The following is a 144,179-nucleotide window of genomic DNA, read 5'->3' on the forward strand; positions in this document are numbered from 1 at the left end:
AGGCGCCCTTTGTCGAAATCTTTATAGATCACAGTTAACCAATCAGTGTTTATGCATAAATGCGTAAAACAAATATTGCCTCCAGCCTCCAAGTTTATTTAGCTGTCCTTGCAGACGGTAGCCCAGTCTCTGGTCACGCTCAGTTGCGTTGCGTATCATCCGGGTACTCACGGGGGAAAAAACAATAACAAAGGCAACAACTAGTCCGTGGAATTGCGTTAGATTAGTGCCCCTTTAATTATAACTGAGTAGTTAAGGTTAACTTTAGTTACTGAGGCTATTTTGTTTAATGGGGCCTTAGCCCATCTACAATCATTCCAAGAAAAGCCTCTACTCCTCCTCCATCCCAACCCTGACCCTCCGGGCCTGCATAAGGGCCTGTGCAGAATGAGGAGCAAGTGTGGTTTCGACAATAGTTGGACCAAGCGTTCGTAAAAGTTCAAATGATATATAACGCTATTGCCGATTAACTCCCTTGTTCGGAGAGTTCGAAGTCCAATGTGACGCGTGTATGTCAGCTGTTTGATCGATGCTCATCACGACAAGGTGAGTTCAGTATATGGTATGTGAGGGCTCGCTTTCTATTATATAAAGTTGGTCTATGTCACCGGCAGTTGAGCCAGCTGTCCCTGCGAGCGTGCTGCTAATCTGAGTATTCTCATGCTGGAGTCATTTCGACATAGCCGAGAGCCGCAATGTGGTCAAGACATGACCCTACTTCACGGACGAGAAAACCACTTTCGTAAATCCTATTCAGGCACAGGAACTCGATAATAGCGTGTTTGGCATAATATATTCGTATAGAAAAAAAATCACACCCCTCCATATACAAGGTTCGAATCACAGCTCGATATCGCATGAAATATGAATGTCACTTATTTCAACCTATTTTTAAACAACCACCAAATGTCAGCTCTATGCTGCGCCGCTGAGGTAAACAAGAAAAAGCTGACCGGAAATTACGGCGCTACACGGGCTTGAACACAGCAAACGTTTCTGATTGGTTAAAATGTGTATCATAATATCAGCACAGTGAGAGGAGGGAAATTGAAAACCGTTAATAGTAAGCCTGCTTGCAGAATGTTGGGGTTGACAAGGAAATCTGCAGCATAATTAAACATTTTGGGGAGCTCTCGATCTATACTATTGCTGCCACTAGTCAAAACTCATGACTTGGAGTTGAACTCGCAACCGAATGACCGTTATGTCTACGAACAAGTGACAACTGTCGTGACGCCGAATACACTTACCGCTGATAAATTACTTTCTTTGTTTGTCAATTTGAAATTCTGTTTCATTAAAACTATCATGTCACTGATATAGTAAGAATATAAGGGGCGAGTTTGTTGTTTTTCCGTTTGTCTGCAACCTCGAACCAATCTGATTATACAAACAACAAAGTAAATTCATCTGGAAAACATGGTCAGTCGTAAACTTTTTCAAAATGAAATATGATGGCATTCCCAAAGACATAAACAAACGTTTAAACGTTACTACATTTGGGGTTAGAGGGCAAATTTCAAGATTCTTGTAATGGCCGCGCCCACACAGTGGGCAGCAATGTTACCGAGAGTGTAGCGAAGATGTCACGCGCTGGGAAGGAGCTTGTCAGCGTAACACTATGCTGGCTGGCTTCCGGCCGCATGGAACTCTTGGTAGGAGAGTGTTCCCTTCTAATTGCTTACCTCAGCGGCGCTGATATCGAGCTGTGATTCGAACCGAGTGTGAAATCTTGAATAAGATCCAAGATGGCGGGTGTCACTCCTTGTCTATATGTATATAGAGGGGTGTGATGTTTTTCTATACGAATATACTATAATATATATATTATGGCAACAATGCAGTTTATTTAAAATTAGTGTAGCTTTCCTGAGAAACGCAGTTCACTGTGTGAATACCATGACTTTGTGTGAAGCCATTGAATGAGGTTTTTCAGGTGCGCGTGTCAGAGTTACCTCCCTTATAGCCCATCTTCGAAGATGAGGGTCCACTGAAAATTAACCAATGTTGTGATGCAGTTAGTGTGGCATACTTCACGATATATCTTCTAAGACTCATGGGAAGCATCAAGAAAAGTAGAAACTTTAACTGCCATGATAAATCATATTTATAAATTGAAGATATAAGGCTGGCAAAAGCATTAGCCAAATATTCACACACGAAAAGGTAGAAGGTACAAACACAATGCTTGAACCAACATGCGGTGGCTTACTATCTCAAGTGATAAATTCATTTAATTGATTTTATAAGGTAGAATTTCCTTCAGTGTAAGCGACTTGCATAATAAAACAACACATACCAGCGTTAGAAATTGGCACTAGTCCTGTAGTCCTTACCAAACTGCCCAATAGTAAAAGTACTCTAAGGACTAGTAGAAATTGGCTCATTTTAAGGGGTTTTGCTATATGTTATCATTATAAGGACTAGTGGACAAAAACTGTTAGTTTCTAACCCTGCATACCAATAAGTCTATTTTTAGGGATGGGAATTTGTGAACATTTTGCTAGTGGGTAAAATGCTGTTTGTTATGCGCCATATGTTGAAAGAGACCTTGTGTCCCAGGGTACTGTTGTACAAAACAACCTTAGCGCTACGACTGTCGCGAGTCTATGTTAAGGTATGGGGGTTACGATCACCTAAGGTTGCTTTGTACAATGGCAACCGGGGGTATCAATCTCAACTTAACATAAATTTTGAAAACACAGTTGAAGGGAGACAACTCTTACTTACTTGGTTGAAACATATACATCATAAAATACCCAACAATTTCACAGAATTTGTATAGAATTACATAGGTGATATGATGAAACCTGTTAAGGGCTCTTAAAGTTTAAATATTTGATTTATGGGATTTATTTGGAGAAAGAAATAGTATATAGGCAACTGTATGTAGCTATTGTAATGCTGTCGATGAGAATGTCTATATTCATTGACAACAGTGCATGTAGCTTTTGTAATGCTGTCAATGAGAATGTCTATATAGACAACAGTGCATGTAGCTTTTGTAATGCTGTCAATGAGAATGTCTATATAGACAACAGTGCATGTAGCTTTTGTAATGCTGTCAATGAGAATGTCTATATAGACAACAGTGCATGTTGCTTTTGTAATGCTGTCAATGAGAATGTCTATATAGACAACAGTGCATGTAGCTTTTGTAATGCTGTCTATGAGAATGTCTATATAGACAACAGTGCATGTTGCTTTTGTAATGCTGTCAATGAGAATGTCTATATAGACAACAGTGCATGTAGCTTTTGTAATGCTGTCTATGAGAATGTCTATATAGACAACAGTGCATGTTGCTTTTGTAATGCTGTCTATGAGAATGTCTATATAGACAACAGTGCATGTAGCTTTTGTAATGCTGTCAATGAGAATGTCTATATAGACAACAGTGCATGTAGCTTTTGTAATGCTGTCAATGAGAATGTCTATATAGACAACAGTGCATGTAGCTTTTGTAATGCTGTCAATGAGAATGTCTATATAGACAACAGTGCATGTAGCTTTTGTAATGCTGTCAATGAGAATGTCTATATAGACAACAGTGCATGTAGCTTTTGTAATGCTGTCAATGAGAATGTCTATATAGACAACAGTGCATGTAGCTTTAGTATGCTGTCAATGAGAATGTCTGCCATGTCTTTTGGAAATGTAATGAAACTAAAACAATTGGAATGATCTTGAACTTTTGCTAAATAACTATCTTTCACCCCCTCAAATATCTTTTTCAATTTTTTTTATTTTGTTGGTTGTAACTACTTGAATCAATCATACATATCTATTTTTAGGAAATGGCATATCCATATAGTTTTAAAACTACTTAAAACATATATTCAATTAAGACATTTTTGCTATAAAGAAGGATGATGAAAACAGATTTAATATAAAATGGTCATTTTTATTTTCAGCATTTGTTTCATAACTTTGTGTTGATACAAATCATGAGTAGATAAGGGTGCAGCTCAGTGGACATATGGGGTAGTGAAAGTTTCAGCTCTGTAGACATTTTATGGTGAAGTGAAGGGTGCACCTCATTAGCCAGGCTTGGGTGGTAGTAAAGGGTGCAGGTCAGAAGACACATGGGTGGTAGTGAAGGGTGCAGGTCAGTAGACATGGGGTAGTGAAGGGTGCAGGTCAGTAGACATGGGGTAGTGAAGGGTACAGCTCAGTAGACGTGTGGGGGAAGTGAAGGGTGCAGGTCAGTAGACGTGTGGGGGTAGTGAAGGGTGCAGGTCAGTAGACATGGGGGGTAGTGAAGGGTGCAGGTCAGTAGACGCGGGGGGGTAGTGAAGGGTACAGCTCAGTAGATGTAGGAGGTAGTGAAGGGTACAGGTCAGTAGACGCGTGGGGGGGGGGGGTTATTGAAGGGTACAGGTCAGTATACATGTGGGGGTAGTAAAGGGTGCAGGTCAGTAGACGTGGGGGGTAGTGAAGGGTACAGCTCAGTAGATGTAGGAGGTAGTGAAGGGTACAGGTCAGTAGACGCGTGGGGGGGTTATTGAAGGGTACAGGTCAGTATACATGTGGGGGTAGTAAAGGGTACAGGTCAGTAGATGCATGGGGGGGGGGTAGTGAAGGGTGCAGGTCAGTAGACGTGGGGGGTAGTGAAGGGTACAGGTCAGTAGACATGGGGGGTAGTGAAGGGTGCAGGTCAGTAGACATGGGGGGTAGTGAAGGGTACAGCCCAGTAGATGTAGGAGGTAGTGAAGGGTACAGGTCAGTAGACGCGTGGGGGGGTTATTGAAGGGTACAGGTCAGTATACATGTGGGGGTAGTAAAGGGTGCAGGTCAGTAGACGTGGGGGGTAGTGAAGGGTACAGCTCAGTAGATGTAGGAGGTAGTGAAGGGTACAGGTCAGTAGACGCGTGGGGGGGTTATTGAAGGGTACAGGTCAGTATACATGTGGGGGTAGTAAAGGGTGCAGGTCAGTAGACGTGGGGGGTAGTGAAGGGTACAGCTCAGTAGATGTAGGAGGTAGTGAAGGGTACAGGTCAGTAGACGCATGGGGGGGTTATTGAAGGGTACAGGTCAGTATACATGTGGGGGTAGTAAAGGGTACAGGTCAGTAGACATGGGGGGCAGTGAAGGGTACAGCTCAGTAGATGTAGGAGGTAGTGAAGGGTACAGGTCAGTAGATGCGTGGGGGGGGGGGGGGGGGGTAGTGAAGGGTGCAGGTCAGTAGACATGTGGGGGTAGTGAAGGGTGCCTCTCAGGGTAGTGAAGGGTGCAGGTCAGTAGACATGTGGGGATGGTGAAGTGTGCATCTCAGTAGATTTGGGTGGTAGTAAAGGGTACAGGTCAGTAGACGTGGGGGGTAGTGAAGGGTACAGGGCATTAGACATGGGGGGTAGTGAAGGGTACAGCTCAGTAGATGTAGGAGGTAGTGAAGGGTACAGGTCAGTAGACGTGGAGGTAGTGAAGGGTGCCTCTCAGTAGACATGTGGGGTAGTGAAGGGTACAGGTAAGTAGATGGGGATAGTAGAGGGTACATGTCATTAGACAGGGGGGGGGTAGTAAAGGGTGCAGGTCAGTAGACATGTGGGGATGGTGAAGGGTGCATCTCAGTAGTAAAGGGTGGTAGTAAAGGGTACAGCTCAGTAGACGGGGTTAGTGAAGGGTGCATCTCAGTAGACATGAAGGGGTAGTAGTGAAGGGTGCAGGTCAGTAGACATGTGGGGATGGTGAAGGGTGCATCTCAGTAGACGTTGGGGGTAGTGAAGGGTACAGCTCAGTAGACGGGGGTAATGGAGGGTACATGTCAGTAGACATGGGGGGGGGGGGGGTAGTGAAGGGTGCAGATCAGTAGACATGTGGGGATGGTGAAGGGTGCATCTCAGTAGATTTGGGTGGTAGTAAAGGGTACAGCTCAGTAGACAGGGTTAGTGAAGGGTGCAGCTCAGTAGACATGGGGGGATGGTGAAGGGTGCATCTCAGTAGACGTGGGGGATGGTGAAGGGTACAGCTCAGTAGACAGGCCTGGGTGGTAGTGAAGGGTGCAACTCAGTAAACAGATGAGATGGCATTTTTTTTTATCGGTGGTAAGGTAAAAAGCATATTTTGACATATATGCTGGATAAATCACATAACTACACCCTCTCTTTCCATAGTCATTCACTAGTATGTTTTTTTGCATCTTGACTATTAGTGTTAATGTCTTCAAGAGGTAACCGAAACTCTGAATTGTATCTTTTGTTTGTAGTTTATTAGACGGTGGCCAGTATGCTGAAACCCCATGGTTTTTTTTGTAAAAAAATCTTTTGGGATGATTTTCTAATTAATAAGTTATGATAGTTATTGCAACAAATCATTTTTATGAGTGAGAAAGCATCAGTCCGTTCACTAGTTAGTGAGAAAACCCAATATCTTACATTATACGTTTTGCATATTTACAGTGAAACCCCGTTAATCCGGAAACATGACCTTCTGAACAAATTCTTCTGGTAAGGCTTACCTGTATGAACAGTGACGTAATATTTTGTTCTTGCAGTTGTGGAACACGGCCAGAATTCATTGTTAGGAGTTGTCAATGGCTGCCATGGATTCTTCACAGGACAATATAAAAGTTACCAATATCACCTCGACTCTCACCCTGTACGAAAGCAGCATTAAACCTGCGTCACAAAATAATGTGATAGCGGACACTTTAGTACTATTTTTCGGCTGGCTTAATGCGAAACCGGAAACCCTGGACAAATACCGGAAGTTATATCTGTCACGTGGTTTTGACGTGCTATTTATAAATGGTAAACTCTCTCACTTCGCATGGCCACCAGGCTCTGTTCAGGCAAGTTTTGAATTATTGCAGCTTTTGAAAAAAAAGTTTGACCGCTACGATCACTACTTGGCCCATGGTGTCTCTGTCGGAGCATATAACTACACAATATGTTTACAAATGGCGACTGACATGCCGGTCCATTGCGGTCATTTCAGTGAGAAACTGAAGGGCGTGGTTCTAGACAGCACGACTTGTGGGTCACTCTCACGAATGGCCGTAGGGGTCAGCCAGGGGGTAACAAACAGTGCGTTTCTCAGGAAAATAATTCAGAAATCTATGGAATATTACTTTGCAATCACACGTCGACACACTGCTGATTTTTACGAGAAAGAAGTTCAGTTCTTTATTGATTGCCCGGCAGAGGTACCGACTCTGATCCTGGCTTCACGTGACGACCCCATGTCCGATCCCCAGGTCGTTGAGGATATACACAGTCGATGGGAGGCTATTGGTAGTTTCAAGGTGTTCTACAAGATGTGGGAGACTAGTACTCACGCGGCTCATTATAGAAGCCACCCGGAGGAGTACCTGACCCATCTTGGGGAGTTTCTTGCTGCATACGAACAATGTGCTGCCACAGGCAACAAAACCAAAGGCCCACAGTCCAAGTTGTGATGAAACGTTAAAGCAAAGGGTTCCTTTTTTTTTCTTTCTCTTTTTTTTTAGTTTGTTATATGTTCATTTATGACGTGTGCTTATTTCTTCAAATACCGTATTGACAGACATTTCCCATGTGACAAGAGGAATATCTTGTGTGTTGGATGGGTGGAATGGCATGCAATGTTTCCATCACGTAAGCTATGTAAAAGTCTTTGCTCGCCTTGTGCGAACTGTGAAGCGAAATGTGTCTTGTGATATAGTGGTTTTAGCATGAATAACAGGTAAGAATACAAGATAGGTACATTCTCACCCACGGGGATTCCAGGTAAAAATAACAGCTTATAAGAGGCGACTAAACGGATGGGTGGCTCTGTGACTTGGTTGACTGTGTGCCACCATACAATGACGTCGTTGGGCTTTGCTCTTTTAATCAATCACTGATTCTAGTATTGATTATTTACAGGCTGTCGTAATATATTGGCATATTGCTGATAAATATGTGTTAAAAATAAATAAACAAACACTTATTACAAGACTAGACCCATCCTCTAGATATCCAGGGCTCGTATTTCACTCACCTATTCTTGCTTGCCAGACAGTTTTTCAAAGTTGAATTTCTTGCAAACCCTATCGTAATCAACGGGACTGGTCGCCATCGAGGCTGGTTTGTAACTTGCATTCTGATTGGTCCGTTGCACTGAGCAGCGTAGCAAATCAAATTGGCTGATGGAATTCAAGGGCGGGTAATTTGAGGGCGCGAGAACCACGGCAATGGATCCAGGGATTAGTGTGGGTTCACCAACATACGAGCCCTGGAGATAGACTAGTTACCTAAGTGTACAGATGACGCAATGGTCACAGTGAGAACCCTGCTTGCAGGTGGAAGAAATCCATCAATCAGATGTCTGTTTACAATTAACTTTGGCAATAGGGATCCATATTTATACCAATTGTTGCCACCTACATTAAGGATGACAACATAGATGTACAGTAAACTACGTTTATACGAACACGCTTATAACGAACTGGCGGATATAACGAACTGGCGGATATAACGAATTGTTTTTTTTGTCCCAGCCATTTGCTGTATACATGCTGTATAACCATACCCGTGCTCGTGGGTTTCACCGAAGTGGTAAACGTCTGAGACCTGCATCACTTTCCTCCAACAATAAGCTGACACGCCTCGATATAACTGGAATACTGTTAAAAGTGGCGTTAAACCAAACTCACTCACTCACTCACATGCTGTATATATGTTTGTAACGAATTACGGTTATAACGAACTAAAATTAGTGGTCCCTTTCAGTTCTTCATAACCGTAGTTTAATGTATTACTTGCTGTAGAAGCATTAGAACAAACAGTTTCAAACACTAGCAAAACATCACTAACGATGTCTTGCATATTACCACTGGCTGTAATGTGTATATTACCTTTCTAAGGAGTATGTGTGTACATTATTCAACGTTGTATCGATACGTTTATGCAAAATGTGTGTACACTGATATGTTTTGTGAGTATTTGCCTTGATCTCAGATGTGTGAAATTTTACGGATGTTGCTATGTCGGTATACATGTTTTCGGAGAATGAACGAATAAAAGGAAAAACGATGCCTATTTGATTATGTTATCGCCAAGACCGAAGCTCCATGTGCGCATGGACCAGCAGGAGAACAGTGACCTAGAAGCAGCAGTGATTTCAGTAAACCTACATTAACACCAGGATCCATTGCCGTGGTTCTTGCTATCTAACATTTCTATTACCATTTCCATTTTCATTAGCCAATTTGATTTGCTACGCTACTCAGTCTAACGGATCAGTCAGAATACGAGTTGCAAACCAGCCTCGATGTCAGGCAGGCGATATCAGCCATATGGCGGCCAGTACCATTGATTACGACAGAGTTTGCCATACATTCAACATTAGAAAACTGACTGACACGCAAAATAAACCCTCAAAGATCTTTTGGTGGAAAGGATGTCTTCATGTCCATTATAACTGTCTATGGCAAGTCCTTTTGCTACAAAGTCTTTCCATTCCCCTTTTGCCTTTTCTTGGTCAGGGAGCCACGGGTGGCCCAGTCGTCTAAGGCGCCGCGATTCGCTGTGCAGAGTTGCGTCCCTTGGGCACGCCAGAAACTTATGATTGTGGGTTCGAATCTCGGTTCGCCCCGATTATGTCTCTAGGTTTGTCAGCACCATACCCTGCTCGTGGGTTTCACCGAAGTGTTTAACGTCTGAGACCTGCATCATTTTGGGCTTTCCTCCCACATTAAGCTGACACGCCGTGATATAACTGGAATACTGTTAAAAGCGGCGTTAAACCCAACTCACTCACTCACCTTTCTTGGTCTGTAAAATGGTAATGAATATCAAGGGAGGGTAATTTGAGGTCGAAAGAACCACCGAAAGCGAGCCCTGGAGATGCAGAGGATTCAGTGACCTGGCGAGTAAAACTTCAGCTTTACTTGCTCGGACACAGCTTTCCTCAGGTTTTACTATGGGAACCCAAAACCACTGTCGTGTTTTATCCCTTATATGACTTAATTCTACGGAATCTTTCAAAAGATGCAGTTTGGTTCGAGGGTCGAAGTTCAATTAGTTTACACTCTGGAACGGTAGTAATTTGTCGATCGGCAGTGAGAAACATGAAAATAGAAACAAACACCGACACCTTTCACCGAAGATATTCTTTAGAAACGACCGTAGCTTTAATAATGGTAATCTTAAATACGACAGTGAGTTAAAAGGATGATTCGTGTAAACAAAACTTGCGATGTGTGTGATGAGAGTGTATTTCTGATGATCCGAACTGTACGACTGGATGGTGCTCATTGTGATGATTTGAAGCGCCCTTTAAAAGCCCCTGGTCAAGCATTTTCGAACCCAGTAATCCAGAGAATCAGGGGTTGCTCAATACCACTGCATTGGCAAGTCTGTATTCTGTCCGATCTAAACAATACAAATGTATGTGAGTGAACGAGTTGGTCTTAACGCCGCATTGAAATATATTTCAGTTACATCACAGCCTGTCAGTTTGCCGTTGGGGAATTCCGAAGTGATACAGGTCTCCGACGTTTACCACTTTTTAGAGCACGGGTATGGTGCTGACAAGTTTAGAAACATAATCGGGTCGAACCGGGATCCGAACCTACGATCATAGGTTTCTGGCGTTCCTAAGGGCCATAACTCTTCGGTGTTTGCGGTGCTTCAGACGACTGGGCCAGCCGTGCCCCCGTATGTTCATCAGAAGGGAATACCACTGTAAGGGATTTAATGATGTGGCCGTTACAAGAAGATATAAAATACATGTACTCAAGCATTGACGAAGCGATCATCACGCGAGTGAGTGAGTGGACTGGCGGGCAGGTGTGTAGGAACTGGGTTAAGGACCTCTTTAAGCAGGATTGCATTTATAGGAGGCGGAGTGGTGTGTGTGTGTGTGTGTGTGTGTGTGCCTTCGTCGTATAACCTGCAGGGTCAAACAAAAGTATACACTTAAAAAATAGATTTGAGCCAACAATTATAAACGTTAGTAATCAGAGTGAGTGAGTGAGTTAGTTTTAACGCCGCTTTTAACATTATTCCAGTTATATCACGGCGTGTCAGCTTAATGTGGGAGGAAAGCCCGAAGTGATGCAGGTCTCAAAGGTTTACCTCTTCGGTGAAACCCACGAGCACGGATATGGTGCCGACAAACCTAGAAACATAATCAGGGCGAACCGGGATTCGAACCCACAATCACAGGTTTCTGGCGTGCCCAAGGGACGCAGCTCTGCACAGTGACTCGAGGCGCCTTAGACAACTGGGCCTACTAATCAGAACACAATCACCGAAACACCGAAGGTCCAAAACACAACTATGATTCCGTAGCAAATACATCACCATCATTTTTAGCCACAATCAAACGTGACTGTATACTTTTTTTTGCCTGGCTGTTTAGCCGGAATAGTGGTGAGTTCGGTGTTGAACGTCAGACAAAACAAACTGCAAAGGTTTCTAAAAGGTTTCAAGGATTATAAAGGTTTCAAAGGGTTTTCCAAGGGTTTCACGAACGCCCGTATCAAGCACCAACAATCCCTGGAACAATGAAATCGACATCTCTTGGTGATTGCCTGCAGAGTAACAGTATCTGTTGCCCGCAGAGTATCAGCATCTGTGAACACATAAAACCGCCGATATGCATCGTGTTGCCTATTAACTTCGCCAAATCAATTCCCTAAGACATAAATAAATTCACCGAGATATTTTAGGTCACTATCTGGATTTGTAAAGTGTAATTAGCAGTATTTCTGATCGATACTTTTACTTTACGATATACAAGCGATTTTTATTTTATTTATCGCCCAGGATAGTTTAGAAACCCGTCAAATCAATATGCTATCTTTAATAAATCATTGTCAGTGGGGATGTGGTTGAAAATCAACAAAATCAATCTGATTAAAACAAAAAACAAAACAAAAAATCTCCCTCAAGTGTTGTCTTCCATTATTTAAACACGCGAATTCTGTATACAGCAACAGCACGAGCGTCGGGCTTGTGTGATTGGCCAGATTTACACCAGCCTCTTCTCGGTAGTTAAGATAGCCCGTGATCTGTGATAGTTCTGTGATTGTTAAGCTCCTTTCCCCGTGGCTGTAGACAGCGCCAGTACGTAGCGTGTTCATCTGCTGTGTTGGTGCCATCAACACGCTGCTCAGTGCTGGCAGACCGCGTAAACACTTCAATTTTTAATTCGATTATTCCCTCGGCATGTAAATGCCAGGGACGGAACGGATTTGATGTCTCATAGCGTCTTCTTAAAGAAATTTGCACGTTCAGAAGGAGCCCCCGGAGCTGGCTAATCATGTTTCTGTTTGGCAAATTGTGGAGCTTTGAAACAAGACTGTTGGGGAAATGGCAATATTGGCTTTAAGGTGATCATTATGGGAAAAAGATGCGGCGGAGCTGTCAATAAAACGTGTAAAAATGTGCTTCTATTGATGAGGATTCCAATTCGTGCGTGTTTGTGATAATTAATTGGAACTGGCACAAAAGTACTTGAATTATTTATAGTACAACACCCCGGCAAGGGAGCCCCTGATTCTCCACTATCTGTTGGATGTATTACACACAAGTTTATCACATTCAGTGGAGATGCTAGACGCTTTACGATCTCTTTTCATAATGTTAGTAACGTGTATGTTTGTGTTCGCTTCTATCGGCGGAAGTGCTGTGTCGGCCATCTTTGATAAGAACGGATGTGCCTATACGTTCAACGTTTGGCACCCGGATGAGGATATACTAAGACAGGTGAAAGATTTACAGGTGCAATTTTCGAACTTTACAAATTACGCCGAAGCTCAGGTTTCACGGATTCAACGAAATGTGATTCACGAGATGAGACAGTACGACAATTCAACGTCGTATCTGGAATCCCAAATCCTCCAGATGAATGTGGACAACATGCAAGCCAAATTGCAACACAACCATCTATCGGCTGAGGTAAATATTATGAGACGAGACATGGAAGACATGAATCGCAAAGTTGACGACCTCGAGATGGATTATTTTAGTTTAAAAGCTCGTGGTCGGGAACCGAGGAACGATTCGGTAAGGAAGGGACATCGGTCGATGAGTAAAGATTTTATTGGTATGATGAAAAACAGTGTTGGGGACCTCAAGGCAGAATGGCTATTGATGAAGCGGGAGCTGGATGACATCAGAGGAGAAAATTTGCAATTAAAACATGGACAGAACAACTTGAAAAACGATACGTCGTCCCTGAGGCAGGTGATGCGATCTTTGTCTGGGGAGATCCAGGCTGTGGAAGGTCGGGACTGGAGGGTCCCACAAAGCTCCCAGCACGTTCAAACTGAAATGTCTGGTCTTAAGAGAGACCTGAAGCGAATAAAAGACGACCAAAGCGATCTAAAATCTGACACGAATGAAATGAGGAACGAAATAGCAACTTTACATACAAGTAACATCCGGGTACAAAAGGACTTGCACGAGCTGCAGCTCGATAGTACGAGATTCCGCGAGAAACTCGAGTCACTGAGACGAGAGGAGAGACGAGGAGGAGAGACCGAAGTTACCAGAGAAAGACTGGAATCCAATCTCCCCAGTACCGACGATGTCGTACCGAGAGGTAATTATTACTGCCCCAGCTACGTCCTTGAGAATTGTCCGTCCCAGCAGCTTTCCCTTCCTAAATTCCTAGACATTTCATTTATCATGTTAATGACGAAAGTGTCAGAAAAAGGTTAGTTATAGAAAAGTTTGTTCGGTTATAATTTCGGATCCAAGGTGGGTGTCCCGGTTTTCGATATTTACTCTTTTGTAAATATAAGATGGGCCCCAATTACATGAAAAAATGTATTTTTATATTTATCAATATGCCGTAACACCACTGTCTAATTGTTCACCCCTGTCTACAGCCCAGCCCAAAATCCAGCAAACCCCAACCCCTACTGGTCAAACCCCCCAGCAGTTCTCCGTTGAGCGAAGTATTAATGTGTCGTGCTTCTGTTTGGAGACTATGCTTTGTGTAAGGCCAAGTATTAGGAACAAAACACCACCCCCTTCTTTTACTAACTAACCGATATTTGAATGAATAATACAACTCTATTATATGTGTGAGAGTGCGTTACTTGGTTCGTCAGTATCATACCCATGCTCGTGGATCTCCCTCAGGGGTGGCCCAGTCGCCTAAGACGCCACAATTCACTGTGCCGAGTTGCGTCCCTTGGCGCACCAGAAACCTTTGATCGTAGGTTCGAATCCCGGTTCGCCCCGATTATGTTTTTGTCAGCACCATACCCATACTCGTGGGTTTCACCAAAGTGTAAAGACCTAAGACCTGCATCACTTCGGGATTTCCTCCCATATTAATCTGATACGCCATTTTATAACGGGCATGGAACACTGTTCAAAGCGGCGTTCAGGCCAACTAACTCATTCACTAAGAAAGGAAAACAATTTATTTAGATTTCATAACTGTGTGTTGAATAAACAAGGGTTTGATCACAAACCATGTTTAGCTTTCAGCAGTAATACCGATTACCAGTTAATATTTTAAAAGGAATGTAAGGAATGTAAGTCATGTAGGTTAAGTAGGCTGTACGTATAAAGCCAATTGATTGTAACGTGACACTAGGCACTAAACTAGCTCACTAACAACCTTTACGACATCGATCCTCCCCTTCATTACTGTATCAGATGGGGAGAGATCCATCAGGAGGACACATATAGGTAGGTATCTGGACCGACTCAGCACCCTATAACAGCACTTCACTGGAGTAAATACACCAAGGAATCAAGGTGGTAGAATAGAAGAATATTGTAGCGGTTAAAGCGTTCGCCTGTCGCGCCAGACTCTGGTTCGAATCCCATCTTGAATAAAATGCGTGAAGCCCATTCTTGGTGTCGCCCGCAGTGGTGTGTCTGTATATTGCCAAGGGCGGCATTCAATCACCTTCCCTCACTCACCCCATGTCCTGCACATCCTGCACTACACTCTACGCATCAGACTGACGATTAACGGATAGAGTAGGTACCGAGAACAATGTGGTGTGTGATAGCGGACAGTGTGGGTGTGTGATAGTGGACTGTGTGGGTATATGGGTGTGTGATAGTGGACAGTGTGGGTGTGTGATAGTGGACTGTGTGGGTATATGGGTGGGTGATAGTGGACAGTGTGGGTGGGTGATAGTGGACTCTGGTGGTATATGGGTGTGTGATAGTGGACAGTGTTGGTGTGTGATAGTGGACAGTGTGGGTGTGTGATAGTGGACAGTGTGGGTGGGTGATAGTGGACAGTGTTGGTGTGTGATAGTGGACTGTGTGGGTATCTGGGTGTGTGATAGTGGACAGTGTGGGTGTGTGATAGTGGACTGTGTGGGTATATGGGTGTGTGATAGTGGACTATGTGGGTATATGGGTGGGTGATAGTGGACAGTGTTGGTGTGTGATAGTGGACTGTGTGGGTTGGTGATAGTGGACAGTGTGGGTGTGTGATAGTGGACAGTGTGGATGGGTGATAGTGGACTGTGTGGGTATATGGGTGTGTGATAGTGGACAGTGTGGGTGTGTGACAGTGGACTGTGTGGGTATATGGGTGTGTGATAGTGGCCAGTGTGGGTGTGTGATAGTGGACAGTGTGGGTGTGTGATAGTGGACTGTGTCGGTATATGGGTGGGTGATAGTGGACAGTGTGGGTGGGTGATAGTGGACTGTGTGGGTATATGGGTGGGTGATAGTGGACAGTGTTGGTGTGTGATAGTGGACAGTGTTGGTGTGTGATAGTGGACAGTGTTGGTTTGTGATAGTGGACAGTGTTGGTGTGTGATAGTGGACAGTGTTGGTGTGTGATAGTGGACATTGTGGGTGTATGATAGTAGGCAGCGTGGGTGTGTAGGTGGGTGATAGTGGACAGTGTGGGTGGGTGATAGTGGACTGTGTGGGTATATGGGTGGGTGATAGTGGACAGTGTTGGTGTGTGATAGTGGACAGTGTTGGTGTGTGATAGTGGACATTGTTGGTTTGTGATAGTGGACAGTGTTGGTGTGTGATAGTGGACAGTGTTGGTGTGTGATAGTGGACATTGTGGGTGTATGATAGTAGGCAGCGTGGGTGTGTAGGTGGACAGTGTGGGCATATGGGTGTGTGATTGTGGACAGTGTGGGTGTATGTGTGTGGTAGTGGACAGTGGTGGTGTATGGGTGTGGTATTATGGACAGTATGGGTATATGGGTGTGTGATAGTGGACAGTGTGGGTGTGTGACAGTGAACAGTGTGGGTGGGTGATAGTGGGCAGTGTGGGTATATGGGTGTGTGATAGTGAACAGTGTGGGTGTGTGATAGTGAACAGTGTGGGTTGGTGATAGTCGACAGTGTTGGTATATGGATGTTTGACAGTGGACAGTGTTGGTATATGGATGTTTGACAGTGGACAGTGTTGGTATATGGATGTTTGATAGTGAACAGCGTGGGCGTATGGGTGTGTGATAGTGGACAGTGTTGGTATATGGATGTTTGACAGTGGACAGTGTGGGTGTATGGGTGTATGATAGCGAACAGTGTGGGTGTGTGATAGTGGACAGTGTGGGTGTATGGGTGTGTGATAGTGGACAGTGTGGGTGTATTGGTGTGTGATAGTAAACAGTGTGGATGTTAGAATGTGTGTCAGTGGACAGTGAGGAGTTGTGGATGTGTGATAGTGGACAATGTTGGAGTACGGATGTGTGTAGACAGCGTGAGGTTAGAGGATTGATCTGTGTGTACAGCGTGAGGTTAGAGGATTGATCTGTGTGTACAGCGTGAGGTTAGAGGATAGATCTGTGTGTACAGCGTGAGGTTAGAGGACAGATCTGTGTGTACAGCGTGAGGTTAGAGGATTGATCCGAGTGTACAGCGTGAGGTTAGAGAATAGATCTGTGTGTACAGCGTGAGGTTGGAGAATAGATATGTGTGTACAGCGTGAGGTTAGAGGATAGATATGTGTGTACAGCGTGAGGTTAGAGGACAGATCTGTGTGTACAGCGTGAGGTTAGAGGATAGATCTGTGTGTACAGCGTGAGGTTAGAGAATAGATATGTATGTACAGCGTGAGGTTAGAGGATAGATATGTGTGTACAGCGTGAGGTTAGAGAATAGATATGTATGTACAGCGTGAGGTTAGAGGACAGATCTGTGTAGACAGCGTGAGGTGGGAGGTTGTAAAACGGTTTTGCTTCAGAGTATAGAGATGAGCCCACTGTGTGAGACATGCAGATGGGCGTGATTCAACTGATTTGTATATGAAGATGTAAAATGCTGTCCAAACCATCACCTCCAGGAATTTATACCTCGGTCACTACAACACCAATTAAACATGTATACAATTGTCTGTTCGTTGGTTTCAGATTTAAGATATGTAAAGCTGCTACTAAAACCTCCCTGCTAATCGGTGCTGGGTGTACACATTCTACCCTGCCTCACGTGCCATTAATCCGTTAAACACAGCGCGTACATGGTCTGAATAAAGCATAGGCTTGTTTTCGCAATTACTTGCTTCCTTGATGAATGCGTCCACACCTACTGACATTAATATTTAATGACTATCCTTCATCACGAGACGTGGCTAAGTCTAAGTGGTGTTTCACAGACTTGTTTTCGTTTAAACATGAGTTAATACAAGATTTCAGTGGTAGAGGGTTGCTTCATTAATACGTGTTGTCGGTAAGAATAATTATTCACGAAGAATCTTAAATATGCCTACCGTTAATAATCTAATGAGTGTTTTCTTATGTGGGTTATAACCAATTGGCTAAGGCATGCAAATCTCGGTGTAGAGTTGCGTCCTTTAGGCATGCCAGAAACCTATTATCGTGGGTAGGAATCCCAGATTCGTCCTGATTAGGTTTCTCTGTTTGTCGGCATCATATCCATGCTCGAGTATTTAACCAAAGTGGTAACTGTCTAAGACCTGCACAACTTCGGGGTTTGCTCCAACATGAAGATGACACGCCGTGAATACTATTCAAATAGTCATTAAACCCAGCTCACTCTCATTTTACAGATCGATATTATACAAAAAAAATGAATATGTATGGATATAACGCCAAATTTCAGTGAAACACATTACCATGCCGTTACATATTCATCTTAAGTAAAACACCATCCACCGTGACAAGTTTAGTGGTAGCAAATCGATGGTTTGATCCCCTGCCGCGTCATACCAAAAAACGTTAAAAGATGGTTCTTGTTGTTACCCTTCCTGGCGCTCGGCATTAAGGAGATAATTACCGGATTGGTCGGCTCGGGGTCAGTATTCTGTTCTGAGGGGGCTATCCATGTTAAACTGCGGCATGGTATCTCACTGGGCTAGCACTGTAAGACAGGCAGTAGTACGAGTATAATATCAGCATATTGAGGAAAACATGGGTTCGAACCCAAGTTGACGCCTTATTTGTTCTTTAGTCCGTCAACCCATACCCGCCCTCGCCTTCAAGGTTCGAATTTAATTGACATCAGTTCGCAAAAAGCAAATGTGTCTCTAAAAGAATCACTCTGGGAGCAACAGTCCAACAAAATCAAAACCAGACTATCTGAATGTTTGCTTTCGCAGGTTAGAGCACCTGTCAGCTAAAGCATCAAATTTCAACAATGTAATTCAGACCGCCATAGCGCTAAGATTGCTTTGTGGAACCGGCCCCTCGTGTGAAGTCTGACGTATGACAGCGTTAGGACGTATGAACTTCGATAATCCAGCGCGATGACCCTTTGTATGTCGGGTATTCTGCTGACAATTCGTGTTGCAAAGTGTTGCAAAGCCTCATCGTGGTTTCGAATCCATGATTCGCCCTTATTATGTTTGTCAGCAAAGCACTCCTGGGCCCCGTTCCACAAAGCGATCTTAGCACTAAGGTGATCGTAAGTCCCATACTTTAACATAGGTTTACGATCATCGTAGCGCTAAGATCGCTTTGAGGAACGGGGCCCTGCACGCTGGTTTCATCACGGGTCTAAGGCGCCGCAGTTCGCTCTGCAGATTTGCGTCCCTTGGGCACGCCAGAAACTTATGACCGTAGGTTCGAATCCCGGTTCGCTCTGATTATGTTTCTAGGTTTGTCAGCACCATACCCGTGCTTGTGGATTTCACCAAAGCTTTAGTCTGAGACCAGCATACCTTAGGGCTTTCCTGTCATATTAAGCTAACACATCGTGATATAAATGGAATACTTTCAAACCCTAATCACTCACTCACTCATTCTGCTCCAAGCGACGTTAACCCAACTCACTCACTCACTCACTCACTCACTCACTCACTCACTCACTCACCATTACAGACATACAATATCCTGTTAACACCACTCTTGTCTCCACAGTTCCCATCGGGAGAAAACTGTCGGACAGAATTAGCCATTACCCCAGTGGGAGGGGGGGACAGGAAAGGGAGGGGACCGCCTGAAGGAGGGTATGGGACAGACGCCATAGTGGGAAATCTATTCTCGTTAGCTCCCTTTGGAATTGGCTGATGGTGGTCTAATCATTCATATGGCATTGTGGCGGGTTCTAATTATTACAGCGCTGCGAGATCCGTTCCAACATAGAGAATACTATGGAGGAGGTAACGTATTAAGCCACTGGTCAAGTGTCGTGGTCATCCCCACGTTGTACACAGAGAACTATCCTTGACACAGGTTTATTAGTTGTTAAAAATATGCATTGATACTTCCGCATCATAATGGCCGAGGACTAAGTGCCCGACCATTTATTATTTTGCGGTTGGGCAGGGAAGGGAAGCTATGGAGTTATGAATTCATCAATTCGTTAGAATTCGCCACTGATTCATGACGTACTACAGCATAGTTAATGTCTTTTCCACAAAATATTTTTCAAAACCTTTCAAACATTTTCAAGACACAAACCAACATGTTCAACTGACACATCGTACCAGCGTACCAGCGAAAACCCAACCTAGACCTTCGCGAGACGTTCGCGTGACCTTCATGCGACCTTCGTGTGACCATCTTTACCTCTTACTGTTTCTTACATGTTATCGCGACGGTGGTGTAGCTTAGTGGTTAAAGCTTGTCACCCCGAAGACCCGGGTTCGATTCCCTTTTCGGTACAATGCGTGAAGCCCATTTCCGGTGATATTGCTGGAATATGTTGCTAAAAGCGGCGTTAAACCTTACTCCCCCACTCACACTACGATGCTATCACCTAACGTTTGGGCCACGTTGGTGTAGAAGGTTAGGAAGTATTTCGGCATGGGGAAGTATCCCATTGAAATCAGTGTTCTTATCTAGCCGATTTTGTAAATTAAGTTTTCAATTTGTGATATTACGACATCAGACCAGCAGATCAATCCACCTATAGAGTGAAACCTCGTAAGTGTGGACCCCGTTAATCCGGACATCTAAGCTTCCGGACAACTACTGCTGGGAGCGCTTGTATACATACAAACTACACTTTTCTGTACCGTAAAGATCCGGGTAAGAAAAGGTCTTCACAAACCCATGCTTGCCGTAAAAGGTGATTATACTTGTCGTAAGAGGCGACTAACGGGTTCGGCCGGTCAGGCTCGCTGACTTGGTTGATACATGTCATCGTTTCCCAGATGCGTAGATCGATGATCATGATATCAATCACTGGATTGTTTTTCATATGAGGCGACTACATGGATCGGGTGTTCATGGCGGTGACGTGATTCATTGCGTTTCGTCGTACCCCGAAGTCGAGGGACGTTGCTCATGATATCAGTCACTGGTTTGTCTTGTCCAGATTCGATTATTTACAGGGCGCCGTCATATAGTTGGAATATTATTGTGTGCGGCGTTAAACAATAAGCAAACATAATTCCACCAAAATCACTTAAAAACCACCCGATACATTCTCCCACGTTCACAAACTGTTTACAACTTGAAGGGATGTCCTTGCGATAAGCCAATATAACCTTTCATGATCTACTACCAACACACCACGAGAATACCCTGGTCCTGCCACTGGCGTGAACACTCTCCAAGTCAATGAATATTCACAACCAAAATGTCAGGTGCATACCAAATGATTCTTTTGTCTCAAAAACAATCATGAAACATAAATATATATAATCTGTTCAATTTGAAGGTCATTTCGGCACTAAGCAAAACATCAGAAAAACAAATTTTGCCTGCTGGTTTTAAACATACAATAAAAGCTGAGAAACCACAATCCGTTCTTTAATGATTTTCTTCTGCATTTCCATTTTGCTATCACACATTCCTACAAATCATAAATATTTAAAATGGAATTTTTCCTCTGACAATTGAACAAACTCCACATTTGTAAACGCCCGAGTCTACTACAAAGCAACAACAATACATGTATTATTAATCTAAAACTTAACTTCTGGAAAAAGTAATATTGGTAAGCTTGAAAAGTCAAAACCACTCCCCGCATGCGTTAATGCACAAAACACCACTGGTAATTGCGCATGAATCTTTTATGCTTTCCATATGCAATCCTGTCGGCATCTTTCATCAGCGTTGCAGGTCCGCGAAACAATCACCGATAGTGTACAGTTGAAGCCTATAGGGACTAGCCAGTCATCCGTCTTGCTTAATCTGGGAGTGCGATGATCTTCGGCGCGAGATTACAGTGTTAAAACAATCGGGAACTGTATTGTCATCGATTTTCAAGGTTCTGCAACTTCAGCAAGAGCTTAATTACACCTTCTAAAAGAAGACTTCAAATTAAAGTCTGATCTGGCGAATCTAATGATAATAAACGAGCAATCTGCTTCAGGCAATGTGGTTTCTGTAGCGATGCACTGAAGTAAATCTTTGGAAGTCAAAGAAAAATACATGGTTCAGATTCGATATCAACTGGACATCAGCTGGCTAATATCATATATTGTTTCTGTCTGTGTGCTTAGGCAACTGCTCGTTTGAAAGACTTGGTTTCCCGTGTGTGGGTAATTGCATATTGTCCCCGTCCAATCCAGCAGTGGCCGTGTGTAGACAGGGGGGCGTTCTGCGTAATCCGGGAATAATAAGGCTGAGATTAGGGGTCTTCCTCGTGAATTACGTAAATGCTTCGTAATGTGTACACAGGCAGCAGAACCAGTTTATCAGCTTTCAGTAATGTTGTACTCGAAACGCTATTAAATTGCATTTGTTCTTCAAACAAAAATTATCAGCGTTTACAACAACATGGCAGTATAATCATTTGTTTATATTTGCTCGTGGATCAGGAGTCAAGATTTAATTAGATGTTTTGCACTAAGCTGTGCCTAATCAAAATTTATTTCAGTCAGACACACACAGGAATGATCCGAACTACATTTATGCGATCAGATTTCCTTGGGAATTAAACTAGAATTGCTTATGTATTGATTGTGTCTTGGGTAGCCTAGTCGTTGTAGTTACCCAAATGTGCTGCGTAGAGTTGTGTCCATTGGGCGTGCAACGATCCCATGATCATCGTTCGAATCTCAGATTCGCCCTGATTTTGTTTCTCGGCACAATGGGGCGGTCAGGTAGCCTAGTGGTTAAAGCGTTCGCTCGTTACGCCGAAGACAGGGTTCGCATCCCGACATGGGTATGATGAAGTTTGTTTCTTGTGTACCCCGCCGTGATATTGCTAGAAAATTTCTAAAAGTATCGTAAAAACCACACTCACTCACTCACTCACTCACTCACCCACCCACTCACTCACTCACTCACTCAGCACACTGCCCTCATGGGTTTCACCAACGTCGAAAGCATACATCAACAACGTCCTGCGATAAAAGACACGCTGTGATATAGCTAATCGTTCAATCGGCGTTTTAAAACCCAACTCACTCATTATTTTGTTGATTTTTGGTTCTGAACAATTACTATATTTTGTATCCTCAGATTGCCATGAAATATACCAAGCTGGGTACCGAACGAGCGGACTCTACAACATTCAAGCGAAGGGCGCCAGATTGATGACTGCGGTGTACTGTGAAATGGTCAACAAGACTGGCTATCTTGTCCTCCACCGTCGCATAGACGGGCTCCTTAACTTCAACAGGCGTTGGTTGGAGTACAAACACGGCTTTGGTAACCCTTACGGCGAGTTCTACATAGGCAACGAGTTAATCCATCTCCTTACCAAACAGAAGCAGTACATCTTGAGAGTGGACATGTGGGATTGGGAGGGAAACAAGGCGTATGCTGAGTACAGCGTCTTTACCGTCGAGGATGAGAGCAGCCATTATCGTCTCCATGTCAACGGTTACCGAGGAGACGCGGGTGACTCGTTGAATTACCATGACAACATGGCCTTCAGCACGGAGGACGTTGACAACGACCTCCACACCCGGCACTGCGCGGCAGAGAACAAGGGAGGATGGTGGTTCAACAGCTGCTACTCCAGCCATCTGAACGGCGTCTTCCACACGGCGTGGTACTCGCAGTCACGCTCCAACTACGCCGACGGCGTGGTGTGGTACACGTGGAAGGAATCAGAGTTCTACTCCCTGAAACAAGCGGAGATGAAGATAAGACCTAAGGTACCCTAGATGGAAAGAGCGAGCGAAAGAACGTTAGAGAAAGAATGAAGACTATGACGTTCTGGCAATTTTAACCACCCGTAGCCATCATGACATTGATGTCAAATCGTTGTGTGCAGGTTTGTTGTGAGAATGGCTTGATGGAAAAAGATAATATATAATTCGTTTGAATTGCAAGTGGAAGAAAATACTTTTGTTAGGGAAGTGATCCTTTGTAGAAGGTAAGATTGATTAAAAGATGAAAGAAATTATATACAACTTTTATAGGAATGGAACTATAATTAGAAGATGGTTTCCTGTAATGATGATCACTGTAGCTTAGAACTAGTAATTCTAAGGGAATCTCAGAAGGTACTCGCGTCGTCATGTAGCTTTGTATAAACTGAAAGGCAACAGAAAGTATACCGGTTGTTTTATGTAATTGAAAATTGAAAGAACTGTTGTTAAATTTGATTATTTTTATTTAACCATCAATCATCCCTGCAACAGTTTGTAGAAAAGAAATCTGTGGCTGGGTAATTTGGTGTAAACATAGTCGGTAACAAATGAACCACATGACGCCTGCCATGTTTGAAATGTACATTTGTGCCGAAAAACGCAAATTTATTGATTTTCAAAGATAAGATGTCTAAGATGTCAATCAGCAGTTGTGTATTATGCGTAAAAATGGAGATGTATTCTTTGAGTGCTGACTGGGCGCCATTACACATAATTTTTTGGCATATAATATGGATAACTTAAGTAATTTTCAATTGAAAATCAAAGATATGGTGAAATCATCTGAGAGGTATAGTTTCTTTTGCTCCTCAGTTTATGGACCTATAATTCAGTTTTGTTATTGTTTGGTTTGTCTTTTTTAACATAATAACATACAGATGTGCAGATGTGCATTATACCTTTTGCACTACATGATTCTTTGTTTGCTATGCTATCAACTTTCATAATTTCATACGCATTAGGATACACCAGCTTCGTTTAGTTTGTTTAGTTCGTTTACTTGGCGTACGTTTTCGATCACGTAAAGGAGATTGTTAGACTTTCACCGCCGGCAGACACGAATATTTGGGATAATGGCGTTATTTTGTGTGTGTATATTTGTGACATTATCTGTCATTTTTCACGAATGATAATATTGTGTACATCAGTCTTTCTATAATAATCCTTTGTGTATTAATCTGTTGAAGGGTTTCGAAAGCTTTCGCTCACTTTATAGAAAGAATCATGTATACACTATGACGATCAATTCTACCTCTTTTAAATATTTAACAAGATAGAAAATGTGAAATTTGACCTTTGAAAATTTGACTGCATGTTAACATAATAATAGGCATTATTTGATTTAAGAAAATAATATATGACAGTAGAACTCTATTAGTTCGACACCGTGGGTCTTAAAGTCCGCTCTTCGGAGGATAACCGTTGGGTTTGCCTATACATATATGTTATATATCTTACCACATTTGCATTTTCGTTAATCTGGCAACAGTACCACCCGAATGAACTGAGTGTTTCTTTGCATACCCAACTATTAGTCTGGTCTTAACTGGGAAAGGGTGCACGGGTGGCCCAGTCGTCTAAGGCGCCGCGATTCGCTGTGCAGAGTTGCGTCCCTTGGGCACGCCAGAAACCTATGATTGTGGGTTCGAATCCCGGTTCGCCCCGATTATGTTTCTAGGTTTGTCAGCACCATACCCGTGCTCGTGGGTTTCACCGAAGTGGTAAATGTCTGAGACCAGCATCACTTCGGGCTTTCCTTCCACATTACGCTGACACGCCGCGATATAACTGGAATATTGTTAAAAGCGGCGTTAAACCCAACTCACTCACTCACCCACTTAACTGGGAGAAACAGATGTTCACAGACCCATGACATGATGATGATTAAAGAAGGCTCGACCAATAATGCATTGATATGGCTTTTCTCTGTTTTTCTGCTGTCATATTAATCGATTTAACCATGTACATCATCTGTGAAAATATAGATACAGTAGCATTTTTCATAAGCCGGAAATTGTACATGTAGTAAGGGCCATAATACTAACAGTAAATTGTTCAATAATGGAACAAGTTTGACCAGTTATGACAAAACGTATACAAAGTGCGTTATCTTAGGTTTTGAGCTATCCTCTTAATACGTTCACTATAGACATTTTGATACTTACGTTTAATCAACATGAGAGTGACTTCCAAACCATTATCATTTTAATACGCTGTATCAAAATCACAATACAGTAAAACCTCTACATACCGGACTGTCACAATTGGGAACTTCTGTTATGTAATTATTTGTTTGTTTGTTGTTTAACGTCGCATTAAGCAGGGTTCCAGCTTTATGTCGGCGGTCTTTAAAAAATCGAGTCTGGACCAGACAATCCAGTGATTGACATCATGAGCATCGATCCACGCAATGGGACAGGATGACATGCATCAACCAAGTCAGCGAGCCTGACCACCCGATCCCGTTAGTCGCCTCTTACAAGCATGGGTTGCTGAAGGTTAATTGCAACCCATCTTTACGGAGGTTCCATGTAATTAATATATATTACTACGTATCAATGAATCGTTAGTCCGAACATGTATTAATCCGGTTTCACAGGGAACAGATTCACGAAGTTTCAGAGTATATATGTTACTTAATCAATTGTTTTCTGTTTATGTTATTAAATTTAGTTTCAGAGGGATGTAATCCTCAAAAGCTGAATACGAGTTATTAGATTTTCCAAACAATCTTTTCTTATCTTGTGAGATTCTCGTATACTAATCGTACACTAATCGTACACTAATCGTACACTAATCGTACACTAATCATACACTAATCGTACACTAATCATACACTAATCGTACACTAATCCGCCGGGCAAAAGTAAGTACACACTTAAAAATTAGATTTGACCAAAAAAAACTAAAAACCCCATTACCACCCTGAAATAATCGCCGTCACACTCAAAACATAACTATGATACCCGTATCAAAAACATCACCATCGAATAACCATTTTCTTTTTAGGCATCATCAAACATAGGTGCATACTTTCTTTTTCCAAGCAGTTTACTAAAACTATGTTTTTTTAAAATACGTGAATTCAATTAAGGATTTACTAACAGTAAATATGGTGCTCCCTGACACTTTTGACTAATATGGTTGAGTATTGTTAATGGGTATAGATGTGTTGTTTGAAGTTTTGCCATTAACACTACACCTGTGTATAGTCGTGTTTGGTTAGTTATTTTAAGCTGTGATAATTACCAGGCTTCGTGCTATCGATCAGACACGCTGTTTTGCGGAACTGGTTTGTTTGTTGATATCGTGTATAAAACGTGTTTTAAATGTTATTTCAAATATTGCACACAGGGTAGAGTTTGTTGTAGGTGATGCTGCACATGTACAAATGTATATATTTTTTATGAAAGTTTCAGTCAAATACATTCCCCAAGTGTAAAACATTGAGATGTTTTTTTGAATTTCCCTCTTTTTCATACATTCCATAACGTAATTATATCTGAGAAAACACTAAATATATTTTCAAACCCATTTTTGGACACGAAACTGTTTTTCATTGGCGTTGTATAGTGGAAGCGTTATTGCGACAGTACGAGGTGGAGCAGGGTCTTCACACGTAGCTTTACGTCAGTAGCCAATATTCCTCGTTCTTGTACACCTGACAGTAACAGAATGTGTTTTGAAATGTACGATTAAATCTCGAATCCCATGTTCAGAAGAAATTAACATTTTGTTAAATCGCTTCCATAACTTGTGAACTTCATTCCTCACTTAACTCGTGTTGCTTGTCTCTAGTACTTATGTGTGTATGTATTTTCGTCCTAAATTACAGTTGTATTTTGAGATTTTGCGACTAATAACTGCCATATAATTATAAATTACGTTCCATGAACCACAGCATTTAACTTGATGAACTGTTGCCATGCAAATTCTAATTTTCTGTTATTCCATGTCAATGTGGATTTTAGATGTCCAATTGTTACCTAAAAAATGCCACTCTTGCATTTATCCAAACAGTGTTTTTGTAAATAAAAGGTTCAAAGATGAAATTTCTTAGTTTTATTTCATATACAAACATTACATGGTCTTTGAAAGAAACAGAATCAACCATACAATCCTATGCCATGACTGAAGATTGTCTGGCATAGCGAAGTTCAAGATACGCCTGTCCTATAACACTGAATGTAACACAAGGATGACTATCACAGATGGACATTTAGATTAAATTGTCTACAACGTATATTAAAAATATTAAATTACAGTGTGTATCTATTGTTGAAATGGCAAACATATCGTATTTAAGTAAACATGCAGTCACGTCCAAATCCAAACCAGAACAGAGCCAGTGCAAGTTTGATATTCAGTCTACGAAAATACAGATTCTATTTGAAGCATCGTTTCCTAATATCCCACATACATGCTTTTATTCAGGAAAAACGGTGAACGTGTGTGAGGAAATGGCGGTCAATGCTGAAAAGTCATTGATTAAACGTGTTGACAAGCACACACAACAACAGCAGACGTTCCGCGTGATATGTTCCAGTGAAATCTATTCACAAAATGCTATGTAATAACACTTTGTAAACTATAATAATATGTAAAATCCACTTCTGCACTGTTACGTCCAATGTCCATTTACGGGCAATATACTAGTATTCAGAAAACTCGGATAAAAAGAAGTATTCAAGCGAAATCTCTATTCATGAGTCGGAAATAGATTGGATTATTGTCAACATGTCAATAACATATCACCGGCTAATGACGGAGGTATCGTGTATTTGCAAATTAGGAAAGTTCCTGCTATGATGTCACTGTTGCAAGTGAGAAGTGTTCTTGTTGGCATGGCATTGTTCCAGGTAGTGAGTTTTCTCGTTGTCACGGCAACACTGCAAGTAAGGGGTGTTCCTGATGCCATGACATTGTTGCACGTAAAGGGTGTTCCTGATGCCATGCCATTGTTGCACGTATAGGGTGTTCCTGATGCCATGACATTGTTGCAAGTAAAGGGTGTTCCTGATGCCAAGACACTGTTGCAAGTAAAGGGTGTTCCTGATGCTATGACATTGTTGCAAGTAAGCGGTGTTCCTGGTGCCATGACATTGTTGCAAGTCAGGGGTGTTCCTGATGCCATGACATTGTTGCAAGTAAGGGGTGTTCCTGATGCCATGGCATTGTTGCAAGTAAGGGGTGTTCCTGATGCCTTGACATTGTTGCAAGTAAAGGGGTGTTCTTGATGCCATGACATTGCTGAAAGTAAGGTGTGTTCCTGGTGCCATGACATTGTTGCAAGTAAGGGGTGATCCTGATGTCATGACATTGTTGCAAGTAAAGGGTGTTCCTGATGCCATGACATTTTGCAAGTAAAGGGTTTTCCTGATGCCATGACATTGTTGCAAGGGGTGTTCCTGATGCCATGACATTGTTGCAAGTAAGGGGTGTTTCTGGTGCCATGACATTGTTGCAAGTAAGGGGTGTTCCTGATGCCATGACATTGTTGCAAGTAAGGGGTGTTCCTGATGCCATGACATTGTTGCAAGTAAAGGGTGTTCCTGATACCATGACATTGCTGCAAGTAAGGGGTGTTCCTGGTGCCATGACATTGTTGCAAGTAAAGGGTGTTCCTGGATTGTTCTTGTCGAACGAATACGAATTGCACTTGAATAGCGCATCTTGACATTGTTACATGAAAAGAGTATTTTTGCTACCATTTCATTGTTCCAAGGAGGGAATGTTCTCGTTGTCATGACACTATTGCAAGTAAGGGGTGTTCTTGATGACATTGTTACAGTGTTGCGCACCCGTTATCACCTCCATGTGAAACATGACAATGTCGCAAGTACTAAAAGGTCATGCTGCCCAGCTACCGTTGCAAGTAAGAAGTTTTCTCGTTGGCATGACCTTGTTCGTAAGGAGTGTTCATGTGGTTACTGACACGCAGATTATTGCTGCCATGCATGAAGTGTTTGCAACAATCATAGAAGTATCCTGCCTGTTGTGCTTTATTGACAGGTTGGGAGGAGAACTGGATCTGGCATGTGTCGTGACAACCGCTGGAGAAGTTGGCGAGTCTCTGAAAATAGGAATCAATAATGTACCGGGAAAGTTGGAACTGAATGAACCTATAGTGTCACGGGAGACTGGGAACCATTGGCTGACCCTCCAGCCTATATACATATATATCACACCACCGTTTGCGAACATAATTGAGGGCCGGATTAATCGATGACATTCAGTATTCCGAGGATACCTCGGCACTTAATGGAGGATTACCTTTCAGTTTCTCTTCAAGGGCCCCCTTGGCGGTCCTCTCCTGTTCGATTTCAGACCATAGGTTCTCTACAAGAGAACACAACAGTAATGTGTCAGCTTACAGTATCTCATCCCAGCTGTATAAAGAAAGAGTTCGGCCTAAATAGGTTTCTAGGGTTGTCGGCACCGTACCGTGGATCATACATTCCCACATAATAATATAACTGTTCAAAGCGGCGTAAAACCAAACTCACTCACTCACTCAAAATGTCGTATTTGAGATAGAAAGAGAGAGAGAGAGAGAGAGAGAGAGAGAGAGAGAGAGAGAGAGAGAGAGAGAGAGAGAATGACAAGTTAATACTTCTAATACTTCTGTCAATGGATCATTGTGCATTGGCTATTCATTCTCAACTCACTGGGGAGTATACAACTATACAATGACGATCTATATATTGTTCTTACTTTTTCAGTGGGAGTAACTGATGTGTTGGGTGTTGGGTGTTGTTGGGTGAGTGTGTGTGTTGGGTTTAACACCGCTTTAGACAGTATCCTTGTTATGCCACGGCGAGCTATTGTGAGTAGATAGCCCATCTGAGGCAGGTGGCGGACGTCTTGCAATCTGGTGAAAGCCCCGAGCAGAGGTGCAAAAAGCAAGCATACACTGTAGGCGTCAGTCATTGGAGCCGACCAACCATAAATATCAGTCTAGCATTGAAATATTCTTGCAAATGGACGTACGTGAAGGTCTTTAAACATTTATGTCTCCCACATAACCATCCATCTCGGTAACCCGACATGGGCCAAGTGTACATGACTAACACAACTTAACCACCACATGACCTCATTCATCAAACACTGACTATAGAAGTTGTCTGGTCTCGGCTTGATGCATGTAATGAGGGATTTTACCATCCTTTGAAATAAGAACAATTTTTGACATTAGACATTCTCAGGTTTCATAATGAGAACTTGACAAGTTTCATTGTCAAGGATCAATTCTACTAAGAAGACTGAATACATCATGTATCATCCATTGAGCAAATTTATTTCATTTCAGTATTGTCTGTGATCTTAATAAAAGAAGCTTAATTTAAAAAAAAAGAAAAAAAAAGAAAAAAAAGTGTACATGTCAGCTCATCTATAACTAACCTTTGATCGAGCAGAACTGCCGGGCAAATTCCTCTCTGAGTTCCAGTTCCTTGAGGGCCCTAAGCCGCAGCATGTCTACAAATATGAGTGAACTGAGTTTAACGCCGCTTTGAGCAGTAGATGTATTTAGGTTATATCATGGCGTACTTGCTGAGGGCAGGGGGACATCCACGTGTGCCCCCGCGTTTGCCTCATGGTGAAACACATGCACACGAGCCCACGACCACCAGATCCTGTCGTGGCTAAGGGACGCAACTCTTTATATATAGCGTGTTCCGATGCAAAGACCGCTGGGCAACCGTTGCCAATGTCTCCAATTTGAGATCACGACCATGGTCCACTTGCACAAAGCGATCTTAGTGCTACGACTATAGTATGCTTATGTTAAAGTATGGGAGTTACAATCATCTTAGCGCTAAGATCGCTTTGTGCAAGTGGGCCCATGTCTCCAAAAAATGAGGCCAATGATGATATCACTGAGGGTATGTAACAATTTGATCATGATGACACACACAAATCATCACTGCAATAATCTGCATGTATCTTTTGGAAAAGAGATTGTCAAAAGGTTGCGTTGGAGGAAGTTCAAGGGTTAAATAAAATTTAGTTTTATCCAGTTATCACCGGGGTCGGTTTCCAAACTCACTCTGTATCTTCTTGTGATCTTTCTCCGCATCTTTTCGCTGTGTCATCGCCTTGGAAACGGCATTCCGCAGAGAATCTGTGATGGCAAATAAAACAGGTTGATGTTTATTACTGGTATTTTGTAAACGCATTTAGAATTAATGAATATCAGAATGATTATGTGGCATTAATGTTACAGTAATATTTGAGATTATATATCTCAGTGGGTGATAATGGTAGTTTTGCCCGTGCAGTACAACAGCTCAGAGTATATATTGCCTTGTCCTATTGGTACGCCGTTGGCCAGCAATCAAAGCGAAAGAAGTCTTCTTGACAGGTCGTGATGGGAAACACACCCAACTGGCCCGCTATATCCCTGTGCACACAGAAGAACCTAATATTAGTCAACTGTCTGACTGGATGTGATACTGTGAGCTCTTTCTTTGGACATGGAAAGTGTACTGCCTACCACCTAATGATGCAGAAGGCTGGTCAGTTTCAACCTCATGCTCTGTTGGGCCTTGAAGAAGGCTTGATCGCACAAGAAGTAACACAATCAGCCATGAAATTTGTGGGCGCCATGTATGACAAGTCAGACAGTGCTTCGTTAAATGCACTACATTGTGAAAAGACAGTCAAGAAGAACATTCTTGAAAAGACACTTCCACCAGTTGAAGATGCCTTCCATCTGCATCTCCTTGTTCTTATCAGCTTCTGGTATGAAGACAGACCGTTGTTTCCATGGCAACACTTCATCATGCTACTACACATGGATATGAAAGAAGCTCCGATGGACCTGGACTCCAGCCCAAAATGATGAATCAGTCACCAGCTGCCCCAGAGCTGCTACATGATGACCTTGTGTGCGAGTGCAATCCAGATGGATGTGGAGCAGAATGTTCATGCTTGGACAACGGACAAACATGTACTGCGGCCTATCACTGTACATCCTTGGTAGATGAAGATGGATTGTTCTGTGCAAATACCCCGACTCTTTCTGCATTAGTTAGGGACACATCCGAGTCTGACCCAGAGTAAATTGTGTGAGAGCGGAACATTGACACTATAACAATAATGTTTTGGCGATAGCATGCGGGTGTTTCTAGCATTCAATATGGATGGTTCACAGATAATTGTTGTGGTTGATATATAAATTGCAATAAATTTAACAAAATGTCACTACCATGATGGCACTTAGATGTAACAGGGAATAAAACGTTGCATGTATTGAACACTGAAATTTGTGGTTGACCAAACCATGTTTTTCATTTTGTGAATTAAATATCTAAAAATATGCCCGTCTAAAACATTGACAAAAGGATCCATAACCAGCTAGGGGGTGGGGTTTTTCGAAATGTCATCATTTGGACAGAATGTCATCATGGGTTTTCAGAATCAGTAATAATAGGGCATCAAATTTTACCATACGAGAAAATGTGGTTATGCTGGTTTGGGTAGCGAAAATTGACAGTGAAACAACATCTTTAGAACAGATGCATAGTTTCTGTAAAAAAGGTTACCACATCATTTTGAAAAAGATATCGTTATCTTCGAGATAGTCAGTTCGACATAACGGGTTTATATATTTTTAACAGTGAGTGAGTTGAGTGTTACGTGTTACGCAGTATCATGGCGGGGGACACCAGAAATGGGCTTCATATATTGTACCTATGTGGGGAATCGAACCCGGGCCGTTAGGCTACCCTTTAGGCTATCCATTAGGCTACTCCTTTATAATAGGAACAGTTGATAACCCAGATTACCCTGAACAACTATTATAGTAATGTGAAGTTCAGAACGTTGAAATTGAAGATGTCAGTTTACAACTCCCTTGGTGCCGAGGCAAACTATTCCACCACGTAGTGTAACATAGGCATACTATTAATAGACGCTACGTACTAAAAATAAGTTCTGCACAGAACTAACAAACATATGTTCCAAAGAGATCAGTGTTTAATTGTAATGGTCAGGTTATTGGTTGAATGAGGTGTCCAGTTCCTCGGATATTACAAATAAGTAGATCATCGTAAGGTGTCATCTTGCTTCTATTTATGAGAGAAAATTGAAACGTACAGTGTTGCGTACCTGCAAATTTAAATACGCTAAATTGGGTTTGGAATCGAACGCGCAGCGAAAGGCTTCAAATGTTGAATTGAACACGGCTAAATCAGTTGGTAACCTTGCTCTACATTGAAAACACATTGTGTTTAGACATCCCACCTTCATGTTGGGGGTTCTCACTTTCCGTACTCTCCGATAAATATAAACTTCTGCGGTGATGCGAACGTCAAATCAGCTGTATCAATCTGGGGTAGTTATTGTGATTTGAAACCTCTGCTTCACCAATCAGAATTGAGCTTTTTCCAAACTCACGGTAGATTCATGTTTCATCGATTAGTGTTAAATTAGCGAGCTATCACCTATTGGCATCAGTTGAAGTTGTTCCATGTCCAGACTCCCACTCTTGGCAGCATCAGCAGCTACTGCATCGGAAACGGAAAGCAAAGTCTTGATAATGTGTACACATAATACAAACTCCATATCGATATTCTTCAGTAAAAGCTAAATGATTAGTAAAGAAAGACAGTATCATATTTACTGTTAGTCAATCCTTAATTGAGTTCACGTAGATGAAAAAACGCCGTTGTAGTAAACTGCCGGGGAAAAGAAGATATACATCAATGTTTGATGGTGGTTAATAATGAAACAAACAAGAAATGGTTATTCCATGGTGATGTGTTTGATACGGGTATCAAAGTTATGTTTTGGACCTTTAAGTTGCAGTGTTTCGGCGACTTTTTTCAGCCAAGTAGCAGTTTGATAACGTTTGTAAAATCAATTTTCGAGTGTCTTCTGCCCGGCAGTGTTAATCTTATTCCCAATTATATTGTATGAACGAATTTGCGGATTTGGGAATTATAAGTACGTAAATGCAATAATGCAATAAATCCCTATTGTTTTACGTTCATGTAGACGCCCCCGACATCATTTGTCCGGAAAGTGGATTCTGGCACTGATGAAGTTTCATTGTATTATACATTATACATTATCTACTTCTATTATGGACACTAGGATTGTGGCAAATAATACGTACTAATTTAAAAGCGCTATTGTGACAAGTTTTCATTTCAATAGATTAAAGATTTATAGGTGCCTCTACAGTTAATTATTTATTGACTGGAAAGTGAATCTGTTTTGTCCTAGATTATCGTGATCTCAGATATGTCATGTTTCCCCCATTAAAGAACCCATTATCTTTAACTCGAGAATAGAGGTCAACTTCAAGCTCTTGACAGCGATAGCCCGTTCGCGAAACTCTATATTATCGCTGCGGACTGTCGAAGCGCCGAATACTCTTTCCCTGTCTAAATTGTATTGTTTGTTGTCAGCTTGAAATTCTATTTCATTTCATCCATGGTGTAAGGAGGAACCTCGGAACCTTTCCGTAGTCGGCGATCGCGAAACCACTATGATTCAACAAACACACGTCAAATATTCGAAAAAGTAATCCTTCAGTAAACCTTTCCCCAAGTCAATATTATGTCATTCCCACTAAAATATACATTGTCGATTTGAGGGAAAACGTTTAAGATGTTTGTAGGGGCCACGTCCACACTGATGGCCGCCGTGACAACGGCAGAGCAACGAAGGTTCACGCACGATCGGACCCCGGACCTTCCGCTCTCCGGGTGGACGCTCAGCCACTAGGCCACGGAGGCGGTCACATTTGAAATAATAGAGAAGACCAGTAAATATGTATTGTTTGAATGGACGCTCGTGTTTACTTGCGGTTTTAGTACACAGTTGACGGCCGCTTGGAATCATATTTCAGTTATATCAAGGCGTGCCAGCTTTATGTGGAAGGAAATAAAAAATAAGGCATGTCTTTGACGTTCACGGCTTTAGCACGCTACTTACAAACCAAGGTTCAGTATCGGTGCGAGTATGGGATTCAGCCCCACCATTACAGGATCCTGGCACGTCTAAGGGAAGCAACACAGCGAAATGCGGCACCTCTTCTATACTGTAAATCAATACAAAGGTCGCAGAACATCTGCAACGGATGACCATGCGAGATGAAATCAACCGGAGTGTCAGCTTGTTGAGTGTTTTTGTTACTTTGACTGTCTGTTGTGCTCACGCTATTGACCATTGGATAATAAGACGTGACACATCTCACCAGTTCCCGGTTTAGAATTGGCCCCCACCTATGCTGTTTGAAGAGGCGACAGAATTGATCAGATGTTCAGGCTCGGAGACGTAGCTGATGGCGTGTCAACGATACCTCGACGGCGTGAATCGTTGCTCATAATATCAATCACTCGATTGTCTTGTCCAGGCGCGATTTGCTTTTATTCCTGGAAAATTCCTGAGTGCGGCGGTAAGCAACAAACATGCGCGCACGCACGTACGCACGCGCACACACACACATACACACACGAGATTCCTTAGCTAGCGCTTTCTACAGGGTGGCCCAGTGGTCTATGGCGCTGAGCAAAATGGCCGTGCCAGGGTCTGCTGATCGTGAGTTCGAATCCGCACCGCCATCAGATGATTACACAATGGTGGTTAACATTTACAGCCACTTAGGGCTTACGGCACGCAATAACAAGCCTGTGAAATGAAGTTCACTGTGGGATTAATAAATCCAAATCACACACGTCATTAGACCCTATCTGGAGCTAACACTGGCGTACATCCCCAATGTATGTTCTTTCTCTTGCACAATGGTTTATTTTGTTCTGGTATCATGGTAAAATGTTATTTGATAACGATTCCCGGGAAGGATTGGCATTTGCTGGAACGTCAATCGTGATGACGTGTTTGCTATGCGCAACTTGGGATTTCTGGAACTGAAAGTGTTCCGCTAACCCGATTACAGTGTAAAACATGCAACTGTGCCTGGGATATTCACACGCTCAGTGTAGTAGTAGTTACATTACTGTGTGGCCATTGTCAGTAAACACTTCCACGAGTCGGCTACTCCGTGAAATCGATACAATTAGGTCAATATTGATGAGTGTGTGTGTCTGTGTGTGTGCGTGCGTGCGTGCGTGGGTGGGTGAGTTTTGTTGTTTAACGCCGCACTCGAGCTATAATGACGGCGGTCGGCAAATAATCGAGTCTGGACCGGACAATCCAGCGATTGACATCATGAACATCGATCCACGCAATTGGGATAGGATGACATGCATCAACCAAGTCAGCGAGCCTGACCACCCGACCCCGTAAGTCGCCTCTTACGACAAGCATAATCGCCTTTTATGGCAAGCATGGGTTGCTGAAGACATATTCTACCCCTTCGATCTACGCAATTAGGATACGATGACTTGCATCGACCAAGTCAACTAGTCTGACGTCCATATCCCCTCAGTCGCATCCTACTTTCACACCGCCAAGTACACTACGATGTACAACATATGAACCAACTTAATGTACACAGTTTATATACAGTGAAACCATGTAATTCCAAAGGATACCGCTCCTCGTAACACTTGCCAGTGGTGTCCTTTTTTTGTCCCACTAGATCTGAACAATTCTACAGAAAAGGACAATATTCAGAAAGTTTTATCAAAGGCCTATGTCATACACCAAACGTAGAGGTAAGACCCACAGCGTCCACAAGGACTCCACAGAGGATTTGTAGGAAGCTTGTGTTCAATATTTATGCACGAGCAAGTCTTGTAGATATATGCCGATTTTCGGAAGAGATGCAGTTAACAAGACAGTACAAACGCTATGAAAAGGCATCTTTGGTAACAAATTTTCTTTTAGTTAGATTTTCTAGTACTACTACTACTACTACTACTAGTAGTAGTACTTCTACTACTACTATTACTACTACTACTATTACTACTACTACTACTACTACTACTACTGACCCGTGAAGATTCCGGGGTAAAATAGGTCTTCAGCAACCGATGCTTGCCGTAAAAGGCGACTATGCTTGTCGTAAAAGGCGACTAACGGGATCGGGTGGTCAGGCTCGCTGACTTGGTTGATACATGTCATCGATCCCAATTGCGTGGATCGATGCTCATGATATCAATCACTGGATTGTCTGGTCCAGACTCGATTATTTACAGACCGCCGTCATATAGCTGGAATATTGCTGAGTGCGGCGTTAAACAACAAACCAACCAACCAACTTCTACTACTTGTAGAAATACACACGTGTTATATCCTCTTCCGTCGATTCTTTACATGGCGCCTGTGCCTCCTCCTGAAAATGACATGAAGGCTTTGGTTTACGGCACTGAAGGTATGGAGTATACTAAATCATTACAGTAAGATGCCATGTACGGTCAGCGTAATAATTGTAACAAGCTGTGTCAGATTGTAGCATCTGTATTGTCTTAACACAACACTTGAGCATGTAGTCTCTCGAATAGTGAGTGAGTTTGATTTTTACGCCGCTTTGTACCCATGTCGGGAATCGAACCCGGGTCTTCGGTGTGACGAACGAACGCTTCAACAACTAGAGGGGGGGGGGGGGGGGGGGGGATCACGGGTGGCCCAGTTGTCTAAGGCGCCGCGATTCGCTGTGAGTTGCGTCCCTTCGGCAAGCCAGAAACCTATGATTGTGGGTTCCCCGATCGCCCCGATTATGTTTCTAGGTTTGTTAGCACCATACCCGTGCTCGTTGGTTTCACCGAGTATGTGAAGACCTGCATCAGTCTCTCGAATAGGGGGTTGGGGATGCGGGTGAGGGTTGGGGTTCGGGGTGGAGGTGGGGGAGGGTGCACAGGTGGGGCCGCAATTCACTGTACAGAGTTGCATCCCTTGGGCACGCCAGAACCATATGATCTTGGGTTCGAATCCAGGTTCGCCGTGATGATGTTTCTAGGTTTGTCAGCACCATACTGCTCGTTGGTTTAACCAAAGTATAAACGTTTGAGGTCTTCATCACCTAGGGCCATTCCTCCGAAATTAAGCTGACACGCCGTGATATAACTGGAATACTCTTCAAAGCGGCGTTACTCACTCACTCTCGAAAAATCATAAATTTAACACATTCAGTGTCATACATACTACATCGATGTATCGTTGATAAAATATACATGTATCATAAAACCCTAATACACATGAAGGAATAACAATTTCTATATAGATGTATAAGTAATACCATAATAGGTAACAGATGTACTATATAGTATCATAATACTATAATGATGTATCATAAATATTACATAAATGTATCACAAATGCATTACAGGGGTGTTGTAATCCCGCATAGGGAGTGAGTGTAATTTTACGCCTCTTAGCACTATTCCAGCATTATCACGGCGAGGGACACCACAAATGGGCTTCACACATTGTATCCATTTGGGGAATCGAAAGTGACGAATATCATATGGATGTACCATGCATACCATGAAGAACTATCATGCACACCTTTTGGAAATACCATGTATACCATATAAAGGTATATATGTGATGCGACTTATTTTTCACAAAATTGTACACGTGCACATCTCTGTGCATATAAGTCTGCATGTTTATACTTGTACATGTACAAAATTGTATATATTTACCGTATTGTATGTATATGGGCCTATGGCCAGAATACAATAAATGATGATGATGATGATGATGATGATGAAAGGTATCCTGCATGCCGTAATGAGGGGTCGTTGATGTCATATACCGGTATCAGATTTACCACATAAAGGTACCATACATTTCATATAGAGGTATCATTTATACCATTAAGCCGCCCATTGATGGTGCAGGGCCAGCTGGACGGTAACAAAACCTCTGACTCTCGAAGTTTCGTACTGCTGGTTATGCAAGGACACACTAACCGTTAGGCAGCGGACACGTATGTCATCCTTCTTGTAAGATCTTATGTGGAAATGGTTGCATGGAAATAACCTAAAATGCCAAACACCAAATGCAAACAAATGCACCAACGGTGGTGATGCTGCGACGTTTTCAGAGAAAAGGCCAAATGCTACGTTTTCGGAGAAAAGGCCAAATGCTACCTTTTCACACAAAAGGCCAAAACAGGCACGTTGATGATCGTTATACGAACAATGTTCCCATTGTGTTCATGAAATTCGGAACGACAAAGACTGGGCATCCTCATTAATTTGAAAGTACTCATATTACAAACAGCACTAATGAGATAGTCTAGACAACGCCGAGGGCAGCGCAACGGAGAAACTAGTCCTGTCGGAAATGTCCCTGGAGGTTCGCTACGTCAAAGGAAGACCATTGATAGCATTACGCCAGTAATGTGGGGTGTTGTTTGTTTGTTCGTTTGTTTTCACTCATCGATATTCAAACTACCTGAAGTGTGTAAATAATCGAGTCTGAACCAGAACAAATGGCTAACATCGATCTACGCCATTTGGATACAATGACATGCATCAACGTCATGTTTAAAGCCGCACTCAGCAATATTCCAGCTATATGACGGTGGTGTGTATATAATCGAGTCTGGACCAGGCATTCTAGTGATTGACATCATGAGCATCGATCCACGCAATAGGGATACGATGACATGCATCCACCAAGTCAGCGAGCCTGACCACCCGACCCCGTTAGTCGCCTGTTACGACAAGCATAGTCGACTCTTACGACAACCATAGGTTGCTGAAGACCTATTCTACCCCGTAATCATCACGGGGCTATTGCGTTGTAGTGGGAAGGAGAGTGGTTAAAGTCTTCGCTCGTAATGCCATACACTTGAGGTTGAATCTATGCAGATGATTGATACTCTGAAACCTTGCTATTATTACTCCATTATCTCGATGTAACGTTTATACGATTTAACTAAATGGTCACTGTAGAATCCGTATTGACAAGAGGCTTTTACATCAGTACTCCGCTTCACTCGAACTATGTTTATCTCGACATAAACTGCCGGGCAAAAGAAAACGTGGATTTGGCCAAAACATTGCAGACGATATGACAAAGTTACTAAACGGAAAACATTCGCTGAATCATTATAAACATCAGGGCCCCGTTCCACAAAGTGATCTGAGCGCTAAGTCGATCTCGTAACTCCCATTCTTTAACACTGACTTACGACAATCCTAGCTCTAAGATCGCTTTGTGGAACGGGGCTCTGGTCCAAAACACAGCCATGGTACCCGCATCAAATACATCACCAACAAATAACAATTTCTTGTTTGTTTCATTTTTAGCCACCATTAAACATGGGTGCATACTTTCTTTTGCCCTGCAGTATATATTGAATGGTTACCATGGTTATCGAGGTTTCGTTATATATTATTATACATTAACATATGACTAACATCAATGTTAGGATAATAATATTCAAATAAATATTTCGTATTTTAGGCATGCGTTCATGTAAAATGGAAATTAAGAGTAACTCTGACTTAATTGTGACTTGTTAATTGGAATAAAGTGTCATCAACCATACGGAGTGTTTCCTTTGTGGTATTTATTTATTTATTTATTTATCAATTATCATTTTGACATTTCTGTAAAACAACATCAGCTTGTAAGAATTTATTTTATCTTTCCAGTCATCAGTTTTAAATTTCTGCGAAACAATATGGGTCATGTGACATGGGACACATTGTTCGGTGCAAGCGTCATGTCACACTGCGCTTCAATACAACATAAATCAATTTGGAAATGCCAATCTTGCTCCTGTGAGACATGGGGACCTTTTGATTAATGGACAAGTCGCATCGTGGGATGAGGCGGCGGAATAACGGCCAACATTGCAGGAAACGGAGCAATGAAAGTTAAGGAATCCTAGAGTGAGTGAGTTGGGTTTAACGTCGCTTTTAACATTATTCCAGTTATATCACGGCGTGTCAGCTTAATGTGGGAGAAAAGCCCGAAGTGATGCAGGTCTCAGACGTTTACCACTTCGGTGAAACCCACGAGCATGGGTTTGGTGCTGATATACCTAGAAACATAATCGGAGCGAACCGGGATTCGAACACACAATCATAGGTTTCTGGCGTGCCCAAGGGACGCAACTCTGCACCTTAGACGACTTGGCACCCACGGAATCATAGAAGGGATATTAACGCGTCGCCTTGTAACGTCGCATTGTCACGTTGCCCCAAACAAGCAAACAGTAACATGACATTTTGACCAATTGTTGTGGCCCTGTCGTGCTATTTTACCATTTCTTTTTTAGCAAAGGGCGTCAATATTGCATTGTTGCATTGTCTCCCCATATAAAATGAGCAAGATTATTGTGCGACAACGAAACAACGCGATATATTTGTTATGTTGCATTGTCGCGTTACCGCACATTTTAAAGCCTTTTTTGACACATTTTAGATGGGACGACAAAGCGACATATTTTGACCTTGAAAAATACGGGGATGTCGTCCCTTTGGTGAAAATCAGAATTTTTTAAAGCGCATTAATGCAACTATTGGTCAAAATATCGCGTAGTCGCGCTTTAGTTCATTTTGACAAGTTTGGCATGGCGCGACAATGTCTTTTCTAGAATTCCATAAAAGGTACTGCGCTCTACAAACAAGAGGATGTGGCATAGATTACAAACTGAAACCTCCTTAATCCGAACGGTATGGTTTTACGCACCCCCTAACAGTATTAGTACAGCGGCAATTTATCATAACGAGACCCTGTTGGCAATCAAACCCGCGTCTACTGTTTATAGAGGACGCGGTCTGTTTCCCGTCTAATAGTTTGTTGCAGTAAGTGCACTTCTTTTTCCGCAATATAGGGTGTCCGGACTAAAGAGGTTCTTCAGTGTTATTGTGACAACCTCTGATGAAACATATTGTCCAATATCCGATAGTCAAGATCTATATTGTAATGCATCAAACCACCTGAGCACCTTGATTAAAAACATAAAAAAGAATTTGCAAAATATCTGTCCAGCCAAAATGTAACTCCATACTTGCAGCCCAGTTCGGCAAGGTTGGAACTGCACAGTTAACTCCCTTGCCTCGGGAAGATGATTTATCGCTGGTTTTATATAGATCTCGAAGTATTTTACGTGCGCTTCTCTCAGTTGCAAATACTCTGAACATGTCCAATCATTGACACAAGGGTTAATTGTTCATACATTTCTAATGTCCTATGCTTGACTTTATGGCTTTGAATCCATATACAGGGAAAGTGAGTACAACGACGCCCTTTAGAAATAGTCCACCGCTGTCAGGACTGAGGACACAGAGAGTGGGCACCGAAGCTGTACCCATGTAAAAGTTTGAACCTGGAATTTCTGCGTGACGAGTGACACTCTAACTACTTGTGTACCCAGAATACCAGACAGGTACAGTGTGTGAGTGAATTATTCAATACATATCAGTCAGCAATATTTCACTTTCACGCCAAGGACTAATACACAGACTATGGAAATAAACTGCCAGACAAAAGAACAAAACACCCATAATTAATGTTAGCTTACACTGGTTATTTGATGTGACATATGGTGAGTGAGTATGGTTTTACGCCGCTTTTAGCAATATTCCAGCAATATCACGGCGGGGGTCACCAGAAATGGGCTTCACACATTGTACCCATGTCGGGAATCGAGCCCGGGTCTTCGGCGTGACGATCGAACGCTTTAACCACTAGGCTACCCGACCGCCCCGGTGACATATGTAAACGGATATCATAGTTGTGTTGTAGATCTTAAGTTTGCAGTGTTTCGGCAACTGTTTTCAGTCATCGATCACATCCAATTTTCAAGTGTATACTTTCTTTTGTCCGGCTGTTTATTTCAGCAACCATTTAATCTTACCTTTGCATCTGTTGTTTCGACATCAATGACATCTTTGTCTCCACGTGCACTTTCATCATCACTGACGTCATCGGCGAAACTCGCCCCTGTGTCAAGGTCATTCTTCTCCACGTCGATACTGCTGTCAGGTTCTGGAGTGGTTCTTCTCAGCTTCTTGACCGGCAACGGTTCCATATTCCCTAAGTCTGTACTGTCAGTGCTTGATTCAGGCTCGACATCTTTCTTGTTCGACACCTCAACATCATTCTTGTTCGCAAGCTCGACCTTCTCCGGAAAACATGGCTGTGACGGATGCGACGACATCGACATCATTGCTGATGATACTGGAGCCATGGCTGAAGGCGTTGTCAGAAGGTGGCCATCAGCCCAGTTCCTGGGAGCGGGGTAAGGGATATTCAAGGGGAGACAGGCACCGTGTCCTGGTAGCCCAAATTGTTCGGGTTTGCCACCATGAGCCGGGACGTTAAGAGGTGTTTGGAAATCCAATTTTCCTGGCCACGGATTGTTGTATGGGAGACTGAGCGATCTCAAGAAGTCGCCGTATGAGGTGATCCTTCCGAACATTGGGTTAGGGAAGGCTGAGTGTGTCCGGCTGGTTGGTGGGACGAAGGCACCAAAATAAGGATTACTACCTAGTCGTTGGAAGCGGGAATCAGCAGCACCAGCATCAGAAACTTCAGGCCGGGGCATGTACGACGACGACGACGACGACGACCTACTGCCACTGGAGAACCTCTTCCTACAACCGCCATTAAACATAGCTTTCACATCCTCCCATGCATGCATTAGTGTCTCAGATGGGTTGTCGTCCGCCAGAACAAGATGGCGGCGCCACGAATTAAAGTTGGCTGCATCTGGGTGCTTGTATTCTCCCCCTGCGAGTTTGTGATAATGGAATATGAACTTATTGGGCGAGAAGTAGGCGTCGCAGGTGAGGCACTTGATGCACTTTGCTCGAGAACTGTTATATCGGGAGGGCATAAAGAGTCCTTTGCTACCCCATCCACAAGCATGGCTCACTTTGAATGCAAAATCCTCGGGAAGTCTTGGTGGAGGAATGTCCTCAATGAAGGATTTAACTAGCCTCTCTGCTTCTCGTTTAGTGATGAGTCCACACCGTCGGGAGGACACGGGCATGGCCCCTGTGCGTCTGAGGATCTCAAGCTGCGAGGGAGAACACTGCATGCATGTAATGCCTAGGGCGACACGGCGGTTGTGGATCTCGTTGTAACTGAAATCCCGTAGGATCGTGTTGGAAATCTGAGCAAGACAGAGTCTTTCTTTATTGTCAATATATAAGCAAACAATAGGAACGCCGAACAACATCACCGTGCCGACACGATCCTCTCCTATTTGTTTCTCGGGTTTGTCCCCCTTGTCCCTTGGTGACGTCATTGCAAGCATTGGAGGTGAAGTGTCAAACAAGTTTAAAATATTCGAAGACTCGAGACTATCCTCGTGACTCTGAAGAAGGCCTCTGGAGCCAAACAGATCTGAATGCGGAAGAGAAAAAAAATCAGATTAAGAAGACTGACAGGGACGGGGGATGTTTTTACTGGTTATCGACATTATGTAAATCATAACTCCAACATAAAACCATACTCACTAACTCCCTCACTCACTCAACTGACGTTTTAACAGAGTGGGTTGTTGGCGGCTTGTAAATAATCGAGTCGAGGACAAGGAATACAAATGTTCAACAACATAAGCTGCGATCCGTGTTGTCGGGATAAAAAAAGCCAACATTATTCAGTCCTCACACTGTGACCTCCGAATCACCATTTATGACACGCATTGGGACCTAGGACCAAAACACAAAACACAAAAAAGGAGGCAGCGGGTCAGAATTATTTTTACTGTATCTGATATACGAATTAACATTTTGAAGACAATGAAACACGCAGATGCATACATGAATATGATAAATACACTAAATGCGTTCTCCCCTTATAACTGCCTGGTCCTGGTCCGAAATATGACACAGAGGCAGGGACCACAGGCTAAACGCGGGTAATCGGAGATAGTAATCCAACCATGTGTGAAGATTAGTCATTCAGATTGCAGGGGGGAAATTGTTTAAAGAAAAAGACAGATGTCTCATATACCCTTTTGTCACGCAGTGATGCAAAAGAGACGAGGTGTTCGTGGCAGGTTAATGAAAGGAGGCCAAAAACACCGGGTGTTATATTACAACTTTACCATGGATCATCGACATCGTTTGAGCGTCATAACAGCAGTGTCATTCATTCATTCATTCATTCATTCATTTAAATACTACTCATTTTTCTTTCTTTTCTTTTTCATTATTCTTTGTTTCAATGTCCTGTTCATTTGTCTTCCTCTATCATCTTTTTGATTTTTGAACTGTATTTTATGTTAATTATTTATGTATTAATTTGTATATTTATTCTTCCTGTTCTGTTCCTCATTCAGTTTAATTTATTTATTTACTTTTAAGCGAATACCTTTCTTTTGCTATTTCTTTTCATTGCCTACTTCGCAAAGAAATGTGTATGTAATGTCATTTGACTCACTGTATTTTAATTTTACTTCAAATGAGAAATATCCGGGGGCATACACACATATCAGTGAGCTTGAGTTTCGCTAGCATCCTCGTAAGGCAGTATGCATTTGAAAGCTCGTAACATCTTCTCTGACTACAAGTGACTATTCTTTTCAATAAAATTATGCATCAAGATAGGCAATTGAATCAATAAAAGTCATCAGTCGACGACAACAAATGAGGTGAACACTTTAGAGCTGACATGTTTATATAGTATTCCATATTCCATCAATATTAAAGAGAGATGACTTCTGCGTGGAACAATATCTTAAACCACCGCAACAAGAAACCTAAGAGCATGACGTAACGTGCAGCGCTTCTGGCTGAAGACATAAATGATTTAGCCTGAGGAATTCACGTCCTTCATAATCAAGACATGGCAAATACTGACAGCGTCAGCTTCTGTCATGGACAAAACATTCATTAATACAATTTAAATTTATTGACTTAACAATCAATTTGTTAAAACACGTGTCATGAAATGAAAAATGTCCTGTCAAAACCAAAGAGTGCCTATTAAAAGGACAGTTCACAAAAAGGCTGTTAAACCGTAGGACCAGATCACCGTCTCCTTTGTTGTTTATATGAATTACTAAAGATCTCCTGGTCTCGTGGGAATCAATGACAATAGAAAGATGATTATCTTTCTGTCGCGATGAAATCTACATGTCAAAATCTCCGCACCGCATCAGGTAAACACGCACAAAGGTGTAAATAATAAAATATAGAACAGAAGAAACACGTTCATATTTTTAATGTTTAAAATCAATTTTTAAAAAGCCATATTGATATCATATTGACCAGGGTGATAATATTACAGCCAAGGGTTCCCGTGTTACAAGTAGTACCTAAAGAGATGTTTTTTTAATTCTTGTAGTGTCGCTTTTTAATATACAAAACACATATGAATTTAATCTAATTCTTTGAATTACAATGACCTTGGGACACTGCATGCTCTTCTTTACTAAGGAAAATCGATCTTTGATTTTAAAATAAAAATGCAGCAAAGAGGGTTTTGGTTAGGCTCATCATCAGTTCAGGGCCCTTGCCCCCTTTACACGCAGAGCAGACATCGGTCTCAACACATAGTCGATGTGCGTATTTCTTTATTAGGTACGGATTAAAATAAATGCAGCAAAGAGGGTTTGGGTAGTCCTGGCACAGTCAGGCTGGTTAGGCTCATCATCAGTTCAGGGCCCTTGCCCCCTCTACACACAGAGCAGACATCGGTCTCAACACATAGTCGATGTGCGTATTTCTTTATTATGTACAGATTAAAATAAATGCAGCAAAGAGGGTTTGGGTGATCCTGGCACAGTCAGGCTGGTTAGGCTCATCATCAGCTTAGGGCCATTGCGCCCTCTACAGACAGCGAATGGGACTTCTCTCAGGAAGCGCTGCCTTGTCGAACACACCCAGAACTTTTCGGAGAATGTGAAGACTTTCCAACACTGCAGCCTTCTGCATTACCCAGACTGTCAGGAGGGCTATATTCCTAGCAGCAAACCCAGTCAACAGATTGGTAGGTACCAAACCTAAGACACGAAGAACAATGGGGAGTCGGACAACTTGGTACTTGGGGTGCAAGCGTGACATTTCGAAATTGAGGTCTGCATATTTGCCATGTTTTTCCTGAATCTTGTCAATCACAATAGTGTCAAAAGGGGCAGAAAATTCAATGATATAAATGATTTCATTGGATTTCTAAAACAGGACAAGATCATGTTTGTTGGCCTGGATACGTCTGAGGCTGTTTGTGGTGCCTATTCTCAACGAATCACAAAATGACGGCATCGAGTGGGAAGAAACTGATCCTGAGCAGCAAACAGAAAGCCTTCTGTTTCAATTTTGAGGCCAAGCGAATGACTCTGTGGGGTTGCCGATCCTCTCAACCCACTGCACATAAACTCGATGCAGTGGTCGTTCAGATAGCCTCTCCTTGGCACCTCGCTTGGTTGACACTCATTTCTGTACCGTCCCGCAGTATCAACAAAATGAACATTGACACAGAGATTATGTCCCACTTTGAAAGTGATGTTTTCATCATGAGTCTTCACATACTTCACAAGAGGAACATCAGACAAATAAATGTGTGCAAAAGTACACAATACAATTCTATCACGAAGAGTTTCCACGTTAATCAAACCACCCCTCCCATTACAATTGGTAAATATAAGCAATTGAGGGATGAGCGAGGGTGGTGGGATCTATTGATTCTTCGTGTAAGGGTATCAATACCCTGAATTTCTCATTTCGTCCAATCAACAACACCAAAAGAATACGAAAGGATCTTTGTGAAAACCTTATAATTTCAATATGTCAAAATGGAGCGTTTAACAAAAATGGATGTAAAAAGGCACATTTTGGTATTTTAAATTTTCAACGTTCAGCAACCTTTCATAATGATGGCACTACATTGAAGCCATAGCTAAGTGTCGTAATTCATGTTCAGCTTTACCGTACCCCGTTGAATGTATTCACCTCTATTTCAAGTGCATGGCCTATTCTGAACCGAATCACTACATAGCGTCATGGTCGGTTGATACTTCAAAAAACAGTTCGAACTTCACAACGAAGTCCAGGAGCCCTTCTTTACGCAGCGGCCACGTAAAGTATGGAAGCTGTTTGGCGTCATGCCGAGGGAGCGTGGTGGCCTGCAGTGCAACTCGCATGATTTGCTGTGTTGTGTTATATGTGTTTCATCTTCTCCAGGTTATCTAGATGAGACCTGTTAACACTTACTAATAAATTACACTGAATATTATTGGTGAGGGTGACAGGGTGATGAGTGAGTGTGTGTGTGTGTGTGTGTGTGTGTGTGTGTGTGTGTGTGTGTTTGTGTGTGTGTGTGTGTGTGTGTGTGTGTGTGTGTGTGTGTGTTTGTGTGTGTGTGTGCGTGCGTTCGTGCGTGCGTGCGTGCGTGCGTGCGTGTGTGTTTGTGTGTGTGTGTGTGTGTGTGTGTGTGTGTGTGTGTGTGTGTGTGTGTGTGTGTGTGTGTGTGTGTGTGTGATCCGCACTCTATCCTTTAGACGAAGGACGCGCGGTCTACACGTTGATATTACACGACCCAAGTGAGATTTCAGCGTTTAAAATATATGTTTGATAGCTATGTTATTTAGTAGTTTATTAATACATCTTGACCTCAATTGTCATTCTTTCGGAATCACTCGATATAATTCTCAACAGTAAGCCCATTCAGAAAGAAAAATTAAAAGTTCTCTGTTACCAAAGACATATTTTACAAACGGAATAGCTGTTTCAACTTTCTAGATAGAAATGGATTGTTCAAAATAAATTGTTTATTTCCTGCAATAAATGTGCAATTTCGACAAATATGTTCCTCAGCCTACCACATGTATGAAATGATATACTCACGAGAATGTCACCGCCAAGAAATACGCCTATTCTGATGAAACATTCAAGAAACAATGCTGTTGTGGCCATAGCATTTAGCCATCTAAAAGCGTTTAATATTGGAAAATGTATTCAATTATCGGTCAGTCATTGAAGGTGCTTTATAAAAAAAACGCCTGTTCAAAAAGCATCAAAGGTAATATGCCTCTAAACTTATCTGTCTAACCCATCACTGAAAAAAAGGTCAGAACGGCTTCAACAAAATACAGTTATCATACTATCGATACCACACCTTAATATAAGTAATAGGTTTGACATTTTACTTTACAAATGATATCAAAGTGATAGCTTTATTCAATTAGTCATTACAGGCTCATATTACTTTCCTGAACTCAAAAATCCAAAAAACTATCGACTGGCTACTAAGCTCCCTCTGCTCCATGTGTCAGTGTCATGGGACGAGTGTATCATGCGCAGTAGGTTTACTGAAGCGAGTTGCTATCAGCAAAGGGATACTGTAATCTCCCGGCCTAATTACCATCTCCACCGTTCAAGCAAGAATAGTATCTTTGATAGTCTTTTTTAACTCTGATATTGCATTACTGAATTGGTCATCAACCAGGTTGGTTAAGTCCCCCGAGAGGGCGGAGGCAGATACTTTCACCAGTTACAATCTTCACTTTTTATCTAGGCTGGTTTCCTTTGCAGGCAATAACTTATATCAATGGTTTTAAACTTTTATATGAAACATTATATTACCTGATGTACTGGATATCTGGTCTTTCTTAACTAGATGTTGCATCTTACTGTATGTATATTGATTTTAAAATGATATTGAGACGATGATGGGAAGAAGGGGTGTATGTTTTAGTTTATCATGTATTTGTACACTGAAATTAAGTTCGTTGTTCGATTTGTTTGAAGGATATAACCTTAGATTTCGATATAGATGTCAATGCTGATGTTTGATACCATATGTACTTTATGCCTATGGTGATTGAGAAACTTTCGTTTCAGGTTTGCAGATGGATTTTAAATACCAGGTTTCTGTGTAATTGATAAGTACAATATGAGACTACTTTTATGAAAACAGAGACGGGCAAAAGAAAGTATACACTCGAAAATTGGATTTTACCCCCAAATTGCAAACTTTATGAAAACGTTCCAAGGCTGAAAAGTCACAGAAACACTGCAAATAACAATGATACCCGTATCAAATACGTCACCATCGAAAAGCCATTTCTTGTTTGTTTCATTTTAGCCACAATGAAACATGGGTGTATGCTGTGTTTGCCCGGCAGTTTATGAACAACAATCGAAGTTGTTAGTTTCAAATGTATACTAGTAAGATCATTGTTCCGATTGTTTTTTTTGTTTGTTGTTGTTGTTTAAAGCCGTACTCAACAATATTCCAGCTATATGCCGGCGGTCGGTAAATAATCGAGTCTGGACCCGAGTCAGTGATTGACATCATGAGCATCGATCCACTTAATTGGGACACGATGATATGCATCAACCAATTCAGCGAGCCTGACCGCCCGATCCCGTTAGTCGCCTGTTACGACAAACATAGTTGCCTTTTACGGCAAGAATGGGTTGCTGGAGGCCTATTCTAACCCGGATCTTCACGGATCTCGTTCCGATTGCGATGGTTTCTGCCAACATGTAAAGTGAAGACATCATTTTGATAAATATTAACTTATAAATACACTCACATGGAAAAGTAACTGATCTTCTTATTTATCAAAATAGTTTATCATGTGATTTTTTAGAAGCACGTAAGTCAATATACTGACCTCTTTTCGAAAACGTGTACCGGTTTTTAACTGGGTTGAGACATATATAACTTTTGTAAATTAAATCAAACTCTGACTTGCAATCTCTGCGTTCTGCACACATGTTACGGTGGATGTCTGGTTATTTTACTGACATACTGAAGTTTGAAAGTGAGTGAGTGATTTGGGTTTAACGCCGCTTTGACGTCTCAGACGTTTTTCCACTTTGGTGAAACCCATGAGCACGGGTATAATCAGGTTGCCACAATTATAGGATACTGGCGTGCCTAAGGGACGCAACTCTGCACGGAGAATTGCGGCACCTTAGGCAACTGGCCCCCTGAAAACTCCGAAACACATCAGAACTCATTCATAGCCTTGCCTGTCTGACACAGCTATGACGTTGACAGAATGAAACCAATAACGCCCATATCATCAATAGAGTATTAATATTGTTTTGTCTTTGTCTATTAAATACCAGCTATTTAAGTCAAAGTATTAGTCTCTTCGATGTGTCTTTATCATCTTTTTGAAAACAGCTTGTTAATTAACTTTTGAAAGGAAAGATACAAATATATTACACGAAACAGAACACGGATTGTCATTTAAAACAAGGAAGGACACGAATGGACAATGCTTTTTAGAAAATGGTCAAATGTAACATGTATGTTATATGTAGGATTCAAACTTTCTTAAGAAAGTACAAATTCTAGTACTTTTTTGGGTGTGGTCCAATCTGGGCGTCAAACCCACACTCTCAGAGTGAGGCACCTAACCACAAATTCAGCGACCCAACCCGCTCTGCCACTGAAGCTTCGACACAAATGCAAGTCCGACAACAGGTAGGCGAGATGGTGAACGCTGTGTACCCCTCTGAAAAGAGAAAATTGGCGCGGCTCCCATGGCCGAAAACTATAAATAGACAATGCCTTTTCGAAAGTGGTCAAATGTTACACATCTTACACCCAAAAAGCACCAGAATTTGTAATTTACTGAGAAAGTGTAATCCCCAAAATAACATATGTTACAGTAAAGACATGTTGCTGTGAGAACGGGATAAAAATACTATTGACAAAATCATGTAGATTCTGTACTCAAAGACAATTGCAACAACACCTATTATCTGTGATTCTTAGTGTGAATAATCATACTGTGATTATTAATAATAAACATATAACTCAAAATACTTAGAGATCTCAAATGACATTGTGTTTATTGTTTTTTTCGAAGATAGAACCCATAGCCTTTCCTAATATTTACACTTTTAAAAAATTCTAATTCAAACAACACAGTATACTTATAATTGTAATTATCAATACAATGATAACGCCACAGTTCATGTTGTTTTTGAGTATATTGCAACTGAACTGGCAAGATAGGATTGTCATTTTTGCTATTTTGAATGAATAAACACATACATTGTCATTGTCTACCCCTAAAACGTTTACAAATAATATGTTTTTACGTCACATACTTTCATGTGACTTGTCCTGGTATGAATATATTTTATTGAATCAATTAAAATTGCAGAAAAATTTGAATGTCACTGCGCATGAAATGTAGCTGCACGTGCTCCCAAGTTTAGATGTCGTGAGAGAATCCGAAGTATTATCTTCTTGCAGACATCCAAACCTATGGGTAAGTGCCGCTTAGTATTCGTGATTAACGACGAACGTGTTACAGGTTGGCAACCGACCGCGACAGTTCGCAGGGTTTGCAGGAATTCGGGGGAAAGTTTTACAGATCAAACATAAATTCTTAACTCGCAATATTAAAATTTGAATGATTAAGTGTTATGATTTAGACTACAATCATGCGGCAACTAAACTGACAAAATATTGCACGGAAGATAAAGTAACTAGTGTTTGTCTCCTTTCTTCATTTCGTAAAATGAAGGGCGGTTTATATCAGTAGAAACAAACGCTACAAATTAGACTTCATACATTTAGTTGTGCAGAGAGCTAAATAAATGTATATATTTTCGTTAAAAACTGGATGTTAACTGGGATTAAACTTAACTAAATAGAAAACCGTTAATACGGATAATAGATCGGCCAGATTAAAAAAAATATGTCCGGATAAACGAATCATTGTCAGTGTTCCTAGCAGAAATCTTCTGAAGGATGAGTTTCTCTATTAAAGTGAGTGAGTGAGTGAGTGAGTGAGTGGGTGAGGGGGGAGTGAGGGAGGGAGGGAGGGTTTACGCCCTCTTTAAAAATATCCCAGCAATATCACGGCAGGGGACACAAGCTGTATAAGGGAGTCCGGACTATCGAGATACTACTGTATGTAACTATTCCTGTTTGGGATATACATACACTCTTTAGACAGGGCTCGTCATCAGTTATCTATGTTGAGGGGTTCAATACATATCCACTAGCTGAACGTGTAAATCTAGTTCCAAGAAGGAATTATATTAATCATGTACTTATTTCCCATGTCTTTAAGAGGGGTATCAAATGGCACTAGTTCTGTTACAGTCCTATGCCCTGAGGTGGGGCGTGAGGGGTATTAAATGCACACCTACTGTCACAGCCCAGTGTCCTAAGGAATGGTGTGAGGGGTATAAAATGACAGTACTGTTACAGACATATGTCCGAAGGAGCGGCGTGAGAGGTATCATTTAACACTAGTACTGTTACGCGCCTATGTTCCCTTTAAGGGATGTGAGGGGTATCAAATGACACTAGTACTGTTACACGTCTACGTGCCCTTTAAGGGATGTGAGGGGCATCAAATGACACTAGTACTGTTGCACGCATATGTTCCCTTTAAGGGATGTGAGGGGTATCAAAGGGACACCAGTACTGTTACGCGCCTATGTTCCCTTTAAGGGATGTGAGAGGTATCATGTGACACTAATTCTCTTACAATCCTATTTCCTAAAGAGGGATGTGAGGGATGTGAAATCGCGTTTACCATTTCATGATCATAGTACATGCTGCCCATTTTACCATTTCATGATCATAGTACATGCTGCCAATTTTACCATTTCATGATCATAGTACATGCTGCCCATTTTAATTGTACATGCTGCCCATTTTACCATTTCATGATCATAGTACACGCTGCCCATTTTACCATTTCATGATCATAGTACACGCTGCCCATGCATTTCACCATTTCATGATCATTGTACATGCTGCCCATTTTACCTTTTCATGATCATTGTACATGCTGCCCATTTTACCTTTTCATGATCATTGTACATGTTGCCCATTTTACCTTTTCATGATCATAGTACATGCTGCCCATTTCACCATTTCATGATCATTGTACATGCTGCCCATTTCACCATTTCATGATCATAGTACATGCTGCCCATTTCACCATTTCATGACCATTGTACATGCTGCCCATTTCACCATTTCATGATCATAGTACATGCTGCCCATTTCACCATTTCATGATCATAGTACATGCTGCCCATTTCACCATTTCATGATCATTGTACATGCTGCCCATTTCACCATTTCATGATCATAGTACATGCTGCCCATTTCACCATTTCATGATCATTGTACATGCTGCCCATTTCACCATTTCATGATCATAGTACATGCTGCCCATTTTACCTTTTCATGATCATTGTACATGCTGCCCATTTTACCTTTTCATGATCATTGTACATGCTGCCACATTTACCATTTCATATCACTGTACATGCTACGGCGTTTACCATTTCCTGATCACAGTGCATGCTGCCAAGTTTACCGTTTTCTGATCACAGTGCATGCTGCCGCGTTTACCATTTCCTTATCACAGTTCATGCATCTACGTTTAACACGTTCACAATCACAATACATACATTCCAGTTAACTATATTCATCATAAAAATACATATTTCTAAAGTTTGTTTTCACCTTGATGATAAACATGATCAAACTATATATGTACACTCTTCTCCACGAATGTTGGTTAAAATGTGTTTTTTTTATCGTAATACTGGGACCTGTATACACTAGCCAGGTTTGATCTCAGGTGAATGTGCGTCATCTGACGACTGTTATTCACCGAAACACAAAATCAGGAATGGCGTTTTACAAAAAAAATAACAAAGTCATTATTTTACTCTCCTTAGAATTTCTTTGTTACATTTGCATCGTGACCTGGCTGATGACAGGGAGAAATGCCAAGTGTGAGTTGGCGACTTTAATTTCAGTACGTGTAGTAATTGTGAACATTTTCATCCTGAAAAAACATTTTCATCCTTTCTTTTCATGGTAAAAAGAAAACATAAATGAATACTACATACATGTACGAAATGTGGCAATAACCTGCATTGGTGTTTCAGTACATAGAAACATCAATTTTAATATAGCTATCAATATCAGGATTTTGCTGAAAAATTGAAAAATGCCTTTGTCATTTCTATTTCTGGCATTTCCTTAAGGCTCCATAAAGAAAATATTTTGACACACATGTACTGTGTCCATAGAATAAAAGAAAATATTTGTCTCATGACCACTCTATTCTTACGCGCTATCATAACATAGCTGCGGGGAAGGACTAATTAGAGAAAATGAAAATTAATGTTCATTGTTTCATTAAGGTCGTATTTCAAGTCCGTTCATATTACATTATTCGTGTCACAAAAGTTCCTTTTATAACGTTTTGAATACAATAGTTCGACTTCAGATGATGTGGTTATGCGTATTAAAGATTTTATCACTTTATCAGTTTTGTCCAAGTAAACAAAGTAATCTTCGTTGCTAAACGTTTCCATGCGGTGTGTTAGTTAACATTAGAGCCAACACCTACATGTATCCCTGTAGAACAGAACTCACTTGACCCACGTCGACAGGTTAATAGTTGCAATTGTCGCTATGACAACCTTAACATCCACACTAGTAATAACATACTCTGTGATTTATGAAATGAAACTAACTTTGTTTTCAGGGATGAACGCGTTCTATAGTCCTTTTTATGAATGAAAGTGTTTTCTTGGGTCCGTTGTACTGTTTTCAGTGAGGTATAAGGAAACGCTATGCATAATTGATGTACTGCACTATTGTCAGATAGAAATCCTTCGTGCATACAAATGAGGCTAAATCAAGCTGCTTGTCATCTGGTTATACGACTGTTGGGCAAATAAAGGTTATTCGAAGTTAATTTGTGTTTACGACTTGCATAGAACTGGTCATCGAACCAATGGTCCGTTGAACACCACAGATCGTTTATCAGACATACAAGTGACGGCTGGAAACTTGACAGAAATACACAAAGTACCCTAGAGACGCAGGTACTGAGAAACATGTACATCTGGTGTTGAGTTATATCAGACACAGGTAGTATGAAACAGGTACATGTATGGAGAGACAGGTGACATAGAGGGTGGAAATGGAGAGACAGGTAACAGAGAGGGTGGAAATGGAGAGACAGGTGACACAGAGGGTGGAAATGGAGAGACAGGTGACATAGAGGGTGGAAATGGAGAGACAGGTAACATAGAGGGTGGAAATGGAGAGACAGGTGACATAGAGGGTGGAAATGGAGAGACAGGTAACATAGAGGGTGGAAATGGAGAGACAGGTGACATAGAGGGTGGAAATAGAGAGACAGGTGACATAGAGGGTGGAAATGGAGAGACAGGTGACATAGAGGGTGGAAATGGAGAGACAGGTGACATAGAGGGTGGAAATGGAGAGACAGGTGACATAGAGGGTGGAAATGGAGAGACAGGTGACATAGAGGGTGGAAATGGAGAGACAGGTAACATAGAGGGTGGAAATGGAGAGACAGGTGACATAGAGGGTGGAAATGGAGAGACAGGTGACATAGAGGGTGGAAATGGAGAGACAGGTGACATAGAGGGTGGAAATGGAGAGACAGGTGACATAGAGGGTGGAAATGGAGAGACAGGTGACATAGAGGGTGGAAATGGAGAGACAGGTAACATAGAGGGTGGAAATGGAGAGACAGGTGACATAGAGGGTGGAAATGGAGAGACAGGTGACATATAGGGTGGAAATGGAGAGACAGGTGACATAGAGGGTGGAAATGGAGAGACAGGTGACATAGAGGGTGGAAATGGAGAGACAGGTAACACATAGGGTGGAAATGGAGAAACAGGTGACATAGAGGGTGGAAATGGAGAGACAGGTAACATAGAGGTGGAAATGGAGAGACAGGTAACATAGAGGATGGAAATGGAGAGACAGGTGACATAGAGGGTGGAAATGGAGAGACAGGTGACATAGAGGGTGGAAATGGAGAGACAGGTAACACAGAGGGTGGAAATGGAGAGACAGGTGACATAGAGGGTGGAAATGGAGAGACAGGTGACATAGAGGGTGGAAATGGAGAGACAGGTGCCATAGAGGGTGGAAATGGAGAGACAGGTAACACAGAGGGTGGAAATGGAGAGACAGGTAACACAGAGGGTGGAAATGGAGAGACAGGTAACACAGAGGGTGGAAATGGAGAGACAGGTGACATAGAGGGTGGAAATGGAGAGACAGGTGACATAGAGGGAGCAATAATTTACATTGGATTGAATGGTACTCTCAACAAAACATCCGACACACTTTATTTCGCCGCAAATAGTTGCAATATCACTGATGCGACGTAAAAAAATATTTATTCTTTCTCTCTAAATACATATACCAGAGTAGGTATATCAATATTCCATTAAAGCAACTGAATAAAGTGACACAGGGCTGACATAATCTATTCACAACAATCTTACAAAAATAAAACAAATAAACACAAAGATATGTGTTCAGATAACCGCACGGACTTGCAAAAAGCAACAACATACTGATTTAACAGTAAAATACCTTACTCTACCGAGTACCTTTCTGGGTGTACCCCTATTGCATGTTAATCTAACATAAGGGCTAGCTTCTACATAAATATAGTAAATGCTCTTACCTTGGTGAATACTGGTATATGATGCAGTTTTATAATTCAGCCACAGAGTTAAATATGACTGACTGTCGTCCGCATTTATATCTATTCCAGCGATTGCTGATAATCTCATTTTCTGATTAAATTAGATAAGATTGTGAACTTTAGTTTCACTTATCTCAGCAGAATTGTATAATTTAATTTGACCGAGGCATTGGGGATAAAGGTATTTACTGTTTAACTTTAGTATAAAGAAAACTCGCTGACCAGTTACATGTATAATAATATGTATAGATGGTACGTGTGATTTCATACGTTTAGAAAAATGACATAAATACAGATAAAGGTGTTTGCGTCTTAAACTTGTTTGCATAACTCGATCTGACCAATATCACCATAAATACTGGCCATGTACTACGTCTAGATCGCATTATCAATTTCACCTTTAGCAAGTTTATGATATTGAAACGTGTTCCGTTCGTGTGACCTTCCCTCATTTCGCAAATTATTTATTTTCTAACTACACCCAATTGCAAATATATTGCGTGTATCGTTATGAACTATCGGTAAACCTTTGTCCAATGTTAATAAAAATGAGCGATTCTGTTATGTGTCTTGGTTAAACGAAATTCATTCATTCCACCTCAAACGTCACTAACCCACTATCTTAAAACATGATCAATGCCTAACTATTTCGTAGTTAGGAACATATTTAAGAAAATAAAAAACCCATGAAAGGCGGGTTACTTTTCTTACATTGTAATACAATATTTCACGTTTTCCTTCCCCGCAAACCATTCTAAAAAGACCCCTCTTGTCTTACAAACGTTCTAACATTAAAACATTCAAGTCACAATGCTAACGGTATATCAATTGACCATGATATTTGTTATGCGCCATCAAGTTTGAACAAATAACCATTCTCTCGGCTCATATTCACAATTCTACATTTGTAAGAAATGTCAAATGTTAGAGTGAGTGAGTATTCTTTTACGCCGCTTTTAGCAATATTACAGAAATATCACGGCGGTGAACACCAGAAATGGGCTTCACAAATTGTACCCATGTGGGGAATAGAAAACGAATGTTAGAAAACCTCCTGAACCGAAAGAGAAGAATATAAGAGAATGAAATGTCAAACTGATTATTTTTTTGTTATTTAATATAGCAAGGTAGACACAATTTTATTCCAACCTAATCACAACATCATCTGGGACAACGTCCAAATTCTCTCCAACAACCTCCATGATTTCACTAAAAGAAAACCAACAGAAGCAGTCCACATTCGCCGCCACAAGTCATCAATCAACAGAGATCAAGGTTATTTCATCCCATCCGCCTACTATGAACTCATCAAGCAATAATCACTTATCCTGTTTATTGGCTTCATGTCCCATCGGCTTCCACCTATGTGTTCTCTGTCCATCGTGTTGTGACGGTATTATCCCTTTGTTGCCAACACCTACCTATATATATTCTGTACTATGCCCCTCATTCAGTCTTGCTTGACAACGGTATAAGGATCTATACCGAAACGTCGCTTTTTACAGTATTAAAGAAGTTGTTATCCATACAATTGTGTCTACCATGTCATCCGTCAACTTCTAGGTAATGCCTATCAAACAATTTATTCAATATAGCGATGACTTCCAAAACTAAATGAAACCCCAAGAAAAGACTTGAGGGTGGGTAGGAAACGGCATGGTATATGATATGATGATCGATGTCACATCTTTAATAGTTTCTGTGCTGACCTATATTGTCAAGCAACCGTAATCAGCTGAGGAGAGGTGTGCCGTTCTTACAACCACCATAATTATGTAATTGTCAGCATCTTATGTCGTCAACCATTATATTGAAATAAAAATGTAAAAAAATATAGGACAATAGAAACATAGGATTATCGCACTGACAACCCTATCCGGTATTTTATATATAAAGCGCCGAAACACATTCTATTGGGCGTAAAAGGCAAAATAGTGATGACAATTATATGAAAGTATCACTGACAACCAGTCATGACACTAGGTATTTGTGAAAAGGGTAAGCATGTCCTGCCCTACCGGTAGCACAACTAACGTTAAAAGAGACAATTTATTCTGATACCGTTATATATCTTTAACGAAGGAAATGTTTAATGATATGACACTGAGGTTAGGTGAAATCGACAAATGTATTCTTCCCCCGAATAGTGACATAACATAATACTCATTTGTGATAAACTGTTATAATTCACGGACGTCGCTAAGTATGTAACGTCCATCTATATTCAAGCTATTTCATTTCCCTGCATAAGTAATAATGCACGATACAGTATATTTCGGAAAGAAGAGTTGCGGTTTCTGATTCGGCAATTCGCTATTCAGTAATCATGCATGTTGAAAATATATCACCAAATGAGTCATACGCTCGTGGTATTGTTATCAATTTATTTTATATATACCTTCTTTGATAGGCGTTTAGAAGTTGGACTATTAAGTGAGGATAAGATTTATGGATGAACAACTTTATTACAGTTAAGAGCAAAACCGGACTTAAAACTTAAGCTCTTAACTGTAAATCTTATCCTTACTGTATATATACCTGACAACCTCTAAAACGTAAGGATGCATAAATGTTACGTATACTTCCAAAATGGATCCGCGTATATTATAATGATAACCCATCTGGCGACTATAATATGCGCTTCAACCAATTATGTGTGAGTGAGTACAGTATGCTTAGTTCGTTTCCAATAATGTAACCACAACCAGTAGCGAACATCAAATTGATTGTACACAATACCCTAATCGTCAAGGTACGGTCCTGTTTTAACCACAACTATTAGTACATGAAGATAATCGATAAAGATGTTAATTGTACACCTTACAAGAAGACTTGCGACAGAATAACACTTACTGGTAATAACTTCTAATTTCTATTGACCAAAGACTACTTATTGTAATAGCGTCTTCGCAGGCATTTATTAAAAACTTCCTCTCAAGTTTCGATTCACGGGATTGCATTAACATTAATTGTAGATTTACAACAAAACATTTATAACTACCATATGTTTCGTTGTACAACATAGCAGTTTTGTTTGTCCTCTTGTAAAGACAGTCTTTAATGTCATGTATAGCCATAAATGTAACATAATTCAAGATGGCAACATCCGTCAGGTCATTGTATAATTTCGATTAACATGCTCAATACAAATTGTCCATCTTTTTCAGCGCGCGTTGACATCAGAAGAGTCGTTTTTCAACGTGTGGATATCTTGTTTCATAAACTGTCAGTAGAGCATGTATCTTGTATAAAAGATTCACAACAGTCCAAGAGGGGTTGGCGAAATGCAGGCCGAGATAATTAATTGTACAGGGTCATATATCACTGGGTCCACCATCAGAGTGTCAGAAGATTTTTCAAACAAAGGACGCGAAATTAAAACCTCTGCAAACACGTCTCATCTCATCAACATTACAACAGAACAAGGAGTTTTTTAATCGTTTTAATCTCCTTGGGGCCAAATGGCTCTTCAATGTTCAATTCACAGGAGTCAGATTGTACCAATGTGGAAATCAAACAGCGTCGAAGAAGCAAGACTCGAAGGCCAGTAAAATGTCAGAGAAAATTAATTGCTGACATGTACCTTCTTCTGTGATATATCACGTCTCCCTTCGTTAACCCCAATCCCTCTTACGCACCCCCAACTGGAGATAAAAATAGGTTCCACTTGATAGTCTACTGTTGTTAGGTTATGAAATACGTGATGTCAAAGAGCACATTCATGCGGCTTTTATTCATTTTAAACATTACGCTGCGTGTCAATTGCCTCAAGAAAAAAAGTGACATTTGTTAATATTGTTAAGAATTTTCCAAAGGTTGTATCTGTCTCATGTTCGTCAGGCAACGTGTATATTGATACATGAAATAATATTTAATTTACGTGAATGTTGGAACTGACGTGACCAAAAGTGAAATTCTTGAAATGTTTTGTTTTTTGGTGCCATTTATCATCGTCGTACCATTGCGTGCACGTCGTGTTTGTGTGATTATGCTTTTGAAACTGCATAATCGTTCCGCTTGTATATGTATATATGTTTTAACACTAAAGGCAATTTTCATTTGGTTTCTCATGAATGTAATGTTAATGTAATTATGTTATGCTCTTTAGGCTCCTATTCTTAAACTGATACTTTTTTATATACATGTTTTTTTTTATCAAGCTTCAAATTTCTTATATTTGTATACTATTACATATTTGAAAAGTATATTTCCATTATTCCGAGCTTCAAGAAACTAGTTACATATATGCATAATGTAATATAAAGTTTGTCAGGGCATCACGCCATCGGTGAACTGTGAATAGCCGCACTATTGTTAAAAGTAATATTTACTCACACACTTTAACATCCTACCGTGCCACCTCAACATATTTAAATAAAAAGAGGAATTTACACACTTATCGTTTCACCAATTTAACGTTTGCGTAAAAAAACCACAATTGAGATGTCATGGTGACTACATGCATTGTGATTTAGCATCAATAATCATATGTATTCAGTGTATGTAATTATTGTTCCTTTTCAAAGAACGTTATGTCGACTGAAGACTTTTAATGAAAGACTATGAAGAATGACATTTTTTCAAACTGTTTTCCATCAACATGATTAGCGTTTGTGAGAGTCAGTTTAACAAGAACGACACTTTCGTTCAAGTTGAAACTGGTGCAAGAAACACTTTCAGAGAAGGACATTTGTTGTCAAAAGAAATAACCTTTGCTGTATAAATATTGAACTGATTAAACATTTACAAAAGATAAGTTGCCTGGTTGGATAGCGTTAATCTGGCTTATGGATGTCACATATTTACAGCCTACTGGCATTGTAGTTGCAACATTGCCCAAATTAAATCAAATTGATTATAACTATGAAATAACGAAGACTGGTTATTTCGTTATTTATTCATGTAAAATAACATATTTGAATCCACAATGATTAAAGGTCAAACGAATTCCAAACTAAACCTAATTACTTAATTACTAAATATCATTTATCATTTATCTCGGTCTCTAACCGAAGATGTGATAAAGAACATTTACAATGAATGATTTCTGTTGACAATTAGTAACAAGTTAATCTCTGGTAAATTAATTTTAACATTTTTCCCAGTTGCATCAGAAATATGTCCGTGACTAACTTGGCATGTGTGACTTGCCTTTGCATGTGTTTGTGTCACCAGTGGGGCAGGATACGCTCACCTTTTCGCGAACACCTGGTATCATTACTATATGATATTGATTCGTAAACACATGCTCATGATATAGTCGGAATTGTACTATCGGTATTTTTAGCAGAAAATTCTTATGAATATGGAAAGGGTTTTGTAGCTTATATTTAAATTATATTGTAATTTGCAATGATTACAGTGAAACATTGATGCTGTAATGGAAGAAAGACATGAGGTATGTAGTCGCCAATAGCTGAAGTAAAATACCTATGAATAACCCAACCAATAGAGTTGACTGCACGTCACCAATGAATCCATTTAACTTCGAATCATAGCGTATTTAGTTTTATCTGGGTAGATATCTAGACTACTTGTTCTTTTGTCGTGACTATAACTGAATTTGAATAGAATAGCCCCATCGTTTACATACACTTCAACACTTTGTGTGAGATGTAAAATAAAATAGGTACATCAATAGGTATCTCTCAGCGAGGACAATGCTAGTATTGTTTAATTTTTTCATAGATGTTTTTTTAATCACTCTGTGTAATGAGTTTAATATAAACCACTCTATATATTGAGATGATATAAACTTGATTCCCAATGTAGTGAAATCTTAAATATGGAAATAATGCAAACGAATATAATGAATTTGACGCACAAGTATAAACTGCCGAGCCAAATATAATATACACCCATTATTTGATAAACAATGAAACAAAATGAAACAAATAAAAAATGAAACAAATACAAAATGGTTCGATGGTAGTGTATTTGATAGGGGTATCATAGTTGTGATTTGCACCTTGTAACGTTCTGGGTCACTAGCAATTTTCAAGTATATACTTTCTTTTGCAGTTTATCTTAATCAATACATAACCTGACAAGCATATCCAATTGTTTCCTGTTCCATTTGTGTTCATGCTATATGTAATACAGGCACTAAATATAATAATTTATTAGTTGTGAAACACGAAAACAATATGTTAGATCAGTAATTGCTTAATATGATCAATCATTATGTAAACTGGCAGAATTGCCCACTTCAGATGCAAACTAAACAACATATCAGGAGTTCGATATTCAAAAACTCTAACAAAAATCTTACTGTCCTGTCTTCATGATAAAAAGTGTGAAACAAATATTGAGATAATGTGAAAACATGATCGCAAAAAACAATCAGACAAAAAGTAAAATTTAATGAAAGTAGTGGACGTGCTTAAGTTTTAATGAGCATTTGCAAATGTAGTGGATGAGTTCAGTACAATACTGTATCGGGTTCTCGAGATATTGAACATTATATCGTGTTTGAAAATAATGTATCATATTAACAAAAAAAGCAAGGTCATCGTGTCATACGAGAAATATTAACGATTAAGTTCTTTGTTGACTTAATGATTATTAGAATATACAGGAGTAGTCTTAGCTTCGCATGTCATTTGATAATAATGATACCAGTTAAACATTTCAACCGGCTATCACACTGATATCTAATATGTTTATAGGAACATATTAGTTCTTTAAAATGCCAATATTGACATTAACCATATGGAACCCAGCTGTGAAACTAAGTCTGTGTAAAAAAACACATCATAAGAAACCATTAGCATAAAAAAGATAATTCTAAAGAGAGGATATTGTTACCAATTATATTCACACTTTAAGGGTATATTTGGTTAAGAAAGGTGGATCTTGGCACACCGATGTATTCTAAGTGTCATATGTAACCATTCAGAATTTAAATTTATTAATCTTAATACCAAAATAATAATTATAGGTTATGAATGTGATTAAAAAGTAAACATCTACGGCACCAATAATGAAATTATGAATAGGTTAAGGGTTTGTAAATTTCTATAAGTTACAACTGCGGTTCTAACCGTCGATCTCATAATACCTATTAATTTAAATGAAAATATTCATCAATAGGTTATCATTGTGGTGATAGAGTATACGTGTGTGAGATTACTTGAAATTTGAATAAAGCAAGTACGTGCAAAAATCTTACTTGGGTCCGTGTCTGCCCCTTCGCCAGGTAAGAGGACTGTTTCACTGACGATATTGTCACGGCAACGAAAGTCCATCTGTCGCTCCGCAATATCTAAGTCGTCAGTCGAAACAGATTGGAAGCTGCAAACACTAAAACTGACAAGGCATAATATAATGTCAGCTAACGGCACCTCCTCTGGGGGTTATAACAACTCATTAACAAAGTGGTTTCAATTTCATCAGCCAATGAGAGTGAGCGATTTCATATTGAAAGCCACGTGACATGTATTCCGCAGAGAATACAGTATTATTGATCGACCAGACGACAGGAAGGTTGTCGACTTGCGAACCGTGAAATAGGAGGGATTAAAATTTGATGAGTAAGTAATTAATTAGGGTGACAAACGTTTCTTTGCGCTTTTGTAGGACGGTGTGATTGCTCTGATAGCAGCCCCGATACTAGAATTGCATACTATTTGTCTAATCTATCAGCCGGAAAATGTAAAATCTTTCTATCAGTAGTGAAGGTGACATTACCGCAACATAAACCCCTCTCTCATGCGAAATTTAAGACTTTTACTTTGTGGAGCGGATCGTATATGATTATTTGTAGATACTTAAAGACACTGTGATGAAGCTGCTGAATACATAATTATTCCTTTGGAGAATCCAGACACAATGGGCTTTCCTTGACTGAGCAGTTGACAGGCCTGCTTGGAAACACTTATGCTGAAATACCTAACGTTTGTCATCTAGAATGTACTAAGTAAATTGTCAAGTAATAAATGTGTGACATAAATGACGTCAAAAAGAATACATTTGGTTAAAAGACTCGTTTGTATATGTAGGTTCTTGATCCTGTCAATTCTATATTGTTTGGAGTTAATTTTATTCTATATTTTGAGAGGTATATGAGTAAAGCTGAGGTGTTATATGCCTCTTCGGATTAAGTTTACTTTGCATTTCTTGTCACTTGGAGAGAGTATTGCAGCTATTGGTGGCTGTGAAGGAAAGTACAAAGGGAAGGAAAGTGTGAGTGAGTGAGTACGGTTTTACGCCGCTTTTAGCAAAATTCCAGCAATATCACGGCGGGGGACACCAGAGTGAGTGAGTGAGTATGGTTTTACGCCGCTTTTAGCAATATTCCAGCAATATCACGGCGGGGGACACCAGAAATGGGCTTCACATATTGTACCCATGTCGGGAATCGGGCATAGTGCTCTCAAACCAAGGATCATATTCATTACGTATTTTGGATTCGAACCCACATTTATAGTATTCTGCAAACTTTTGACATTAAACCCTGTATATGGCGAATTCCGGCGTCCTTGACGACTGACCCGTGCACTTAATTAACGAATGAACGATTTGTGTCTTAAGATCCAAAAAATGTTCTTCGGCGAATTCCTACGCTTTCTCAAAAGGTCCAAAGAACAAAGAATCAATTGGTTGTAGCGTTCACCTGGTATACTGTCATTGAAAATACATATTGTGTACATGAACACCGCAGTTATTTGTATATATCAGTTTGGGTGTGATAATGTCAAAGATAGTCCTTAATGTACTTTGTTCAAATAACTATGTTTGCCTTGTGGTATCTAGGTTGTTGAATACTTTCAAAATAATATTTATGTACATAGGTCCCAAATACGTTTAAGACAAACACGATACATTTACATTAACATTGCCATTGCCAATCTACAGTAACTCTAGAGTCGATCGCTAATGCGATAGTCGTTACTCGTATTGCAATGGTGAGGTATTTTAATGGGTGAAGTCATCCGTAATGCTGGAATAGGATCAGTGCAGATGGTGTATCAACATTCCAGACTCACCATTCTGTTCATACATACACTAATGACGGAGTGAGTTGGTTTAGCGCCACTTTTAACTGCATTCCAGTATACACGGCGTTTCAGCTTAATGTGGGAGGAAAACCCGAAGTGATGTAGGTCTTAGACGTTTACCACTTCGGTGAAACCACGAGCACGGGTATGGTGCTAACAAACCTAGAAACATAATCTGGGCGAACCAGGATTCGAACCCACAATCATAGGTTTCTGGCGTGCCAAAGGGACGCAACTCTGCACAGCGAATCGCGGCGCCTTAGACGACTGGGCCACCCGTGCCCCCTCACATACACTCAACATTCTAATAAAGCAACACAACCTAACCATAATCTGTATTTATATAGGGAATATAAGCTAAGATTTGAATTGGAGGGTTATTTAAACGTGACAAGCAATGGTAATCATTGGACGGCTTTTTTAAAACTTTGAATGTCAGTCACATTTTATTTATAGAAACTAGTCGCCTTGGGGGTATCCATGTACCACGCACTCAGAGAATATGTAGGAAATGGTAAAAGATTGAAGATAGGTTCAGCTTGTTTTGATGTGCCCAGCATATATAGACATGAGTGAGTGACTGAGTTTGGTTTTACGCCGCTTTGATCAATATTCCAGCAATATCACGGCGGGGGACACCAGAAATGGGCTTCACACATTGTACCCATGTCGGGAATCGAACCCGGGTCTTCGGCGTGACGAGCGAACGCTTTAACCACTAGGCTACCCGACCGCCCCCTATATAGAGACATGAGGAAGCATTACATACCTAATGTTATTATAAACACTCATGTGTGTATGAATTTATTGAGTTACGGAAAACTATTAGGTTGTCAGGGAAATTTGTGAATGAAGCCTTTCGTACTAGGTATATGTTAGAAACATTCATTTCAGTAAATGTACATTCTTTCCATCTTGAACCCGAAACATCAAACGAAATACTGGCCTGAGGCCATTCGTGGCTTGTGCCAATAAAGTAATCTGTATGTCTGTCATACTCATAAGAAATATCTACTATAAGCAGAGTCCATTGTACGATTCCGACTACATCATAAACGTTTGCTGATGAATCGGCGTCAAATAGTGATGCTACCAGGTGTTCGCGAAAAGGTGAGCGTGTCCTGCCTCATCGGAGGCACCGTCACAGATACATGCAAAGGCAAGTCAATTGTTCACCTGAAAAATACGGGATGATGTGGAATTGCGACAGACATAATTTTTGTCACACACCCGGGGGCACGGGTGGCCCAGTCGTCTAAGGCGCCGCAATTCGCTGTGCAGGGTTGCGTCCCTTGGGCACGACAGAAACCTATGATTGTGGGTTCGAATCCCGGTTCGCCCCGATTATGTTTCTAGGTCTGTCAGCACCATACCCGTGCTCGTGGGTTTCACCGAAGTGGTAAACGTCTGATACCTGCATCACTTCGGGCTTTCCTCCCACATTAAGCTGACATGCCGTGATATAACTAGAATACTGTTTAAAAACGGCGTAAAACCAAACTCACTCACTCACACGAGCGCCAAATTTGAAAATGTCCCCATGCCTACCAACAGTCATCACTTATTTTCAACACTTATAAACAGGGTTGTTTTAACACAGCAGGCTATTTGACTGATGCGTACAGTGAAACCCCTTTAATGAAGTGAAATCGCCCGGATCATCAATTGTCCGGTTTAGAGAAGTTTCTTCATAAAGTCTTGTCTTTGTTGATTGTTGTTGAACGCCGCACTCAGAAATATTCCAGCTATATGACGGCGGTCTGTAAATAATCGTGTCTGGACCAGACAATCCAGTGATTGACATTATTAGCATCGATTCAGGTAAGTTGGATACGATGACATGCATCAGCGAGTTATCCTGTTATCCCCGATCCCGTTATGATTAGTCGTCTCTAACGACAAGCATTGTCCCGTCTTCCGATAACCATAGTCGTCTCTTACGACAAGCATAGTCGCGTATTGCGACAAGCATAGTCATCTCTTACGACAAGCATAGTCGCGTATTGCGACAAGCATAGTCATCTCTTACGACAAGCATAGTCATCTCTTACGACAAGCATAGTCATCTCTTACGACAAGCATAGTCCTGTATTCCGACAACCATAGTCGTCATTTACGACAACCATAGTCGTCATTTACGACAAGCATAGTCGTGTCTTGCGACAAGCATGGGTTGTTGAAGGACTATTCTGATCCGGATCTTCACTTTCCGTAAAGTAAAGTCAAGAATAATATAGAGCTTCTCCTATAAAGCACTGCTGTAGGATTTATTGGTTAAAGAGGTTTCAGTAAAACTGGATGTCACGGAACCATTGTTGAATAAGCAGGAGTATGCCATTATCCTGATCGATACCCCGGCTGTTAATTCATTGTCGAGGTTAATACAGCGCGGGTGCGTGCACGAGTTAGTGAGAGCGAGTGTGTGATTGAGTTCAGTGAGGGGGGCCGCACCCGTGTGTCGTGGACACAACGTCTGCGCGGACAGCGGAAGGTCGGTTGTTCGATCTTCGACAGCGTTATACCAAAAGACGTTAAAGATGGTACGTTTTTCACCCTGCCTTGCGCTCGGAATTAAGGAGATAGAGCAAGAACTGAGTCAGTACACTGTGTTTGAGTTGGGTATCTATGTTAAACTGTGGCATGTGTCTAAGTGAGCGAGAACTATTAAACCAGTATTAGTCCGGAGGTATACACACACGCACGTGCATTTCGTTATACAAGTGCAATAATCTGAACCCGACGTTAACCCGGACGCCGAGACGCCGAGATATGCTTCTGACACACATTTCCTTAAGATCTGTAAAGAGAAGGTTGTGCGAGAATTGCGTTCGCGCGGCACTGGATCTACCCCGCTATAAAATACGCAAAGATGTAGAATATTAAAATTCCTATCTGATGGTGTAAATTTAACTGCAAATATTAAACCGTTTTGAAGAAAAGACACTGGTAAGTGTTGTCCGAGAGTTTGTTCTGTGTTGAAAATTTCTCCGCTTTTTATCGTACACCGACAAAGGTACTGTGCAAAGATTTTCTGTATTTTGCAGCTTTAAGGAAACTGAGCGAACACAGCGTTCGTTATTTTGACTTTATATATTTCGCTTGATTTCATCAACATACTTAAAGCTTGTATTTGTGACAAATTTTAAAGACCATTTGTCATTTGACCATTTGTATGAGGAATTCAAGGATGTATGTATCGCAGCTGGGTTTGAAATATACGTGACGTAATAGGCGTCTCATAACCGGCATACGTGCAACGTGGTTTTGTAAACACTACCCAATATGGGCTCACTTCGGTGTTCGCGTTGGCGTATTTTCCAAAACATTCTAAACGATTCTAGGGTTATCGTCGACGTTTTGGAATGAGCACTGGTGATTTTATAAAAGCATATACCCTATACTTTGAAATTCATTTTTCCTAGTAAATATCCGCAATTTAGATTCAAAACATGCTGCAAATAAGGCCGTGAATGGTGATTTAGTAATGTGTAAACAATGGCGAGAGTATGATGTACCTAATTTTCAAAGGTCATTTTCAGTAATTTTGCTTTACCTAAAATTACAGTAGACGATATCACAGAACAGTGAATTTCCCACAGAATCCAAAACTGTGACGTGCATTTGTGTGTGATGTATGTTGAATTTTATCAGGCTTCAAAATAAGGGCTGAAGAGTAGGGACATATATGTCCCTTTGGTACCCAGGAGGTTAACCGCATGTTAGCTCACCTACCTACGTACGTACCTTCCTGCCTTAATATCTCTATTCATGATATTATTGAGGGTGAAAAAAAGCAAGCGCAATGAAGAGCTGCTGACTGCAGTTTTTAGTAAAACATGCTATTTAGCATAAAGAGTGAGTGAGTGGGTGAGTTGGGTTTAACGCTGCTTTTAACATTATTCCAAATATATCACGGCGTGTCAGCTTAATGTGGGAGGAAAGCCCGAAGTGATGTAGGTCTCAGACGTTTACCACTTCGGTGAAACCCACGAACACAGGTATGGTGCTAACAAACCTAAAAACATAATCTGGGCGAACCGGGATTCGAACCCAAAATCATAGGTTTTTGGCTTGCCCAAGGGACGCAATTCTGCACAGCGAATTGCGGCGCCTAAGACGACTGGGCCACCCGTGCCCCTTGAGTATAAAGATAATTATGTATCGGATAGGTTTTAAACTTTGCTGAGTAATCTCAAGATTCCATCGTGAGTTTCATGCCATACAGATGATCCTTTTCCGAGACATTCCGATATCTATTGCTGTCAGTATGTACAGTGTTATATCTGTATCCGTGGAGATGGAACCTGATTCGCTCCAGGTGTGTGTAACAGCGGGGCTATAATTGTCCTCCTTTAGCATTTAATAATTAATTAATGGTTTCACATATTCCGTGTTGGTTTTCAAAATTACTATAAACGGTGTCCCAGTCGCCTAATCAAGTTTTAACTTCAGAATTTTAAGTTCAAAGTGGAGTACATAAAATTAGGCTATTTAATGGCATTAGAAATATGTACAAATGTGTGAGTTAAATGTGTCAACAGAGGGTTACGGGATTCTGCATCTGAATGGGCATTCGTTTGAGCGGTACTTGCGAACATTCAGCTCCTAAAATCCATACACGTGGAACTCATACTTTACCAAGAAATAAGTTTCGGTGAAGCTGTGTGACAGGGACAGTCGGGTAGCCTAGTGGTTAAAGCGTTCGCTCGTCACGCCGAAGACCCGGGTTCGATTCCCGACATGGGTACAATATGTGAAGCCCATTTCTGGTGTCCCCCGCCGTGATACTGCTGGAATATTGCTAGACGCGGCGTAAAACCATACTCACTTACTCACTCACTCACACTTTCCTTCCCTTTGTACTTTCCTTCACAGCCACGAATAGCTGCAATACTGCTGATTTGGTTTAAAACAATACTCACTCACTCACTCACTCACTCACACTTTCCTTCCCTTTGTACTATCCTTCACAGCCACGAATAGCTGCAATACTGCTGATTCGGTTTAAAACAATACTTACTCACTCACTCACTTACTTTTCTTCAACACCACTACACGCACTAATACAACTGAAATACTGTTCAAAGTGGCAGTAAACATTCTCTCTCTCTCTCTCTGTCTCTCTCTCTCCAAGCGACAAGAAAATGCAATTGAAAGTAAACTTAATCCGAAGAGGCATTTAACATCCACTCACTCACCCACTCACTGTTATGTGACAAGAATCTATCTTGTGACAGCCATCGGACTCTTAGTATAGTAACAAGAAGTGCGCACATGGTCAGTTGTGACGTGACAAGTGACGTCATTTGAAACACAATGACGTCTTAATATCCTCACAGATTGGCCGGCTGTGTATGTTTGATCAGAAGATGGCGAATGGTTGTTTATATATATAGATTCTTTCACCAGTATTAATACATTGTCATATAAGATAAATAATATGAGTCAACAATACTGAAGTAGGTAGATCTGAATGTGTGTGTGTGTGTGTGTGTGTGTGTGTGTGTGTGTGTGTGATCAGTGCTTATAGCGATGCGATTTCTTTCCCCAATCTATTGTAGTGTTCAAAGAAGCCACGATTGCTAAAATGTCAAAATGTAAAAAAACAAACACTTGTGTATTATCCATTTAATAGTGTAACATCAACTTGAAGTATTTATTTGCATCACTATGGATTGTATGATGTCATTGCATTGCCAAACCAGTATCTACAGACGAGGTGTAATTCCTGCGTGTTTTGTCTTCGTTCATTCTCAAATATAAATAGTGCTATTACAGGTTGAAGCTATATACGAATCACACCCGGCGACAGTTAATGAACAGACTCCTTTGGCAGTTTTTTGTAACAAAATAAAATTAATACATGTATAAAAACTAAAATGCTTTCAGTATTAAAATTAATTGATGAAAATCTGATAACTGATTTATTGTGACCTTAAATTAAAAGTGAATGATCTAATTTGTCCCACAACGGAAGTTGAATATTGATTGATCATGGGTGAGTGAATATGGTTTTACGCCGCTTTTAACCATGTGTTAAAATTTGAGACTCAAAAGCGGCACGTAAATTATCTTGAATTCGATATTTCCAAAATGGATAAAAAATGTTACGTTGTTTCAATATATATCTAACCATGCATTCAATTTTTCACAAACCTATATTCAATCAAACAAAAGGTTTGTCAAAGCTGCTATTGTGCAATGTTATAACGTGTACGAGTTTGGTTTCACCCAGCTGTGAGCAGTATTTCAGTTATAATAATCATAATTGTAAAGATTGCCACATGCAATGTATGCCAGCAACGCTACATTATAATTACCCCGGTGAAGGGGTTATTGTGGTATCAAGGAATATATATATATATATGTGTGTGTTTGTGTGTGTGTTTGTGTTTGTGTATTATGTATATGCATGTAAGTATATGTTGAAATTACTAAGTATATATTTTAGTCTGCAAATGTTTTAATATGTATTTTAGACTTATTGTGTTCTTTAGGCCTGATATGGCTCGGTGTGAATTATATTTGTGACCATAGTGTATATAATTGTAAACACATGACACTGTAATAAAGTATTATTATTATTATTATTATTATTATTAACCACTCGATTATCATTCTCACCTTCCTGGGGAGTATTCAACCCAAGCTGCCTTCGAGGCGCAAAACGGTTGTCAGCTTCATTACCCTTTCACTACTAGGTGACCAAATGTCGAACAGAGTCACTTGCCCAAAGAGACACCAAGTGTGTGATCGTTGCCCTAGAAACTCTCAAGAGCCAACCTGCCGAACATGCTCACCCATCCAAGCACTCTCCGCCGCTGAGATTGTTCAACTTCACCTGATTTGTGGGATGTGCGCTATGCACAGGACCACCTGCCATAATGCAGGTCTCACAAACACGGTGTGATGCTGACAAACCTAGAAACAATAGCCACGGGCACATGACGGGCGGCTTTATACACTTTACTTTACCCAGGGAGGAATCGTACCCGGTTCTTTAATCAACTGATAATCCACCGTTGCCAAAGTACGAAATAAGGGATTGGCAATTTATTATAGTGATAGGGGCGTGGGCGTGTGGGGGCGGTGGGATTAAACTTAGGACTGATTGTATCATACTTTGCTGCCCCATCCCTATTTTAATGTAACATTTTTGTTTAGACCTCCCGTGCCATTTTCCTTTCTACCCCATCCCCACCCTATAATAAATGACCTGTCCTTCAACATCCAATGGAATGTTTTGCGACTGGGAGTCGAACCACGTGGCTTGGTCACACTGAATGCGTTCGTAAACATATACACGTGTGTGCATGACTGTATATATGTACGCTGGATGTTGCTGTCTATTCTTCAGTTGTAACAATAACCTTAATAAAGCGTACTATAATGTCAATGACAAGCACGGACCTATCCGCTTAGATGTGAATAATGAAAGCATGTACAAATGTAGCCATTATTTCGTCAGTACATTAGATTCTATTAGTAGCTGTGGGGAGGTATAAGGAAATCGCCCAACCAACAAACAAGTGTACTGTTCGTCATCTTAATAAAGTTTTCATATCAAAGACATGAACAGTTTTAAAAGTGTGGTTTTCAAACAATCCATGAAAAACATGCGTTCTTGTTAAAGAAAATTAATATATTTGGCTCAAGTGCTGTAAAAAGCACGTGTCTGCGATGATCGATTGCATGTGTGCACACGGCCAACCATATGAATGCCTCGGGCACATCCCAACACACGTTTATTGCTTAAAATCAAGGTAAAGTTGGTTATTGAATTTCATACCATATGCTCACAAGAAAAGTACCCCCTCTTACCAGCAACCTCATAAATCATTTCTAATTAGTGGTTTGCGACAGCAGTCGGCATGTTGACTCTACCTTGGCCTCGTTACAGCCAACTACAATCAGCGCATCAGATCGATGCTGACACAGAGCTATCTTGAAACCGTAATATCGCGGTGTACAATGACAAACTCTGATAGCGAAAGGAGCCGATTAAACGGGCAATTGGGCGCGATGGTTAAGATAAACAAGATTAAAAGATTAGTTCACCTGAGCAGGTGCGCTTTTGGGGTAATGAGGGAGGCGGAGCATCACATTACCGTCAGGAAAGAGCAAAGATACACAGGCAGGATCCCGCTGGGAAGGCGATTGTCTGGCAGCATGTCGGGCTTGTCAAGTGGGGAAATCGGGGCGTAATTAGCTTCTCATCTTCGTCAGGGGAAAGTATATGGGGCTTTGATTTCTTGTATTACTCTAACAGTTCGAATAGATTGTTGGCATTGTATTGGACAATGCCTTTGCTGATAAAATCAACAACAATGTTAACATTCTGTGTGCCTGTGATCGATGGAAGATTGCGGTCTGTATTTGTCTTTGGGGAACGCGATTGATTTTGTTGTTACTGTTAGTCTGTGGCATTTGATTGTCTGTTGGTTGTAGGAATTTTAATGATCTAATATACACAAGAGGCTTTAAACTATTTGTACCGAACACACTGCATGGATGACATTGACAAAGAACAAGCGTAAGATAATACGATCGAAATATCGTTTCACTATTTGTTAGGTTGTGAACGCTTTCCAAAGCAATTGTATTTATTTGTTATAGTTAGAACATTAACGCGAGTGATATGTTTGAAAATATGAAAATATTAGCTGGTATTTGATAAAATGAGCAAACGTATACTGAGTTGTTCGTTTTCTATGACAGGTTTGATTAGGAAGAAAGAACGCCTGTCTGAAGAGCGATGTCAGTCACTGTTAAGGAGCATCTATAAAATTTCATTTTTGGGGTGTGTGTATGTGTGAGTGAGTGTGTGTGTGTGATTTTAAATGAATAGTTTCTCCAGACTTATGCCCAAAATGAATAGTTTGTAGGCGATGGTGAAGAATAATGAATAGTTTGTTTTGTGTTAACACTGAAAATAGATTGGTGGTGCTCAGTAAATAAATAGTTTGTTGGATACAGCTTTGAAAACATATTGCCACCCACCCGACTAATTAAATGGATGCTCCCTTAGGCGATGCGTTGGGTGTATCGCCGCTTTGAACAGTATATCACGGCCTGATGTGTGAGGAAAAGCAAACAATGTACAAACATACAAGACATGTTCAGACACACGCTTAGCAATGTGTTTAAATCCTAAACGGAACACATTTGGTGTGTTTTGGGTCTAAACACATGAAATAACTATCGTATCACAGCCTACATGTATAAACACCACACGAACATCGCCATAATATCTGAACATGTTTACGACAAAGTGCATATCATTGCGTGTCATCCAAAAGATCTAACTGGGTGTTGTTGAACATATTGTGGGCAGTATACATACCTGTATGTACCAGTGAAGAAAGAACCGGCGTGAATATATGGCTGAATATTGTGTTACGCCACGATCAGCAATATTTTAGCTTTAACAGCCCCGTGTATAAGCGAGTCTGGTAGAAAAAAACCCTAATGACTGAACGCATCAGTAACGTTACACACCGTAAGGGCACAACACACAACCAGCCAAGTCACAGTACAGACTGCTTCCCTGGGTATGCTGTTGTGTAGCGCCAGCGTCAGCGCAGTTTTCCCAGAGAACCAGGCTGCAAGTCCTAGGGACCTATTCTGACACGGAATCTCTCCATAGGGGAAATACATGAGTATTCAAAATTTTTGAAAGATAATTCCTGATTAAAAGATCTCTGCTGTAAGATTTATATGCAATCAAGACTTAAATAAATGCGTATGTGCATAGCAATTGTGTTCTGTACACAGAGATGTTTCTTGGAGGCCAAACACCAAAAGAAAATTCACTCACAGCAACATTTCGATGTTGGCTTGACGCTTTCGTCTGGTAGATCAAGTATTGAAGACAGCAACGTGAATGCATCCGGAATGCCCTTAATCATTCACGCAACGTAAGTTATGCCTGTATTTTCTGTCTGTGTTCGAGTCCCAGAGTCACCTCGTTTAGGTTTAAGGTGTATACAAAATGGGCACCATACGCTTTGCTTGTTTGTTTGTTGCTTAACGCCGCATTCAGCAATATGCCAACTACATGGCGGCGGTCTGTAAATAATCAAGTCTTAACCAGACATTCCAGTGATCGACATCATGACCATCGATGACCAATAGGGATAAGATGACATGGATCAACCATGGCAGCGAGAATGACCACCCGATCCCGTTAGTCGCCTCTAACGACAAGCATTGTCGCCTTTTACAAGCATGGGTGGCTGAAGACCTATTCTACCCCGGATCTTCACGGGTCGCACAATACGCGTGTTTGTGGGTTTCGCTAAACTACAATAGAACCAAATACCGGCTCTGAGTATACAGTTGTATACTGAACAACAAGAGTTCCTGTGACATTGAATAAGATTTAATACAAAGTTATGTTTTTTTACCAAATCTGAAACAATTTCGGTTTGCAACAGTTAAAAGACATCTTCGTCTCATGGAATGGACCAGGCGTCGCACAAAGTCCTGTGGGATATCTGTCCATATCTGCTGGAGCATGTTTCGAAGTTCCTGTGTCTGTGGAACACGTAGTTGACGTCGAAAGCGCCGATCCATCTCATCCCACATGTGCTCGATTGGCGAGAGATAAGGGGAGCGAGCCGGCCAGGGGATGACATTCACGTTGTGTTGTTGACGAGAATCCAGAACAGGTCGAGCAATATGAGGCCGTGCGTTGTCATGTCGAAAGGTAATGCCTGTGCCATGACGACGCAAATACTGTAGAACAACAGGGCCGATGTCCATTGAGATTTCCCTCTACCACTATCAAACGGGTCATCTGTCTTGCTGTAATCCCAACCCATACCATAACGCTGCCTCCCCCGAACCAATCTTCTTCCATGACACATTGACGTAACGTTCACCTCGACGTCGGTACACTCGAATCCGTCCATCGCTGTGGCTGAGGTGGAAACGAGACTCTGTAGAGTCTGCACCACTGTAGGCGTGCTTGATGGTGGTTTCCTGTCAAAATGGGGCATCTGGCGGGTCTTCTGGCGACAATCCCTGCACATCTGAGGCGACGACGTACGGTTTGTGAAGATATTCGTCGAAGGCCAGGGATGCTTCTTGCAGTCACAGTTGCTGGCTGGAATCATTTTCGCAGGTGTGTTGTTCGAATGCAGTTGTCTTGTCGATTATTGGTTACGCCTGGCCTGCCACTCCGAGGATGGTCTCAGACTGCATTCGTCTGTTGCCAACGTTGTCATAAACACCAAATGGAGTTTCTGTGGACGGTAAATTGTCTTGCAACATCACGTTGACTCGATCCTGCTTCAAGCATACCAATGGCTCGCAGACGCTCATTTTCGGACAGGCGTGACATTTCGTAATGTTGAATAATTGCGTAATATTTATGTTTTTCTGAGTGGTTGTTTTGAGCACGATGCTAAACAATGCACATGGAATCCCGTTAACGCACATGTTTTTATACCTTTTCTTGGGTAGTGAAATGCATGGGGCTTGCATAAAAGTCAGCAGCTGCGTTTTTGTGACTTGATTCCATACATGTATTACAATACTGAAAAGCAAACTTTACTTGTTTGAAAAATACACTAAAATATTGGTGTCACAACTGTTGAGTATATTAAACGTTGGGATTCAAGGTTACCCAGTAACCTATGCTTGTCGTAATAGGCGACCACATGAGGTGGTCAGGTTCGGCGACATTATCGATCAGTGGATTGTCTGGTCCAGACTCGATTATGTTTACAGGCCATACAGGAGGAATATTGCTGTGTGTGGCGTTAAAAGCATACAAACAAAAAAAACCATGTGGAACCCAAAGAAGCTGTCCTAAAATATAAGTGTCAACGGGAAGTGTACGTGTTCAACGATGGAGTAAGTATAATACACTGGAGAAAGAACAGCTTCTAGATTCTTGAACAATTACCGAGGAATAGAACATCAGTCGATAATGCCAATACTGGATTTTCCGCTTTTTGTCGAGTGATTCAGTTACGTTTTTATATCAGGCCCATGAGAGCAGGGGGATCCAGACCCCACCCTCAACCAACACCTTCGTATATACAGAGTATTTGCTGCAAAACCGAAATTAGAATGAACAGAATTTTATATGCATGCGTTTAGATAAAATATGTTTTTAGTTTCGTCTTTTGATTTGTCTCTAGTGTAGATTCTGAATCGTCGCCATTGATGACAATGGGGCTGCGCTCTGCCTAGCAAACGAGTAGTTGAAAGCATACACACTACTTAACCCAATCACCATTGGACAACCGATCATTGGTCCGCTGTTATCAGCATTAGGAATTGGGAGCAGAGCAGAGCGTGATCGTGTTATATTCGCTAGGGCATTTGTCAGTATCGCGCAGAGTGGGATTCTACACTATTAGCACAATGCGTTGATGCTTAGCGCTGTGTCGCATATGTAAAAAGTAGCTGTCATGCACGCTGATCTCAATGTGTCCGACAGGTAGCATTTGCTCGCAGAACACGTGTCATGTACTCAGGCAGCCACGTTTGTTTGTTTGTTTGTTTTGTTTGTTGTTGTTGAACGCCGCACTCCGCAATATTCCAGCTATATGATGGCGGTCTGTAAATAATCGAGTCTGGACCAGACAATACAGTGATTGATATCATGAGCATCGATCCACGCTATTGGGATACGATGGCAGCCACGTGCACAATGCTGTTATAGGTAACAGCATCACTTGCACACCGGAGGCGGTAACAGATTCACCATTTCATATTCTGGTCGGACCTTGGTCAGTTTATAATACTACTGAATTGTTCACGACAATACTGGAAAAAAACAAAAAACATTCTAGCCTTAGGTTTTACAAAACAAAAAAATTCTTGGATGTCCTGCAAAAAAATGAGTTGAGAAAAAGATACAAATGTTCGGCTATTCGTTCAGAGACAACGTGTCTGTTTTGAAGCAGTAACCGATACCATACCCCGTCTCTCCGTCCAGTATATGAAATGGCAGGCCCCTCAACACTTTGGTACTTCCAAGGGCATGTATGTATATAACATACATTTGAAAAATCATACGCAGAAATGAATTTTGTTGCTGTGGTTCATTTACATACTTCAGAAAAAAAGTAGAACATCTGATCTCCATTTTGCAGGGTATATTGTTTTTATTCCCGTTATTAAATAACCAACACCGTTTAGATAGAAATCAACAATGAATATAGCAGTATCACAGATCATAATATACTCCTGTCGTTCGTGATCGTTGTGAAGGTACAGTTGCACATGTCACTGACTTTATTTCAAGTCCTATTCAACAGCTAAGATGACGACACTTGTCCCATCTTCATCTTGTCGCAGTGCACACTCTTGCCTCCACATCGTTATCAGCGAGCATCTCCAGATATCACACAACAGCACTATCACTGGGCATCATCCGACAGGGCCATTACAGGGCATCACCTGACAGGACATTGTGTATAAACTGAACAACTTCATCCACTTTATCAGCCTTGAGGAACGATTGGTGGTCACCATCCACAAACTTGACATTGACCTCTCCGGTGCAGAGTTGACCCAGTCCGTAATCTGCTGACATGGGTACACACAGGGCCGGGTCAGACTTCACTCTTAAGAGGTGAATATTGCCTGAAATGAAACAAAAACACAAACGTTTCTTTTAATATTACAAAATAGTTTCATAATTTGCAGTGGAGGATGTTGATTCACCCCCACCCTAGCTACCGTTTGTGGCAGAAATCTCAAGTATTTCCCTAATACACAAACTTTGAGGAATTGTGAATTATTTTAATTATTTTATTTATTTTATTCATTATCTACCAGAGACCGATTAATATTCACCACACACAATTTGTTACTGCCTGACGTTTTACGTGTACGCCGACATTAAATGAGAAATCCATCCATGACAATGACCAATAATTTAATCTGTATGGATACCGTCTTAAACCTGGGAAGTCTTGCAGATATGCAAAGCCAGGCAATTTACAGAAGTGACGACTTCTTTCAACACGGTAACAAGTTGCTCAACAATTATGAAATTAAACAGTAATTTAACAAACCAATAAATTTCTCCTGCGGTCTATACTTGTCTGCTATGAAGGTGCTGTTAATATATTCCTCCGCTTTTTTCTCCCTTGAGAGCCTTATCACTTCAGTGGCAGCGGAATGTAGTCCCATTTTTGTTTCTGGCTTTCGGTCCTTGTTCAATATCTGCTGTTTAAGAGACATCCATTTTGTCTTCGTGGGGCTTTCACTATAGATAAATATTGCATATATGAAAATCCAATATGTCAAGATGGCTAGCTGTCCACAGGCACGCCGAACTCAGAATTATGACAGCAGTCTGGAAGTAATCAAGTCCAGAGAATCCAGTGATTGACAGGAGTATCGATCCACACAATTGGGATACGATGACATGCAATCAACATCGTCATCGAGCCTGACCACCCGATCCAGTTGGTCGCCCCTTACGGACAGCATAGGGAACTATCAACCTATTCTAACCCGGGATCCCGACGTCTTTTACAACGTTCAGATAGAATGGAAATGAGCACCAGACTGTATACTCCGCAACTGTACGTTTCGAAACTGTATTTCGAGATATATCATATCCGTTATTTTGTCTTTATACACCATAAATCTAAACGAGGTGACTCTGTGGCAGTTAAGGGGGATACTCTAGCTTACGTTGCATGTGTGATTTAAGAAATTAACCCTCCGTGCAAGACCCCACTTCAGGAATAAACCATTAGCCAAGAACACAAGGACAGGATATCGGTGCCATTAGCGCACAAAAGTTGGTATCAAATGTTGTTTGTTGTTCAACGCCGCACTCGGAAATATCACAGCTATATCACGGTATGTTAATAATCGAGTCTGAACCAGACAATCCAGTGATTGATGTCATGAGCATCGATCGACGCAATTGGAACATGTTGACATGCATCAACCAAGTCGCGAGCCTGACCACCCGATCCCGTTAGTAGCCTCTTACGACAAGCACAGTCGCCTTTTACAACAAGCATGCTTTGCTGTAGACGTATTCTAACCCGGATCTTCACGGGTCTCGCGATAATTAATTGACGAAAATAGCTGCATGTGTGTTAAAACTTATAAACTGAAAACAAGCCATTCCGCCGATAAGGAATAAAACTTACAGTGATGACAACTGTAAAGTGCGCCTTTCAAGAAATATCCATTTTGCTGGCGATAAACATCCTCATCCAGTTGAGATTTCCACACTGTACGATTCAAACCTAAATTTCTCAGAAACGACACATTTTCTTGACTTTTAATTTTTGTTTGAAATGGAGACAGTTCTGGGAAGATTTGTCGTGACATTATCAAACGCGGACGGAGTGCAAATTCTACAAACCCTTACTTCTCTTTTAGATCATATTGAGGCTAAAAGAGCAACAGTTGAGTTGATGCATTCTCATCTTGACCGATTCTTTCTTAAGGGACCAGATTTCCCGGCCTTTAAATGTTACACCATTCATTTTTCAAAATATCTATCTTTCGCATTGGAAAGCGAACACTTCCGTTATTGGAATGAAGTCCTTGCGTAAACAGGCAGACTGGGTACATTATTGGGATATAAAGATAACGCCGCACGGTCAGTACCTTTATTTCATCCCGGTAATGTATAGTCACATATCCCGTTCAACAGCTGTATCACACAGGACTTCATTATTCATTTGGAATACGTCAAGTTTAAGGAAGAGGCGACGAAAGAATAAGCATATACTCCGTAACGTTGTGTTCCTCATAATAAAGAAGTTGACATCCATAAATTCTCTTCCTTATGTGTATCACTTCTAAATGTCTTTCAAAGTTCAGAGAACAAATTAACCGTTGCTGCGCCGAGGATGTTTACAAACAATTTTCAAAATTAGACACCAGCGTTCCAACTTATTTAAACCATACTGACATCCACAGACCCTAGGCATCTTACATGTTGAAACAACATAGCCAGAACTCTGAGCTCAGCAGTGTGGGTAATAGGGTGAGCAATTAACGTACACCATACTAGAATATATGAATAGAAAATTACAAAAAATCGCGAAACAATTGGTAGTCGTATTATGTTTGTCGAAAACATATCACTAAATGGTTTAGGCATTGTTTTTATTGTATGTTTATGTGTTTAGTAGGCTTTAAAAGATGGAGTGTGGTCTGTCGAATCCAACTTGCAACACGTTTTTCATAAATTGTTCTTTCGTCAATGATAATGAGATGTTTCGTCATAGGCAATAAGCCATGGTTCAATCTTATGAAATCTATCTGAATTACTTGTTCGGGATCTATTCTTACACCAAATGCAGAGGGTATTTAAAGGCAAAGTTGTTTAACTGTATGGTCACGGTATAGCTAATTGAGTTGTCTGAAAAACATCGAAAGATCATCCGTTTTATATTTTAGTTGAGCAAAACCTTTTTTCTGTGTTTACTTTACAATGCCATAAGTCCAAACATGTCAGTAGAAGCAACAAAGACGCAAGTCAAACAAACACTTTGAAACTTTCATACATTCCGTTACTTTATAATTAATTTACCACTATTAGACAAAAAGTACCCTTATGTGTCAACAATACAGCTAATTCCTGCCAATTTAACGAGACATTGGAAATGTCCAAAACAAACTCTGACCTGAGGACGATGTTGCCCATGATGAAGTCCACTGCCAGTTTCACACGGGGGTAGCCGGAAGGTAGATTCATGAGGGCACCGGTGAGAAACTGACGCGTCTTGATGGGCCCGTACATCTCCACGAATGATATCAGTGCTACGATCTCCGTCGAATCATTTGACTTGCAATACAGAAATGAGTAGATTACAAAATTATCAAAAGCGGTATTGTCTGGAGACAGGCTGTATTTTAAGAATAGGGCAGTATGAAAAAGAATAAATATATCTTGTGGGTTTGCATTAATGATAATTCTAAATGTCTGTTGTGATTTTATTCAATGTTTGCTCAACTACCTGTACTGCAACTGAATCCTTATGCTATTTGTGGTTTGGAATTTGCACAAATGCACAATTGCACAAACAATTTAAATTCAGGTTTTCTAAAATAAAGCTCAATCCAAGAATTATGTTTCGGAAACACCAAGGGAAACGTAACTTACAGTTTTGTCCAATGTAAAAGGCAAAATATTGAATTCCGAAAATACCTTAACAACGACACCACTTTAAAGAGAATAAACGCATTCAATCTTGTATTGTTTTCATTGTACATTGTGATCAATAATCAATGTACAGAGTGACTGGAGAGTAAAAATTAAAGAGTCATCAATACTCCATCTGCATCACGGCGGCCTGTGAAAATCGTGTCTGGACCAGAAAAAATACGGACAGTTCACAATGATATGTATTTCACTGAGATATCAGATCACAAAACCACCTGACAACCCGATTTAAAGTCTGTCAACCACCATTTTGGAGCCCGGTTTTTCGCAGTTATTTCCAATTAAATACACAATCACGCGACGAAAGTTGGTTATTATCTAATAATAATCATTTACCTAACTAGAAATGCCAGTTTTGTAATTTAATGTCCGAATAAAAAAATGCCTTCATTGTAACGTGATTTTGTGACTGATGGCCTTGTAGCGGGGGTAAGAACACACGATTTCACGTCACACAGCAATGACATAATGTGTTAAACATGCTTGCTGCATGACCTTATGCATGCATAGGTCACCCTACACCTCTTGGTTATACCAACACTATCGGTATAGGCCAGACACGTTTAGTAACATGGAGATGTGTTGTCAAAGGTGCTTGTGCCTCCCTTCTGCCTCCTTTGAGCAACCAACCTCCTCGGCGACCTTTGTGCGACATGTTCAAAACTTCACGGCGTCCATGGCGATGTCTGAACCTCCTATGTACCACCTTGGAACGACCTAGGCAACCATTCTGCCTCATTTGAGCCTCCAACGACGACCTGGCAAATGTTATGGTCGCACACGGGAGGCACAAAGGTCGCCATCCTGTTTAAAGCCCCCATTACCTTCGTATCAGATCTGTCCAGTTGTTCGCGTCCTGTGGCTATGTGAGAGTGGACAAAGCCTGGTCCTCCATCCAGAATAATAAGACATTCAACCTACAAACCACACAAGCAACTAAATCACAACGAAAATATCAATTAAATAATCAATATCTGGAACAAAAGTCGAGAATAAATGTGTTGCGTTATTATTTGAATAGACATACTGTTTTCAACTCTATCAAGTTCAGGCGCTACCTTTTTATCGGATATCTGCAGCTGTCTGGCTATCTCAAAGGCAATCATACCACCATAAGAATACCCAGCAAGCCTGTATGGTCCCACGGAATCGTAGAGCTCGATAGCATTTCGGTAAAACCTACAACACAGATTGAAATTATACCAATTAGTGAAAAAACAAAAACAAAAGCTTTTGAAATGAAAAACGAAAGTTAGTTTATGGAGCTACAGATACCGATTTAAAAATTGTGGAATAAATGAAAATTTACACACTTTTCTCCTCCCCAAAGTCAGGTTTTAGTAATGAAGCAAAATCCAATTCAAAGACATTGAAAGGGATATCAACTCACCCAGCCATGTCTGTGACTGAGGATGTCGTCGTTGACGGTGTACGCTGTATACCATAGCAGGGCACGTTCAGTGCCTTCCCCAGTGACCTCAGAAGAACCAGAGTACCTAGTAGGTCATGTATGGGATACTTCATAAAGGACAAGCGATTGTATTTTGTTTTACGGTGCAGCTATAATAGCAATATTCTAGCTGTATCGAGTCTGGACCCATCTTCCCGAGGCAAGGGTGTTAGCTGACTACAAAAGTCCAGTTTCCACACTTGCCGAATTTCATGAGCAGATCGTAGCGCCATCAGTGGCTATTACGAACTATTTCCCTTTTATGTCCCTCCATCAGATTCCATCTCTCATATCACCTGCATTTGCTTCAAAGAAAATGGCAGCGCCCAGTCAAGACGATCTGATCGATAATCAAGATCTATATTGTAATAAAAAGGGTCTTATCTCGCGAAGTGCATCAAATCATTTGGTCTGGACCATATAGACGAGTGGTTGGTATTCTGGACAACGCCCCACGCAGCCGGGGTATGATGCCACGCAATCAATAAAGTTTGTAGTGCTAGCCTAAAGAAATACAACACTGCAGTTCAATATGGATACCCCACTCCGACACAGTACACTGATATATAAATAGCCCGGATAATCAAATGTCATGATTAATGAATCATGGCCACAGAGCAATTCTACGATGAATACATAAAAGTGTTCTCAGCAGTAAGCGTCTGGAAGGATGAGCTTGAGCGAGTGAGCGACTGATCGGACGAGTATGGTTTTACGCCGCTGTTTGCAATATTCCAGCAATATCATGTCGGGGAACACCAGAAATGGGCTTCACACACAGTACTTATGTGGGAAATCGAACCCGGGTCTTCGGTGTGACGAGCGAACGCCTTAACCACTTGACTAACCAACCGCCCCTAAATTTTTGATAAAACCACCAATTTCCCGCTCTCCGGACAGATGCTTAATCAACTAGTATAGACCACGGAGGCGGTCTCACGGAGGCGGTCCCACGGATGAGGTCTTGATATAGGAAGCATAATGATTTGGACGAATATGGGATTTGAACACTCAGGAGAGCATGGAATTATGAATACAACGGAATGCAGGAAGTACAATGTACCCCTGAAATGTTTCAAATCATGCATGAATACTTAATGACACCAGTTCTATCGGTTCTGCAATGTACTACTGAAACTTATCGCAGCTCTTACCTGTGATGGGATGGACAATAAAGAGGGGTTTAGCCTGGGAGACGCAATCGTTCAGCTTGAGGAGTGGAGGCGTGATCTTGCTGGGCGTCAGGAGCTTCTTCACACAGGGGGAATGGGGTGTCAATGGAGTCTTGGGCACGCCAACAAAGAGGAAATCCATTGTCTGGGGCGTTGTCGGCATTCTGTGCGATGTACATTAATATATTTAGGCATGGATTGGAACGGTCGGCTTTACAATATTTGAGTCATTTCACGACTGGGGACAACAGGTGAGGTGAGGTGAAATGGGGTTTTACGTCGCGTGCAAGATTATTGCACTTATATAGCGACGTGCATGTTCGTGTGTGTGTTTGTGTGGCTGCTTGTACTAGTCCGGACTGATGCCGATTTATAGTGCTAGCTCACTGAGATACCATGCCGCAGTTTAACATGAATACCCCACTCAGACACAGTATACTGACTCCGAGCCGACCAGTCCTTGTTTTAGCACCTTAATGCCGAGCGCCAGACAGGGTAACAACAAGTACCATCTTTTAACGTCTTTTGGTATGACGCGGCCGGGGATCGAACCCCGGACCTTCCGGTCTCCGGGCGGACGCTCTACCACTAGACCACGGAGGCGGTCACTGGGGACAACAAGACTGGGTTTCAAACATGAGGGTCATACATCGCTTTCACAAAGCAACCAACCTTCCAAATAATGAATTGGAAGAAACTTAGCATTAACACCTCAAAGATGTACAGTCAGTATCTAGTCAATGGGTCATTTGTCCCGATGAAGCCTCAATATAAGAAAAATCTGATTGAAAACAGTTTTACTTAATTATCGACGCACATGTCTATGAAGTAATACAATGGTTTCAGGGTCACCAAACATGTTGCCGACAGTATGAGCAATGACCAACGTCATCGGGGTATGATATCAGCCAGGTCACATATTGCTTCATTACCCTCCTAATTTGAGTCGGATTTTACAAGCTTGGATCATGGGAAATACTTTACCCCGGAATTTTAAAGTGTATGAGATTCAGGAATCGTTTATGCATTATCCTAAACGAGTCGCACCTTAACAGGACATTCCTGGTTCTTTCATGTGCGGGGGATGCGAAGACCTTGTCCTCCATGTAACTCCCCTCCAACCTAATTCCGCTCAGCGGCAGATCAAGCGAGACCAGGGGTTCTCTGTGACAGGCAGCACCGGGGGAGTCAACAGTGATCCTGATGATGGGGGTTGAGGCGGAGGTGTATTGGGACATGTCCACGGACATGACGGTGTTGCGGCGTGTGTTGGGCGGAGCTAACAGCCCAGAGCAGGTGGCAGATGATGGGGTCAGCAGTTTGGAGGCCTCCATGTAAGACGAGGTGCGGGCGGTGTTTAGATGGTCCTTGCTATCATTCAAGCAGGACGTATTCTGAGTGATAGAGAACTCCTGAAATAATGCAAAATATGGTGTGACTGTGTGCTATGTGTGTGACTGACACACTATTAAGCATTTAAACATAACGGTGGGATATTGAATGAATTTCAAATACTTTAAAGGTTCAAATGAAGTCTAAATGTACGAATTTCTTTGCTCTAAGTACCTTTGTTTATCAAATACATTGGCTCCACTCCCCTGGAAATAGCCATTCTGGTTTATGTTAATGAGGAAATGTATTACAATCATCACGTTTCAGATATATATATAAAGAAATCAACACCGCTACACAGGACCGACCGACTGGTTACCAACATGAAGTGTCAAAATAAATGTAAATAAGGTCACATAAGACGCATGTCGACATTTGTTTTGCGTTAAAATTTTCAATTTTAATAACCTATTTCACAAAACTGAATTGTCAAGACCTAGACACCGTGACTTTAATGATGTGGACGGTACACATGTAGGTTGTAGGCTTCAACAAATCAGTTAAGTGAGCGAGTGAATGTTGTTTAATGTCAGTCAGCAATATTTCAGCTATATCACGGGGTCTTGAAAACAGTCTGGACAACTTAACCAAACCATGTACAACGATGCGTGCACTCGGGGTACGGTCAATGGCACAAGGGACCAACATTATTTAAATCCGGTATCCCAACGGTCGCTAGTACTGAAAACAAGGTTTGCGGCAAAAGCAACATCCTCAACAATGTTGCAGAAATATACGATGTCGGCGTCACCTGTGGTTTCATTGATAAGGTAAGTTGAAGTCGTTCAACCGAAGCTACGTCGTTCTCTGGGATGCCGTCCAAAACATCCCTCATCTTACATCCGGGGCCATCCAAAAGTGTGAACAACTTCTGTAAGCTGATTGGCTGAGAAAACTTCATCTGTTCCTCAACACAGTAGCGGAGACCGCGATGCTCCGGGTAACCGTCATCTGCTCTCTGACAAGAAAACAAAGACAAACAGATCATTACTGTTTATCTGAGGGGTCCTCTAAACATTAAGTGTTGTGCGTAGATCCAAACATTGTTAGCTGCCATAGACACTTAAGTCATGAATACACAAATGCCTTTAGAAAGCGGTCAAATGTAACAAATGTTATATTTTGGATAACACATGCTTGGTAAAGTACAAATTTAGTACTTTATTGGGTTGAGTCCTATCCAGTGAGGGACCTAAACGCCAGCACACAAAGTCAGCGATCAAAACCACTCAGTCACCGAGGCTTCCACAAACATGACAGTCCAACAACTGGTAGTCTAGATCACGTACTTTGTGTACCCCTCTCATAAATGTAAGATTTTGGACTTGAGTAATAGCTTAATTCTCAACCATAATCATCATAATTGTAATACTTCCAATCGGCTCAGTTGTCATGGTAATAAATATTACAGGAGGAATGTGTGGTATTGTTTAAATGTGTATTAAGGGTTCCGGAATAGTGATGCCGATGTTGTCCTTCATTGCCCTTAGAGACCCGTGAAGATTCCTGGGTAGAATAGGTCTTCAGCGGCCCATGCTTGCCGTAAAAGGTGACTATGCTTGTCGTAAAAGGCGACTAACGGGATCGCGTGGTCAGGTTCGCTGACTTGGTTGATGCAAGTCATCGTATCCCAATTGCGGGGATCGATGCTCCTGATATCAATCACTTGATTGTCTTGTCCAGACTCGATTTTTACAGACCACCGTCATAAAGCTGGAATATTGCTGAGTGCGGCGTTAAACAACAAACAAACAACCATTGCCCTTAGAACTAATTACCAGGAGACAGCACGGTGTCATGGCTGTCTTTCAGTTATAAAATGGTGTATTGGACGAGTATGGTTCCGACAGACAATTATTAGATGGAATTGTAACAAAGTTCATGACGTATTTCCGGGGTATAATGCCAGTTTTCCTAGATATTATAACAATACAAATCATAAATATATCCAAATCCTAACTCAATTAATTCAAACTTTTCTTCAGTTTGGTTAGCACGTATTTGCCTTTCCCCAATACATATTTCCAAAACCATTCCAGGCTTCAGGCCTGGGAAGCTCAATCTTAAATTCCATGACATACCCGTATGGACCTTGTTTTCCAATATCCTACGGTACATGATACAAACTCGATGACCTAGTTCACTCACATCTCTGACTGATGAAGAGGTGATTCTCTCCAGGGCCGCCAAGATGTCCTTGTCGCACATATCCTGCAGCTGAGCGAAGACGGTGGCAGGGCTGACACTCATCACAGTGATGTTACGCAGGAAGGCGGACATACCTAGAGAATCCTTTTCGCTGGGCCTACCTGTCAGCACACAGCGTCCATGGTCGGCCACGAGATCCATTGCTGAATTCATGTCTGAAATGCATTGTGTTTGTTGTTTACTGCCGCAGCAATATTCCAGGTATATGACGACGGCCTGTAAATAATCGAGCCTGGAACAAATAATTCAGTCACCGATAATGTGCGCAACATTCCACGCCGTCGTGTTACGATGACACGCAGTCAACAAAATCACAGAGCGTGACCCCTCAATCCATTTGTTCGGCTCCGTGGAAAAATTCTAACGCGGAATCCCAAAAGGGGCACTAAAATAGATGAGGTCAAATAGGGTTTGACCTCCTGTCCAAGATTATTGCACTTATATAGCTGTTAGTGCGCGCATGCGTGCGTCTCTTGTCCGAACTAATGACGATTTTTTGTGTGCTGTCAAACTGAGATACCATGCCAAAGTTTAACATGAATACCCCACTCAGACACAGTATACTGACTCCGAGCCGACCAGTGCTTGTCTTAACCACTTTATGCAGAACGCCAGACAGGGTAAAAAGTACCATATTTTAAAGTATTTGGTATGACACGGTCGGGGATAGAACCCAGGACCTTCCGCTCACCGGGCGAACGCTCTACCACTAGACCACGGAGGCGGTCCTAAATTACATATGCAAAAAATAACGACGACGATACATAACTGAATGAAGAGCAACCAAACCAGTGGTTGACAGCATGAACCACTACCCACAGTCGGGGCATGTCAACACACAATCAGGTCAAACTGGATGCTTGATCTTACAGTCATGGCATACTGGGGCTCAACCTACGTCATCTGGGCTGGACAAAATTATATAACCTTTCGAATAAATCCAGTACATGTACATGTATATGGATTTGATAATGAATGTGCGTTATGGATAATGCGGCCGTCCTAAATATCCTGTTGATTAATAATAATAATAATAATAATTGATTTATAAAGCGCCTAATATCCATCGACAGTTGCTCACTGGCGCTGTGACAGAGTTAAAAAGTAATGTCTATGTACATATGCCAACAATCAGGAGATCCATTGAAAAGCTGAAGTGAAGAAGTAGTTTTTGAGGAGAGACTTAAACGTTTCCTTAGAAGCAGAGTTAATGTCTTAACTATCAACTGACAGTGGTCAATGGTTGGTAAACAGGCGAATTCCATAATACATGTGTGTTTAGGAAATAAATAAGTTGACCTAACTTACCGGACCCGTCGGTCTTAAAGCATACGTCCACACCTCTTCCCTTTGTCAGCTGCTTTAGCTGAAGTCCGAGACTCCGCGGATGTAGAATGTTAACTTGAGGGAAGGCGCTCCGTAGCATGAGGCTCATCTCAGGATCCCAGGTGCAGGTGAACACGTCACTGCCTTGTATCGTCAGCATGGCGATGATGTACACTGAGACGGTGTCTGTTAACATTTTACAGCAACATCGGTCAGCGCTCGTGCGTTTACGCAGAAATGTTTTGCAGTTATATTATGGTGAATTCGCTTAATGTTGTTGGAAAGACCAGAGTGACAGGTCGTAGAAATTTATCCCTTTGACATAACTCATGAACAGGGGTGCTTTTAGCGTTTCTTGATTTTCAAGCTACATCATTATCTAGTCTGGATCAGACACCAATGATTGATATAGTTTTTTGTTGTCTAACGCAACACTCAGCAATATTCCAGCTACATGACAGCGGTCTGTAAATAATCGTGCCTGGACCAGACAAGCCAGTGATTGACATCATGAGCATCGATCAACGCAACTGGGACACGATGACATACATCAACCAAGTCAGTGAGCCTGACCACCCGATCTCGTTAGTCGCCTCTTACGACAAGCATGGGTTGCTGAAGACGTATTCTACGCCGGATCTTCACGGGTCGCCTGATAACCCGATTCCGTTGGAAAGTCTCGCTGACTTGGTTGATGCATGTCATCGTATCGCAATTGCGTAGATCGATGCTCATGCCATTCATTGACATTATCGGAAATGTAAGATAACACGCAATCAAACATGCCACCGAGCCTTACCACCCGATCCACTTAGTCCTCAAGCAAAAGTAACCGAGGACCAATTCTAACCCGGAATACCAACCTGTGCTTGCTGCCAGACCAAAGATCATCATAATCAAAATGAATCTGGAAATCGAACAAACGAACAGTGGATCCGGGCACAGCAAAGGGGCCCGACTCTTCAAAGAATGTCAAATAATGGGCGACACATTTCAATATTATGTATATATGGACACAACACAATTACCAAGAGGAGGCAGCAGAACTGCCGTCTGTTCTGGCTTGACACTGGCGACATCTTTCAGTGTGTGTGATGCGAGGATGAAGGGGACCACGGCATCAAGGTCCTCCGCCTTCCAGTTGTCAGGCACGCTGTAACTCTTGTGCTTCACACCGGCGTCTACACGGGTGTTGGAGGCCAACGTTATAGAATAATTGTGCCAACACAAATCGTTCAGGTACAAAATCCATAGTATTACGACTACAGAAAGGTGTTTGGTGGACATTTCCAAATTTTACCTAGCAGTGACCAAAATATTGTCAGATGCAATTTCCTATTGTGACTTGTACCATATGTTCCCGTGATATATTTTCAGTTAAACAGTTGACTGGTCTTTGCATGTGTTTGTTACGGTGCCATCGGCGGGGCAGGATACATTCTCACCGACGGCGCATTTAAGCCACTGATACGAACATGTCACGACGCCATGTTGTTTGAATGGAACAAGTTCGGAAATGGACTGTTATTATCAAATAACGTATTCAATTAATTATCACGGTTGGCAGTAATACGAGTGTGATGGTGATAGTTCAAAATTTAACAATTCCAGTGGATATGTGTTTAAACCGCTTTTAGCAATACACCAGCAATATCAGGGCCGGAGACACCAGAAATGGGCTAATGCGTGAAGAGCGCACGTTTATATCCACTAGGCTATCTCGGCGCTCTTACTTGTAATGGACACAAGTCCGATCTGCTCGGAAGGCTCGTCCTCCGTGTGGCCCATGTAGAGGAGGAGTTTGTCCTCACTGCTGACGTTGCTGGGTAGGCTGTAGAGCAACACACTGTCGACCACGGAAGTGGAACTAGCGTCACCAAGGTTGAGGTTCTGGAGAAGAATAGACTGGTCTAGCCCCCTCTTGATAGTTGGCTGGAACTGGAGTATCACTCCACCCGCCTTGCAGATACCTGTACGAATCATAAATAATGATAAATAATGATAGCCGGATACATGCAATGTTTTCCCCCTATTAACGTTATCCTATGAAACATACAGAGTAATTCTATAACATTTAGTCGACGAGTAAAGCTTATTTGTGGTTCCTGGTGATAACAAAACTAAATGTTATACTTAGCAATGATTTAATGGTAAACAGGAAAATATAGTGTTAGTTTGGATTTGAAGAGTATTTTATTTCAGTTATATCAGTGAGTGCCAGCTTGATGTGGGAGAAAAGCGCAAGTGATAAGTCTGAGACGGTCACCTTGCTAAAACCCATGAACACGGGTATAGTGTCTATAAAACCTAGAAACATTCAGGGCGAATTTGAAATTCGAACCCTTCATCAGAGGATACTTGCAAGCCGAAGGGATGCAACCCTGCACCGCGAAATGCGGCGCGATTGACTATAGGGACTGCGAATTGCTGTCCAAACGGGTCACCCGTACCCCGAAGTTACTGAAAATATTAACCCATGAAAGATCAAGTTTACATGCGCCCTTTGATCATGATTTCCTTTTTTGTCTTAGTTAATTTCGTTTTACATGTCGGAACTTAACCTGCAACCATCACATAAATACCCCCATGAGCTGCACTCCTTAACTAGGCATGGTTCCGCAAAACATTTACTGCACTGCATTGGGCAGTTGGGCACCGTCACGTCAATGATTCCACTAACGCTGCTCTACCTGTATGTTCCTCCATCATGACAAGGACGCTAGCGCAGTCGTGTGTGATCTTTATGTGTTTCTGGGGGTCGAGCATCACCTTGATTGGGAGATCGGGTGTGTGTGGATTAACAAACTCCAGCACAGCGTTGATGAACTCCAGCCAGCTGTCCTCCCACACAACCTCCTCCGTCTCCACCTCATGCTCGCTGGAAACAAGCAACACATGGGTAACCGTATGTCGTGCGTTTATGTTGCCAGATCTTATGTTATCACATCCGATGTATTTATCTTACCAATCGTCCTGTGTTTTAGCTACATTTTCATTTTGATCAACGTCGTAGCCAGGAACTAGAGGAAGGTCAACGTCGCTCCCTGGACGTTCATACTGTCCTGTCATAACAACGCCGCCTGAAATGAAACATAAATCGAGGAGAGTGTTTTTTTTGTTTTTTTTCAGAAACGAAGTATCAACAGTTCTAATATCAGTTTTTTAATACAATTGTTCATCTCACTTAGACAATCGCATTTGGACAATTCTGTAAATGATCTTAAATGAATAGTTTCATTTATTAGCAGCAAGCCGGAGAGCGATTCTAAGACGCTTCTTGTGAATAAAGTATGACATCAAAGGGTAACTCGTCTCGGGCAAAGTGACAGTCAATAAATTCTATTCAAGTCAACTCAGAAGTCAAATCAGTACGCTACCCAATTCAAACTTAATGATGGCAGCCTATGCCTACATGTATCACAATTACACAGACAAAGTGTTTCAGATTAACACTTGGGACAAGTTACAGCATCTTCAAAAAGACACAAGGGTGAGATTCGCTATTGTTACGCTCTCTACATATGCTGTCTGTATAGTCAGCTACAGCATACTGTAACAGAGGGAACCTCTCCTCAGCCGTCCCTACCTTCAGCCTGTATGGAGAAAGCCATCTTGGCCTGGTGCACGTGTATGAGCGCTCCGTGTAAACACTCCTGCATCATCAACTCTGGGGTTGTCACCAAGCTATGGAGCACCGTAGACTGCAGGCTGTCCTGAACACACAGTAGTTAGTGGCGACAGCTTTGTACATTTGTACATTCACATGTCGTTCACTCAGTATTCATATTTGTATCTTTCGACAGGGTCCTAAACGGAAAACTTTACATTAATATGAAACATTATAAGTTGTCCACCGGTCTCGAGGGATACATGGATTGATGTACCGTCAATGTTACCTAAAGTACCCCGAGCCTGAGCCTGAGCCCGAGCCCGAGCGTCTTACATCTTTAATTCGAGATACGAGGCGCGTTCAATACGTTTTGCAACTTCAATATCAGACCAAGTCGCAGAATACCTTTTGCACTTTTATGTTTCAATATAATCTAATCTCCATTCACCTCAATACACTTATTCCATTTGTCCTTGAAGCTTTTAATACCACTTTTATAGAAATCCGCAGATTGGCCCACTAATTTATAACCACGCCTCTGTGGCCTCCTGGAAGCGTCTTCCACGTGGGGCACATTTCATTTGCCGGAACAGGAAATAGTCACTGGGGGCTAAGTCTAGGTTCGAACAGTTAAATCACCCACCCTAGAGCCCAGACTTAGCCCTTACTTAGAGTACTTACTCTTTAAGGGTATAGCATATATTTTTTTACTTAAGGAAAGCATGCGTCGAACGCCAATTAATGGAACTATTTAGTTGGCCTTACAATATCTGTCAGCTGCTAAAGTCAAACATGTCTATGTCTTCTCCAACAAAGTATATGAGATGATGATCCTCTGTAAATTTGACAAAAATGTTTGTAGCTTTATTTTTGAACCATCACTGATAAACTTAAGACAGTGCAGTCACTGTTTTTTGTTTATGGCCGCATTCGGCAATATTCCCTGAGAAACTAGTAATTGATATCATGAGCAACGCCGTACGCCACCAGGGTAAGATGAAAGGCAATCAACGTCAGAGAGGTTGACCAACCACGTATGGCAAGTGGGAGAAAGAAGAAATCTCTTACTTTAGAGCCACACACTGCTGCCCACGCATGGACGATCAGAAGAGCCAGGGGGTCGTACAAACTTCGTTCCAGGTCCGCCTCAGGGAGTCGGTACACATCCTTCTGTCGATTCTTCACTGTAAGCAATGGCTTAGATTTGTTTAGCTGTATTCACATTGAAAACAATAATAATATACATATCACACAGTTCACATTAACCCGAAAAAATCACTAACAGTTACCTCGGTCAGAGAACTGGCACCAGTCTGGCAGAGGCCGATTTATGCTATGGTCCCAGGTAACCAAGGGGCTCAGTGGTGGGGTCGAACAGTCCAGAGGGGATGAGGGGGGATACAGGTGACCAACATGTATTGTGTGACCTGCAATAGATAACAAATCGATATATTATATCAAAATTGGTAAATTTAAATATTAATCAATGTTACTTTCGGCAGAAATCAGTATTAGCGCAGGTTTATTACGCCTGCCTTTAAATATTCAAGACTGGGCTAGGCTGCCAAGGTAAACGTTGAGATCATGAGAAACTATCCAGGATACGATGGCAGTCAGGTGAAACATTGTGATCATCCGATCCTAATTAGTGCGTTTGTGTGTTGTTTAACGATGCACTCAGCTACATGTATATGTCGGCTATATGACGGCGGTCTGTAGATAATAGAGCAGACAATCCAGTGTCACATCATAAGCATCGTTGTACGCAAATGGGATACGATGACATGCACCAACCAAGTCAGGGAGCCTGACCACCCAAACCCGTCAGTCACCTCATACGGTAAAATGGGTTGCTGAAAACCTATTCAAACACGGATCTTCACGGTTAGGTTTGTTGGTTGGTTGGCTGGCCGGTTGGTTGGTTGGTTGGTTGTTTAACGCCGCACTCAGCAATATTCCAGCTATATGACGGCGGTCTGTAAATAATCGAGTCTGGACCAGACAATACAGTGATTGATATCATGAGCATCGATCCACGCAATTAGGATCACCTCTTACAAGCATAGTCGCCTTTTACGGCAAGCATGGTTCACGGTTAGTCAGATTTTTAGTACTAGAGACCTTGTACTGTGGTCAAAACTCCTAATCTGTGCAATGCTGCACACATTATGGAACTTTTCATTGCAATAGAATATCCTAATTATGTTTCTGATCGATATTTCAAGACCATGACATGCATATGATTCTAATCCCTGACCAAGCGCCTACCTAATTCGTGTAGTTCTCCGAGAGTTTGAAGCACAGATTGTGTCTTTGGATGACAGTGGATCTCTGTCTGACCAGAGCGACTACAGTTCACCTCAGTCTGAGTACAGTTCTTGGCCATACACAGGGACAGAAGCCTTGCTTCCTTTGGAAGACCACCGACACATTGGTGCTGATTGACGGCTCGCTGAAGAAGGGAGGAGAAGTACTGAGCACCAACCGCCTGTCTTGCGTCACTGTGACTGTTACTATCTGGGTGTGAGCAGCTCCGGAACATAGGGGTCCTGTATTGGGATTAGTACAGTGAGTAGATAAGCGAAGACGCCTCTTGCAATAGCATTTCAGTTATTTAGGTGGTGAGGTGAAATGGGGTTTAACGTCGCGTCCAAGATTATTGCACTTATAAAGCGACGTTCATGTACGTGTGTGTGTTTGCGTAGCTGCTTGTACTAGTCCGGACTGATGCCGATTTATAGTGCTAGCTCACTGAGATACCATGCCGCAGTTTAACATGAATATCCCACTCAGACACAGTATACTGACTCCGAGACGACCAGTCCTTGTTTTAGCCCCTTAATGCCGAGCGCCAGACAGGGTAACAACAAGTACCATCTTTTAACGTCTTTTGGTATGACGCGGTCGGGGATCGAGCCCCGGACATTCCGTTTCAGTAATTTAACGGCGTGTCAGCATGAGTATTGGTACAGTACCACAATCCGATAGGAATCTCGATTCGAACGTACAACCAGCTGATGGAGACGGGACACTACTCTGCACATCATATATCGCGCTGTCAGAGATCACTGAACCAACCATATCAGCAATATTCCAAATGTCGTTCTATAAACAATCTGAGTCGGGGCCAGACAAACCAGTGACTAATAGCATGGACATCGTCCACATCGCCAGGCTACGTTGATAGACATGCATCGTACTGCGGCCACCCGATACGACAAACGTGTGATGGGGACCATTTTGTGCTGTAATCTACTTCAGAGGAAACATATCTCTACTTGTGTTTAAAGAAGATACTTGTACCATACAAACTAAATTCCACCTGCCTATACATTGTATTGAAATATGAGAATACAATACCTCTTCTTTGGCGATGGAATGATTGATCTTAATTTCTTCTCTAGAATGCTACTGATTTGCCCCGGTAACCGTGTATAGAGCGTAGCGTCTTCTGTCAGCTCAGAATATACTCCGCCTGCCATAGAAACATGTTAAGCTATCAAAAAAAAAGAACGATCTGATTGTTGTTTAACGCCACACTCGGCACTATTCAAGCTATATGACTGGGTGATCTATAAATAATCAGTATCAGACAATGAAGTTGTTGATATGAGCAACGATTCACGCCCTAAAAACTAATATCAAACGAGTTATTAAGTCTAAGGATATACGGATTAATGAATGGAACCATGCAGAGCTGGCGGTCGTATTTACAAATTGCCTTACTCAAGGCAGTTACAGGGCAGATTACATCCATGATGAAAAAAAATTCAGGTCTGGTGCTGATCGCGAAGGTCACAACATTTTGTTTGTTTGTTTGTTGTTTAATGCCGCAATCAGCAATATTCCAGCTATATGACGGCGGTCTGTAAATAATCGAGTCTGGACCAAACAATCCAGTGATTGATATCATGAGCATAGATCCACGCAATTGGAATAAGACGACATGCATTGACCAAGTCACCGAGCTTGTCCAACCGATCCCGTTTGTCGCCTCTTACGATAAGCATCGCCTTTACAGCAAACATGGGTTGCTGAAGTCTTATTCTAACCCGGATCTTCACGGGTAGAACACAATAGGTCGTATTAATACGTTAATATTTATTATGAATACCAATTTGCTAATCAACGCACCAGTGACAAAAATCGACAAAAATGTGCCTTGTCAGCAACATATTTCCCCTTTATGTTTTGACGGTATTCACCTGCTTGCTCAACTTGTTTGAGGATGTAGTTTCTATCCCGTGTTGGAAGAGCTGCCAGCATCACCGTGTTGTTCATGTAGGCTAGGATGTTGGTCTTTGGACCCAGTTTGTGCACGAAGTCCGAGTGCAGGCTAATGGAGTAGACAGGGTTACCTGCAACATTAGCACTGTAGCATATCAAATGTGTAGTCTATCTTCGTGTAGCATTCTAATGCTGTCGGTTTGTAGTCATCAAATCGCCATTAACACCAGCAGAATCCGAATATAGTTTAAGCGCCTGAGTGAGGCAAAATATGTGGGTCAAGTCGGACGATTGATGAACAACTTTAGCGACACTCACAAGCACAGGTAGAGAGCTTTCTGACACACCAAGAATCATTAATGAAGCAAATCCGGGATTCGAACCAAGCATCTGCTAAGAAACACAAATGCAATATAAGCACGTGTATTCAAATGCTGTCATACCTGTCCCCTGAGACAAAAGCGAGTCTAGAGTCTCCCCAACTGCCAACGCCACCTGAAGACACTGTTTGTGACCGAGGCAAGCGTCAAGATAGGCGACTGTGATCTCGGACAGTCCTGATCCAATGTAGCCATCTGGTCGTATACCGGAGTCTTTGAGAACCTCCACCAAACCTACAGAAACAACAGCTAGGCATCACTCATACATATCAAATAGAACACTCACCTTTGAATGACGTACGCCGATCAATCATTAAACAATATTTAAAAAAGGTAGTTATACACCTGGTACCATCACTCTTTGATAGTGATTCATAAACACATGCTCATGATAAAGTCGGAATCGTACAATCGACTGTTTTTATGAATATGGAAAGGCTGATGGCTTTTACGACGATACATATTTCAGGATATGTGTCAACATGTATTAGTATGAAAACACAAATTGAATGTTTTTATCGTTTCGTTTGTAATTATCATAATGAAAAACAACAATCATGTCATATGAATAATATTATGTACTTTGGGACACCGCACTCAGCAATATTCCATCCATATGACGGGGGTCTGTAAATAATCAAGTCTGCACCAAACAATCCAGTGATAGACACTATCAGCATCGACTCACGCATTTGTGATACAATGACACGTATTAACCGAACCCATTACGAAAAGACCAATTGTAACCCGGATGTACGGGGGGGGGGGGGGGGGGGTATCATCATGGTACGAGGGGCGTTCAATACGTTTTGATGTAGGGCTGGGCTGAAGGGTAGGCGATTTAACTGTACAGCCCAGACTAAGCCCCCAGTGACTATTTCCCGTGTTCCGGCAATTAAATCTGCCCTTCGTGGAAGACGCTTCCAGGATTACGAGGACATAAAGATATTCTGCGACTTGGTCTTATATTGAAGTTGCAAAACTTATTGAACGCCTCTCGTAGGTATAACAAGTGTATGTAATGCAGGTTACCGATGTTAACAGCTGTCAGACAAACAAGACCGACTTTGTTGGCTGGTTTAAATGCTGCTCCCTTTTCCAAGCTCTCCGTGACAGATAATTCAATTTCCATACTGCGAAGAATCTAGCAACGATAAAAAAGAGGAGGTGAGGTGAAATTGGGTTTAACGTCGCGTCCAAGATTATTGCACTTATATAGCGACGTGCATGCACGTGTGTGTGTTTGTGTGGCTGCTTGTACTAGTCCGGACTGATGCCGATTTATAGTGCTAGCACACTGAGATACCATGCCGCAGTTTAACATGAATACCCCACTCAGACACAGTATACTGACTCCGAGCCGACCAGTCCTTGTTTTAGCCCCTTAATGCCGAGCGCCAGACAGGGTAACAACAAATACCATCTTTTAACGTCTTTTGGTATGACGCGGCCGGGGATCGAACCCCGGACCTTCCGCTCTCCGGGCGGACGCTCTACCACTAGACCACGGAGGCGGTCATAAAAAAGAGGAGAGTTACGACATCGGTTACATTAGTCATATAGGCATGCCTACCATTCTGTCATCTGGTTTTGTTTACAGAAGTGCCGTATCTTTGTCACATGTGCGAATTAAAGAATAAACGTTGTCTTAAGCAGTATAACAGCAACGACGCCAAAGGTGACCTTCACATACGTATGCGTATGCTTATGCGTTTGTGTCTGCGCGTGTTTAGTTAACGCTGCATTCAAAAATACACGAGCTATATATGATGGCGGCCTGTATATAATCGAGTCCAGACCATACATTCCAGTGATCAATACTGTGAGCAACGTTACACGTCGTCGGGATACGATGATACGCAATCAAGTACCCAAGTCTGACGACTGCATCATTTTGGGCGCCTCTTACGGCTAGCAAAGGATGCAGGGGAGATATTCTAACCCTGATTCCCACGGGGTAACGTTTATTAAATATGTCCCAAAGGGCACAAATAACTGACCTTGTCGGATTCCTGTAAGGATCGCTTGAAGACGTCTATCTGCAGCAGGTCCGCGTGGGGCATGTTGGTACACCATGCTATATCCTGGACCAGCAGCCACAGGGGTTGGCGGTGATAGTTACGTGGCGACCAGTGGACGGACACACCTTGAACATCAATAACATGCAGTGAACGTTCAACATTATGACCACCTGGCGAGCAAATAGTTTGCTACAATCTTTGGTACAATTTCCAGTCTCATTTCACGTATTTACACATGAAATAATGAGTGAGTGAATGAGTTGGTTTGAGCACATTTCCTTCTCAGTTAACATAATGGCCTTACACGTGTCATTTATCGTACAATTAATGCAGTGATGGTTACATATAAGGCTGATGTTATTTGTGGATTTGTCACTGGGAAGAACTAGAAACTTTTCATGTAGGACAGCCAGAATGTGTTTATTCCAATTCCTTTTCCACTTTTTCAGTTTGTGCTTTCTACCATTGACAACATCAAGCATAGATTTAATCCAGACCGAAAGACTTCAGCAGGTTCATCGTCTCGCTTGGCCCGTGTTTTGCAATACGTCGACAGCATCCATAATGATATAGTGAGTGAGTGAGTGAGTGAGTTGGGTTTAACGCCGCTTTTAACAGTATTCCAGTTATATCGCGGCGTGTCAGCTTAATGTGGGAGGAAAGCCTGAAGTGATGCAGGTCTCAGACGTTCACCACTTCGGTGAAACCCACGAGCACGGGTATGGTGCTGACAAACCTAGAAACATAATCGGGGCGAACCGGGATTCGAACCCACAATCATAGGTTTCTGGCGTGCCCAAGGGACGCAACTCTGCACAGCGAATCGCGGCGCCTTAGACGACTGGGCCACCCGTGGCCACCCGTGACACCGTTCAATCATGTTTCTCATATAATATACCCGGAATCTCGGAATATACTGTTTATTCATTGTGCGTGCAAGACGAGTCGTTTACTTACATGGCAACGTCAAGACAGATTATTTACAAACATACATAACTGTGGGGTGTTAAATGGGTATAACGTCGCGTTTAAGATTATTGCTCTTACATGTATATAGCGACTGCATGCACGTGTGTGTGTGTGTGTGTGTGTGTGTGTGTGTGTGTGTGTGTGTGTGTGTGCGTTGTTTAACGCCGCCCTCAGCAATATTCCAGCTATATGACGGCGGTCTGTAAGTAATGTCTGGACCAGACAATCCATTGATTGAAATCATGAGCATCATCTTCCCGAGGCAAGGGAGTCAACTGACCATAAAAGTCCAGTTCCCACCCTTGTAGAACTGGGTTGGAATTATGAAGTTATTTTGGCTGGGCTAACGAAAAACATGTGTGACGTCAACATATATTTTCCAATTTTAATCAAGCGCTAATGTGAAGAAAACCCCGTTATATTATAATATGTATCTTTATCAGGTCGTATGGGCGCTGAAGACTTATTATAACCCGGATCTTTACGGGTGTGGCTGTTTGCACTAGTCCTGACTGATGCCGATTTTAAAGTGCTAGCACACTGAGATACCATACCGCAGTTTAACATGAATACCCCACTCAGACACAGAATACTGAATCCGAGCCGACCAGTCCTTGTTTTAGCCCCTTAATGCTGAATGCCAGACAGGGTGTCAAGTACCATCTATTAACGTCTTTTGGTATGACGCGGCCGGGAATCGAACCCCCCGAACTTCTCAGGGCGGACGTTCTATCCACTTGACCATGGAGGCGGTCCAATGGATAACGAAGCTTCACTGAATTGCTGAGGTGACAAAGGCTATGTGCTCTACTAGGGAAACAGAAACTACACTTACAAGGCTCTTGACTGAAAGGGCATTTATCAAGGGGTAGCAACTCCCTTACAATACGTCCATCATCTTCATCTTTGGCTAACCATCGTCCACAAGGTAATGTCCATGTGAAGTCCAGAGATGACGAGTGGACGGTCACGTGACCCAGGAACCAGGAGGCGGCGTGACCTTTGTTATCATGGCCGATCCTAGTTGTTGAATTAAAGTGTGAAAACAGGATCAGGATGTCCTTTTTTTCAAAAGAAAGGGCAAAAGCAATCATGCAACATTCAGATTACTTTTAATTTAAAGTATCCTAACTAAAAATGATATGGTAGGTTCAATATTTATTTATATATGCTACCTTGAAACTATTACGGGCACGGTAGGCCAAGTCGTCAGTGGAGTAGTGACCGTCTTAAAATACTTCATGTGCACGTTTTTCTTCTTCCAGTTCGTGCTGGCAATGAATGTACACCGCTCACGCTGCTTAATAAACCCACTCGCAGTCACCTGAGTGCCGATCCTTGCCTTGATTGTAACGTCATCACAACTCAATGACGATGTTAAACTCAAGCAAAATGGATATTTCTTGACATGCGAAGTTTCCCATTTTTGTCATTACTGTAAGTGCTAATCACTGTATGTAATAAAGCCGGAATGGCTTGTTTTCACTTCATAAGAACTGGAACACATAAAGCTACCTTCGCTAATTAATCATCGCCATATTTTAAGCTCCTATTCCAAGTGGCGAGGGCTACAGTGGACGTATCAGTGTGTGTTGAAGTAGATACCAACCATCAATTGCAAATAATTCATACAGGTAGTTGCGAAACATCTTGTTACAGGTGACTCACACAATTCTCTGCAAGTGTCCAACGTCCTTTGTCTTGAGAAGGAACTCGTCCGTTTTTCCACGTTCGAACTTGTTTTTTTGCGTTAAACTTTTCTTCAAGTCAATCTTTCCTGTAAGGCACACCCATGTATTTAGATGAATGAATTATATTTTACATACATTTAAAAAAAATGTGATTCTTGTTTGGTTGTGAAAAACCATCTATGCCTATTTAAGGAAAGTTATGTAAATTACTAACGAGCTTAGTAATGCGAAGGTTAAAACAATTGCTTACCTGACTTCTGTAAGTCTCCTTGGAGATCGATGAAAATATTCGCATCAGTTCCAGCTCCGAATGCACTGCCAGTGGTGACCTTCACTGTGTATGTAACTGTTGCCGATGGTCTACATACTGCACGAAAAAAACAGAGTAGCCCGGAGATCTGATGGTTTGGATACAGATCCGTTAACAATAACCAATTATATTTCAACCAATCACGACGACGGCCGTTATCACGTGAGACCGCAAGAGCGAACCAGGAGTAAGTGCGTTGACGAAACTTGCAGGAAGCCGACAGGGTGATCATGCCCCTGACAATACAGTGACTTAATCTAAGCCCTTTTACACAGAGTGTGTAAATGACCGTTTGAGCTGGAATAACTACTCTCAGCGTGTCAAATTACTGATTGAGTGGTCATCAACATCCGACTGTGCTTACCAAGAACAGGTAAACAACAACAGATCCAAGGTGGTACCAGCCAAGATTGCTGATGCTCTGCTGCAATCAGGGGAACGCTCTCCCAGAGACATTGATGTACTGGGCAATATCGTAGATGTCACCGAGGACCTATACAACCGTGAGTATGTAGGTCCGTGATGACATGAATGCTTCTCATCATTTAAAAGTGACAAAGGGTGTCCAAAGTCAAATCCAAGCTCTTAAAAGCGCTCCCCGGCATCGAAGGTAAAACCAAAATCCGGTTCCAAACAAGACAAAGAGGTTAGTACCTCGGCGGATAACAGCCCGACCACCAACTACAAGTCCCCGACTATGCCCTCAATTGAGAGTGAAGACTGGCTCCTAGCTCAAGTCATGCAACAGAATATGAACACTGAACAGCTGATATCTAGAATGACAAAACATAGACGAACACTAAGTTAATGAAAACATGTCTTTAACATAATATTTTTTTCGAAAGAGCCTTTCCTCTTCTGCTGTTTTCATACAAGTCTTGGTTAGTTTGATCTAGACTTGCCTAGGCTTTTAGTAAAAAGAAAATACCTAAAACATATAAATTCCACATTCATGGTACAGGACTAGACAAAACACTGGCTTCGTTTCTTAATCAGATGTCACCCTCCACCCATGTCAGTGCTACTATGAATCGCCCTCCATACGACGAAAGAGGGTGATGAGCTGCTGACAGTGGTGGAACGGCGCCATGGAAAACCTCTTTGATTATGTCGACCCAGGTGCTCTGGGCATAACCGATGACTCCACACAAGTGGATGACAGTAGTGATCTCTTAGGTCCACCATTACCACCAAAGTTGAAAGAAAAGCGTTCAGTTTACAAGTCTCCCCACAACTGAGTCGGTGAAAACGAGCAAAGTCAACCTATAAATCTGGCATCAGCTTAAAGAATCACAAGAACGGTCATATGATATAAAGATGCGGACACTGTTTAACGTCGCGTCCAAGATTATTGCACTTATATAGCGATGCGCGCGTGTGTGCGTTAATCCGGACTGATGCCGATTTATAGTGCTAGCCTACCGAGATACCAGTATACTGACTCCGAGCCGACCAGTCCTTGTTTTATATGTTTAGTGTTTCCTTATTACCGAGCGCCATAATGGGTAACAACAAGTACCGTCTTTGAAGGTCTTTTGGTATGACGCGGCCGGGGATCGAATCCCCGACCTTCCGCTCTCAGGGCGGACGCTCTATCCACTAGACCACGGAGGCGGTCTCAGAGCTGGCAAAAACTATCATACCACTGGCGCCTTCATTTAATGAAGCGAGGTGAAATGAGGCTTAACGTCGGGTTATTGCACTTAAATGTCGAGTGCAAGCACACGAGTATGTGCATGCGTGCTTGAGTGCGCACTAGTCGGAACCAATGCCAGTTTAATAGTGCTAGCCCACTGAGACATCATGCCTCAGTTTAACATGGATACGCCATTCAGACAGTATACTGACTGAGCCGACCAGTCTTTGTTTTATCCCTTTATTGCCGAGGCAAGGTAACAAGTACCAAACACATTTTCAACATCTTTTGGTATAACGCGACCAGGTAATCGAACCATCGAACTTCTGCTCTCCTGGCAGACGCTCTATTAACTAGACCACGCAGGCGGACGACGCCAATGTGAACGGTATAGTATGTACAAAATATTTAGGGTTTCACTGTAGTATACATGTAACATAGTAAAACAATTTATTGATAACAACTTCTTTATTTCCTGTCAACCAAGGACAACGGTATTAAGGATCTACACTCAAAACGTCGCCTTTACAGTAATAAAGAAATTGTTATCCATTATTTGTCTCTACTTTGTCATCCGTCAACATCTTTTGTTTGTTGGTTGGTTGGTTGTTTTGTTGTTTAACGCTGCACTCGGCAATATTCAATCTACATGTATATGACGGTGGTCTGTAAATAATCGAGTCTGGACCATACAATCCAGTGATTATCATCATGATCAACCATACACATGGGATACGATGGCATGCATCAACCAAGTCAGCCAGCCTGACCACCCGATAGCGTTAGTCGCCTTTTACGGAAAGCATGGGTTCGTCAACTTCTAAGTTATGCATGTCAAACAATGACACATGACATGTTATTTTTTTAGCGAGGTTAATATTTTTTAACATTACATTACAGTGTACTAGGCACCTGTTCTGAAATACCAGACGTTGCTCCAAGTGGATGATGTAGACGTACAAGCAGCCTAGGTGAAGGGTTCGGGATTTACAGTCAGTTGGGGCCGGGGATTCCGGGTTAGAATAGTCCCCTCCCCCTATTTTACAGGATACAGGTGAACATAGCTCAAAGATAAGGTGTCCAAAATAGTAGTGAAAAGTCTATTACGACGCCTGTAACGTTACTTAACATAACCCTGGGTTTACGGGGTGAGCATAAGGTTGTATCTCAATGTAACACGACAAACGGAATATCTCAACCAATGATTGAACATAACTGAAATGAATATACCAACATCTCAGTAAAACTGAGACAGTATCGACTTAACTTTTAATTTCAGTGAAAGTTCATACGGCCGCGACACCGAAGATGAGCTTTACACATTGTTCCCTGTAGGGAATCGAACCCAGGTCTTCGTTGCGACGAGCCAAGGCTTTACCCACTGTTCTACCCCAGGTAATTCTTACCTATCTCTGGCAGATTCACAGTTGCGTAACCCCGGATTTGTTGACGAGGGTCGCACGACAACATGGATCTGCTTATCAGCCGCATCAGCGCAATATTTTCCGAGTGCTTCTCAAGGAACGTCTGTATCCTTGCAACGCCTTCTTCATTCCGGACGGTGATGGGGACTAGATACGTACCATTCCCTGAAAGAGATGATCCAAATTAAATTAATAGACTTGACAATTATTACAGCTTATATTTTTAAAACGTTTTTATCAGCACATATGTAGACTTGTTTTTCTCTCGTATTTCTGCTGATATAAAAGAAATAATAAACGCGTAAACAAGTTATGCGATCGTGTTCACTACAAGTACTATCCTAGTACACTTATTTGCCTGCATGCCGCTTCATTGCAATTTCCTATTTTCATACGCTCATACGTTTCAGAGCCATTATATCGAGATATTTATTCAGTGACTGTTCTATCCTGGATACCTTACTTTTGGGTTCGTATGGTGGGTTCTTGTAGGACATCAGGATAAGATGGCCATTCACCCCTCCAAAGCCAAACGAGTTGATTCCCATGATACTTATCCTACCTGTGCATAAACAGCCAAAGGAGCATCATGTGATACGGAAGTCATTACAATTAAGTGGATTTTAAGAAACCAACATCAATGGTCTCCATAGGAACAAGTGTGTGTGTGTGTGTGTGTGTGTGTGTGTGTGTGTGTGTGTGTGTGTGTGAACGAGCGAGTGTCGGAGCAAGTGTGGGAGCGAGTGAGTGAGTGAGTGAGTGAGTGAGTGAGTGAGTGAGTGAAAGAGTGAGCGTGCTAACGCCGGTTTTATATATAGATATGTATAGCTAAGGCAGGGTAACAATCTTTTGACGTATTTTGGTACGACAAGGCCGGGGATATAGCCACCGACTTTCCGCTTTCCGAAGCATTATCCACTAGAACACATTAGGTAGTGTATGTGGTGCGGGTGGAAAGTCCCAAGAGGTGCATGAAGTCTACCACACTGGGAACGCACTAACAGTTATATGGCGATGACAAACGTAGAAACATGATCGTGAAGTAAATACACTGTGTTCAGTCAGAAAATTGAAAGAATGGCCATGCAAAAAATACTGACCTTTCAGTTTATGACATGTATCCACCACCTTTATTTTGCCCAGCGGTATGCCTATAATACCCAAATTCGGAGTCTTGTAGTGTAGACAGGCAGGGACCATGCCATGGTAGATTGACAGTATACACTTGACCACAGCCGATAAACCTGTACAGGAATAGCATACATAGATTGTATACATGTGATGAAGCATCATACTGCAACTGAAGATGTTAATAAACACTATTTTTACCAAAGGTTTTCGATCTAGATAAAAGTAATACTGTGATGTCATGAACGATTGATGGATTTCTAGCCTGTGACATCCGTTTGTAAGACCTGTGGACTAGTGGAAGTTGAATATTAATTATTTGAAAGATGTCCGTCTGACCTGACGCTGCCTCGCAATGTCCCATGTTGCTTTTCACCGACCCAACCAAGAGGGGTTCGTCTCTGCCGTCACACAATGCATCCATGATGGCGTTCAACTCCAGGCGATCACCAGCCTGAGGAACCAATATATTTTCAAGAATGATATTACCAAACACTTCTATCCATACAACTTTCCTGAAAATGAGTGAGTGAGTATGGTTTAACGCCGCTTTTAGCAATATTCCGGGGACACCGGAAATGGGCTTCACACATTGTACCCATGTGGGGAATCGAACCCGGGTCTTCGGCGTGACGAGCGAACTTTTTAACCACTAGGCTACCCGACCGCCCTTTCCTGAAGACGACTAAATCTAGCTGACGGTGGCGCATGTGCACATGTGCGATACTCTTTGGTTATTTAAAGCGTGAATCTTTAGGGTGATTACTGTGTGCAGGTAGGGTGTTTCACACCTTTTAGCAATGTTCATTTAGTCGTATGACGAGTCGGTATGGAACCCTGATCTTCAGCGACGAGCTACGCTGTCACTGGCCCTGATTACCGAGTCGTCAAGTAGATACTGGTGCTAATAGATGCAACGTTCCTCATAAGGTGTGACACTCAAAGTAGACGATATAATCTGCATATAAGACAAGGGACTGCATTAGTAGTGAGTGAGTATGGTTTTACGCCGCTTCTAGCAATATTCCAGCAATATCACGGCGGGGGATACCAGAAATGGGCTTCACACATTGTACCCATGTCGGGATTCGAACCCGGGTCTTCGGCGTGACGAGCGAACGCTTTAACCACCAGGCTACCGACTGCATTAGTAATAGCTACTGTTGACATACGATGTTGTGGTCCGATATAACACTAATACAGGCAGATTCATGCATGAATAAACACGACACATCCTCACCCAGTCGCGGATTCGGTCACCAGAAATGAGTTCTCTGTAATACGACACATTTTCATAAAAAACACAAACTGTATGGGTTCAAGGTGTGTGACCATCTGGTCATAATTATCTTTGCAATTTTCAAAAGAAGCAACTGATAAAACATATACATGCAGAACGCGATCTCATCCATACCTTCATCAATAACACTTCAGTATTTTTCAGTATACTTTACTGGTATGGACCATGGCATATTCGAGGGCTTCTATGGTATCAAACGTCATTGTATGGCTGTAACATTGCTACAGGCAGCGTTAACCCTTAGCCACTCATAAGCCATAACCTCCGGGTCTAGAAGGCGACTATCGTAACGTGTATTGACGGTCAATTACAAATCAATACTTCACCTGTGTGCCGGTACCGTGGGCCTCGACGTAGGCTAGACTTGATGTAGGTATCAACTTCTCGCCATACAAGGACCTGAGGAGATTGCTCTGTGACGACCGGCTAGGGTACACTATTCCTGACAAATCAGAAATCAGTAGTCTGTCAGTATGTCATACCACACTCACTAGTGGAAGAATTGTTGTTTTGAAATATGTACACAGTTCGTGGTGGCTCACCTTCCTCTTTGTATCCATCACTGTTGACGGCGATGTCTGCGATAGTTGCGTAGATCCTTTCACATCTTTCCGGATTTCTGCAATCAAATATCAGACATGTAACGATTTGTTCAGTTTGCGTATTCGGACATTTTAATGATATTTCAGAAATCCTGCCAGTGAAATGCAGAACAGACGATCGTGTTCCATTTGGACCAAAACAATTGCTTGATGAAATCAGGGCTTCATAAAACATATTACAAATATTCGATCATTCCATGAAAATGCAAACTCAGTTTATATCCTCAGAAGGCTTCCATCTAAGAGTCACTACCAAACGTATTAATGCATATGCATAGGCCCTTCTTCACATTTCCTCTGGACAAACAGCATGTGTTGATAATCATAAGTATTTCTCTTTAAAAAACATCATAGAATATAGTAGGACAATATACGATTCATACATTTGAATCTTTCCATAAGTTTTTACTTATTCCTGCTCCCCACCTCGCCAAGATGACAACTGCTACTCCATCTGATCTCACGTAGCCGTTAGCGCTAATGTCGAACACATGGCTTTCTCCGGTGGGGCTGAGCATGCCTAATCTGTTGAAAGACTGCGAACAATTCGGACTCAATATCAAATTGACGCCTACAAAAGAACGAGAAAGGAAACCGTTACCAAATATTCATAACAAACGCAGAAACATCTCGGTTATACTACAGATGCCGAACAACACTGGTGTCTGGTGTCTTAAAGCTATAGTCGCCAGTCATGGCGATCCGGTGATCCTTTAGATGCGTGTCTTACACCAAAAGATATTAGTGAGTGAGTGAGTATGGTTTTACGCCGCTTTTAGCAATATTCCAGCAATATCACGGCGGGGGACACCAGAAATGGGCTTCACACATTGTATCGAACCCGTGTCTTCGGTGTGGCGAGCCAACGCTTTAACCACTAGGCTACCCGACCGCCCCCCAAAAGATATTAAGAAAAGCAATTCAGACAACATTTATATCACGTTGCTACAGTGTCGGTCTAAGAGGCGATGTGAAATAAGGTGCGTTCGAGTGGCTGCTTGTTCGAGTCTGTCCTAATGTCGGTTTTATAGTGCTAGCCAACTGATATACCATGCCGCAGTTTAACACGAATACCCTACTCAGACAGTCTACTGACTCCGAGCCGACCAGACCTTTTTTATCGCCACAGTGTCGAGTGCCAGGAGTGTAACAACAAGTACCTTCTTTTAACGTCGTTTGGTGTGACGCAGCCGAGAATCGAACTACCGACCTCGTGCTCTCAGGGTAGACGCTCTGCCCACTGGACCACAGAGGCGGGCCAGTACAAAAGACAGGTATTGCAGGCAGCGCAGGCGTTAAGTGCATGCAACGTTTCATTGTGTTGTTACTATAACTCATATCGGTGAAACAACCTTCATTTTACATGCATGCACCGTTAATGGGAAGCTTGAAATAACTGCGCCCTTGGCCAAGTATTGAATATCATGTGCACCCACTTTCAAAATCCTGGATCCGCCTCTGCCTATTTGCAATCGGGCGTGTCGAGGGAACTAAATGTGGGTGCCAAAGGTGATGCAGTCCACGAGCAAGGGTGTGTGGTGCTGATAGACCAAGCGTCATAATCGGAGCGAATCTGGGATTTGAACTCACTACCAGCGGATCCCGGTACTGGGCGAAACTCCTGACAACCATTGGATTACGGTACCACCCAGTAGAATGAGTGTTGCTTACAACAATGTAATCGGAGACATACTGAATGTGCTGATTGCAAGTGAAGCAAAGCGCCCATATGTCCCAACATGTTCATATCACCTAATTTCTCACCTGTAACAACAGCATAGTTACATCTGCCTGTGATGAGATCTGTGACAGCCATCTGCAGCGCGCTGACCGAGGAGCTACACGCAGTGTCCACGGTCATCACTGGTCCCTGGAACCTGTACCAAGTGTTCAACTGTTGCACCAGAGTCGACCGTAGGTTGACTGGAAAACGCATGTGAATACCGGATTTACAGTCGACTTCAGATAAAACGGAATCGGCTTTAATGCAGCTATTTCAAATCGTTTTGAGTGATAAATAATTCACTCTAGATATCCAGTACAATAGAATTCATCAAAACTAATCGCAACTTTGTTACATCCGAAGTAGTGTAAACATGTACAGCATTTCCAAACGCAATTAAACTATGAACGACAGAGTTTTTGGATTCTTGCACTTGATAAGCAAGGCTTTAAAGTCACGCTATATATAAGTTGTTTTTAGGAAATGGCTTTTTTATTTGAACATTTATCCTTTTCCACAGGTCAACACCCAGGCGAACAGTTTCGTTACTCCAATACTTTAACATTTATACCACTCCAAACAAGTCATATAACACCCGTTAAGTTTCCTATTACTATAGTTAATTTAATAAACAATCGGGTGGTTTTTAACGTCTTTTGAGCGATCTACATGTTCTTGAACCTGCACGTCTCTGGTCATGGAAAGCATGTTTTTGATGCTGTAAGCGGATACCTTTGGGTACGATGACAGTCAACCATCCAAGTATCAGTCATGAAACCACATGCTGTCCATACCCGGTAGCAACTGAGACCACACTATCACCATTACACACAATGTAACCTTACTATGTTCACTGTCTGTCGCAGCCGAGTTGGTGATGACATCCGCATCTGAGAAGGTACAAGCGAGGTACAATCCCGTCTTGTCTGCTCGCAGCGAGGACAGGGTCAGCCCGGAGTCCACAACACTCTCAAACGTCACCTCCAACAGAAGTCGTAGCAGCAGGTTGCAGTGCCGGGCCTGACAAAAATACAGTGGACAATGCTAAATATTTGTTCCAGCTGCATGTAAACAGTTGGTTGGTTGGTTTGTTGTTTTACGCCGTACTCAGCAATATTCCAGCTATATAGCGGCGGTCTGTAAATAATCGAGTCTGGACCAGGCAATCCAGTGATTCACATCATGAGCCAATTGGGATCGATGACATGCTTCAACCAACCCGATCCCGTTAGTCGCCTCCTACGACAAGCTTAGTCGCCTTTTACGGCAAGCATGGGTTGCTGAAGACCTATTCTACCCCGGATCTTCACGGGTCTGTTAACAGTTGAGTTTGGACCAAACAAGTTATTGATTGTAGGAGCAATACCCATGTTCACCAAGCAGGACCACCGGATCAATTTGGTCGCCAAGCATAGATTTTTTATTCTAAAACAATTCCAACGGAAATCACCGTGATTGGTACATTTGCTGTAATTATACAAATTAATATCGTATTATTGTTAAGTCTAAAAATTAATAACGTATTATTGTTAAGTCTAAAAATTATTTTTTTATTTAACACACCTTGTTCATGAAAGGTATCATGAACACTTTGTTGTGTTTTTTCAAATATAAAGTCTCACTGTACCTCAGGTTCTGAATAGCCAAAGAATTCCGCATCGAAAGTCCCTAGGTCTGGAATGCTGCCTGATCGAGGGGGCAGCCCATGTAGTCCTGGAGGCCAGCGTGTAGGTCCCAGCATATCCACTCCGTCAACCAGGTTCTGCCAGAACTCCTGGGCAAAGGACATCAGTCACATACTTCAGTAGATCTTGGGATAAACACCTTGGAGTTCAGTTATCTCAGTATGAAAACACATAATGCTAAAACGCGAGGGCTCAACATTTTGCTATCAGTGATTGCTTATTATACGAAATAGAGAGAGTGACGTGTACAATAGCATGCCTGATTGCTAAATCTAATCTGGTCTTAAGTCAATGAGCTGTGTTTTGTACACACGTATGTATACAAGTTCACCTTAGGCCAGATGAACCAGTTGTTAATAGACTGTTCTGTGGATTCTGAGGGGTCTGACGGTTCATGACACAAATCTAGCCAGTCAACAGCAGAGGTTTCTCTTGTTCTTATCCCCCATTGACCCAAGTAGGATTCAAAACTAAGAAGACATTGTGTTTGTCTGTTGGTTGTTTAACGCCGCACTCAGCAATATGTCAGCTATATGACGACGGTTTGTAAATAATGTTGTCTGGACCAGACAATCCAATGACTGATATTATAAGCATCGGTCTACGCATTTGGGATACGATGACATGCATCAACCATGCCATCGAGCATGACCACCCGATCCCGTTAGTCGTCTCTTACGACAAGCATGGGTTGCTGAAGACGTATTCTAACCCGGATCTTTACGGGTCAGTAGACATTGTGACCAGCCGATCAAACTTGCGTCGGCTCTTAAAACATGAGCAAGAGATGGGCTAATTATCCTTCCCGTGGATCCGAACATGGAAGATCTTCTCTAAAGAGGCAGGTGTATACTTTGACAAATGCCGTCATATGCCTCTGTCACACAACCAGACATCATCCGACATGTTCATCCAAAGTCTGAGCCAACTCCGCATCCATTCATGACCACCAAATCCACATGAGTCACATTTTCCAACACAGGGTAATACACCCAGAATACCCACGATCAGACAATCCCCGGAACACCAAACAGACACTATAAGCTTTCGATAAGGTATACTACCCAAATCAATTTAAATAACTTCCAAAATTTGGAAGGCTATGTGTTGCAATACCCACAAGGTTCACTATAGTGATAGGAAACAATCGGAGGTTCTTTAACTTCTGTTGATTAGTATAGAGATATGAATATACACCCACATTACCTGGACATTATTGGATTTGGGGAACCGACCGGCAACACCGGATATGTACGCCTTCACCATGACACTGCCGGATACCTGAAACATATTTAACATCCAGTGCAGTTACTTGTTACTGCAGAACTCAATACTGTAACTTTTGATTAGCAACGCGTTTTAATCATTTGCATTGCTTCCTGGTCACATTTATAATAATTCATATAATAAAATAATGTATTCCAGCATGTTCTAAAATTGATATGAAACGAGTAGACCCTACGGTTCAGATGAAAGAAGGCTGATACATGTGGCAGTTTCAGATTTCAAATTTGCGCATGGCTGTAACACCTATTCACGGAAGTTTACCAACCGATCCCATTTGTGTCTCCTGTTAGGACAAGAGTTGGGAGACGTATTCTTCCATACACTATTGTCATCAGGTACATATTCATCTTCTGAATGGTACTCTCAGATCTAATATGTTACAGACAAACACCTGTGAAGAATCGGGTTCGAATTGGCCTTCAGCAACCCATGCCTGTGGTAAGAGGCGACTAAAGGGATCGGGTGGTCAGGCTCGCTTACTTTCTTGATGCAGGTCATCGAATCCAAATTGCGTAGATCGATGCTCATGACGCCTATCATTGGACTGTAGTCCAGACTTGATTATTTACAGGCCATATAAGACATAAAAGTGGACTGCGGAGTTAATCAGATCAACAAAATACCCATTCAGCTATACAAGTACATACCCTGACAGTCACCTGTATACCCTAAGCATGAGGTTTATATTTGCAGTTGCATTATAGCAACTTCCAAGTATCGACAAACGGTAAGTCATGATGGTTCCACTCTAACGACTTAATCAATGGTATTTTCAGCACTATATATCACTGGACGTTGTTTTACGTTATGTACCGAGTGCGAAATAGCCAGAGGCTGAAGTGCTCGTAAAATCATCAAACTATTATTATTACTTTATGTACACGTTGTGTAGTGAAATAACATTTTGCTAAAACAGAGTAATAGTCTCAATTTATTTTAAATACAAACCTTGATTAAACTGCATAATATAAATTACGTTGTGGTAGTACACGAATCGCAAAACGTCAGTTTGAGAACAAGTTATAAAACACTTATGAAAACTATGGCGATCTCTTTCATAGAAAAACACCTACTGTGGTCGGCATACCAAATATGGAAGTGACAGCTGGCAGACAGGCGAATTTAAACAAATTGTATCAAATACCAATGATTTTACTGTCTTTCACTCGAATTCTTTGATGGCAAGACTTGAAGTAAGTGACTGATGGGTGTAACGTGTCAGCTTTATGTTGGAGGAACCCACTTTGGTGTAACCCACGAGCACGGGTATGGTGCTGACAATCCTAAAAGGCAAACGCGAATCTAGTTAGGCAAAAGATCCACCCCTTACCCCTGGCTCGAAATTATTAAAACTCCTTATGTACGATTAGGGTTAGGGTAAGGTTGTCCTTATCCAGGCAAAATTTGAAGTAGGGGTTAAGGGCGGAAATTTTTCTCGGGTTCGAACCTACACGAACAAGTTTAGGTGTCATTAAAAGGAGATCCATACATGTCTGCTTGTCTACCCAATTGCGTATATGTACATATTTATGATCGTCTGATTGTATTGGTTGTACAATCTACCACGCATTTTTCAAAATGATGTTTCGACTACGCTTTGGCAACTCACGGAAATCGCAAGAAGCGTGAACCAGAGACGGTTTTAATATTTTTAGTGGGCGGGTGAGGGTGGTTGATTGCTTGTCTGTCGACCAGACCCCAGGGAATAAATTATAAAAACGAGTCCAACGCAAGTCTAGAATGATTTGACAAGTCTAGATTGCCTCAGCTCTCTGGAATTGTTATGAGCTCAATTTGGATATTATGTTTTTTTTATTGTGAAGATACATATTTTTAAATAAGATAACTTATTTCTGGGACTTAATGTCAGCCTAGATGATTGCATGAGTTATGATCAACGCCTTTCCAATAGCATAAAACCGAACCACCTCGTCCCAACGGAGTCGCATCCAACATGGTAACAAGAGATATAGGTAAAGTAAATTATTTGATCACCAAACGATCTGATTCATTGACGTTCACTACGTGAAATTTTCAACGGATTTTTATGGTCCAATAAACTACCCGGAAAGTTCCAAAACATGTATACTATGCATGCAAATAAATATAATCTTTTTACGGAGATCGTTAACTAAAAATAGTTAAAGACATAATTACAATCAGTAGATCCTCCCCGTGAACGTCTCCTGCCAGCCGCCTGCTCGTCTCGCACACTGTCGTCTGGTCGCACCTGCCGTCTGGGTGTCATAGCTGCACGTGATGCACGAGAATCACGAGTTCTTCACTTCGTCGGTTATTGACGCATTACGTTATCACCTTGAAATAAAATCATTCATGGAAACACATTTTCAGGAGGTTTTATTTCTGCGACACATATGGAGACGATTTGGTTATGAATTTGAAACCGAACGAGTCCTGGAAGGTTTATCACTGTTTTGCCATGTTTGTTTTGTTTTTGTTTCGTTGACAACATGAAGAAACGGTGACAGTTTAGTGAGGCAATCTAAACCAATTCGACACTGATTATAATCAGAAGCGAAAGCCACTGGAGTCATGTTGCTTACAAAATGTGCATGCCAGATTTAATCATTCATTTTCATTTATTCATTCAACATTTGACGCACAAGAGCATACAGCCATCGAAGCGTTCATAAAATAAGGTCACATGCACCGTGAATTAAAAGCGAGTTCGTCTCGTTTCTTTACATCTTTCGGTGACTTTAATTTAAGATAATACTTTATTTCTTCAACATCTAGCTCTGCTGATAAGATATGCAGCTACCAGGCTGTCGGCAAATGCGTTAATAAATATGGTTTCAACTTTAACGCAAAAACCGATTCTTTTGTCAAATATTTTACTGTACGGTTACTGTATCTCCTCAACCGTTCCTCTTTAAAAAATACGTTTTCCTGCATGTCACTACTAGGGGCCAATGTGCTCTGATTGACCACAGATCATCAACGGCATTATCTTATTTTCGATCCGGATTATTAACCCAGTTAATGACACCATGACCATCGATCATCACAACAAAGAAGGCGAGCATGACCACCCGATCCATTCAGTCATCTGTTACAAACATAGGTTGTTGGGACAAACAAGTCGGTACCGAATCTGACAACCCGATCCATTTAGTATCCTCTTGCAAACATAGGTTGTTGGGACAAACAAGTCGGTTCCGAGTCTGACCACCCGATCCATTTAGTATCCTCTTGCAAACATAGGTTGTTGGGACAAACAAGTCGGTACCGAATCTGACAATCCGATCCATTCAGTCATCTGTTATAAACATAGGTTGTTGGGACAAACAAGTCGGTACCGAATCTGACAATCCGATCCATTTAGTCATCTGTTATAAACATAGGTTGTTGGGACAAACAAGTCGGTACCGAATCTGACAACCCGATCCATTTAGTCATCTGTTATAAACATAGGTTGTTGGGACAAACAAGTCGGTACCGAATCTGACAACCCGATCCATTTAGTCATCTGTTATAAACATAGGTTGTTGGGACAAACAAGTCGGTACCGAATCTGACAACCCGATCCATTTAGTCATCTGTTATAAACATAGGTTGTTGGGACAAACAAGTCGGTACCGAATCTGACAACCCGATCCATTTAGTCATCTGTTATAAACATAGGTTGTTGGGACAAACAAGTCGGTACCGAATCTGACAACCCGATCCATTTAGTCATCTGTTATAAACATAGGTTGTTGGGACAAACAAGTCGGTACCGAATCTGACAACCCGATCCATTCAGTCATCTGTTATAAACATAGGTTGTTGGGACAAACAAGTCGGTACCGAATCTGACAACCCGATCCATTCAGTCATCTGTTATAAACATAGGTTGTTGGGACAAACAAGTCGGTACCGAATCTGACAACCCGATCCATTTAGTATCCTCTTGCAAACATAGGTTGTTGGGACAAACAAGTCGGTTCCGAGTCTGACCACCCGATCCATTGAGTCATCTTTTTCAAACATAGGTTGTTGAGACAAACAAGTTGGTACCGAGTCTGACCACCCGATCCATTGAGTCATCTTTTTCAAACATAGGTTGTTGAGACAAACAAGTCGGTTCCGAGTCTGACCACCCGATCCATTCAGTCATCTTTTTCAAACATAGGTTGTTGGGACAAACAAGTCGGTACCGAGTCTGACCACCCGATCCATTTAGTCATCTTTTACAAACATAGGTTGTTTGGTTACACACAGAAACTCTAGATCTCACATCCATCCAGAAGTTGTTTGTTGGGGAACTATTGCAACCATGGTTCCTAAGGCAACTGTTTCGTACACGAACGAAGAATTTGGCTTCCGCCAAGTGAGTGAGTGAGTGAGTGAAACGTTTACATCACATCGGCAGAATTGCAGTCATATCGCGATGAGTGCTTCCGCCAAGAACATCAGAACATCTTCATAGCCAATAAATAACCAAAGTTTCATTTGGAGTCTTTGGATGTTCAGAACAATCAATATGTGTTGCGTTAATATTCCGTTTACAAAAAATCACAAATATTGACTGGACGATAATTTATTTTCACATTATAAACAGTTAAAACGTCAATACAAATAAAACATATCTCGATTACACTCCATGATATTGAAGATCCGTTTAAAAGTCTAATACATGAAGTCTAATACTTAAAGTCTAATACATAAAATCTAATACATAAAGTCTAATACATGCAGTCTAATACATAAAGTCTAATACATAAAGTCTAATACATGCAGTCTAATACATGAAGTCTAATACATGAAGTCTCATACATAAATCCTAATACATAAAGTCTAATACATAAAGTCTATCACATAAATCCTAATACATAAAGTCTAACACATAAAACGTCAGTGCAAGAGCATAACCAGTCTTGATTATCTGCGGAAACAGATTCAATTTGACGTAAAGGGCAAAATAACTGTGAACATGATATGAGTGGACCACTGAAAATCAGTGATGACACCAGGTGTTCGTGAAGAGGGTAAGCTTGCCCTGCCCTACCGTATACACATCTACAGTGGACGACATACTGCACACATCCTGTGTGTTCAAGACGAATAACGGACAACATGAAATCGAATTATACAATGATAATAACAAATCGATCGTATCATATCCGAAGCTATTGTTAATTAACAAAGTACACAACACAAACAAATGTGTTCAGAGAAACCTCGACACTCGATATTTATTCGATTTATCGTTCGAAATGAAATAAATTAAAGGCCAAAACATAATGGTGAGATAACGGCCCTCCGCTCATCTCGAACTTCGGATATTTCGATATATTTTTTTATTGTCCAACGACAACGACGAGATTTCAGTATAGATGTACCTGATATATTCTATAAATGACCATACAATTTGTATTATAGTTCTAGTACAAGAACATAAAAACAACGTTTGTAACATTGAAATGTTTATAAGTGACAAATAAAAACAAATGAAAATAGTGTCATCAACTCCAGAGATTCTTGATACATGTAGGTCGGCAATTGTAACATGTTGCTTACATAACTGAAAATATATATACTGTTTGATTAAGCATCAGGTTAAACTGAAGTTGGAAGTACTCTACTAACCTTTGTTGATATGTCTCATTCTGGTGGAGATGGTGCCTTTAAATCGTATACATGGTAGCTAACATGCACTTGTAACAAATAATATTAATGAGTTATATATTACTCTATGATCCATTCATCGCTAACTACGAATTTTGAAAAGCGGAACAGACACAAGTTACCAGTTATATGAATATATATATATATATATATATATATATATATATATATATATATATATATATATATATATATATATATATATATATATATATATATGCACTAAGCCAGGGTAGTTTTTAGCACTAATTAATAGCACTGAATCACTTTGAAGCATCCATTAAAGAGGTAGGTAGTATCACAGATTAAAGTCCATCACTTAAGGATGTAACGATTCAAAATGCATATCGTTTCTTGAGGTCACGTATCGGTCCAAAACGGTATTTGTATACATAAGAATGACATATGATCCATAATATGGTACGCGATGAATTTTTGAAATATTTTTTTTCTTGCGTTAAATACAAGAGTTATGAAGAAGTTGTTACTTCTAGTTGAACTGACATAAAGTTATGAAATATACTTTGGATTAGTCGTGTGTCTCCTCACTTGATCGAATACGGCTTCTTGACACCCCAAGTGTCAAGAATTCATCGGTTGTTGTACAGCAATTTTATCGATTTCCATCGATTTCGTATCGTGACCATCTTCCCGAGGCAAGAGAGTTAACTGACTTTAAAAGTCCAGTTTCCACCCTTGCCGAAATACATGTAGGCTGGAATTCCTGGGCTCGATCGTAGCGCCACCAGTGGCTATTACCGTTTATGTCCCTTCTAAACCTCTCCTATGGACCAATCAGATTCCTCTCGTACACTTGCGTTTGCTTCACACAAAATGGTGGCGCCCAGCCAGGACGATCTGATCGATAATCAAGTTCTATATCGTGATAAAACGGGTCTTACATCGCGAAGTGCATCAAATCACGTGAGGACCTTAATTAAAAATATGAAAAGATTTTGAGAATATCTGCTGACAACGAGTTGGCGGTGTACATGCTTTGCAAAACCTGCAACCGTCGAAATCTGCACGACAGTTTGCGAACCGGATTTCGATTTCGGTGCGCGATTTTGATTGGACTATGCATAGACTCGTTAGTCCAGCCAAAATGTAACTCCATAATACCAGCCTAGTTCGGCAAGGGTGGAAACTGGACTTGTATAGTCAGTTTACTCTCTTGCCTCGGGAAGATGATCGTGACCCGCATATCGTTACAGTCTTCGACTGGCACAATATGTTACCGGTGTGTGAGTATGGCGTGTTTAACCCTCCTATTTCATGTGCCCGTCACTATAGCCTCGTCTGACGCGAGTCTGGCGTCTGATCTGCAAGGCAAAGGACGGAATTAAGATCACGGTAAATCGCTTAAGACGAAGAAATACACATCAAGTCGAATAGATATATCGGTTAAATCGAAGTATCTTGCGGATCTCCTGCATAGAAAGCATACAGGAAATTTACTTTGTCATCGATATACATTGTTAATTTCCAACTGATATATTAAGTATCAAGCATGGGTACCCTTTTTGTCTCGAACATCGTGTGACTCGATATATTTCCGATTATGCCAATGGGTGTTCACTGTATTTACACATTATGGACACGGTGTAATGGACAGGCCAATTTCATAAGGGGCGGCAGGTAGCCTTGTGGTTAAAGCGTTCGCGCATCACGCCTTACACAGAGGTTCGCTTGACCACATGGGTACAACATGTGAAGCCCATTGATGTTGTCCCCAGCCGTGAAAGAGCTGAAATATTTCTAAAGCAGCGTACCGCCATACTCACTCATGCTTCCATTTTGTGTCATTATCCGTACATGTATTCATGTTTTACACATGTTTCCATATAGATAACATTGCAACCCATGCCTGCCGTATGGGACTACTAAATGGGTCGCTTGTCCAGCTTCTGTGGTTAATTGCGTGTCATCGGTCCCCGACGTCGCAGTACGTTGCTCATGATATCAATCACTGGTTTATCAGGTACAGAATCTAGAACCTGAGTTTAACGCCAAAGTGGTGGATTGGACGGTCAACAAACAGATAATATAATAAATATATAGCAGTATTGATCGACTGGAGTTAGTTATGAACCACTTTCATAATGAAAAACAAGAAGACACGGGGCCCCAAAAATGGGAAGGTTTGAACAGTAACACTTTGTTTGACACGAAAAAACTCATACCGCAGAATAATGTGTTGTCCCAAAGACTGACAGTTGAACTTCAAAGAGAAGGGAAAGATCAAAGTTACTGGTGTCTGATTGAAATTATTGCCTGTGATATCATAACATTCACTGTTTTGAAATGTTTCTTTCATGAAAGATGATCTCTTATGTCTACAGCTGTTCGATTCACAGAATCTCCGAGACTATTTTCAGACAGTGTGACAAATGTTTCGATTGGGAAATTTGAAAAATATTAATACTCTGGTCGCAAACCTTTCTTGTTATCGAAGATAGGTAACATTGCTAGGTAATTATATATGATTTACCTATACTTTATCTTAGAGAAGAGTTTTGAGTAGGCACTATCTAGCAGAGAGGAAGAAACAGAAAACAAAATTAGAAGTATAGCGGGATGACAAATAGAATCAGCTGCCGAGAGGGAGAGACTATAGCTTAACACATATGTCAGTAATATTCCAAATTTCATGGCGGCCTGTAGATGTTCCAATCCAATTTCGGTGTCCTCCGTCGTGATATGGCTAAAGTGATGCTAAAAGCGGCGTAAAAACCCAACTCACTCACTCTTTTATACAGGTCCTAGGTACCAGTTCTGACCCGAAATTCATCCGTGTGTGTATCAACAGTGTAATACAGTCATTAAATTCTTTGATCTGTATTGAAACAGAAGTTGGCAGAACGTGAGAAACTAATTAGACATTCAACTGTTGAAAGGGCAAAAACTACCCTAGAAAATAATTTGAGAAAAAACACAAAGAATTAGTCCTCTGTACAGTTGCATACATACAAGAAGAAGAGACTGAAGCAACAGGAGGATGATGAAGCTGCAAGCAAGGGATAATCAGGGCTATTTACCTACCACCGGTGAATCCCTCATTTACGTAACCTTTGTCCTCTATCGACGTCCCATTAGGTCTAACGCCATTTCCCTTGACGTCGACGGTGACTTCCTCCTCTTCATCTGGCCAGTGCATCTCTATGAATAAGAAGTATATAGCCCACGACGTGAAGGACCCGACCATGGGGCCCACGATAGGCACCCAGAACCAGTAGTTGCGGAACCTGGAAAAAGAAATGAGAATGTTTTATTTGTGCTTAAAAAATGCCCTCAGCGAACGTCTTGCGCGAAAGTGGTATTTCACTTATTTTCAGTGATCGATTCATATAATTGTCACCGCTACATTGCCTTTTAATGCCAATGGAATGTTTCGGCGAATAATCGACACTGGTTGTTCTCTGGCGTTGATGTTAATACTTGTGTGTAACTTGTAAATTTGTTTGATGATTAACGCCGCACGGTATTCCAGCCATTGCAGGCAACCTGAAAATATTGCGTACGTTGTATTGTACACTATAGCAGGACACTTCCAGTGCCTTCCCTAGTGACGACAGAAGGACCAGAGTGCCCCTTATGTCATGTTGAGAATACTTCGTAAAGGACACGTGAATGAACGAATGTTGTTTTACGCCACAGGCAGCAATTTTGCAGGTATTTCACAGTATTTCTGAGTAATCGAGTCTGATTCAGACAAACCAGTAATTATATTTTGAGTTCAATGTCGTCTATCAAATCAAATCGCCTGTCCATCCGATCGATATAATAATATAATATAATTATCGACAGTTGCATGGTGATGTTGTCTTCAAATTTTTGCTCTTTGATACATTGGAGTGAGTTGTGTTTAACGCCGCTTTTAACAGTATTACAGATATATCGCGGCATGTCAGCTTAATGTGGGAGGAAAGCCTGAAGTGATGCAGGTCTCAGGCATTTACCACTTCGGTGAAACCCACGAGCACGGGTATGGTGCTGACAAACCTAGAAACATAATCGGGGCGAATCGAGATTCGAACTCACAATCATAGGTTTCTGGCGTGTACATTATGCACATGACGTCAACGGTATTGTGTCCATGGGGACAGCAACACTATGTCAGTTGGAAGATAAACATTGTGCTTTCTGATTTGTGGTTATGAGTGAGTATTTGATGCCTGGAAATTTTGTTTTCAGCTGTGATAAAAACACGACTGGAATGCTATGACGCCAGGGCACAATGGATGACGCTATATACTTCCATGCAAAATGAACGCGCCTCTTTATCAGAATGTTGAGTTAAAATCACTTAAACAAAAGCATGTCTGATACTTAGTGATCAAAATCATTCACACAAATGATGAATAAATAAAAAAAGTAATAATACACTGTAAAGGTCCAGACTAGTTCAGGACTTCGAATCCCTTTTAACATCTTTCAACCATTTATGTTGAAGGGTGTGAAGAGTAATATTACACGCGTGCGTGTGGTTTTTGATGGGTTTTATTAGCTCTCTTATCTTGACCTATCTGGATATTAACAACTACGTCTGTGTGTACTGAACATATACGTACGTGAATGGTTCCGTACCCCACCCGGCTAGAGCTGTAAATATTCTCGGTCCGAGATCTCTAGCGGGGTTGATGGCATAACCGCAGTTCAAGGCAAAGCATGTTCCTATGGCGAATACAATGGACCCGAGAGCCACAGGGACAAAACCTTTATGAGGCAGCATGTTGTTCTTGTCTGTTATAGCCAGGATACACCCGACTAGGATGAAGGTACCAAATACCTGCAATAAACGAAGAACAGGTAAGCCGGATTGTACGCCGCTTTAAACAATATTTCACATATACCACGGCGTGTAAGAATCCTGCCCGATGAAAACCCAAAATGACGTTGGTCGTAGCTGTTGCCAAGGTGCAGAGAGACCAAGGGTCATGGCCAGATTCAATCTTGGATTCGAGAAAAAGTCGAGCCGTTCCTGGCAGGTAAGGGAGGCAACTGTGCAAAACGAGTTGCGCGCTTTAACTTGATTGTTTGTTAACGTCGCACTCTATATTCCAGCTCTATGACGACGGCTTCTAAATAATCGGGTCATGATCAGAAAATCCAGTGATTGATATTGTGAGCAGCGTTCCGAACCTGACCACCTGGTCCATTTTCGACCAGCATTGGTTCCCGGTGACATTTTCTGTAGTGCCTCGCCTGAGAACTGTGCTTTCGTACCTAAAATGACTCTAGAATACGTTAATTGAATACTAATTTTGTCGTTATTTTTCATTAGGCACTTACTATAGTCGATCACTTCATTCATTTTGTGTCTTTCTAACGTACATGTGCATCTGGGGGACAACTTGAACATTGTCAAATTGGAATATCTATTATGCAAATGTGTTACCATTTATATAAAATGCGTTTATTGTTATTTGTCGCAATTTGGGGGGCTTTATGTTACCAACAACAATTACTTCGTTTTGGGGAGAGTTACTTTTCTTAATCAGTAAGACCCGTGAAGGGCCGGGGTAGAATAGGTCTTCAGCAATCCATTCTTGCCGTAAAAGGCGACTATGCTTGTCATAAAAGGCGACTAACGGGATCGGGTGGTCAGGCTCGCTGACTTGGTTGATGCATGTCATCGATCCCAATTGCGTGCATCGATGCTCATGATATCAATCACTTGATTGTCTGGTCCAGACTCGATATTTTTACATATAGCTGGAATATTGCTGAGTGCGGCGTAAAACAAGAAACTAACCAACCTTAATCAATAACAAATATTTAGCTCACCTGATCAAAGAGGCAGCTGGCGGTAGACACATAAGGTTGTGGGTAGGTAGCGAATATTCCCGCTGTTGCATTCACGCCGGTGGTGTATCGGATACCGCCGTCGAAGTGGTTGATGGCATCTGGGAGTTAAACATTGCTGATTGTACTCTGACTATGCATGGCTGTAAATGACTATATATTCAACTACATTGCCGGGGAACAGAAATTATAAACCCATGTTTGATGGTGGCTAAAATGAAACAAATAGCAAATGGTTGTCCGATAGTGATGTATTTGATACAGTTATCATAGTTGTGTTTTGGACCTTACATTTGCAGTTTTTCGGCGACTGTTTTCACCCGGATAACGTTTGTAACGTTTTGGTCAAATCCATTTTTTAAGTGCATAGTTTCTTTTGCCCGGCAGGTTACATAACTTTGCACAATAGCATAATTATCTGCTCGTGTGTTCAAATCCACAAATCGACCCGATAACACATTTTGGTCTGTCAGCATCAGACCCGTCGACGTGGGTTTTACGATCTGCAGCAGCAGTCATCCCAGATGATGCTAACATGCATTGATGTAACGAAATGCTATTCAAAGCCCAACCAACTCACTCGACCTCTGAAATACTTCGAACGTAAGTGCAAATCAATCTCGTGACTCGTATGAACATTATATTTTAATCAAGGAACAATCTGTCGATTCTCAACAGTCATGGCATCGGTGTACTTACATGATCCTATACAGTGAGTGAGTGAGTGAGTTGGGTTTTACGCCGCTTTTAACAGTATTCCAGTTATATCACGGCGTGTCAGCTTAATGTGGGAGGAAAGCCCGAAGTGATGTAGGTCTCAGACGTTTACCACTTCGGTGAAACCCACGAGCACGGGTATGGTGCTGACAAACCTAGAAACATAACCGGGGCGAACCAGGATTGGAACCCACAATCATAGGTTTCTGGCGTGCCCAAGGGACGCAACTCTGCACAGCGAATTGCGGCGCCTTAGACGACTGGGCCACCCGTGCCCCCTTGATCCTATACAGAAATGATACACAACATCTATATAACATATAGACAACCATTTACCACGATAAAGTCCATATTGAACAGCAGCTGCGAAGAAGGCTCCACACAAGTTGGCTATCGTGTAGAAGGGCCACTTGTACCACGGCACGATGCCCCTCAAACACAGGCCAAGCGTCACAGCGGGGTTTAAAGAGCCTCCTGAAGAACATGGAGACAAGGCGGAATTTACAATATGTATCTGAAATGTTCAACGAAGAAAGTCTCCAATGTTGGTACCAGGAACGAGAATTTTGCAATTTTGGGTGGTGGGCTAGTAATAACACTAGTAATTATTTACTATCATATTTGGTGAATGGTGTTATTAACATTGCAATATGATACACTAAAACAGTGTCTCGTGTGAGTTTTAAGGTGACACTTTCAGCTGGATCACTCAACACAGATTATGTCACTTGGTGTTGGTTGGTTGGTTGGTTTGTTGTTTAACGCCGCACTCAGCAATATTCCAGCTATATGGCGGCGGTCTGTAAATAATCGAGTCTGGACCAGACAATCCAGTGATTGATATCATGAGCATCGATCCATGCAATTGGGATCGATGACATGTATCAACCAAGTCAGCGAGCCTGACCACCCGATCCCGTTAGTCGCCTTTTACGACAAGCATAGTCACCTTTTACGGCAAGCATGGGTTGCTGAAGACCTATTCTACCCCGGAATCTTCACGGGAATCACTTTGTGTCTGAGGATATGGTTTACAGATTGTATAAGTTGCGAGTTATACCAGTAGACCAGGACATGATTAGCGTTTTCGCGAACACCTGGTGTCTTCACTGGTTTCAGTAATCCATTCACATAATTGTCACCACTATTTTGCTTTTTACACTCAATGGAATCTGTTTCGGCAGATCGTCGAGATTAGTTTCTGGCGTTGACGCTTTATATTCAACGTTCCTACAGCTAGTGGGGCGATCGGGTAGCCTAGTGGTCAAAGCGTTCGCTCGTCACGCCGAAGACCCAGGTTCGATTCCCGACATGGGTACGATGTGTGAAGCCCATTTTTCTGCCCATATCCCTCGCTGTGATATTGCTGAAAACGGCGTAAAACCATACTCACTCACTCATTCACTCCTACTGCTAGTAAACAATGAGTTAGACATCGTACGTCTGCAGCTGATAGACTGATTTACAGATCTTGTCCTTCATTATAAATATATAGTGGACTGTCACATTTCTCACAACGTTACATTATATGTCCCCAAAGAGAAACACCCCATTTCACGAGCGGCCTGATAAACTTAATGGGGATCAGTTGGTCATAATGGCCACTGAGAGTTGAAAGCTCTTTTGTTGTTAAGTTTGGGGCACTGGTGACCCAATTGTGTACGGCGCCGCAATTCGCAGTGCAGAGTTGCGCCCCTTGGATACGCCAGAAACCTATGACCGTCGGTTCGAATCCCGAATCGCCCCGATCATGTTTCTAGGTTTGTCAGTACCATACGCGTGCTCGTGAATTTAAACAAACTAGTTGACGTCTAAGACCTGTATAACTTCGGGCTTTCCTCCCATATAAAACTGACACGCCGTGATATAACTGGAATATAGTTCAAAGCGGCTTTGAACTCACTCACTGGTTGTTGACCACCTGTCGACAGTTCTCAGATGCTGTCTGTCTGACATGCCGAACGCGCGTATATGTATTGGAGCTCACAATTCCTTGGCCTGTTCTACAGTTGTAGACCCCATTGAACACAAAAGACCACCGTGTACTGGCGGCATGGTGCTGATAACGTCGTACAATGTCTAACCTCATTACTCACTCTCTCAAAGCATTTACACAAACCTGACACCCCGCCTGACCAGTAGATGCCAAGCGTGAGCCCCATGCCTCCTGCAAAGTTGACGGTAAGGAAACTGCTGAGCTCCTTGCGACTGAGGACATATTGAGCTCCAGAGGCGACAGCAAATGTCTGAAACAAATACCATTGGTACATCATTGTCATTTATTCGGGGTAAAGTAGGCGACATATACAGATCTGGGTCACTATCCTAAGGCCTGCAGAGTTGCTGGGGGTAGAATCGAGTCCATGTTTCGCATCCATCAGGGTCCTTCGTCACGCCATAAGGGGCGGTCGGGTAGCCTGGTGGTTAAAGCGTTCGCTCGTCAGGTCGAAGACCCGGGTTCGATTCCCGACATGGGTACAATGTGTGAAGCCCATTTCTGGTGTCCCCCGCCGTGATGTTGCTGGAATATTGTTAAAAGCGGCGTAAAACCATACTCTCTCACTCACTCACTCATAAAAAAACACTGTATTTTTACAAAAATATTTCTATACATCACATGGGAAAGTTACTGCTTGCAGTCTAGTTTGTTTGTTTGTTTGTTGTTTAACGCCGCGCTCAACAATATTCCAGCTATATGACGGCGGTATGTAAATAATCGAGTCTGGACCAAACAATCCAGTGATTGATATCATGAGCAAACTTTATTTCATTTTGTTGATCAATGTGACCCTACGCCCTTATACTATCAATAAAAGTGACAAATGCGCTTAAGAATTGCGCAGCACAGGTCGCGAACTAGTCTATGTTCCTGCTATATCATCCGGGTACTCACGGGGAAAAACAATAACAAAGGCAACAACCAGTCCCGGGGAATTGCTTTAGATCAGTGCCCCTTTAAGGTCCACAACAATGAAACCGCATCAAATACATCACCATCGAATAACCATTTGTTATTTGTTTCATTTTAAGCCGCCATCAAACATATATTATTCTTTTTACCGGTAGTGTGTCACTATGGGCTTACCGTTCACGTACGACACGTCGTGATATGACTTAAAACTCAACCACTCACCTTGTACACATATATACACTTACATAACCAATTTAAGGCTGTATTAACATAGACGTCATATTGTTTCGTCATCACCAAGAAGAGGCAGGTTTATCAACCTAGCGGGCGTCTTAATGCAATTCGGCATTAATCTGACATTACGAAGAAGAAAAAAACAAAATAGCAACAGCTGTTACCACGTCAATAAACATATGCAAGCAAGGTATTATTGATGAAGGCTGCCTATTCATACTTTTTTTTATCTCGCAGTTGCTACTCTCTTATGTGTGTTCAAGTTGTGATCCTTAAGACCTCCATAACATCATGGCTACTTAATGGGATGCAGAGGATAAATGGGTGCTGGGAGTTGATCCGGCTCATCATCTGTTGGTGATGAGTGGGTGATTTATCAACCTTATCTGTGGTGTTTCCGATACATGCCTCTACCACCTGTTGAGGGCAAACTTTCGGCGTCTAATTAGAGAGAGATGTGGCCTCCGCGCTGCTAAAAACATTCCATTACCAAATAATCGTCTCATATTTGCTAACAGATCTTTAGTATTGAAACTGGTTGTTTTGGAAACGAACCAAATAAAAGGAACAATATTGATTTCACAAATTACAGGTGATAAATGGCATTATTTTTGGTGTCTTTTAAAATTATAGTACAATGTGTTTTAAAAATATGAAATTGTGCTCACATGTATTGTCACGAAATGAATGTCGCTGACCTGGTTGATGCATGTCATCGATCCCAATTGCGTGGATCGATGCTCATGATATCAATCACTGGATTGTCTGGTCCAGACTCGATTATTTACAGACCGCCGTCATATAGTTGGAATATTGCTGAGTGCGGCGTTAAACAACAAACCAACCAACCAACAACCTAATGTGCGAGTGCTCATGTAACCAAACATGGCTGTATATTCAATTTGATTTATATATGGCTGGGCAGCTCACTCAGGCATTGTATTCCTGCGCCGTTACTTCAGTGTGTGGAAATATCTCTTAAACTTGGATTAATTTAAGAATCACACTATATGCTAAAGATTGTCATCCCCTCTCATGTTTCCACATCGCAAATACAAAAAGGAGTAAATGTCTTCTTTGCGAGCCTCTAGTGTGCGTACTACATATCTTTTTAATACATATTAGGGGGGCACGGGTGGCCCAGTGGTCTAAGGCGCCGCGATTCGCTGTGCAGAGTTGCGTCCCTTGGGCACGCCAGAAACCTATGATTGTGGGTTCGAATCCCGGTTCGCCCAAATTATGTTTCTAGGTTTGTCAGCACCATACCCGTGCTCGTGGGTTTCACCGAAGTGGTAAACGTCTGAGACCTGCATCACTTCGGGCTTTCCTCCCACATTAAACTGACACGCCGTGATGTGACTGGAATAGTGTTTAAGCGGCGTTACAAACCCAACTCACTCACTAATACATATTATTTACGATATGAAAAAACACTCGGCTAACAATCTCCAGGGCTCAAAACATATCACTTGATTAAAAACAAAATTAACTGACTTGAAAAGTCTCACACAACCTTCTTACTCCAGTGTGTAAGAAGGGGAAGGTCTTACACAACGTTCTTATAACAAAACTAAGTGGAAACCAAGGTATGTTGACAGTAGGGCGCTACCGTTATATGATAGCATTTGGCCAAGGGTCAACCAGAGAAGAAAATAACAACGGGAATATATGGAAAGCAGTATAAACATTTCAGGTAACACATTGAGACATTTGTCAGGATTTATAACGACCATAGCAATCTATGTTAAATAAATGTGACTAAAAGCCGAAGATAATAACATTAATATTTCAGGTAGACTGACACTTCGTCTATGACGGCGAGTAATATTCCGGCAAACAATCGAGTCTGGTCTGGAACAGTCTACAACAAGTGACAGAAAGAACGCGCCAGGATCTACGCCATTCGTGTACACTGACACGGAATCAGAGTGACAGAACCTGAAATTCCCACAGGGTCTTTGATGTCAATAAACAATAGTAGGGCTTCACAAGGACATTTATCTTGACCCACCTGCCTACCTTATGCTTTTCACACCAAAACAAGACTTCTGTTATTGCAGATTATCAGGGCACGCCGCCATATTGACACAACAAAGGCTAATTATAACTTCTGAATTGTCTGGAAACATGACGGATTCAAGACTTCTTCGCGTCACTCCATATATGTTACTGAAAACAAAATCTTCAGAAAGTTACATGTTTTGTCTGAGAATAGGTACAAATAAATGTTGTTCCAGTTGTCTTAAACGTTGGATTGACGTTGGATTAACGTTGGATTGACGTTGGCATTGACCTGCAGTTTTTAGGAAATACGTAAAACCGCTTCAATCAGTGTTATTTGTTATATCCAAAGAAGCTTTAGAATACAGGAATGAGGGATGAAGTGGTTCCGAATCATAAGTTATAATGATACAATATATTTTCCGTGGTCTCTTATTTGTATTGTGGCTAGTATTTTGATTAGACACTGCTGGTCAAAAGAAAATACAGTAAACTACGGTTATAACGAACACGCTTATAACGAACTAACGGATATAACGAACTTACTTTTTAGTCCCGACTATATGCTGTAGTTATGCTGTATATATGCTTAAAACGAATTATGGTTATAACGAACTAAAATTAGTAGTCCCTTTGAGTTCGTTATAACCGTATACAATCGAAAACGTTGCTAGGCTGAAAACAGAAGCCCACTGCAAACTTCAGGGCCAAAACACAACTATAACAAATACATCATCCTCGAGTAACTATTTGTTATTTGTTTTATATGATGATGATGATGATGCATATGATGATAATGCATATGATGATGATGATGATGATGATGATGATGATGATGTAAGCCATCCGCGCCCCTCTTCCACAACCGGTCAGTCAGGTTATCAACTGGTAATCCATCAAACATTGTGGACGTGTTCAAGAGTGGGCGGGTTGACTGTCATTCAGCGGACAGACGTAGCGTGTTTGAGTGGTTTGAAGTAGTTAAGCAGGAATGAAGTACGCCAAATGAGCGTGATCAAATATTTACGTTGATAGGACCGACACCTCTGTTTTACTTAATGCATACGCATGATGAGATAACGCGTAGCTCGCCATGATCGGCTCAGTCGTCTATATTGAACCATATAATCGTGGGTTCGAATCTAAAATTAGCCCCGATTATGTTTCCAGGTGTGTTTGCACCGTACCCCTGCTCGTGGGTTTCATTGATAATGTCCAACACTTGCATCACTTCTGTCTTTCCTCCAATATCAAGCAGACACGCCGTGCTGTAACTTAAAAAACTGTTCAAAGCGGCGTTAAACCAAACTTATTCACTCATTAGACTTACTAATTGCAACGCGTCATATGTATGAAGCAGCTTCGTGCATTTTACGAGAGAGAAAATGGTTCATTTTAATTATAATAGGTTTTAAAGGGAAATTAATATATATTGTTTATGTTTATTTGTTTGTTGTTGTAGGCCAGGTTCACACAGTGCCGATTATGGCTCCCGTTTGAGATCAGACAGCGCTGCGACACGAAAATTGAAAAAGTCGGATTACTATCCTCAATGATCTGGAATGTTCTATCATTGTCTGAACGCAGTCGTATACGTTCGTAACGGAGTCCTACGGATCGGGAAAGGCTCGGAAAGGTCGGCCAAGCACTACTGACAGTATGATGCGTCGCGTAACATTCGGGAAACTCAGCCGATTTTGTCTAGTCGGATTACAATCGTGACTATGTCGTGACAGATTCTACTGTATCGAATCAAAATCGTAACAATGTCCTGTGTTGTCTCGACGGTGAACTGTGGATCGGGGCGCTGTCGTGATGAACGGGCATGAAATGTTCATTGCCGTTTCTTGTCGATTGAGTCCAGATTGCGTCCAGATCTTGCCGATGCGAACCGTCTTTGTCGGTTCACTGTCCGGTCACTGTCTGATCTCTGTCGGATCGCATTCGGGAGAATCGGGACACTGTCGGGACAGATTCAGTCGGTTTTTTACCATGCGGAAGATACAAATCGGATCAGATTCGGATTGAGAACGGGAGAATCGGGACGAATTCGGCTGGAAACGGCTGAATCGGGACGCTTTCTGAACAATATCTGATTGTTTGTGAATTTCCCGCCACGAATCAGAGGACTGAGCCCTAAAGCCGCACTCAGCAATAGTCCAGCCATATGACGGCGGTCTTTAAATAATCGAGACTGGATCGGACAATCCAGTGATTGACAATATGAGCATCGATCTACGCAATTTGGACATGATTCAACCAAGTCTCCCGATCCCGTTACCCCCCCCCCCCCCCCCCCCCCCCTCTTACGACAAGCATGGGTTGCTGAAGACCTATTCTAACCCTGAACCCAATATGTAATATATTGTGTTTTAAAACAAGTAAGAAGTTATAAATTCATTATACAAGTAAATAGACCCATTACTGTTCAAATCGATTTAATCATTTACGTCTGCAAACTGTAAACACGAACTGACATCACTATGTGACGCCTCCTGTCAAGTTGTGAAATGCATGTCATCATAATCTTACATGCCAGTCATGTAGTCAGGATATGCCTGGGTGGTAGACATGTCACGAAAACACGATATGTTTATGTCTCCTCGTGGAGATTTTAATGTGTGAGTGAGTATGGTTTTACGCCGCTTTTAGCAATATCCCAGCAATATCACGCGGGGGACACCAGAAATGGGCTTCACACATTGTACCCATGTCGGAAATCGAACCCGGGTCTTCGGCGTGACGAGCGGACGCTTTAACCACTAGGCTACCAGACCGCCCCCTAATGTGTCAGTACATAGAGCCTTTTGACAAGTGAGCATAATCTCAATAATTCCGTTTATATTGGAAGGATATCGACTGTCCAGATAACCTCGATCCTGCCTTACAGTGTGTACAATATATTGCGTTGCCTAAAGCATGTCAATACAATCAAACAAAGACGAAAGCGACCCGATCAAGGAAACAATATACTAGTATTTTCCTGACACAGCGTTCATGATTTAATTTATGATCATAGTACCATGTGTTGATTGTTAGGTGAGGTGAGGTGAAATTGGGTTTAACGTCGCGTCCAAGATTATTGCACTTATATGGCGACGTGCATTCACGTGTGTGTGTGGCTTGTGTGTGCTTGTACTAGTCCGGACTGATGCCGATTTATAGTGCTAGCACACTGAGATACCATGTCGCAGTTTAACATGAATACCCCACTCAGACACAGTATACTGACTCCGAGCCGACCAGTCCTTGTTTTAGCCCTTTAATGCCGAGCGCGAGACAGGGTAACAACAAGTACCATCTTTTAACGTCTTTTGGTATGATGCGACCGGGGATCAAACCCCGGACCTTCCGCTCTCCGGGCGGACGCTCTACCACTAGACCACGGAGGCGGTCTGTTGATTGTTAGGAACGTGTGAACTGCATTCATCTTGCCCTTGGGAAGCGTTTGGACATTCACTACAATGTGATTTACAACTGTGGGTATTGCAACATTAACTCATACGTGCGTGCGCGTCAATATTTGATTAGTTTAAGCATTAATGAGTTCCACATGCACAACATGAAAAGTCAGAAATTCTTCCGGATGCCTTCAGCAATCATTTTTGTTTTAGTACTTTTTAGACATTTTCGTGGGTTCGAATCCCGGTTCTGGCCCCGATTATGCTTCTTGGGTTGTCAGCCCCATATCCTTGCTCGTGGGTTTCACCAAAGTGGTAAACGTCTGAGACCTGCACTCACAATACAACTGGACTACGGACGAGTAACTGACGTTAAATCTAACTCACTCACTCACCTACTCACTCAATTTTTGTTTTATGTGTTCACGCGTATTTGAACAAAATGCGACCCGTGAAGATTTGGGTTAGAATAGGTCTTCAGCAACCCACGCTTGCCGTACAAGGCGACTATACTTGTCGTTAGAGGCGACTAACGGGATAGGCTAAGTCAGGCTCGTTGACTTGGTTGATGCATGTCACAGTATCCCAGTTGCGTGGCTCGATGTTCATGATGTCAATTACTGGATTGTTTGGTCCAGACTCGATTATTTACAGACCGCGGTCATATATCTGGAATATACCTGAGTGCGGCATTAAACTACACACAAACAAACAGATTGAATAAAATATGCAATCCCAACTTTTGACAATTGTTGGGGAAGGTAACCGGAAGGTTTCAGGGCCTTCAGTGGTAAGGTTTCCTGAAATCGATTGATCTAGATCTACGTTCAGCGTCTATTTCAGACATTTCATTGATCCACTTTGGTGTGTGACGGCAATATTCAATCCATATTAAACGGCTCACGCAGCTAGAACAATATTCAAAGAGGCATTCATTCATAATAGTTTGACGGTTATTCCGATTGTTCAGTCTTGTATCCATAGAAACAATGCTCGTTCTTTCACGATTTCAATCTGCAATAAATCACTTCTCAGTTAGGACACTTTATAAAGATGGAGTGAGTGGGTTGTGTTTTACGCCGCTATAAACACTGTCAGTAGTTCGGTAATATCTCTGTTTGAGCTTCGTGTGGTAGGAAATGCCAAATTGATACATATCGTGGACCACACTGTGATGATAACATACCAAGGGTCATAATCGGGTCGAAATAGTATCACGGGACTGGAAAGGGACGCAACGCTGCATAGCGACTTGACTGCTGGGCCAGTCAATACCCTCGACCTCAAATGAAGGAGCACATGACAAAGAATCCAAACATACAGCGACATGAGTTGACAATATCTATTACGAAAAGATCACTAAGTGAACCTGTATTTTCACGTTTGATATGTTGATCTCATTCAACATAAAACAAAAGTTGTAATGTTATAATTTCATTATAACATTACAACTTTTGTTTTATGTTGAATGAGATCAACACACGTAAAGTGACTAAATGCCACGGCGCTTAATGTAGGTCAAGAATATTATGGCATCATCCGACTCACACGAACAGTTAACACACATCGTAAACATGGAATAAGAGTGTTGTGGCGGAGGGTGGGTTTGTACCATGTCAGGACACTGCAAACAACGAGTTTTAATGATAAAACGTTGATGACATAGTGATATATTACTCCAACATTCTGGAATGTTTGTATTTTCTTATCCGTCCTCAACTCGTCCATTATCTTCTGATCCGATCTCAACTCGTTTACTATCTCATGGTCCTCCCTAATCTCGTCCAACCTTTGATCAATCTTCCTATTTATCAACACTCACACAGTCGTTAGGTCCGCTCTCTGATGTATCCACCCTCAACCTTTCTACAGTCGTTAGGTCCACCCTCTGATGTGTCCACCTCAACTTGTCTACAGTCGTTAGGTCCACTCTCTGATGTGTCCACCCTCAACTTGTCTACAGTCGTTAGGTCCACTCTCTGGTGTATCCACCCCCAACTTGTCTACAGTCGTTAGGTCCACTCTCTGATGTATCCACCCTCAACTTGTCTACAGTCGTTAGGTCCGCTCTCTGATGTGTCCACCCTCAACTTGTCTACAGTCGTTAGGTTCACTCTCTAATGTATGCACCCTCAACTTGTCTACAGTCGTTAGGTCTACCCTCTGATGTGTCCACCCTCAACTTGTCTACAGTCGTTAGGTCCGCTCTCTGATGTGTCCACCTCAACTTGTCTACAGTCGTTAGGTCCGCTCTCTGATGTATCCACCCTCAACCTTTCTACAGTCGTTAGGTCCACTCTCTGATGTGTCCACCTCAACCTGTCTACAGTCGTTAGGTCCGCTCTCTGATGTATCCACCCTCAACTTGTCTACAGTCGTTAGGTCCACTCTCTGATGTATCGACCTCAACTTGTCTACAGTCGTTAGGTCCACTCTCTGATGTGTCCACCCTCAACTTGTCTACAGTCGTTAGGTCTATCCTCTGATGTGTCCACCCTCAACTTGTCTACAGTCGTTAGGTCCGCTCTCTGATGTATCCACCCTGAACTTGTCTACAGTCGTTAGGTCCACCCTCTGATGTGTCCTCCCTGAACTTGTCTACAGTCGGTAGATCCACTCTCTGATGTATCTACCCTCATCTTTTCTACAGACGTTCGGTCCACCCTCTACTCTCCACAACAACCCAGCTTAACCACATACCGATCCACTTCTGTTGAACCCATCACAATCTGCCAGCGTGTATGTATCGCTCTGACATACTGATAGGACGCACGATGACGAAAATATGCAGCTGACAAGGTCATCATTTTCTTATCCCAATGAGTAGAGACTCCACATGATACAAAAGGTCACACACATATATATATATATATATATATATATATATATATATATATATATATATATATATATTCAGTCCCACTTATAATTTACAGGTATATCTGATCACACATTAAACCCAAGTGAACAAAACTACATGATATTTACGCAACACGTAGCGCAGGAGAACCGTTTTCATCAACCAGTATCGTACTCCTTGTCCTTAACACATCCCTTAAAGGACACTATGGGGGCAAATTTTTAAGGTCATCGACCGAAACTTGTCACAGGGAGACAGGGAGAAGAGCTACTGTGCGAACAGGTTTCCAGAATTAATGCAAGGCGTGATTTGCCACCTTTGACTTGTACTTAGTAGTAGTAGTAGTAGTAGTAGTAGTAGTAGTAGTAGTAGTAGTAGTAGTTACTGTCGATAAAACACACATGCGTACACTTTTATCATCATCATTTTACTCTGTATCATTATAATCTTTATTATTACGAAGGTAACACTCACCACTACTACTACTACTACTACTACTACTACTACTACTACTACAACTACAACAACAACTATTATTACTACTACTACTGCTGCTGCTGCTCCTCCTCCTACTACTACAAATAATGATCTGAAGCGATAGCCACACTCTCTGCGTCATCACTCTCAGCACTACCATCATCATCACCACCACCACCACCACCACCACCAATATCACCGTCAACATCATCAGCATCATCATCATCACCACCACCACCACCACTATCACCGTCAACATCATCAGCATCATCATCAGGATATAGATACACGTGACGCACATTTCTCTCGTTGTCGACCTACATATACCAGACAGGCCAGCACAGCGTCAGTGCGTGCAGGGCGAGATGTCAGTAATGTCTTCAGGGCATGTGATGTCATGCTCCCAAGTCACATGTTAATCCTGTCATGTCAGTCGTATTGCATAGCTAAATTTACGCCAGTAAAACATACAACAGACATCTTTTGTACCTCTAGCATTAAACTTCCATTTAACCCTTGACCATGAATATTTACACATCTATATTGTACACGGATTCTCGCTGTTATATATCCACGTTGTCTTGAGAGATTTATACAATGTAGTGTTTCTATGTGATTATTACTGTAGTCACAAAATGTTTATAAATATCATAAATTTATATCTGAACAATTTACCACCGATACACGGAGAGTAGCTTGGACCGTAGAGTAGCTGATCACAATACTAAATATACAGAGTATCACTGTCCGGTGATGCTGTACATGTACAATCGCTGTGATTGGTGTAAATAAAATAAAGTAAATAGGTAAATAATAAATATAGCTAGAAGTATGGTTAACACATATTCTAAAAGAATTATATAAAACCTCATTTCCAATGTCAAACGGTTTTATTCAAATTTAACGAAGTTGTCATGACGATACATTTATTTTACTGAAATATTATGATTATTACTAAATACAGATTTAATCTACGAAGGTTATACTCACGCAAATAAAGACAATGTTCAAAAAAGAAAATATTAGATCCTACTTACCACAAGTATAAATGTTCCCCAAAATTCCGCAAAAATTTGTCTGGCAAGTAAATTATCAAGCCTCAGCTTTTTCTTAATTGCCTTTAATCCCATTTCGAAGGTTACACCTTACTGCCAAGTCTACACTCTCACTAGCAGTGTCAACAGTGGGTCTTACGACAACACAGTTGCTAGTTCTCCAATCACACGAGACTAGGGGCAACCGCCAGGCGCTCTGAGACGGGTGACCTGAGAAACAGATAAAGCAACACACATGCGGAACATGGGGGCGAGGTCGCTTGTGTCCTGGTCATCTCTGGTATCTGTGTCCACATCTGACGGTCAGATCTCTTGGTTACTGGCAGGCTAAGATTTTGGAAAATGTTTGCTTCCATCGATTTCAATGTTATCGTTTTGACAAAGCAAAAGGTGTTCGCTTAGCATTTGCTCGGTTGTGACTGGTTAAGTTCATTGATAACCTTATCTCGTGATAATGTGTGCCACGATACAGTTTACACTCCTTTCTTCAAGGCCAGAGGACATTCCAAAGATACATATACAAATGATACCAAAGACAGAGGCTTGGTACACAGAGGTCAGGGGGTAAACACAAAAATCAGACAGAGGACCAAAGACAGAGGACAGAGGACAGACATGTACAGAGAGAGGACGGGGACACAAGACAGAAGGCAGAATGACGACAGAGGACAAAAACAGAGGTCATACATACAGAGGACAAAGGACAGAGGACAGACATACAGAGGACAAAGGAATGAGTCCAGACATACATCGGGCAAAGGACAGAGGGCAGACATACAGAGTACAAAGGACAGAGGACAGACATACAGAGGACAAAGGAATGAGGCCAGACATACATCGGGCAAAGGACAGAGGGCAGACATACAGAGGACAAAGAAAAGAGTCCAGACATACATCGGGCAAAGGACAGAGGGCAGACAGACAGACATATCTTTTCGTAGCGGAGCCAAAGACCCATAGTAAATATAAAACGAGAATAACCAGTGTCGATTATCCAGATTACATCGGGCCTAAAATGCAAAAAAACCTGTTAAATTGAATGAGTGGATCACTCAAAATCAGTGATGAGCTTTCGGTGCTTTTCTTCAACATATAACTGGAATACTGTTAAAAGCGGCGTTAAACCCAACTCACTCACTATTCCATCTTTGCCTCAATGAAACAAAGGCAACAGCAAGGAAGCGACTGTCGTGAATGACATTAAAGTGGCAGTGATGACTTCGGGTGTTCGCGAAATACGACAACATCACCTTTGACCTGATACCGGTACTAAATTTTATATTCCAACGACCACTTCTGTCATTACTGTAATTTAAACTTTTTGCACATTTTTTTCAGTTCGAAGTTTGACGTGTACACATACACAATACAAAAAGGTGCATTTCAAACGTAAATTGCTAGATGTGTTAAAAAGCTTTTTTCACCAAACATCATTCAACATACGAGCAAAAGTGGAAATCAATGCAAATTATTAGACGGAGGTTTATGCAAATAATGAGAGAAAAATGTGCAAAAAAAACAGCTAACCTATTGAACCAACAAAATGCACATCTGTCAAGAAAATGTAGACAAACATGTGTGAAGTGTTCTTAAGACAGTTGCCTCCTTCTTTCCATTCAAGCGTAATCTTGAATAAAGTATAAGTTTGTTCTTGACCTTATGGCGATACATCAACGTCGTCGAGGCACAACCTGATCTTATAATCATGCGCATTTATAATATAATGTCAACAGAGTGAATAATCGTGAAGCGCAAGAATGACGTGATACGTTAAAAAGTAGAACCTACAAAATCTATTAAGTCTCTTTCTGATTGTGGATATTATATACTACATGTGGACTTTCTTGCATTTAGGTTGGTGAGGTGAAATTGGGTTTAACGTCGCCTCCAAGATTATTGCACTTATATAGCGACGTGCATGCACGTGTATGTGTGTGTGTGGCTGCTTGTACTAGTCCGGACTGATGCCGATTTATAGTGCTAGCTCACTGAGATACCATGCCGCAGTTTAACATGAATACTCCGAGCCGACCAGTCCTTGTTTGAGCCCCTTAATGCCGAGCGCCAGACAGGGTAACAACAAGTACAATCTTTTAACGTCTTTTTGTATGACGCGTCCGGGGATCGAACCCCAGACCTTCCGCTCTCCGGGCGGACGCTCTACCACAAGACCATGGAGGCGGTCTCTTGCATTTAGAGTGAGTGAGTATGGTTTTACACCGCCTTTAGCAACATTCCAGCAATATCACGACAGGGGACATCGGAAAATGGGCTTCACACATTGTACCCATGTGGGGAATAGAACCCTGGTCTTCATCGTGACGAGCCAACGCTTCAACTACTTGGCTACCCACAAGAAGCACGGTACCCGAGGATTTTCATCATATACTTTATGAAGTACTTATAGTGTGATGATAAAGAAGATGTTTTATTTTTACTTCGCAAAATGCATTATTACCAGATAGCTTTGTATTATTACAATACTGAGCCCGTGACAATTATATAATATGGAAAATATCTTACACATGACTTTAAATATTGAGAGGCTTTGTATTGTACAGTGTAGCTATTACATCAGCATATGAATCGTTTTATACAATTGTATAATCATATCGGTTGTAGTTTCAGCAAAATCAACAAATGCTATCGTGTTATTTACTTTCTGGTCTAAGACTTTCTTGTTTGGTTTGTTTACAGGCAGCCGTTGCATGGCAGGAGTACATGTGTACTGCTGTGCGGTGTCAGTCAACAAACACGGACTTTTTACGCAAATTGTGAGAGTGGTCGGCTACTACCAGTAGGGCAGGACATGCTTACCCTTTTCGCGAAAACCTGGTGAAACCCACGAGTACGGGTATGGTGCTGACAAACCTAGAAACATAATCGGGGCGAACCGTGATTCGAACCCACAATCATAGGTTTCTGGTGTGCCCAAGGGACGCAACTCTCCACAGCGAATCGCGGCGCCTTAGACGACTGGGCCACCTGCACCCCACCCCTAACCCCCCCACCCCCACCCCCACCCCCGCTCCTCCCCCAACAGATGGAATTGGCGCTTTTTGTTTGTTTAAGGAACCATCATGACATGATGCTTTTTGTCGTTGTTTAGCAAATATATAGTAGCTATATGTCCGTAACAACCGAATATGGAACAGAAAATCAAGCAGTTGATATTATAATATCACGATGACACGTCATCAACCAGATCGCAGTTCTTACGTCTCGATCCATTTTATCGCCTCTTACGACAAACATGGTTACTTGGGACCTACCTCGGAATCCCCAAGGGGTAATATGATGTAGTTTATTGTGCATTCTGTGTGAATTGATATAGGGGATATTACTACGTCTGGTATGAACCTTTGAATATCTAAATCTTAAAAGTTAGATTGTATATACGAAATATGTTTAAACATAGGTTTGGTAATATAGCTAGTCACAGAATAGCTCAAAACACATTTTGTCTGTGTTTCCATACATACATAAACCATTTAGGATTTATTAAATGCACGAATCTTTACGAGTTCTTGTGCAAATACGATTCTCAATGGTAAGATAACCGTATTACATAAAAAGCGTCTCATGGACATCGTAAAATATTTACGATGCGATGAAGTGAACAACGCTATTAAAATTTGGTTAACGCAATGTTGAGAAGGGTTATAAATTGTAAATAAAATATGTACCTATTC

At 41.6% G+C, this 144,179-nt stretch overlaps 5 protein-coding genes across 8 annotated transcripts; 2 read left to right on the forward strand and 3 right to left on the reverse strand.

Moving 5' to 3' along the window:
- The first annotated feature begins 462 nt into the window (after positions 1-462).
- Positions 463-8,485, forward strand: LOC124131519. Of its 2 annotated transcripts, none has more exons than XM_046494813.2 (2): positions 463-546; positions 6,494-8,485. In XM_046494813.2, exon 2 carries the CDS (start codon positions 6,533-6,535, stop codon positions 7,394-7,396), a length of 864 nt encoding a protein of 287 aa, XP_046350769.1. In that variant the 5' UTR covers positions 463-546; positions 6,494-6,532; the 3' UTR covers positions 7,397-8,485. The 2 variants fall into 2 exon arrangements, with proteins under 2 accessions (XP_046350769.1, XP_046350770.1); XM_046494814.2 differs by lacking the exon at positions 463-546 and adding an exon at positions 1,597-1,655.
- A 3,132-nt stretch (positions 8,486-11,617) lies between these two features.
- Positions 11,618-25,026, forward strand: LOC124131518 (angiopoietin-related protein 7-like). Its single transcript, XM_046494812.2, has 2 exons — positions 11,618-13,512; positions 22,730-25,026. The coding sequence occupies exons 1-2, from the start codon at positions 12,519-12,521 to the stop codon at positions 23,377-23,379; spliced, it is 1,644 nt and encodes a 547-aa protein (XP_046350768.1). The 5' UTR covers positions 11,618-12,518; the 3' UTR covers positions 23,380-25,026.
- A 4,293-nt stretch (positions 25,027-29,319) lies between these two features.
- Positions 29,320-65,006, reverse strand: LOC124131516 (SKI family transcriptional corepressor 1 homolog-B-like). 2 transcript variants are annotated; one of them, XM_046494811.2, is made up of 8 exons: positions 64,863-65,006; positions 43,106-44,598; positions 37,567-37,615; positions 33,813-33,872; positions 31,415-31,489; positions 30,769-30,843; positions 29,641-29,706; positions 29,320-29,440 (listed from the first exon to the last, which is right to left on the reverse strand). In XM_046494811.2, the coding sequence occupies exons 1-8, from the start codon at positions 64,936-64,938 to the stop codon at positions 29,370-29,372; spliced, it is 1,965 nt and encodes a 654-aa protein (XP_046350767.2). In that variant the 5' UTR covers positions 64,939-65,006; the 3' UTR covers positions 29,320-29,369. The 2 variants fall into 2 exon arrangements, with proteins under 2 accessions (XP_046350767.2, XP_046350766.2); XM_046494810.2 differs by having other exon boundaries at positions 33,813-33,875.
- Positions 65,007-79,787: 14,781 nt separating this feature from the next.
- On the reverse strand, positions 79,788-117,637 carry LOC124131515 (fatty acid synthase-like). Its single transcript, XM_046494809.2, has 39 exons — positions 117,553-117,637; positions 115,315-115,389; positions 114,051-114,197; positions 113,269-113,443; positions 112,465-112,623; positions 111,127-111,271; positions 110,641-110,717; positions 110,425-110,540; positions 109,138-109,252; positions 108,771-108,914; positions 108,134-108,232; positions 107,653-107,835; positions 104,551-104,667; positions 104,278-104,386; positions 103,445-103,629; positions 101,620-101,765; positions 100,652-100,763; positions 99,683-99,853; positions 99,218-99,370; positions 98,373-98,487; positions 97,281-97,561; positions 96,302-96,439; positions 96,081-96,196; positions 94,989-95,115; positions 94,368-94,482; positions 94,093-94,280; positions 93,136-93,372; positions 92,431-92,583; positions 91,385-91,588; positions 90,017-90,231; positions 88,620-88,826; positions 87,524-87,888; positions 86,459-86,640; positions 85,245-85,350; positions 84,913-85,033; positions 84,679-84,771; positions 83,316-83,476; positions 80,727-80,920; positions 79,788-80,292 (listed from the first exon to the last, which is right to left on the reverse strand). Exons 2-39 carry the CDS (start codon positions 115,372-115,374, stop codon positions 80,093-80,095), a joined length of 5,931 nt encoding a protein of 1,976 aa, XP_046350765.2. The 5' UTR covers positions 115,375-115,389; positions 117,553-117,637; the 3' UTR covers positions 79,788-80,092.
- A 4,456-nt stretch (positions 117,638-122,093) lies between these two features.
- Positions 122,094-140,919, reverse strand: LOC124131514 (aquaporin-9-like). 2 transcript variants are annotated; one of them, XM_046494808.2, is made up of 7 exons: positions 140,470-140,919; positions 129,668-129,794; positions 127,885-128,022; positions 126,814-126,932; positions 125,598-125,815; positions 124,069-124,271; positions 122,094-122,348 (listed from the first exon to the last, which is right to left on the reverse strand). In XM_046494808.2, exons 1-7 carry the CDS (start codon positions 140,560-140,562, stop codon positions 122,314-122,316), a joined length of 933 nt encoding a protein of 310 aa, XP_046350764.1. In that variant the 5' UTR covers positions 140,563-140,919; the 3' UTR covers positions 122,094-122,313. The 2 variants fall into 2 exon arrangements, with proteins under 2 accessions (XP_046350764.1, XP_046350763.2); XM_046494807.2 differs by having other exon boundaries at positions 124,065-124,271.
- Between the last annotated feature and the right edge of the window lie 3,260 nt (positions 140,920-144,179).

This window comes from Haliotis rufescens, unplaced genomic scaffold, assembly GCF_023055435.1.
Source record: "Haliotis rufescens isolate VD_foot unplaced genomic scaffold, xgHalRufe1.0.p SCAF_1, whole genome shotgun sequence".
In the NCBI taxonomy this organism is placed as follows: domain Eukaryota; kingdom Metazoa; phylum Mollusca; class Gastropoda; order Lepetellida; family Haliotidae; genus Haliotis; species Haliotis rufescens.

What these genes read in the sequence shown, in the direction of transcription:
- LOC124131514 (XM_046494807.2), bottom strand. Translation starts at nt 140,562, where the DNA reads ATGGGATTAAAGGCAATTAAGAAAAAGCTGAGGCTTGATAATTTACTT. An exon ending in GGGGAACATTTATACTTGTG is followed by an intron (nt 129,795 to 140,469) that starts GTAAGTAGGATC and finishes TATTTGTTTCAG; the next exon opens with ACATTTGCTGTCGCCTCTGG. An exon ending in TCAATATGGACTTTATCGTG is followed by an intron (nt 126,933 to 127,884) that starts GTAAATGGTTGT and finishes TTTAACTCCCAG; the next exon opens with ATGCCATCAACCACTTCGAC.
- LOC124131518 (XM_046494812.2), top strand. Translation starts at nt 12,519, where the DNA reads ATGCTAGACGCTTTACGATCTCTTTTCATAATGTTAGTAACGTGTATG. An exon ending in CGACGATGTCGTACCGAGAG is followed by an intron (nt 13,513 to 22,729) that starts GTAATTATTACT and finishes TTGTATCCTCAG; the next exon opens with ATTGCCATGAAATATACCAA.
- LOC124131519 (XM_046494813.2), top strand. Translation starts at nt 6,533, where the DNA reads ATGGCTGCCATGGATTCTTCACAGGACAATATAAAAGTTACCAATATC.
- LOC124131515 (XM_046494809.2), bottom strand. Translation starts at nt 115,374, where the DNA reads ATGGTGAAGGCGTACATATCCGGTGTTGCCGGTCGGTTCCCCAAATCC. An exon ending in TGTGAATCTGCCAGAGATAG is followed by an intron (nt 104,668 to 107,652) that starts GTAAGAATTACC and finishes TTTTTCGTGCAG; the next exon opens with TATGTAGACCATCGGCAACA. An exon ending in ATTCCATCGCCAAAGAAGAG is followed by an intron (nt 97,562 to 98,372) that starts GTATTGTATTCT and finishes ATCCCAATACAG; the next exon opens with GACCCCTATGTTCCGGAGCT.
- LOC124131516 (XM_046494810.2), bottom strand. Translation starts at nt 64,938, where the DNA reads ATGGACTTTCGTTGCCGTGACAATATCGTCAGTGAAACAGTCCTCTTA. An exon ending in AGATCACAAGAAGATACAGA is followed by an intron (nt 30,844 to 31,414) that starts GTGAGTTTGGAA and finishes TCATATTTGTAG; the next exon opens with ACATGCTGCGGCTTAGGGCC. An exon ending in CCTTGAAGAGAAACTGAAAG is followed by an intron (nt 29,441 to 29,640) that starts GTAATCCTCCAT and finishes TCCTATTTTCAG; the next exon opens with AGACTCGCCAACTTCTCCAG.